Raw genomic sequence first — 144179 nt, 5'->3', positions numbered from 1 at the left:
TTTGTTCCTTTCCATCTTGGTCGTGAGCTACTGTTTATAATTTATAAGGAACCGATAACATGATCTTCTGTGTGTGACACCACACACCATGTTATCTACAATATAAATTAATTGAGCAACTACATTTATCATAAATGTAGACATTTGACCAATGTGATTCTTATTTCTAGATAAATATTTATACCAAAAGCTAGGCTTTTAGTATACACTCTAACAATCTCCCACTTATACTAAAAGACTAAGCTGCCATACATCTGATTCCCATGCTTTCAAAAAGCTCTTGCCTTAAGGACTTTAGGTTATCATCTGATGCAATCTAGGCAGCAACAACTTCTCCTCGTTTATACGATTTCTCGTATTGGGTGGTACTTGCGCTCTATTGTGTTTACTTGCCTTATAGACTTATGGTTTCTTCGAGTTTGCTACTGCACCAACATTATTATAATAAATTGTAATAATCTTTGGACAAACCAGAAATCATATCTAAGTCTATCTTGAGGTTATTGAGTCATTCAGCTTTTATGGCTACCTGAGAGGCTTGCCATATACTAGCTTCTATGGTGGAGTCCAGAAAAACATCTATGCTTATCACTTTTCCATAGTTATGACTTTACCTCCTAAAGTAAACACAAAACCCCGAGGTTGACTTATTAGTGTCCCTATCCGATTGGAAGTCAAAATCCATGTAACCCATAGGGACCAAATTAACTGCCTTGTAAGCTAGCATATAATCTCTAGCACCTCTAAGGTACTTTAATATATGCTTTACTGCAGTCCAATGTCCTTGTCTAGGGTTACTTTGATATCTGCTAACTATGCCCTTGGCAAAACAGATTTCTGATCTCGTGCATAGCATACATTAGGTTGTCTAACTGCCGAAGCATAAAGAACTGCCTACATGTCCTCAATCTCCTTTGATGTCATCGGAGACATCTCTTTAGATAAAGACACTCCATGCTTAAAAGGTAAGAAACCTTTCGAGGAGTTTTGCATGCTTAAAACGAGCAAGGATTTTCCGATGTATCAAGCTTGGGATAAGTAAAATATATTTTTCCGTTCGATCCCTTATTATTTTGATCTCAAAAATATATACATTCTGCCAAGTCCTTTATATCAAATTATTTGGACAACCATACCCTTACTTCTGACAACATTTTGATATTGTTTCCAACTACCAAAAATGTTATCTACGTATAGTACAAGAAATACCACCACGTTTCCATCACACCTTTTGTATACACAAGACTTATCCGTTTACTCAATAAATCCATAGGTCTGGATTACTTTGATAAACTGGATGTTCCAAGACCTTGAAGCTTTGCCTCTGTCCATAGACTGATTGAGCTTGCACACAAGATGCTCTTAGCCCTTTGCAATGAACCCTTCTGGTTGCTTTATATGGATGCTTTCATCAAGACTTCCATTAAGGAATGCTGTCTTGACATCCACTTGCCAAATAGATAAAAGAATCCGGATAGACTTAAGCATGATTACCAGTGAAAAAGTTTCTTTTTTCATCAAGCCTTGCTTTGAAAGTTACTACCTTCCTTTCTATCCCTCTTTTCCTATTATAGACCTTTTTACACCCAAAGGCTTTTACACCATTTGGTGGTTCTACAAGCTTCCAGATTTTATTAGAATACATATATTCTAATTCTGTTATTCATTACTCTTTGCCAAGATGTTGCATCCTTATCTTGGAGTGTTTCGTCATATGTCCGGAGATCAGGTTCATGTCCTCTAGGGATCGAGTCCAAAAACTCTCCCAAAACATGAATCTTTTTAGGTTGCCTAACAACCCTCCCACTATGACAAGACACTTTCTGCAATTGTGTATCATTTGTGATACGTGTTGCAGTTTCCTTGTGGTATCTCATCTTGTACAGTTGGTACTAGATTAGACATGTCTTTTATTATTTCCTTAAGAACAAATTTTCTTATGGGCACATGGTTTATTACATAGTCATTTTCTAAAAATCGGTCATTGATGCTAACAATGACCTTCTGATTTTTAAGACTATAAACTTACTTTCATTTCACTAGGATAACCCACAAACAAGTGAATTCCTGTCCAACTTATCATTGTCTCTCTTCTGCATATGTGCTGGACTACCCGAATCCGAATATGCTTCGAAATAGGCTTACGCCTATTCAGCAATTCTATATGAGTAGAGAGTTCTGACTTTAGAAGGTACTATATTCACTCCCGTTTCCAGAGTATATCCTTAAAATGATTTTGATAATATTCTTAATAACTCATCAATCTACTTATTTTCATAAGAGTCCTATACCTTCCTTTTCCTACACCATTATGTTGGGGTGTACCAGGTGCAGTTAGTTGGGATTCAATCCTTACTTCTGATAAATGACTCCTAAATTCTCCCAAGAGGTACTTGCCACTACGATCTTACCGTAGTGTCTTGATACTTTTACTTTGTCGTTTCTCCACATCAGCCTCGTACTCTTTGAACTAATCAAACCACTTAGACTTGCGGCACATCAAGTAAATATATCCGTATCTCAAATAGTTGTCTATAAAATAGATGAAATATTTGAAACAACCCCTTGCCTGGATGCTCATAGGATCACACAAATCAGAATGAACCAATTCCAATATATCTTTGACTCCATACCCCTTAGACTTAAAAGCTTCTTGGTTATTTTTCCTTCCAAGTAAGACTCGTAGGTTGGAAAGATTTCCACTACTAATGAACCCAAAAGTTCATCAGCTACCAATGAATCCTACTCAAGTTAATATAACCTAGCCTTAGAAGCCAAAGATATAATTGGTTCATTTTCGAAGGTTACTTTATCTTAAAGTTAGAAAATGTGTTACTAATTTCCATTTGTTGCATCTTGAGAGTTATTAGATTTATAAATTGCCAACCAACGTACCAGAACAGATAACTTCCCTCTTTTTCTTAATAACAACTTTGTTATTAAAAGAGGCAGAATATCAAGTTCTTTGAATAGTTTAGAAACTGAAAACTAGTTCTTTCTAAACTTGGTGCGTAAAGACAATTACTCAAAAATCCATGTTTTGTTCTTATCAAAAGATAAACATCTCCCACTGCAACAGCTACCATTTTTACAGTAGTACCCATGTAGACGGTGTTTTAATTTTCATTTAGTTGCCGGGTTTCCTGGAACCCTGCAATGAATTGCGGACATGATTAATGACATCTGTATCTACACTCTAGGTTCTGGTAGATAACACCATTAACATGTTTCAACTAATGAATTAAATACACCTATATTGTTCTTAGTTCTAAGAAGACAGTCTACCTTAATGTCCAAATCCTATTTCCAATCATTACAATTGGGATTACTAAGTCTTTCTTATAGTATGACTACTAGGGGATTGACAAACATTTTAAATCATAAGAATCATAAAAATACTTGGTCAAGATCAACTCCTTAAAAATCCCCATGAATTTTGTATGCCACGATAATGTGGACGTATACAAAATCGAAGAGGAGATTTTATTCATTAATTTTATTATCTCGTCAACTTTACTTTATGACGAATAAAATTAATAGTTGATCTGTCTTTGATCAAATATTTGGTCAAATACTTTTGAATTTAAAAAAAAATTGATTCCTCAAAAAATATTATTTAAATTCACCAACACCTCAAACACCGTGAATTTTGCATGCCACGTTAGTGTGGACGTATACAAATTCAACATTTGTAAAAGGAGGGTTTTAACCCATTAATTTTATTATCTTGTCAACCTAACTTTTTGACAAATAAAATTAATAGTTGGTATCATTTGGTCACACAAATAATAGCAGTGTCTCCGATGGGGAGGATACTATTAGATGTGTCTAAGTGTATACCATTACTTGACACTAAGTCCATTAATAAGATTATGCCCCTTCCGTTGGGGAAGATCACACGCTCTTAATTAACTTCCTATAGTCATCCAAAAATGGAAGTCTGTTCTAGTGATCCACAAACAAGCTCATCCGTTATGGAGGAAGGCACTCAGAGCCAACGCGCAAACTTGTTTGCATCACTTACAAACCAGTAATGGAGACCATGGGATTTACTTAAAAATCCCTCTCCCACTTAGTTATTTATCAATGAGGAATTTTAACTATGCTAGCCTACTAAATATGTAAACTAACATGCACACACAACACAATATAAAAGCAATAAATAGAAAATCTAATTTTCAACTATTATGGCTTTTATCTCTTGTTGTCCTCCGTGTGTTGTCATCCCAAGCTGCTGCCATATTTGGCCACTGCCACCGTCTTGCTCCTAGTTCCGCTGCGCCTCTGGTCCTTAGAATGTTCCATGCTTTGCAAGATTCGATCCGCGACATAAATAGAATTTTACATTTTGATCCTATATTCCTCGAAGGAATGTACATGTAAACTAGATCAAACATAAAATAAAATTTACATCCATCGATCCTATATTCCATAAAAGGAATGTACATGTAACTAGATCAAAAATAAAATCCTAATAAAACTAAATACAGCTCCTGCTGTATTTTATAATACAATCATGCACACACATTAAAATGCCCTTGACATGTCCAAGGGTCCAATCACACACATAATAACTATAAGCCATAATAGTTGGATCCTGCATCCACAAAGTTAGCACATCCTACTATTAACCTGCCTAAATTATGTATGACATGTGCATAATTAAACTAATACCAAATACACAGAGGCAAAACCCTAGCTCTGATACCAATTGTTGGTTGCTACTAGGAAAACCTAGAGGTTCCACTGTACAAAAATTTTGTACAAAGGTCTGAACCTTTTCCTAGCTACCATATGTTCTTTTAAATTAAATTTTGGATCGCCTGCGGAACTTAACACGTTTGATCCAAAACTTAATCTATTCGTTCTTTTAGGTTTTGACTTGGGTCTGCTGCGGAACTTAACACATTTGACCCAAATCACCTTAAGTTATTAATTTCCATAATTGGTTCCCAGTACTGACGTGGCGAGGCACATGACCTTCTTGGATATGGGAGCAACCACCACCGACTAGACAAAACCTTTTATGGAAAGCTAATATTTAATTTCTTAAAATAACTTTAGGTTAACCGAAAAGAACAATCAAATCACAAGGGAAAAAAAACAAAACAAAAGAACACAACATCGAAAAACATATTCGAAATACTAGAATCGCATGCCTCTTGTATTTGGTATTATTTCCAAAAATAACTAGTATGATGCGGAAAGAAAAATTACTAGTTATACCTTTTAGAAAGACCTCTTGATCTTCTACCGTATTCCTCTTCTAACCTCGGACGTTGTGTGGGCAACGATCTTCCGAGATGAGAAACCACCAAAGCACCTTCTCCTTTCTTCATATTTCGGCCAAGCACAAAGCTTCCAAAAGATGAAGATCTTTTCCACCAACCAAGTTCCAAGGGATATAAGCTTTCTCTCCTTCTTCCTCAAGCTAGATCCGACCACCAATTAAAACTCCATGAGCATGAAGAGGTTCGGCCACAAAGAGAAGAAGAAGAGAAGAAGGAAGGGCCGGCCACACCACCAAGGAAAAGAGGGAGAAAAATAGAATAGAGTCGTTAGCCTTGAAGCCTCCTCTACCCCCTCTTTTATAATCCTTGATCTTGGCAAATAAGGAAATTTTAATAAAAACTTCCTTAATTCTTTTGCCATTGAAAAGGAAAATTTATTTAATTAAAAATAAAATTCTTTCTCAATTTTATTTGGCAGGCCATATGAAAGCTACAAACAAGGAGAGTTTTAATTAATTAGAACTTCCTAATTTGTCTCCAGAAATTTAAAAAAAAATAAATTTGTCCAATAATTTTTATCCCTTCATGATTGGTTTATAAAAAGGAAATTTAATAAATTAAAATCTTTCTTTTAAACATGTGGATAAAAAGAAAGTTATCTCTAAAAATTAAAATATCTTTTAATCTACAAATTAGGAAAGATATCAAATCTTTTCTTAATCTTTTGTAGAAACTTATAAAAGAGAATATTTAATTTTAAACTCTCTTTTAAATCATGAACATGGTTAAAAAGGAAAGTTTTCTTAAAATTTAAAATTCTCCTTTAATCAACAAATAAGGAAAGATTTCAAATTTTAAACTCTCTTTTAAACATGTAGATGATTTACAAATAAGGAAAGTTTTTACCAAAAACTTAAAACCATCCTTTTAAACTACAAATAAGGAAAGAGATTAATCTCTTCTCTTAGTCTTTTGTAGAAAGTTATAAAAGGAAATTTTTAATTTTTAAACTCTCTTTTAAAATCATGATATCCACATAAGAAATAATTTTAATAAAAATCCTTTTTAATATTCTAGTGGTCGGCCACCTACATAACTCATCCACTTGATCTTGGTCGGCCCTAGCTTTGGTTCCAAGCTTGCTTGGCCGGCCCCATTGGATGGGTAAGAAGGTGGGTATGCAGTGGGTATAAATCTCTATATACTAGAGGCTACGATAGGGACCGAGAGGAGGAATTGGTTTTGGTCTCCCGATGAAATTAAGCATCCCGTGTTCGCCCCGAACACACAACTTAATTTCATCAATAATAATTCATTTCACTAAAGAACTATTATTGAACTACCGCACCAATCCCAAATTACATTTTGGGCTCCTTCTTATTATGAGTGTGTTAGTCTCCCTGTGTTTAAGATAACAAATGTCCACTAATTAAGTAAGTTACTGACAACTCACTTAATTAATATCTAGCTCCAAGAGTAGTACCACTCAACTTCATCGTCATGTCGGACTAAGTCCACCTGCAGGGTTTAACATGACAATCCTTATGAGCTCCTCTTGGGGACATTCTCAACCTAGATCACTAGGACACAGTTTCCTTCTATAATCAACAACACACACTATAAGTGATATCATTTCCCAACTTATCGGGCTTATTGATTTATCGAACTAAATCTCACCCATTGATAAATTAAAGAAATAAATATCAAATATATGTGCTTGTTATTATATTAGGATTAAGAGCACACACTTCCATAATAACTGAGGTCTTTGTTCCTTCATAAAGTCAGTATAAAAGAAACGACCTCAAATGGTCCTACTCAATACACTCTAAGTGTACTAGTGTAATTATATAGTTAAGATAAACTAATACCTAATTACACTACGACCTTCCAATGGTTTGTTCCTTTCCATCTTGGTCGTGAGCTACTGTTTATAATTTATAAGGAACCGATAACATGATCTTCTGTGTGTGACACCACACACCTTGTTATCTACAATATAAATTAATTGAGCAACTACATTTATCATAAATGTAGACATTTGACCAATGTGATTCTTATTTTTAGATAAATGTTTATACCAAAAGCTAGGCTTTTAGTATACACTCTAACAGCCCGGACATATTTTCGATCCATTGACTCGTAATATCTCTCGGTTTCCCGATAATTTCGAACACTGGTTCGCTTTCAGCATCAGATATAACTTTATTATATTGACTACAAGTAGGTAACTGACATGTGACGACAGTCGAGGCGCCCGCTATATCTTCTTTAGTAAGCGAGAAAACCCTGGCGTTTGTTGTAGTTGGCGGGGCTTCCAATCTCCCTTGGCTAATCGGTGTTCCTTCAATAGTAGCTTGCATCTGATGTAGTTGTGAGGGGGTACTCTTGTTCTGGCTGTTCTGCTGGGGTGGTACCTGAAATCTGTTAGTGCAGTCTTTGGCCAGATGTCCTTCCCCTCCGCAATTATAACACCTTCTTGTACCCTTGTGACATACTCCGGGATGCAGCTTTCCGCAAATAGTGCACTGGGGGGGGGGGGTACTTCGGTTGCTTATTCACTGAGCTACCTTTTGCATTGTCCAATTGTTTCCTTTTTCTAGTAGAGGTCCCTTTCCAGCTTGTTTTGCTACCTGAGGGTCTCTGCCCTTCTGTTCGGGCCTGACTCTTATTCTCGTTCATCGCTTTCTGATAATGTTCTGTGATGAGGGCACTGCTGACCAATTCCTCTGTAGTCTGCGGTCTATTAATTCCGCCGGCCACGTTCAGTGCTATTTCGGGTCAAAGCATCTTCAGCATCAGTCTGACCCTTTCTCTTTCTGTGTGAACCAACTCTGGACATAGGCGTGCCAAACGGTTGAAGCGTTTTACTGCTTCGTTCACTGATAGGTCACCTTGCCGAAACTCGGTGAATTCGTCGTAGTGCCGGTTCGTCACTTGCATATGGAAGAACTCCTCGAAGAACTCTGTCTCGAAGTCCGTCCAGTTCATCAGATTAATTTGTCTCTTTGCCTTTACTCTTTCCCACCATATCCTTGCGTCTCCGGAAAAACAGAATGATATACATTTGATCTTTTCCGCTACGGGCCAGTCCAGTAATTCCACTATGTTTTCCACTGTCTTGAACTAGGTCTGAGCGTCCCATGGCTCGCAGGTACCTAAGAAATTTTCCAGCTTCAGCCTTAGCCACTGTATCAAGTAGGTCTCCTGTCTGACCACTGGGGCAGGGGCTATCGGTGGTGCTGGTGCAACTACTGGGATGATGGGCACTGCATTCTGATTTACTGGTGGGGTGACAGGATTTTCTTGCTGACCCATCAAAGTCGTGATCAGCTGTTGTTGCTCCATGATCTGACGCTGGAGGTCGGTAACTACCTGAGTCAGATCTGATGGAGTTACTGTCTCGTCTGCTCGGGTAGTACGTCTCCTAGCCATGCTTATCTTCATTAAATAACAATAAATTATCGTTATTTCTATCCAGGCTAAAATAAGATCGTTATTATTCCTATCCTACCATCATGCATACCTAAACTAGAATTGTGACTTAACATCATAAAAACAAAATAAGAAATCATGCATAATATTAAAGCATCATAGAAGAATTAATTTAAGCATATAGATTCTTACTTGGAGCGGCAGGATGGAGGCTTGACATGTGTGTATTGAAAAGGCTAAACCTGGCTCTGATACCAAACTGTAACGCCCCGCCCCTTCCTTCCTAAGCTGACGGGGGTTACTTATCTTTTCTTCTTAAAACAGCGGAAGTCTTATCTATAGTATATATTTTTTTTTCTTTAAACTTTTCTTTTACTTTTCAAATCATCATCACTATCTACCTATCATATAAGTCACATAACATGCTTAACATAAATTTAAACCATAATACTAAAGAGCATGATGAAGTGTCATAGAGTCATAAAAGAACAACATGAACATAATTCTTATTAACTAGAAGCAGGTCTTTCTCTTTAGCCAAGTCACTACTACACGCGTCCTTCTTGCCCCCTCCTGCTGCTCCTTTAGTACATCCATTCTTTGCCCTTATCTGTGGTACAAGGAAAGTAAGCTGTGAGCACTCAAGGCTCAATAAGATCCTTTCCTACTCACAAAAACCGTATAGCATAAATAAAAACTTCAAGGCATAAAGCATAAAGACAACTCATCATATCATGTATAGAAGCATCATATCAAAACATAATCGTAAGGTATATGGCATATCCTAATAAAGTCATAAAGTGCATTCTAGCATAACATAATCATGATCATAACATAATCATAAAGTTCATCCTAACATAACATAACATAATCATAAGCATCATGCTATATCGTAACATAATCATAAGGTGTTATGCGAGATTTCTTTAAAAAACATGATTCATGCAATAATATATGCAACATGTCCTTTGAAAACTTATTACTTACATACATAAACATAATCATAATCATAACATGGTTAGGGCCCCGTCTTGTACCACATACATAAATGCGCGCATCCTATGTAGGTCCAAGGTAGCAAGTCTTGAACCCTACAAGGCATATATACTAGGCCCGTTTCTTAGTCCATCGACCTAGGGGCACTTAGAAAGAGCCCATCCCTAACGAGCCCCGTTTCTTAGTTCATCGACCCCGGGGCGCTTATGGAGCCCACCCTTGGTACAAGCCATATAAAGTAAAGTAGCATGTCATACATATCATGGTTCTTATCATTTCATGCACGTCGTATTTCTTATCATATCATATCATATAGAATTTGGGCACACAGCTCATCATAATGGTATGTAAAATTTGGGCACAAAGCACATCATAAATATATGCAAAGTTTGGGCACACAACTCATCATAAATAGCATGCAAACTTGGGCACACAGCTCATCATAAATATCATGCATAAATTGGGCACACAGCTTATCATAAACAACACACAGCATAGCATAAGGGTTACCATCATGTATAGATCATAAGTGTGCATAATTAAACATAGAAGCATAGCAAGCTCATAAAACATGGCATATAAGATACATGGGAAACATATTTAGATTTCTAACCCTAATGTCTTATAGTGGCCGAAACATATAGTTGGGTTTTAGGTAAAAACCCCATACCAACATGCGAACCCTAAACAAGTATCATTTCATATACCATAAGAAAACACCATGAGCAAGTTTAGGTAGAGTTCTAGGTTTCTTAAGATTACAACTTATCATGACCGAACCTTATCAAGCATACATTGGGTTAAAAATTATCATTCAAGCTTGTGAACCCTAAACAAATTCCGTAGCAAATATTACAAGGAACATCATGAGCATAATTAGGTTAGGTTCCAAGTTTTCTAGACCTTTAGACTTGCTGTGGCCGAAACCTATAGGGTTTGGAACTAGGTTTCAAGTGTCATAAAAACATGAGAACCTTAAACAACTTTCCTAGCAATTATTTCAAAGAACAACATGAGCATAGTTGAGTTAGGTTCTAAGTTTCCTAGGCCCTTAAACATAATGTGGCCGAAACTTGTAGGGCTTAAAGCTAGGGTTCAAGTGTCATAAAAGCATGAGAACCTTAAACAACTTTCATAGCAATTATTTCAAGGAACAACATGAGTATAGTTGGGTTAGGTTCTAAGTTTCCTAGGCCCTTAAACATAATGTGGCCAAAACTTGTAGGGCTTAAAGCTAGGGTTCAAGTGTCATAAAAGCATGAGAACCTTAAACAACTTTCATAGCAATTATTTCAAGGAACAACATGAGCATAGTTGAGTTAGGTTCTAAGTTTCCTAGGCCCTTAAACATAATGTGGCCGAATACATATGAGCATGGAATGAAGTTCAATCATCATATGAGCATAACAAGTTAACAACTTCCTCATCATAAGGCACCAATCATAAATCAACAATAAAAGACATGCTTGGTTTGAGTCTTAGCTTTCCTATCTTTTTTTTTTATTCATGTTTATCCGAGAGTCTAGGGGTGTGATTCTAAGTTCTAATCAACATTCTAACATATGAACATGAGATAAATCCCTACCATAAAATACATGTCACAAGGAACATATTGAGCATGTCAAAATTTAGATCTTTACATTTCCTAGGTTCTTTTTTTTTTGGTCTTATCTTGGCCGAAATTCTTCATGAGGTTTTTCTTAGATTTTTATGTAACCAAATCTCATAGAACACACAAAGCTATTGTACCACAGGTGAGGGAAACTTACATCCTTTCGCTTGTGGTTTTTCTTAAGAAGAAAAGTATCCTAAGTGCCAAGGAAGGAGAAAGCTTCTTCTTCTTGTACCTCCTTTTGCTTCTTTTTGCTTGGAAGGGATAGAACTTGAAGGCTTCTTCTCGGAAATTAGTTTTCTTGGAGAAGAACTTAACTTAGCTATTGGAATGAGGAGAGGGAAGGGGTTCTTGGTTCGGTGAAGAATCAAGAAGGACGAAGGACGAAGAAAGAAAAGGACTTAATCTCTTGTTTTTCTTCTCCCAATCTATTTATTCCTTTTGCTAATGAAACATGTCTTCATTCATTCCCTCAACTCCTCTTTTCCCTCATTCCTTTAATTCCCATGAAAATAGAGAGAGGGAGGGAAGTAGGCAATTCATCTTTTGCTTGCTCCTTTTCTTAACCAAGAGGAAAAGAAGGTAAGCCACTTGGTTTTCTCTTGCTCTTTTGTTTAGTTTTCTTTTATTTTCTTCTCACCTTTAACTAAAATTCCATTCTTTTCTATCCATATATTATTCATTATCCTAGTGGTTGTCATACAATTAATTTATCTCCATTATTTGTGGGAGGTTCAAGGTTCAAGGTTCAATCCTTGACCTCACCTCTTCTTATTTTATTTTTTATTTCTATTTTCCCTTTTCTCTTATTCTTTTTATTTCTATGCTCTAAAGAAAATAATACTCATATACTTATCTTAAAATTTTGTGGGTGTTACACACTTCTCTGCCGGGAGACTTGCATGTAAAATGTAAGCTCTGAATCATGGTTTGTAAAATCACAATAGGGGTCATAGGATCGTATGATCCTATGATCTGAAAAGACAAAATCGATCCAAGGTCATTTGAGATCATTTATTATGGCAGAATCACGGTGAAATCGTTAGAACCACATAGGATCGGTAGAATCACACTGATCCTATGATTCCATGATTCTAACTTTTTTAAAAAAATTGGGCCATTTTTTGTAACTTTTAATAAAGGTTGTTACCCCTTTTGGCCCATAAACCCAACCCAATATAAAATATTATTAAGTGATTTTTTTTGCTTAATATATATTTGCTTTTTAGTAGTTAAATCCCTAAACTTTTGCTTCCCATCCGCTACCCACGAGGCCATGAGCGACGAGCGACGACCACACAACCTCCACGCCTGGTTCGCCTCTACCCTTGATGCTACGTTCCTGTAGTCCTGCTGGTCCCGTAATCCCACATCATTGTGTTGGCCATGGTCGCCCGCTACAAGCTCCAATTGAATTGTCACAATCCTAACTCCCAAGCTCCCAACAATCATTCATCTTCTTTGCTCTAAACTCTTTGATATCTGAAGGCTTTATGCTGGCTAAAGTGACCAAATGATGATTTGTAAGTACCCCATTGTAGTTTTGATATGATTAACCAAGTCAAGTTTGATCTTGTTATGTTTTGATGTCCTGTGTCAAAGTTTGTAGGAACTTAGGAGCTCATGAAGTCGAGTGAAAGATGCAACTAACGAGAAGGACGACATGGGAGAGAGTCGACGAGCTTGGTGCATTCAAGGGACGAGGTGCTACCAAAGAGTATGCTAGCAGACGAGAAGTAGGCATGCGACATTTCTGAGGTATGAGAAGTAGCAGCAGAGGTTGCTTTAGAAGGCCAATAAATGGGTTTAGGTGAGCCCTATTCCAGATAGCCGACCTAAGCGAGCGGAGTATGTTGGCGGATGAGAAGGAAGCGCACGACAGTTCCGAGGGACGAGAACCTAGAGCGGAAGGTTACTCGAGAAGGTCGAAAAATGGGTTGGGGTGAGCTCTATTCCGAATGGCCGAAATCACACAAGCGAGCGAAGCCGAAGTGAAAAACCCAAGCAAGCAAAACCAGAGCAAAAGACCCAGACTAAATAGGAGGTTGACTTTTAGGTCCGGGCTCTTAGATCACCTAGGCGCCCTGTGGGCACCTCACCCAATGGGGGTTGTGTCGACCCAGTCCAGGCTCCCGGAACCCTTCTGGGAGCTCGGACCAAAAACTTTATCAAAAGCCAACGTGGTGCATTCCGTTGTGATGAGGATAAAATTCTATCCACGTCCAGGCTCCTGGAAACCTTCTAAGCGCCCCAATCAAGGCTATAAATATATCCCTGATCCTGTAGTTGAAAGACAATACTTGTAAACAATTTCTTTATTTGTTATACTACTGTTTGAACTATTAATGTTGTAAGAGGCTTCTCCACCTGAAGGAGACTTTAATAGTGAGCTCTAATTGCCTCGGATTAGCAATCCTCTGTTTGCAAACCAAGTAATTCTTTTTGTGCCTCTATCTTTAGTTTACTTACTATTTCTTTTTATGCAAGTGTCAATTTTAATAAAGTTGTAAAATTCAAGGAAGGTTCATTTTTATTTGTAGGGCTATTCACCTCCTCTAGTCAGCTGCCAAGAGTCTAATAGATTCATCAATCATCATCATCAACTGTATTGACTGCTTTCTTACGGGTTAGATTTCTTATAAATATTTTTTTTCGTTGCAAAAAACTTCTTCTTGCATGGTTACTAAAAGTATTTGTTGCAAAAAAATTCCTACTATTTTTTTTTTGGTTTAGTACTTCATTGCTAGTTTGAAGTTTTGAACTTTTCCCCTTTTTTTTTGATTTTTTTACTACATAGATGTTTGTTTATTTGTATTCTAACTCAGTTTTCTTTATCTTTGTTGTACTTGTATAGTGTTTTGATTTCAAAATTCTTAATTTTCAGCTTACCTAATGTCTTTGTCTGCTCCTTCCGTGAAGAAAACCAGAAAAAATGCTCCTGGTACCAGCTCGTTTGGATCCAGCATGGAAACATGGAAAGGAAATTAATGTCGCAACAAACAAGGTTTAATGTAAGTATTGTAATGTCATTCATGCTGGAGGGATTTATCGGTTAAAGAACCACTTGGCTTGCACATGTAAAGATGTGGAACCATTTCCTCAAGTCTCAGATGTGGTTAGGAAAGAAATGCTTGAGTTAATAAGATGTAAGAGTAGAGATTCTTCAAAAAGAACTAAAAGAAAGTTTAGTTCTTCATTGGAATCAATAGATGGAGATGAAGTTGAACAATTTGGTTCCATGGATAATTTGTTACTAAAATAATAGGAGGATTGAATGGAAAACAAGCAACTCTAAATGGGAAGTGGAAAAAACATGAGAGGGATGAAGTTTGTCAAACTATAGCTCTATCCCATTTAATGTAGTGAATAATCCTTTCTTTTGTAAAATGGTTGCACATATAGGAATTGAAATTACCTTCGTATTATGAGGTAAGAGACACCTTTTTAAAGAGAGAAGTGGTTGAAACCTTGAATGTGATTCAAAAATATAAGAGAGAATGGACAAAAACTGGTTGTACTATCATGTCAGATGGCTAGACTGATCAAAGAAAGAGAACAATGTGTAATTTTCTTGTCGATAGTCCATCTGGAACTATGTTCTTAAGTTTAGTATAAACAATTGATATTTCAAAAACTGTTGATAAGATATTTGAAATGTTGGATGATGTTGTTGAAAAGGTATGGGAGGAAATGTTAGCAATTTCGAGCCGTAAAAACCGCTTTTTGTGTTGCATAACCCTCGAAGCTAGCCACGGATCCATGCGAAGATACATAAATAAAAGTTCATGTACATGTTTGTCTACACTAGATCTACATGAAAAGGAAGTATTACCCTTGTAGAGATGCCCTTCACTTATCCAGCTCGTCCAAATGGTTGCCGGATCTCGTAGTGTGTCAAGCGTAAACTCCTCTACACGTATCCACACGGACAAAAGGTGGAGAGAACCACTTAGAGTGTGCTAGCACTCTTGAGAGGTCTCGGCAATGGAGGAGAAGGAGAGAAAAGAAGAGAGGAAGAAGAAGAGACCTTGAATAAGCACACCTTTCTTCTTCATTCATGTGGTCGACCACTTTATTAGAGTGTTTTATACCTCCATGTAATACCAAGAGTCATGGCTCTTGGACTTCCTCATGAGGTGGCACACTATGATGTAGCCTTGATGATGTGGAACATCATCATTGGCCAGCCCATGCCAAGTCAAAATGAAGTGGCATTTGGTCAAGTCAAACTTGACCCTTCATCTTCCCTCTCAAGTCAAGTTAAACTTGACCTCTTATCTCCCATGGTTGATCAAATCTACCCTTTGACTCAAATCAATTTAATTTAATGAATCTCTACTCATTGGTTTAAATTGACTCAATGAATCATAGTCTAAAATAGACTCATTCGACAAATGAATCAAATTGAGTCCAACTCAATTAGTCTAATTTGGATTACTCTTAATCCAATTTGGTTCATCACATGAACCTAATCCTCTTGGTCCATCATATGAACCTAATCTCCATCTAACTGCCCTTTGTGGGTGACCCTATAGGTTCTTGTAACATTGGCAATGCTCCTAAACCCATTTAGAAACATAAGCAATGAGCAGTATCTAGCAACACATCATTACTACCCAAGTTACAAGAATGTTGAGATCCAACATCACCATTGTTACTACTAATTGTGAATCTCAAAATATGTGACAATGTCCATCTATCCTCGACATCTATATTGATCAATTGAGGCATAGATCATGTCATCCTCTAATCAATTTATGTCTTCAACTCCAAGTAGACTCACTCTAATCAAATAAGTTCAATATCTCATATTGACTTATTTGGATATGGTCATGCACTTAGTGGTCTCACTCTATCAAGAATCATGATATCACTCCCGTCATAAAGGAGGGATAGATCCCTTCTATATCACTCACATCCCTCCGCATAATTTGTTACATACCCAGTAATCACCTTTATAATCCACCCATTTACGGGTGACGTTTGACGAAGCCAAAGTATGCAACTCCTTATGTAGGGAACCATGGTGACTTCAGGTCCAAGGACTGATAGTCATACTAATAGTCACATGAGAAAGTATATGACACTCATATAATGATCCATGATACTTTCTCATGGCGGGTCATTCAGTATACATTCTCCAATGCATACCCATGTGTCAACTTGATATCTAATATCCATGACTTGTGAGATCAAGTCATTGAGTTGGCCTACATGCTAGTCTCATCGCATTAACATTGTCCCTGAATGTTAATTCTTGACTAGGAATGATTAAAGTAGTGTTCTCTATATCATCTCATTATCAATTCAATCAATCAATTGATATAGATAAGAACCTTCTACTTAAGGACGCTATTATACTCAGTTATTTGGCACCAATACAAGTAAGTATAATAACCATAAAGAAATGTCTTTATAAATATATATATATATAGGAATATGATACATCGAGTCCATACAACAATCATCACATGATCGGCTCTAGGGCTCTCACTAACAATCTCCCACTAGCACTAGTGCCAATTAGTGTAGACTCTAACACCCAATGACCTAGTGTGACCATCAAGCTTTCTCTGTGCCAAAGCTTTGGTCAAGGGATCAGCGATGTTAGCCTCTGTGGGTAGTCTGTAAATTTTCACATCTCCTCTATCGATGATCTCTCGAATGAGATGGAAGCGCCGTAGTATGTGTTTGGTCCGCTGGTGTGAGCGAGGTTCCTTAGCCTACGCAATTGCTCCATTGTTGTCACAATAGAGTTCTATAGGATCGGCTATGCTAGGAACCACCCCAAGCTCAATAATGAACTTGCGGATCCAAACTGCCTCCTTTGCTGCTTCTGATACAGCAATATACTCGGCCTTTGTTGTAGAATTAGCAACTGTGTCCTGCTTCGAACTCTTCCACCTCACAACACCACCATTCAAGAAAAACATGAACCCAGACTGCGATCTATAATCATCCTGGTCAGTTTGGATTCTGGCATCACTATAACCCTTTACAGCTAGCTCGCCATCGCCTTCAAATATCAATAAATATTCTTTAGTCCTTCTCATGTACTTAATAATATTCTTGACAGCTATCCAATGACGCTCACCTGGATCTGACTGATAGATGCTAGTCATGCTCAAAGCATACGAAACATCAAGACGAGTACATACATGTCGTACATCATAGATCCTATGGTTGAAGCATAAGGGATCTTATCCATGCGGTCTCTCTCCTCTCTAGAAGAGGGACTTTGAGCCTTCGAAAGACTCACACCATGTGACATCGGCAGAAATCATTTCTTGGAACATTGCATGGCAAACCGTAGTAATACTGTGTCAATATATGTACTTTGACTTAGGCCAAGGAATCTTTTAGATCTATCTCTATAGATCCTTATGCCTAGAATACAGGAGGCTTCACCTAAGTCCTTCATTGAGAAACAATTCCCAAGCCAAGTCTTTACAGACTGCAGCAAAGGGATGTCATTTCCAATGAGTAGTATGTCATCCACATACAATACAAGGAAGACATGTTGGGTTTTTCGGGCCGCGAAAACCACTTTTTCGCGTCGCGGAAACCCCGAAACCCCCTAGCTAACGGATCCGTGTGAAGAAAAACTTTCAAAAAATACGAGTACGAGTTTCAAAAACTTCGATCTACACTTAGATCTACATGTTTAGAAGTGTTACCCTTGATGCGCGCCCTTCGCGTACCCCGCTCGTCCAAGGTATGCCGGATCTCGAGATTGTCAACGTAGACAATCCTCTAGAAGTATCCACACGAACAAGATGTGTTCTCTAACACTCAAGGATGGAGAAGAAAGCACCACAAGTGTGCAAGCACTTTCTAGGGCTCTCGGGTAGGATTTAAAAAGGGAGAAAGGAGATAAAGTAAAAGGAATCTCATACACTCCTCTAGGTACCCTCCTTTGTGACCTTCACTCCACCCTATTCTCTTGGAACTCAACTCACTCACCTTCACCTTGCTTGAAAACTCACGGCAACAGCAGCAAAGGAGGAGAAAGAGAGCTAAGGAGGAAGAAGCATTCAACACACATCAATGCCACAAAAAAAATGAAACCCTTTTTTCATTATGTGGTCGGCCACACATGGGTAACTCCCCATTTAATGTGGCCGGCCACATTAAATGGAGAATTGTAACCTCTTGATCTCCCTTGATGATGTGAGAGATGATGTGGCAAGGTTAGTCATGCCATGTAGGATGAGTCAACCTTCATGATGTGGCAATACATCAAGTCAAACTTGATGTTTCAACTTCCATTTGGTCAAGTCAAAATTGACCAATTCTCTTCCTTGTTGAGTTAAATCCAACCTTTGATTCAAGTCAATTTTAATCTAATGAATCTCAATTCATTAATATAAATTGACTCAATGAATCAAATTTAAATTAGACTTATTCAACAATTAAATCTAATTGAGTCTAACTCAATAAGTCGAATTTGAATTAATCCAAATCCAATCTTTGGTGCATCATATGAACCTAATCCAATTGGTTCATCATATGAACCTAATCTCCATCCACTTGTTCTTTGTGTGTGACCCAATAGGTTCTTGTAACATTGGCAATGTTTCTAAACTGCTTTAGAAAACATAAGCAATGAGAGACATCTACAATACATCATTGCTACCCAAGTTACAAGAATATTGAGATCCAACATCACCTTGTGACTACTAATTGTGACTCCTCACAATATATGACAAGTTTCCTTCTATCCTAGACATCTAGATTGATCAATGTGAGGCATAGATCGTGTCATTCTCTGATCAATCTAAATCTTGAACTCCAAGTAGACTCACTAAATCAAATGAGCTCAATATCTTATATTAACTCATTTGGGCATGGCCATGCACTTCGTGGTCTCACTCTATCAAGAATACTGATGTCTCTCCCGTCATATAGGAGGGATAGATCTCATCTACATCACTCACATCCCTCTGCATAATTTGTTACATACCCAGTAATCGCCTTTATAGTCCACCCAGTTACGGGTGACGCTTGACGAAACCAAAGTACATAACTCCTTATGTAGGGAACCATGGTGACTTAGTCATACTAATAGCCACATGAGAAAGTATATGACACTCATATAACGATCCATGATACTTTCTCATGGCGGGTCATTCAGTATACATTCTCCAATGCATACCCATGTGTCAACTTGATATCTCCATATCCATGACTTGTGAGATCAAGTCATCGAGTTGATCTACATGCTAGTCTTATTGCATTAATATTGTCCCTGAATGTTAATACTCGACTATGAATGATTAAGAGTAGTGTTCCCTATATCATCTCACTATTGATTCAACCAATCGATTGATATAGGTCCTTCTACTCAAGAACGTTATTATACTTAGTTTATTTGGCACCAATACAAGTAAGTATAATAACCAAAAATCAAATGCCTTTATTTATATAGAATATGATACAACAAGTCCAAAATACAATCATCAAATGATTGGCTCTAGGGCTCTAGCTAACAATCTCCCACTAGCACTAGTGCCAATCAGTGTAGGCTCTAAGCCCCAATGACCTAGTGTGACCATCAAGCTTCCTCTGTGCCAAAGTCTTGGTCAAGGGATCTGCGATGTTAGCCTCTGTAGGTACTCTGTAAATCTTCACATCTCCTCTCTTGATGATCTCTCGAATGAGATGGAAGTGTCGTAGTATGTGTTTGGTCCGCTAGTGTGAGCGAGGTTCCTTCGCCTGTGCTATAGCTCCATTGTTGTCACAATAGAGCTCAATAGGGTCAGCAATGTTAGGAACCACCCCAAGTTCAGTGATGAACTTGCGAATCCAAACTGCCTCCTTTGCTGCCTCTGATGCAGCAATATACTCGGCCTCTGTCGTAGAATCAGCTACTGTGTCCTGCTTCGAACTCTTCCAGCTCACAGCACCACCATTAATGCAAAACACGAACCCCAACTGCGATCTATAGTCATCCTGGTCGGTCTGGAAGCTAGCATCACTGTAACCCTTTACAGCTAGCTCATCATTGCCTCCATATATTAAAAAATATTCTTTAGTCCTTCTTAAGTACTTAAGAATATTCTTGACCGCTATCTAGTGACTTTCACCTGGATCTGACTGGTATCTGCTTGTCATGCTCAAAGCATACGAGCATCAGGTCGAGTACATAGCATTGCGTACATGATAAATCCTATGGCTGAGGCATAAGGGATTTGATCCATGCGGTCTCTCTCCTCTCTAGAAGAGGGACCTTGAGTCTTCGAAAGACTCACGCCATGTGACATCGGCAGAAATCCCTTCTTGGAGTTCTGCATGGCAAACCGAAGGAATACCTTGTCAATATATGTACTCTGACTTAGGCCAAGCAATCTCTTAGATCTATCTCTATAGATCTGTATCCCTAGAATGCGGGATGCTTCACCTAAGTCCTTCATTGAGAAACATGTCCCTAGCCAAGTCTTGACAGACTGTAGCAAAGGGATGTCTTTCCCAATGAGCAGTATGTCATCCACATACAATATGAGGAAGACAACTATGTCCCCTACAACCTTCTTGTAGACACAAGATTCATCTTCATTCTTGATGAAACCAAACTGTTTGATTGCATCATCGAATCGAAGATTCCAGCTCCGAGAAGCTTGCTTTAGTCCATAAATGGACCTATGCCGCTTGCATACTCTGCTAGTATGTTGTGGATCTACAAAACCCTCAGGTTGTGTCATGTACACATCCTCGAGTAGGTTTCCATTCAGAAACGCGGTTTTGACATCCATCTGCCAGATCTCGTAATCGTGGTAAGCTGCAATAGCAAGCATGATCCGAATGGACCTAAACATCGCTACTGGAGAAAAGGTTTCATCATAGTCAATACCATGAATCTGCTTGAAACCTTTAGCTACCAAGCGACCCTTATAGATAAGTCCATCCATGTCAGTCTTTCTCTTAAACACCCACTTGCACCCAATGGGTTTTACCCCTTCAGGTGGATCAACCAAAGTCCATACTTGGTTGGTGTACATGGATTCCATCTCGGATCTCATGGCTTCTAGCCATTTCTTGGAATCTGGTCTCATCACAGTTTCCTGATAGGTGGTAGGCTCATCCTCTATGAGCTCAACGTCATCATGGTCAGACAAGAGAAATGAGTATCTCTCAGGCTGACGACGTACTCTATCAGACCTGCGAAGAGGTATGTCTACTTGAACTGGTTGTTGTTCCTCAACTCCTTATGGAACAACATCATCCACAACACTTTGTGGTTCCAGTTTAATTTTCATCGAGGCATCAATGCTATTGTTCGCATCTTGAACTTCTTCAAGATCGAACGCGCTCCCACTAGTCTTTCTAGAAACAAAGTCCCTTTTCTAGAAAGACAACAGTCTTTGCCACAACTACCTTGTGCTGACTGGGAATGTAGAAGTAATATCCCTTAGTTTCCTTGGGATATCCAATGAAATAGCACTTGTCGGATTTGGGTCCTAATTTGTCTGAGACTTGACGTCTAACGTAAGCCTCACAATCCCAAATCCTCATGAAAGACACCTGGGCATCTCTCCCAGTCCATATCCTATATGGTGTCTTTATCACGACCTTCGATGGAACTCGGTTGAGTATAAAAGCTGTCGTGTCTAGAGCATAACCCCAAAGGTATGTCGGAAGATCTGTGTGACTCATCATAGATCGTACCATATCTAATAGGGTACGATTCCTCCTTTCGGATACATCATTCCATTGTGGTGTTCCAAGAGGAGTGAGTTGGGATAGAATCCCACACTCAGCTAGATAGTCACGGAACTCATGGCTAAGGTATTCTCCACCTCGATCGGATCGAAGTATCTTAATACTCTTGCCAAGTTGATTCTTTACTTCATTCTTGAATTCTTTGAACTTTTCAAAGGATTCTGACTTATATGTTATCAAGTACACATAACCATATCTACTGAAGTCATCAGTAAATGTGATGAAGTACCTATAATCGCCTCTAGCAGCGACATTGAAAGGGCCACATACATCACTATGTATGAGTCCTAACAAATCAGTCGCTCTTTCACTGTGCCCACTAAAGGGAGTCCTGTTCATCTTACCTCGTAGGCATGACTCGCATATCTCATAAGATTCAAAATCAAATGAGTCCAGCAAACCATCCTTATGGAGCTGGGATAAGCGCTTGTCATTTATATGACCTAAGCGACAGTGCCAGAAATAGGTTTGGTTCATGTCACTTGACTTGAACCTCTTGGTACTAATGTTATAGATAGGACTCTCAAGGTCTAGAATATAGAGTCCGTTTATCATAGGTGCACTACAATAGAACATTTCATTTAAATAGACGGAACAACATTTATTCTTTATTATAAATGAAAAACCTTTCTTGTCCAAACAAGAAACAGATATAATGTTCTTAGTTAAAGCAAGCACATAACAACAATCATCTAATTCTAGTACAAGCCCAGAGGGCAGAGATAGATGGTAAGTTCCTACAGCAATAGCAGCAACCCGTGCTCCATTGCCTACTCGTAGGTTTATCTCACCCTTCGTCAATGCCCTGCTATTTCTCAGCGCTTGTACATTAGTACAAATGTGCGAAGCACATCCGGTATCTAATACCCACGATGAAGAAATAGAGAGGTTGACTTCTATAACATATATACCTGAAGTAGAAATCTTATTTCTCTTCTTCTTAAGATCTTCCAGGTATTCTTTGGAGTTCCTCTTCTAGTGCCTTGCTTGTCCTTGATATAGGTGACAAAGATGTTCAACCATATCGTAAGCGCCCATCAACTCATGTTGCTTCTGAAGCTCAGAGTTCATGGTCGCGAGCATAAGACAGGACACATCTAATGCGTCATCTTGATGCTTCTTGTAAGCATCTCGGTCTGTTCGCGTGGCAGTGGCAGGAGGAGCCTCCGGAATGGGCTGCTTCAAAACGTACAGTTTACGTTCTTGGGTGAGAACTATTCTCAGGTTCCTGTACCAGTCCAGGAAATTTGCTCCGTTGAGCTTGTCCTTCTTAAGGACAGAACGCAGAGAGAAGTTGTTCGTGTTTGACGTCATGGAAATTTACAACAGAAATAAATGCAAAAATAAGTATCATATTCTTAATCATTTAATTATGCATTTAACTAAATGATGCTTCCACTGAATTCTATAATTCATGTGGGACAAGATCCACATCATACTAACCCTTGAGTTAGCTTTGGCTAATACGCTCAAGACTTAGTATGATCGGTAGGTAACGATTACCAATTACATCTCTATGCAACTCTTGTTTATAGGATCAAAATCCGCATTTATATTAAAACTCGAGTTAGCTTTGGCTAATACGCCCAAGAGTTAATATAAACGTGATTTTGACCTATCTACCAACCATTGGATAATGCCTATAGTTAAACTCGATCAAATTAAGTTCACTTGTTACTCAATCTAATTGAGTTGTACTCACCCATGCGTTGATAGGCGGGACCAAAATTGTCCCTCCGTACCCTACGAAGATAGTATGTGTTGCTCTGCTTTGGCAGATTCAACAACAACATGCGATCGAGGTAGTGGTAGGTATCACGGCATGATAGGCATTACGAGTTGACGCGATTTAGATCTAATCTAAACGATGATGCGTATCATATACTCGATAGATCTAATCTAATCAAAGGGTGCATCATGTGCACGACTTAGATCTAATCTAATCGTTAGGCACTAATTAATTACTTAATTAACTAGCATGCATCACATACACACAAAAGCAATTAATTAAATAATTTTGTGATTATGTCATGGCCCTACTACGATCTTCTCAAGCCAATGAGAAGATCGGATGGTCAACCTAAGGTCAACAGCTTCTCAAGCTCCTTCCTTTGACCACCTCGTGTTGCGCGCACCCTCCTCGTAACTCCGTCTCGAGTGGACCTTCCACCGCTTCAAAATTTAAATTACATTTTTCAAACTCGAGCTACATTCAAGTCTAAATCTAATTTACAACAAGAATAAAAGAGAAAGGCATGACACGCAGGTCGCGAAAAAAAAATAAAATACAACACGCACATCACATCACGGCACGCAGGCCGTATTATGAATTACAACACGAATTATCCAATCGAATTGGGTCTTTGGGCCATGATTATCACAAAAATAATATATAATTCAAAATTATATATTCTATAATTTTCTGTAATTTTTCTATAATTTTTACAAATTTTACGAGTACAATTTCCCCGTGGTTCCATTTAGCGATTTTCGGGCGCAATCGCGGAACGAATCCCCTTGCGGGGCCAGGGGCAGCGCCCCTACCCACGATCTAACCATCGCGAGGGTTCCATTGCGATCTAACAGCGCCTTAGCCCGCTTTCCCAAAAAGTTTTGGGACGAAACTTGGCCGTTTTGGAAAAATCTTCCCGGTAGCGGAAGCCTACAAGCGCCGAAACACTTGTACTTCGCTTCTACGAGAAAATTACCCATAAAAAATATAAAAAACCTAAATTTACAGAATATTACTGAACTGAAAAGTTTTCATAAAACACAAAATAAACTCGTATTCGTCTTCGCACGTGGCTCTGATACCACTGTTGGGTTTTTCGGGCCGCGAAAACCGCTTTTTCGCGTCGCGGAAACCCCGAAACCCCCTAGCCAATGGATCCGTGCGAAGAAAAACTTTTGAAAAATATGAGTACGAGTTTCAAAAACTTCAATCTACACTTAGATCTACATGTTTAGAAGTGTTACCCTTGATGCGCGCCCTTCGCGTATCCCGCTCGTCCAAGGTATGCCGGATCTCGAGATTGTCAACTTAGACAATCCTCTAGAAGTATCCACACGAACAAGATGTGTTCTCTAACACTCAAGGATGGAGAAGAGAGCACCACAAGTGTGCTAGCACTTTCTAAGGCTCCCGGGTAGGATTTAAAAAGGGAGAAAGGAGAGAAAGTAAAAGGAATCTCATACACTCCTCTAGGTACCCTCCTTTGTGACCTTCACTCCACCCTATTCTCTTGGAACTCAACTCACTCACCTTCACTTTGCTTGAAAACTCACGGCAACAGCAGCAAAGGAGGAGGAAGAGAGCTAAGGAGGAAGAAGCATTCAACACACATCAATGCCACAAAAAAAATGAAACCCTTTTTTCATTATGTGGTCGGCCACACATGGGTAACTCCCCATTTAATGTGGCCGGCCACATTAAATGGAGAATTGTAATCTCTTGATCTCCCTTGATGATGTGAGAGATGATGTGGCAAGGTTAGTCATGCCATGTAGGATGAGTCAACCTTCATGATGTGGCAATACATCAAGTCAAACTTGATGTTTCAACTTCCATTTGGTCAAGTCAAAATTGACCAATTCTCTTCCTTGTTGAGTTAAATCCAACCTTTGATTCAAGTCAATTTTAATCTAATGAATCTCAATTCATTAATATAAATTGTCTCAATGAATCAAATTTAAATTAGACTTATTCAACAATTGAATCTAATTGAGTCTAACTCAATAAGTCTAATTTGAATTAATCTAAATCCAATCTTTGGTGCATCATATGAACCTAATCCAATTGGTTCATCATATGAACCTAATCTCCATCCACTTGTTCTTTGTGTGTGACCCAATAGGTTCTTGTAACGTTGGCAATGTTTCTAAACTCCTTTAGAAAATATAAGCAATGAGCGGCATCTAGCAATACATCATTGCTACCCAAGTTACAAGAATATTGAGATCCAACATCACCTTGTGACTACTAATTGTGACTCCTCACAAGATATGACAAGTGTCCCACTTTATTTAAATGATGCTCCCACTTTATTCTATAATTCATGTGGGACAAGATCCACATCATACTATGCCCTGAGTTAGCTTTGGCTAAAACACCCAAGACCTAGTATGATCGGTAGGTAACTAATTACCAATTACATATCTATGCAACTCTTGTTTATAGGATCAAGATCCGCATTTATATTAAAAATCGAGTTAGCTTTGGCTAATACGCCCAAGAGTTAATATAAACGTGATTTTTGTCCTATCTACCAACAATTGGAAAAATGCCTATAGTTAAACTTGATTTAACTAGTTATACTCAATTTAATTGAGTTTTACTCACCCATGCGTTGATAGGCGGGACCAAGATTGTCCCTCCGTACCCTACCAAGATAATATGTGTTGCTCTACTTTGGCAGATTCAACAACTACATGTAATCGAGGTAGTGATAGGTATCACGGCATGGCAGGCATTACGAGTTGTCGCGATTAAGATCTAATCTAATCGACGAGGTGTATCATATACTTGATTTAGATCTAATCTAATCGTTAGGGCGCATCATGTACACGATTTAGATCTAATCTAATCGTCGAGGTGTATCATATACGCGATTAATCGAATCGAAACGTTAAGGTGCTAATTAATTACTTATTCTAGCATGCATCACATATACACTCACAAGCAATTAATTAAATATTTTGTGATTAGTCATGGCCCTACTACGATCTTCTCAAGCCAATGAGAAGATCGGATGGTCAACCTAAGGTCAACAACTTCTCAAGCTCCTCCCTTTGACCACATTGTGTTGCTCGCGCCCTCCTCGTAACTCCGTCTCGAGTGGACCTTCCACCGCTCCATTTTGTACATTACAAAAGTGAAACTTGAGTTACATTCGAGTCTAAACTAATTTACATTAGGAAATATAAAATAGAGGAAGGCACGATGCGCAGGTCGCGAATCAAGTACAACACGCACAAACACAAAATGGCTCGCAGGCCATATTATGAATTACAACACAATTTTTCAATCTGATTGGGTCTTTTGGGCCATGACCATCACAAAATAATACATAAATCTAAATTATGTAATTTCTATAAATTTTTATAATTTTTATTACAATTTTTACAATTTTTATGAGTAAAAATTTCTCGCGGCCTCATTTAGCGATTTTCGGGCGCAATCGCGGAACGAAGCCCCTTGCGGGGTGAGGGGCAGCGCCCCTACTCGCGATATAACCATCGCGGGTGTTCCTAAGCGATCCTACAGCGCCTTAGTCCGCTGTCCCAAAATGATTTGGGGTGAAACCTTGCCATTTTGGAAAAATCTTCTCGGTAGTCGAAGCCTATAAATGTCTAAACACTTGTGTTTCGCTTCTACGAGAAAAATATCCATAAAAACTATAAAAATCATAAATTCACAGAAAGTTACAGATCTATAATTTTCATAAAATTACAAATTAAAATTCATACTCGCTTCGCACATGGCTCTGATACCACTGTTAGATTTTTCGGGCCGCAAAAACCTCTTTTTGTAATGCGGAAACACCGAAACCCCCGCCAAAGGATCCGTGCGAAGAATAAAATTTTGTAAAACATTGAGTATGAGTTTTCTAACCTAGATCTACACTAGATCTACAAAGGAGAAGAGTTTACCCTTGATACGAAGCCCTTCGCGTAATCCCGCTCATCCAAGGTTCGCCGGATCTCGAAAGTATCAAAGTAGATACTTCTCTATATGTATCCACACGAACAAATGATGGAGAAACCTAACAAAAGGTGTGCTAGCACCCTTTGAAAGATTCGTCCAAAGAGGAGGAGAGGGAGAGAAGAAAGAGCCTGAGGAAGAAGATGGAGTTACTTACCAAGCACACAAATGCACTAACTCCCTCATCTAAAGTGGCCGGCCACTTTAAGAGAGATTGTAACCTCCATGGGATGCCAAGAGTCACAACTCTTGGTAACTCCCATGAGGTGGCATCTCACTTAAGCAACCATGATGATATGGAGCATCATCATTGGTCCACTTCTTGCCAACTCACCAATGAGGTGGCAAATGGTCAAGTCAAACTTGACCACTTCTCTCCCATGGTTGATCAAATCTAACCATTGGTTCAAGTCAATTTTAATTTAATGAATCCCTATTCATTGAATTAAATTGATTCAATGAGTCTAAGTCCAAATTAGACTCATCTAATACATGAACCAAATTGAGTCCAACTCAATTAGACTAATTTGGATTACTCTTAATCCAATTTGGTTCATCAAATGAACCTAATCTTCATCTAATTGGTCTTTGTGTGTGACCCTATAGGTTCTTATAACGTTGGCAATGCTCCTAAACACATTTAGAAGCATAAGTAATGAGCGGTATCTAGCAACACATCATTACTACCCAAGTTATAAGAATGTTGAGATCCAACATCACCTTGTGACTGCTAGTTGTGACTCTTCACAATATATGACAAGTGTCCTTCTCTCCTTGACATCTAGATTGATCAATGTGAGGCATAGACTGTGTCATCCTCTAATCAATCTAAATCTTGAATCCCAAGTAGACTCACTTAATCAAATGAGCTCAACATCTCATATTGACTCATTTGGGCATGGCCATGCACTTAGTGGTCTCACTCTATCAAGAATATCGATATCACTCCCGTCATATAGGAGGGATAGATCCCATCTACATCACTCACATCCCTCCACATAATTTGTTCCATACCCAGTAATCGCCTTTATAGTCCACCAAGTTACGGGTGACGTTTGACAAATCCAAAGTACGTAACTCCTTATGTAGAGAACCATGGTGACTTCAGGTCCAAGGACTAGTACTCATACTAAAAGCCACATGAGAAAGTATAAGACACTCATATAACGATCCATGATACTTTCTCATGGCGGGTCATTCAGTATACATTCTCCAATGCATACCCATGTGTCAACTTGATATCTCTATATCCATGACTTGTGAGATCAAGTCATCGAGTTGACCTACATGCTAGTCTCGTCGTATTAACATTGTCCCTGAATGTTAATACTCGACTAAGAATGATTAAGAGTAATGTTCCCTATATCATCTCACAATCGATTCAACCAATCGATTGATATAGGTAAGAACCTTCTACTCAAGGACGCTATTATACTTAGTTATTTGACACCAATACAAGTAAGTATAATAACCAAAAACAAATGCCTTTATATATACATAAGAATATGATACAATGAGTCCATACAACAATCATCAAATGATTGGCTCTAGGGCTCTAACTAACACCAAGTGCAAATGAATGGGTCACTGCAAAAGACAATGCCCAGAAAGAAGACCCCAAGAATTCAGGGGGAGAAATCTAGTAAATTTACATTATATGAAAATCTAATTTTTACAATGTTTATCGCTACCCTAACTAATTCTGATTGCACTAGTTTTGATTTCTCTCAAAAATTAGATAGGCATGCTAATAATGTAATGAATAAAGTTAATTCAAATCTAAATAAGAATAACTCAAAAATATTTAATAAAAATAAGAAATTAACTCTTAGGAAATTAGAAATACAAAATAATATTTTAAAAGATAAATTTGATAAATTAGAAAAGATTTTTAATAATTTAACCAAATCACAAAATCTAGACTTGGATTACAAGTCTAAGGTAAAACTTAAACTCTATAAACCAAGCTATAATCAAGTGCCTTTTAATTATGAAACCAATCAATAAAAACTAAATTAATCGGTAAACTTAAAAGTTAACTTAAAATTGTAACTTGTTAACCTAAACTAATAAATGCTTGATTTGTTTGATCCATGCATAATGTCTTGATAAATGTCATTCATGATTACTAATTCCTTAATCTAGATTAGGATAGATAAGGACTTAGGCTTGATTCACACTTGACTAGTTAGACCAAGGAGTTTCAGAAAGGAAATTAAATATCTAATTTCTTTGAAAGGCTTTGTCTAGATGTGGTGGATGATCTCATACCCAAGAAAGCCTAGTGCCTCGTCATAGCTTGGAAACCAATCATTGAACTAAATATTTAATTGATTAACTTAAAACCTTAGTCTAACTCAATTGTAAATTAATCCTTAGATTGTAATATAAATTGAAGATGAAATTAACCATGTCACAAAATCCTATAAGGTTCCTTGGTTAATAATCTACAAAAACGGTGAGATGGATATAAGTTTAAAATATAAAGTAGTTAACCAAACCCAAATTAATTAAAATTATTTCAATTAATTTAACTTAATTAATTTTGAAATCTTAATTTCAAAATATTATTTATAAACTCTAATTAATTTCAGAATCATAATTAATCTCAAAATTAATCATAATTAATTTTAATAAAATTCAAAATTTTAATAATTTGATTATTAATTTTCAAATCATAATTAAATTTTAAATTATTAATTCTTAGATTTTCAAAATCTTAATAATTTTTAAAAAAATAATTAATTCTCATATCACAATTAATATATAAATTTATAATTTTAAACTTAATTAATCTTCAATATCTTCAAAATTTTAGTTATTATAAAATGTTTAAATATAATTAAACTTATATTTTAAAATTTGAAATGCAAACTCATTGAAAATTTAATCTTATATTTTAAATCTCAATTTCAATATTTTTAAATATTGATAAAATTACAAAAAACTTAACTCCATCTCACACAAACTCATAAGTTGAACATGCTTGATAACATACAATGAGTGAGATGAAAAATCAAAAAAATAAATAATAATCTTTACCAAAATTATTTAATTAATTTTTTTTTTTGGCATTAATTAAGGGGAGTGAAAGAGAAAATTTAATTTTAAAACTATTTTTGAAAAGACAAAAACTAAGTATTTGGTAAAGTATTTTTCAAAGAAAACTTTTACTTAGCTAAGTTTTTTTTAAATATTTTTAAATGCTAAGTGTTTATCAAAATATTAGTACTTAACTAAGCTTTTATCAATTTTTTTTACTTAACTAAGCTTTTATCATTTTTTTTTTTAAAAAGGGTAAGTACTTGACTAAGTTTTGATCAATTTTTTTTTTAAAACTAAGCTTTATCAATCTTTTTCAAGAAATTCTGTTTAAAATTAAATGGTTTATCAAAATCCTTATAAAGGTAAAGTTTTTTTTAAGTTAAGTTTTTATCAAAATATTTTTAAAGCTTAAGTTTTTATCACAATATTCTTAAAGCTAAAAGTATTTTTGGTATCAAAAGTTTTTTGAAAAAGCTAAGTACTTAACTTAGTTTTCATCAAATTTTTTAAACTAAGATTTAATCAAAATCCTTTTTAAGCTGAGTACTTTTAACTAAGTCTTTTTCAAAAAGTTAAGTATTAAAGCTAAGTATTTGACAAAATAATTTGTTTAGCTAAGTCATTCTTTTGGAAAAAGCTAAGTATTTTCAAAGCATTTCTAAATTAGATAAATCAATTTCAAAGCACTTATTTTCAAAAGCTAAGTTTAGCTAAGTTTTTTTTAAAAAAAAAACTGACTCACTTTCAAATGCTTAAAAAATTAGCTAAGTTTTTAAGTGCTACCCTTCAGAGGGAGCTTAAAGTTAAACGAATAAATATTTTTTTCTATGTAAAACAAACTTCTCTCTACTTAGTATTATTTTTGATTTATGTCAAAGGGGGAGAGAAAAGTCAAAGTTAAGAATTTAAACATAATTTTTATAAAAGGGGGAGCATACGAAAGTTTTTTTTTCAAATCATTGTATTTATGCTCATACTTAAATTCATTTATTATTTTGTTATGTTTTACTTAACTTTGAACCATGTTACCATAATAAAAAAGGGGAAGATTGTTGGTATGGGAAGCATCCGACGATTGAACCTGTGTTTTGATTATGTCAAACGGTCTAAAGTTAAGTTGTCTTGTTATCTAACAAGGTTCATTGAGCTTGCAGGAAAATCCTAAGTTGTCTTAGGCAGGGGGAAAACCCTAGGGGGTGGTAAGCCTAGGTCCTAGGGGCGATAACCCTAGGTGAAGGAAAGTTCTAACTGCGGTTAGGTAAGTCGAAAATCCTAGGGGATGTTAACCCTAGGTCCTAGGGGATGGTAACCCTAGGATGAGGAAAATCCTAGGGGGTGGTAACCCTAGACTGAGGTAATCCTAGGTCCTAGGGGGTGGTAACCCTAGGCGGAAAGTCCAGTCAGTCTAGAGGACTGATCTGGCAACAGGTAATCTCTTTTGAGAGAATTAGGTGAGGACATGTTTCCCGGTGAGGGAACAGTAGATGTCAATTCGCCTAGGGTTTCTGGAGGAAATCCGAAGTCAGAACCGAACAGTTCGAAGGCTGTCAAAACTTTTATATACATATTATCTGCTATGTGCTAACTCTATTTTGTAGGAGACTAACACTTTGTGCAGGGTTAGAATTGATCGGGATCGATTGACCGAACGTCTGGATCGGTTGATCGAACCTCCAAGCAGCAAGATCAGTGTTCTAGCGAGTGGATTGGGTTGATCAGGGGGATTGGTCGACCGAACCTTTGGATCGGTCGACCGACCCGAGGATAAGCTGAGACTTGGTCGAGCCAGGTGGATCAGATCAGATAGACCAGCGAGGTCAATGGGATCGGTCGATCGAATGGTATAATCAGTCAACTGAACGAAGACTTATCCAGGTGGCACAAGCATATGGACGAAAAGCTAGGCAGCTTCAAAGGGTTCAGTTGACCAAACACTGGATCGATCGATCAATCATAGTCGAGTCAAAGACTGATCCCAAGATCAGTGGATCTAGACCAGGTCTACCTCGACTATAAAAGGAGGGTCGACAAGCAACTTTGAAGAATAACAATTGTTGAGATCAAGAACGCTCAACTTCTGCTCCTACAATTGATGACTTACTCATCCATATATTGTCAGTATACTATGTTTAGTCTTGTACTTCTAATTGCATACTTGTAAAGAATTTCCAAACTTATAATGATTGTCTAACGTAAGCGATCATCGATTACGGGCCTTGGAGTAAGAGTCATCACAGGCTCCGAACCAAGTAAATCTCTGTGTTTGCTTTGTCTTGTTACTTTCCACTGTGTTACTTTGAGTTTTCCAAAATGATCAAAATAGCCTGAGCACTATTCACCCCCCCCCCCCTCTCTAGCTCTTTCGATCCTACATTATATATATACATGATATTACCATACCATAGTCTAGTTGTAGGCTTATGTTTGTGCACTTATATTATGGTATGGTTGTATACTTAGGCTCGTGCCTACGGGTATTAATATTATATGTGGTATAGTTGTATACTTGTGAGGGCCTATATATTAGTGAGATGTTGTTGACCTATACTTGATGAAAATCACTCCCTAGCATAGGGGTAACGTATTCCATTAGGCTTTTCCCTTCAGATCAACCCCTGAGATAACTTGATCTTGACCCCGTTGTTTATTATATAAGTGATGATACCATGGAATTAGATGAGACATTAATACTAGATGAGTATTATTCTCTTGATGAGATTGGTTGACCCTTGTTATATAGGGTCATGCCTATACAGTAGTAAAATTATACCATAGGGTAGTATTTCAAGTATTCTACTAGATCCTTGGTTGCTATATTCTGTCGACCATTGCCTCCCATTCAATGTTGAGAGAGTTGTCAGTGATCGTTAGTATATCCAGTTGACTATTGCCCCCCATTCGTTGTTGAGAGAGTCGTCGGTGACTCTTAATATATCCTGTCGACCATTATCTTTCATTTTTGGTTGAGAGAGTCATCAATGACCGTTAGTATATCCTATTGACCATTGTCTCCCATTCATGGTTGAGAGAGTCATCAGCGATCATGATGTATATATCTGGATTGCCCACAGGATCCATCTGTGGAAGAGTATTTTTACTTGTCTGCCCATGAGACAATTCATGGTAGAGTATTTCTCTCACAGACAGGGACCCTGACATTTTGGACTTCCCATGAGACCATTCGTGGTAGAGCGTTTCTCCCTTAATTACTAGCTAGATGTCTTGTTCATTTGTATTTCTTATGATAGAGCGGTTACTCCTATGTATGATGACTGATTTCCGTTACTTGCATGCATACATGATTATATTGTGCAGGATCTACATGTACCCTCGATTTAATGGTCTTACCTGGAGGCACAGGTTAGTAGATGAGTACGTAGTTAGTTATGTAAAATATGGCAATAAAAATTAATTAAATAATAAAGTTAAATAGAGGAATAACCTTAACGAAATTTTCTGAAATTTTTAAAAATTTTCTGAGAATTTTTTGGTGGTCATATGGTGTAGGTTACGGGGATAAATATTGGACCATGGGAAAGCTTGTTTAGGCTACTCCATTGAATGAGGAAAAGATTTATTTTTCTTTTCCTTTTTCTTTTCTTTTTCTTCTCTCGTTGCCAAACCCATGCCAAACACCTCTTCGTTCTCCCGATCTCCTCTTCTTCCCCTCCTCTTCCTCTTCGTGGTAAAAACTGATCGCCTTCCTCGCCTCTGTCGAATCCTCTCCACCTTCTCCCGATCCCTTTCCTCTACCCAATCTCCTCCTCCCTGAGCTCATGACATCAACGACCCTTTTCCCCTTTCTTCACGCCGTTGTGCCCTAGTTCTCCTCGCGCCGACACCCTCTCTGCCGAACGCCGAAGGCCATAGCCAATGCCCTAGGTGTCGTCCTCTTCCTCTGCAGCGCGTCGCCACTACACGGAACAGTGTCGGCCGCCTCCACGATGTGCCCTAGTTCCCGACACTGATTTCTTCTTCTCAGCCAAGGTTGTGTCACTGCGGACACACCCACCCCGACACCGCTCGCAACCGCTCTCTTTCCCTTTGCCCTAGAGCCAGCAGCCAACCTCACCTGTGCCCTAGATCCGTCTTCCGCTGCCGCTGTGAGGCCTGTGCCAACCATCACCGGAGTGATCGAGTCTTCCATTCTCTCTGCCCGACGCACTCCGATCTATCCACTCCCTTCACTAGATTTGAAGCGCAACCACCAGGTTTTTCTTCGCTCATAGGAGGTTACGATCCAATCTACAGAACTAGAATCCAGTTGAATTTTGTCCAGCAAGTATTGATTTGTGTTATTTGGTATAAGGGCAGAAGTAGCACCTAACTTCACTTCGGTTGTAACCTCCAGCAGCACCTTCTTCGAGTTAGCAAGGGTGTCTCTTATTTGGGGTAAGTCATTAGCATAAAGGTTATGGATTAAAGGTTAGGGTTTAAATTCTCAGAAGTATATATATTGATTTCGACTTGTAGGTTAGTGGCTTCATCCAGTTTTCGGTCACACTAACCTCAAGTCAACAGTGGAGAATCCAAAATTTTGGTGAGTTTTTTGGATTGAGGTAAATGCATTGATGTTAGTATGAAAAGGATTACATGTTAGATGTTATTCATCTTGTTCGTTAGGTTTAATCCGAATGATGGAATAATTAGGGTTAAGGAAATTGACCCTAGTTGACCGTTGAGTTATAGTTAATTTAGGTTAAAATGCTTGGATCTAATCTAAGTTCGGGTTAGATCTGATTTATGATGTTAACAAGAGGGATTAGCTAAAATTATATGTTTGATATTACAGGACTTAGATTTGAGACAGCGTCTCGACATGGGATCTATTTCGGAGATGATCTCCACTTTTTGAGGTGGGTACCTTGACTTATCTCTTTTGATACGTCATGTTGATATGTGTAGTAGGTTATAGCCTTTAGTAATAATTATGTTTATCTTTGCTTTGGTATGTCACTACATGATACCTGTTGCATGCTTTTATCTGTTCTGCATTTATGTTTTATACCATCTTGTTTATTGCCATGACTATTTATGCTCATAGAGGTAGTGACATATCATGCCTTACGATACACCGGACTAGTCATTTACCATATATGGCATATGTACCTAGATGTGATTATTTTATGCTTATTGTCATGCACCATCTCGCATGATTGCATGCTGAGTGATTGGTTGTTCCATTATTGTTGAGCACATCACCAGTTACATGGATCTGTACACACAACCACTTCTGAGTTAGTGGTATATCAATTAGGGTGTGTGGCAGTTTTGCTCTGTTTGGCTCCGCTGGTCTGCTCATGGGTAGTTGATGTGAGCCAAGAAGAGGCAGTGAAGGGAATTGGGGGACCCATGACAAGGTCCAAGACTAAGAGAATGAAGCAAGCTTTTGGAAGGCTTAATAATGAGGCTCAAGGAAAAGGAGGATCAATGCACAATGGAGGCAACAACTAAGTGGATCACATTCCTTCAATTTGAAAGTGAAATTGGACCAACATGAGGACCATTTTCGTGTGCATGCATAGGGGGGGGGGGGGGTTTCTAAAGTGACTTTTGATGCCCTTTGTGGGTTTTTAATGTATTTTTGAGAGTTTCTAAGCTAGTATAACAAATATCATGCATGCATGGTTGCATTAAGCTAGTATTAGGGATTAGTGGTTGCATTAGTGGATAATAAAACCCATGCATGCAAGCATGATATTTATTGCATAATTAGTGCATAGTGGATCTTAAGGGATGTTAAATAGGAGAACTCTTGTATGACAAATCATGTAAGCTTGAATGAAAATTTGAGTTTCTCTTTTGTGAGAGCTTCCTTCTTGTTCTTAGGCAAAGAACTAATTTCGATCTTATCAAGGCAACTTGTGGCGATCAAAACTCCATGACTTATCACTCACCTTCTCATCTTGCTTGAGTGTGGCGTCAATAGCCTTCCCCGAGCTGAATTTCAGGGCGATCCATTTATAAGGTTTCTTTATCATTTGGTATCAGAGCCTTGGCTCCTTGATTTTTAGGTTTGTGTTTTGTTTTCATTTTTGTTCTTGTCCATCTTTGTTGATCTCTCCATCCCTATCTGTCGCAAATTTCTATTCACTATTTGGGTCCTCAACTTAAAAAAAAAAAGGAAAATTCGAAAAAAAAAAGAAAAAAAAGGAATCATTAGTCATTGGTTTCTGATTGAAAAAAAATAAAAAAAATAATATATATATATAAAAGGAGGATTTATGAATTGAAAGGACTCAATATTCTTTCTTTGTGAAATCTGAATTCAAAAGATATTCCTTTCATTACTCTAGATTATTGCTGAATTTCTGATGTGAGCCAAGAAGAGGCATTGAAGGGAATTGGGGGACCCATGACAAGGTCCAAGACTAAGAGAATGAAGCAAGCTTTGGAAGGCTTAATAATGAGGCTTAAGGAAAAGGAGGATCAATGCACAATGGAGGCAACAACTAAGTGGATCACATTCCTTCAATTTGAAAGTGAAATTGGACCAACATGAGGACCATTTTCGTGTGCATGCATGGGGGGTTTTTCTAAAGTGACTTTTGATGTCCTTTGTGAGTTTTTAATGCATTTTTGAGAGTTCCTAAAGCTAGTATAACAAATATCATGCATGCATGGTTGCATTAAGCTAGTATTAGGGATTAGTGGTTGCATTAGTGGATAATAAAACCCATGCATGCAAGCATGATATTTATTGCATAATTAGTGCATAGTGGATCTTAAGGGATGTTAAATAGGAGAACTCTTGTATGACAAATCATGAAGTTTGAATGAAAATTTGAGTTTCTCTTTTGTGAGAGCTTCCTTCTTGTTCTTAGGTAATGAACTAATTTCGATCTTATCAAGGCAACTCGTGGCGATCAAAACTCCATGACTTATTACTCACCTTCTCATCTTGCTTGAGTGTGGCGTCAATACCCTTCCCCAAGCTGAATTTCAAGGTGATCCATTTACAAGGTTTCTTTATCATTTGGTATCAGAGCCTTGGCTCCTTGATTTTCAGGTTTGTGTTTTATTTTCATCTTTGTTCTTGTCCATCTTTGTTGATCTCTCCATCCCTATCTGTCGCAAATTTCTATTCACTATTTGGGTCTTCAACTTAAAAAAAAAAAAGGAAAATTTGAAAAAAAAAAAAAAAAGAAAGAAAGAAAGGGAATCATTAGTCATTGGGTTCTGATTGAAAAAAAAATAAAAATAATATATAAAAAAAAAAGAGGAGGATTTGTGAATTGAAAGGACTCAATATTCTTTCTTTGTGAAATCTGAATTCAAAAGATATTCCTTTCATTGCTCTTAATCGTTGCTGAATTTCTCATTTTATCCGTTTATTTCTCTTGTTCTACTCATATTTCTCTTGTTGGTTTCTTGTTCACTTGATTGTCTACTTGCTGTCTTGAGAAAGACATTGATAAGTTCTTTCCTTAAGAGCTTATAAAGGAAGCTGAGTGGATAAATCTGAGTGCAACCACGTGAGTAGAGTGGTGAGGTATGTTTAACATTTCTTTTGTAATTTTCCTTGTCATCTTCTTTTGTTGCAAGCATGAGTGGGGGGAAAATCACCTAATTCCCCTAGGCGAGATCTTAATAGGCTTCAAATGGAGGAACTTACTCAACAATTTGAGAGAATACTTCAAAGACAACTTGAAGAAATACACGAAAGGATGGACCGACTTGAAGGAGAAAAGTTTCGAACCGTGGGGGCAATTCTAATCATGAAGAATTTCATCAAAGTGAACCATTCTATGATTCACCAAGAGAAAGAAGGAGGCATGAAGGGGGAAGAAGACGTGAAAGAGGAGGTAGAGACCATAGACGAGAAGATGATCTAGGAGGTGTGAAAGTCCAAATACCTTCCTTCCAAGGGAGGAATGATCTTGAAACATATCTTGCATGGGAGATGAAAATAGAACAAATTTTCTCATGACACAATTACAATGATGCAAAGAAAGTAAAGGTGGCTACCCTTGAGTTCACCGATTATGCCTTAATTTGGTGGGATCAATTGCAAAAGGAGAGAAGAATGTATGGAGAGCATCCTATCAACACTTGGGACGAAATGAAGACTTTGATGAGAAGGAGATTTGTGCCTTCCCGCTACCATAGGGAATTGCACAACAAATTGCAAAGACTCACCCAAGGGAGTAGGAGTGTGGATGATTACTACAAGGAGATGGAGGTGGCTTTGATTAGGGCCAATATTGTGGAGGATAGGGAAGCTACCATGGCTCGGTTTCTCCATGGCCTAAACCGAGACATTGGAGACATTGTGGAGTTACAACATTATGTGGAGCTTGATGACTTAGTGCATCAAGCAATGAAAATAGAGCAACAATTAAAGAGAAAGGGTGTTATGAAGAAATCATCTTCTCCAAACTACTCTTCAAGTTGGAAGGACAAGCCAAAGAAGGAGGGTTCTTCTTCAAATTCTAAGGAGGAAGCAAGCATTAAGAAGCCTATTCCTACTACCTCTTCTTCCACTTCTAAGAGTAGGGATATCAAGTGTTTTAGGTGTTTGGGAAAAGGTCATATTGCATCCGAATGCCCGAATAAGAAGACTATGGTGGTGAGGGATAATGGGAGTATCTCTAGTGAAGAAATTTCTTCTCATTCCTCTTCCTCAAGCGATGAAGAAAATGATGGAGCAGCCTATGCGCAAGATGGAGATCTCTTGGTGGTTAGGAGATTATTGGGAAGCCAAGCCAAGGAGCATGAGGAGGACCAAAGAGAAAATATTTTTCATACCCGCTGCCTTATTCAAGGAAAGACATGCTCTATGATCATTGATGGTGGAAGTTGCACCAATGTGGCAAGCACTAGGTTGGTCACCAAACTCAACCTCAAGACTACACCACATGCAAGACCATATAAACTCCAATGGCTAAGTAATAGTGGTGAATTGGTAGTGAACCAGCAAGTGTTGATTAATTTCTCCATTGGCAAATATGAAGATCAAGTTCTATGTGATATTGTGCCTATGGAGGCAAGCCACATTCTTCTTGGAAGACCTTGGCAGTTTGATAGGCGAGCTCACCATGATGGATTCTCCAACAAGTTCTCTTTTGTCCACAATTCTCGCAAAGTTACACTTGTACTATTATCACCTAGGGAGGTTTGTGAGGATCAAATAAAAATGAGAGAGAAAGCAGAAAAAGAAGAGCGAGAGCATAAGAAAAAGAAAGAGTGTGTGCAAAAGAAAATACTTGATTTTGAGGACAAAATTCAAAAGAAAAGAAAGAATGAGGAAAAGAAAGAGAGAAAAATAGAAAATTTGTTTACAAGAGTAAGTGAGGTGAAGAAAGCTTATTTGACAAGGCAACCAATATTTCTTCTTTTGTGCAAGGAAACTTGCTTGGAATCTAATACTAACTCTTTGCCTAGTGAAGTTGTTGTTATTTTGCAGGATTTTGAAAATGTGTTTCCCAAGGAAGTACCTCACGGATTGCCACCAATGAGGGGAATTGAACACCAAATAGACCTTATTCCTGGCGCTTCTCTGCCCAATAGGTCAGCTTATAGGAGCAACCCTCAAGAAACAATGGAGATACAAAATCAAGTGGAGGAGTTATTGCAAAAAGGATGGGTTAGAGAAAGTTTAAGTCCTTGTGTTGTACCCGTAATTTTTGGTGCCTAAAAAGTATGAAACATGGAGGATGTGCACTGAATGTAGAGCCATCAACAACATCACAATTCGGTATAGACATCCAATCCCTAGACTTGATGATTTGCTTGATGAATTGCATGGTGCTTGCTTCTTTTCTAAAATTGATTTAAAAAGTGGGTACCATCAAATTAGGATAAGGGAAGGGGATGAATGGAAAACAGCTTTCAAAACCAAATATGGATTGTATGAATGGTTGGTAATGCCTTTTGGGTTAACTAATGCACCAAGCACTTTTATGAGGCTTATGAACCATGTCTTACGAGAATTTCTTGGAAAATTTATGGTAGTATACTTCGATGATATTTTGGTATATTCCAAGAGTTTTGTTGAGCATATTGCACATCTCCAATCTGTCTTGCATGTCCTTAGAAAGGAAAAACTATATGCTAACTTGGAAAAGTGTTCTTTTTGCACTAATCATGTGGTTTTTCTTGGTTTTGTCATAAGTTCTAAAGGAGTGCAGGTTGATGAAGGGAAAGTTAAGGCCATTAGAGATTGGCCAACCCCTAAAACTGTGAGTGAGGTTAGGAGCTTCCATAGGTTGGCAAGTTTCTATAGGAGGTTTGTGAAGGATTTCAGCACAGTGGCAGCACCCCTAAATGAAATTGTTAAGAAAAATATGGGTTTTAGATGGGGAGAGAATCAAGAAAATGCATTTCAAACACTTAAGGATAAACACACACATGCACCCATTCTTGCTTTACCTGATTTTTCCAAATCATTTGAAATTGAATGCGATGCATCTCATGTGGGTATTGGGGCTGTTTTACTTCAAGATGGTCATCCCATTGCATATTTTAGTGAGAAATTAAGTGGTGCCACCCTCAACTATTCCACTTATGACATAGAATTGTATTCCCTTGTTAGAGCATTGCAAACATGGCAGCATTATCTTTTGCCTAAAGAATTTATCATTCATAGTGATCATGAATCTTTGAAGTATTTGAAAGGGCAAGGGAAGCTCAACAAAAGGCATGCCAAATGGGTCGAATTTATTAAACAATTTCCTTATGTGATTAAGCATAAGCAAGGAAAGGTAAATGTGTTGGTGCAGTAAACACCAGATGATCGAACCTGAGTTTTGATTATGGCAAAGGGCTCAAAGTTAAGTTGTGGTGTTATCTAACAAGGTTCATGGAGCTTGTAGGAAAGTCCTAAGTGATACTTAGGCAAAAGTCCTAGCTGCGGCTAGGCAGGTAAAAACCCTAGGGGGTGGTAACCCTAGGTCCTAGGGGGTGGTAACCCTAGGTGGAGGAAAACCCTAAGGAGCGGTAGGGGGTGGTAACCCTAGGTGGAGAAAAACCCTAAGGGGCGGTAACCTTAGGTCCCAGGAGGTGGTAACCCTAGGTGGAGGAAAACCCTAAGGAGCGGTAACCTTAGGTCCTAGGGGGTGGTAACCTTAGGTGGAGAAAAATCCTAGGGAGCGGTAACCCTAGGTCCTAGGGGGTGGTAACCCTAGGCGAAAAGTCCAGTCGGTCTGGAGGACCGGACTGGCATCAGGTAATCTCTCCTGAGGGGAGTAGGTGAGGACGCGTTCCCCGTAGAGGGAACAGTAGGCGTCGGGTCGACCTAGGGTTTCCGGTTGGGAATCCGAAGTCAGACTCGGACAGTCCGAAGACTGGCAGTTATTCCTTACTGTGTTTTATCAGAATCTAACACTGTCTTGCAGGGTACTTTGCTCGGACTAACCTTGTTTTGCAGGTGAAGAACCTTCTGGAAAAAGGGGTCCGGGAGCCCGGGATGGATCCGGGCGCCCGGAACAGGTCCGGGCGCCCGGGACCAAATGTTATCCCTGCCGCGACTTCGCCACGTGGAGCATCCTGGTTGGTTGGCCACGTCACACTCCAGGCGCCCAGAAGGGGTCCAGGAGCCCGGAAGGTCATATAAAAAGAGGGTCGAGGGTGCAGCCAAAGAACAACGAATTCCAAGCTTTCTTTTGTGAAGTTGCTGCCAACGAGACGACCTTGAAGTGCTACTACTCGACGTCGACAACCCGAAGCTCAAACTCTTCAATCTTTTGTTGTCGGTATTAGTTTACTTATTGCATTAATTGTAATTCTAATTGTAATCTTTCCGATATATAGTTGTTGCCCACCGAAAGTGGTCAAGGACCGCGGGCCTTCGAGTAGGAGTCGCCATAGGCTCCGAATGAAGTAAAACACCTGCGTCTCTGTGTGTTTGATTTTACTTTCCGCTGCGTTTCTATTCTGTGTTTAAAATCGTTAAAATAGCCACGAGCGCTATTCACCCCCCTCTAGCGCTTTCGATCCATCAATTGGTATCAGAGCGGGGTCGCTTTGAATTGGTGCAACCACCATTCAAGCCTTTCGTTTTTTCCCTCCAAAACTGTTTTTGAAAAATTAATTTTTTTTTTTCACCATTGGTTGGAATTAACAAAATATTGCATTTTCAAAAAATTTGTAGTAATATTTTTTTAATAATATTTTATTATTTTTTCTCAAAATTCCTGAATTACTATTTTTATTTCTCTCCCGCATTACGAATCCAAGACTAAGTCTTTGAACAAGTTTTATTGTGTTTATTTTGCGAGATTGTCCTTCTAAGATGACCCATCAAGAAGGCTACAACACTGCTCGCCCACCGCTTTTCTTCGGAGATGATTTTGGAGATTGGAAGGGTCGGATGGAGGCGTATCTCCAGACTCACTTTGAAGTCTGGATGATCGTCAAAACCGGGCTTCAACTGCCAACTAACGGCGCCGGCAAGTCACTACCGTACGAGAACTGGGACGCGAACCTTATCAAAAAGGTAGAAGCAAATGCAAAAGCAACGTATACACTTCAGTGTGGCTTAACGAATAAGGAGCTGAATCGCGCCGGCCCATTCTCAAGTGCCAAGGAGCTGTGGGAAAATCTAATTGAGTTACACGAAGGTATTCCTAATACAAAAACAGGTAACCATGTTTTCATAAATGATTTATTTGAATTAGATGAGCAGAATAATACTACTTCGGCCGAGGAAGGTATTACGATGGTTGCAGGTACAAGTGAGACAGAGGAAAAGATATGGTCCGAGTCTTCAGATGAATCCGGGTCCGACGAAGAAGAACCGACGAGCTTCCTCGCTCTACCAGTACAAGCAACCGTGGCGGAAACTGAGTCCGAGTATGAGTCAGAAACCGAGAGCGAATCCGAGACTGAGTCTGATCGAAGCCACAAATCCGCATTCGTTTCCGAAGGACCAAAACCCATTGTAAGTTCACTACTCGCAGAATTTCAATTAGATAACTTGCATGAATTATTACCTTACTTAGTAAAAAAGTTGGCTAAATCCAACGTCCGAGTTAAGTCGCTCCAAAAGGAGGTAACAGCCCTTAAGGAAGCGACTGACTCGAGCTCTTTAACTGAGTCAGTTCAAATTAGAAGTTCAACTCAAGTCCAACAACTTGAGGAAGAAAATTCCAATTTGAAAGCTCAAATTAAAGAACTCAAAGACACGTTGGAACGGTTCACCTTGGGCTCCAAGAATCTGGATCTGATTCTTGGAAAACAGCGAGCCGTTTACAACAAAACTGGACTTGGATTTAAAACTAAAATAAAATACAAATCATATTTATCGCTAGTTAATAGAAATAATAGAAAAATTGTCCAAGCATGGGTGCCAAAATCCAACTTGGTTAATCAAGTTAGAAATGGTCACTATTGGGTCCCCAAGGATCAAGTCTATTACCTTGATAGACCATATCGAGGCTATGATCCAGGGGGAGCTAACAGAAAAACAATATTAAGAACATAAGTTAAAATTAAATTCAAAATTCAAAATTCAATTAAAAAGTAAAAATTAAATTCAAAATTCAAAATTCAAAATTCAATTAAAAATTTAAAATTAAATTAAATTCGAAATTCAATTCGAAATTAATTCAAATTAAAAGTAAATTTCAACTTAAATTAAATAAAAATAGATGGAGGATCCAGACTCGCTGGCACCCCCAACTGAACTACCCGACAGGGTAACTGAATCTAATCTACCCTCAATGGGTAAAACAAGAGTAGATTACCCGGCAGGGTAATTAAGGTTAGATCAAAATGGGCTAGGTTTAACTTGACCCACAGTACTGGTGAAGTTTTTGGATGATAGTACATTGGGGAAGCTTGGGCATCGCATGTCTAGGAAGATATGGCTTCGACCTGGTGCATTTGGCCAAGTGGAACTGACCGAAGCTACCCTTAAATGGATTCTAACTAGTTAGACCAAGGTTTAGTATTAAGCTCAATGGGTAGGACTATTTGGAAACCTCGAAGGCATGGTTACTTTAATGAGTTCCTTGTGACTCACCATAGCCCAGAAGTTTATCCAAAGAATGCTTACTTGTTGAACCCAAAGCTAAACCTGAATATAACTCAAAAGTTAAACCAAACCCTAAAATTCAACCATAGCTCATCTCACAACAATTATAGGGTCCCCTGATTGAAAATTTAGATCAAGTGAGATGACTAGGAAATTAAAATTAAAATTGACTTAAATCAAGTTAACAATTTCAAAATTATTTCAAAAATCTTTTAAACTCAATTTCAAAATCATTTCAAAAATCTTTTAAACTCAATTTCAAAATTATTTCAAAAATCTTCTAAACTCAATTTCAAAATCATTTCAAAAATCTTTTAAACTCAATTTCAAAATTATTTCAAAAATCTTTTAAACTCAATTTCAAAATTATTTCAAAATTATTTCAAAAATCTTTTAAACTCAATTTCAAAATTATTTCAAAATTATTTCAAAAATCTTTTAAACTCAATTTCAAAATCTTTTAAAACTTCATTTCAAAATTATTTGAAAAATTCCTTTAAAAATCATTTCAAAATTATTTGAAAAATTCTATAAAAATCATTTCAAAAATTATTTGAAAAATTCTTTAAAAATCATTTCAAAATTATTTGAAAAATTCCTTTAAAAATCATTTCAAAATTATATGAAAAATTCTTTAAACAAGTTTTTGTTAAATTAAACTTATGTTCTAAACTTAGCTATCCTGCAAAGTGCTTTCTCAACGCAATCATTTTTAAGCTGAAAACATAGCTAAGTGTTTTTTTTCAAAACATGTCTTTTTGAAAAGCTAAGTATTTTTAAGACTAAATACGTGACAAAACTAATATTTTCAAAAGCCTTATAAATCAAGCTAAGTACTTAACCAAATCTTTCTTTATCAAAGTCTAAGTACTTAAGTATGCTACCCTTTAGGGGGAGCTTAAAATTAAATAGACTATTTCTCTGTTTTGTTAATTCTTTTTGATTTATGTCAAAGGGGGAGACAAAAGCCAAAGTTAAGAAATCAAGAAATTAAACATAATGAAAGGGGGAGCATAAACTTTAAATTGCATTGATGCTCATGGTTAACTTCCATTATTTATTCAATTATTTAATGTTATGTTTTACTTAACTTTAAACCAAGGTTGTCATAATAAAAAAGGGGGAGATTGTTGGTGCAGTAAATACCAGATGATCGAACCTAAGTTTTGATTATGGCAAAGGGCTCAAAGTTAAGCTGTGGTGTTATCAAACAAGGTTCATGGAGCTTGCAGGAAAGTCCTAAGTGATACTTAGGCAAAAGTCCTAGCTGCGGCTAGGCAGGTAAAAACCCTAGGGGGTGGTAACCCTAGGTGGAGGAAAACCCTAAGGGGCGGTAACCTTAGGTCCTAGGGGGTGGTAACCCTAGGTGGAGAAAAACCCTAAGGGGCGGTAACCTTAGGTCCTAGGGGGTGGTAACCCTAGGTGGAGGAAAACCCTAAGGGGGGTAACCTTAGGCCCTAGGGGGTAGTAACCCTAGGTGGAGAAAAACCCTAGGGGGTGGTAACCCTAGGTCCTAGGGGGTGGTAACCCTAGGCGAAAAGTCCAGTCGGACTGGAGGACCGGACTGGCATCAGGTAATCTCTCCTGAGGGGAGTAGGTGAGGACGCGTTCCCCGTAGAGGGAACAGTAGGCGTCGGGTCGACCTAGGGTTTCCGGTTGGGAATCCGAAGTCAGACTCGGACAGTCCGAAGACTGTCAGTTATTCCTTACTGTGTTTTATCATAATCTAACACTGTCTTGCAGGGTACTTTGCTCGGACTAACCTTGTTTTGCAGGTGAAGAACCTGCTGGAAAAAGGGGTCCGGGTGCCCGGGATGGATCCAGGCGCCCTGAGGTCCGGGCGCCCGGAACAGGTCCGGGCGCCCAGGACCAAATGTTATCCCTGTCGTGACTTCGCCACGTGGAGCATCCTGGTTGGTTGGCCACGTCACACTCCAGGCGCCCGGAAGGTCATATAAAAAGAGGGTCGAGGGTGCAGCCAAAGAACAACGAATTCCAAGCTTTCTTTTGTGAAGTGCTGCCAACGAGACGACCTTGAAGTGCTACTACTCGATGTCGACAACCTGAAGCTCAGACTCTTCAATCTTTTGTTGTCGGTATTAGTTTACTTATTGCATTAATTGTAATTCTAATTGTAATCTTTCCGATATATAGTTGTTGCCCACCGAAAGCGGTCAAGGACCGCGGGCCTTCGAGTAGGAGTCGCCATGGGCTCCGAACGAAATAAAACACCTGCGTCTCTGTGTGTTTGATTTTACTTTCCGCTGCGTTTCTATTCTGTGTTTAAAATCGTTAAAATAGCCACGAGCGCTATTCCCCCCCCCCCCCCCCCCCCTCTAGCGCTTTCGATCCATCAAAATGTTGTAGCAGATGCACTTTCAAGAAGGTATAATTTGTTAGCTAAACTTGAAACTAAATTGCTTGGCTTTGAACATATTAAGGAATTGTATGTACATGATAATGAGTTTTCCCAATTATATGTTGCGTGTGAAAAGAAATCACAAAATGAGTTTGTTAGGCATGACAACTACTTGTTTAAGAATAACGGACTTTGTGTGCCTAGTGGATCGATGCGTAAATTGCTAGTTAGGGAAGCACATGAGGGGGTTTAATGGGACACTTTGGGGTTCAAAAGACCTTAGAAATGTTGCTTGAACATTTTCATTGGCCACACATGAAACACGATGTGCAGAAATTTTGTGCACGGTGCATTGTGTGTAGAAAAGTAAAATCTAAGACATTACCTCATGGACTTTACACGCCTTTGCCTATTCCTAATTTTCCTTGGACTGACTTGTCTATGGATTTTGTTTTAGGGCTACCACATACTTGAAAAGGTAAGGACTCCATTTTTGTGGTAGTTGATAGATTCTCCAAGATGACACACTTCATACCTTGCCACAAGGTGGATGATGCAACTCATGTGGCAGATTTGTTTTTCAAAGATGTGGTAAGACTTCATGGCATGCCTAGGAGCATTGTTTCAGATCGTGACACCAAATTTTTAAGCCATTTTTGGAGGACCTTATGGAACAAGCTGGGAACAAAGCTTCTTTTCTCCACCACATGCCACCCACAAACTGACGGCCAGACTGAGGTGGTAAATAAGACACTTTCTACTCTTCTTAGAGCAATTATTAAGAAGAACATTAAGTCTTGGGAAGAATGTTTACCTCATGTTGAATTTTCTTATAATAGGGCGGTCCATTCTACTACTCAATTTTCTCCTTTTGAGATTGTTTATGGGTTCAATCCACTAACACCTCTTGATTTGCTTCCTTTACCTAACACTTCTTCTTTAGTTCACAAGGATGGCAAAACTAAGGCAGAATATGTGAAGAAGCTTCATGATCAAGTTAAAGCTCAAATTGAGAAGAAAATGGAGCAATATGCAAATCGAGCCAATAAAGGGAGAAAAAGAGTGGTCCTTGAACCCGGTGATTGGGTGTGGGTTCATATGAGGAAGGAACGGTTTCCTACCCAAAGGAAATCAAAGCTTCAACCAAGAGGAGATGGATCATTCCAAGTGTTGGAAAGAATTAATGAAAATGCTTATAAAATTGATTTGCCCGGTGAGTATGGTGTTAGTGCAACATTTAATGTGGCTGATTTGAGTCCTTTTGATGTAGGAGATGAAGACCTAAATTCGAGGACGAATTCACCTAAAGAAGGAGGGAATGATGTGAGCCAAGAAGAGGCATTGAAGGGAATTGGGGGACCCATGACAAGGTCCAAGACTAAGAGAATGAAGCAAGCTTTGGAAGGCTTAATAATGAGGCTCAAGGAAAAGGAGGATCAATGCACAATGGAGGCAACAACTAAGTGGATCACATTCCTTCAATTTGAAAGTGAAATTGAACCAACATGAGGACCATTTTCATGTGCATGCATGGGGGGTTTTTCTAAAGTGACTTTTGATGTCCTTTGTGGGTTTTTAATGCATTTTTGAGAGTTCCTAAGCTAGTATAACAAATACCATGCATGCATGGTTGCATTAAGCTAGTATTAGGGATTAGTGGTTGCATTAGTGGATAATAAAACCCATGCATGCAAGGATGATATTTATTGCATAATTAGTGCATAGTGGATCCCTTAAGGGATGTTAAATAGGAGAACTCTTGTATGACAAATCATGTAAGTTTGAATGAAAATTTGAGTTTCTCTTTTGTGAGAGCTTCCTTCTTGTTCTTAGGCAAAGAACTAATTTCGATCTTAACAAGGCAACTTGTGGCGATCAAAACTCCATGACTTATCACTCACCTTCTCATCTTGCTTGAGTGTGGCGTCAATACCCTTCCCCAAGCTGAATTTCAAGGCGATCCATTTATAGGTTTCTTTATCAGTAGTGGTGGCGTAGTGTGGTAGCCGGCAGGGATCCCTTTTCTGGATTATCTCAGGGAGATGAGAACATTGAGCTCCCCCACTTATGATTTGGGGTAGGAGGATAGGTGTACTCAAATAGTATCCTATCCACTCGGTCAATCATCAGGAGCAGTGACGGTAAAGTGCACAGTTGTCAGAGCCTTGCCCACCCGGTCTCACCATCATGTGTGATATGCTGGCTTCAGGGGTGATCATGTCATTTGCATCATATGCATGATTTCATTTATTTCTTGGGGTTGCTGCACTTTATTGATACATATTGGATGGATACTATAGTTGACATGCATACAGGGACATGTTATTTTCAGTCTGACGACCTATCTTGATAGGAGGTCCTGGTGAGTACAGCTGCTCCCTTTACTTTCAGTCTTGCATTGTTCATTATTTCAAGAGATTGTACACATATTTATTACTATTAGTTATTACTTATTATGCATGTCAACTTGGTATCCGCTGAGGATTTGACTCACCCCGTTGAATTACCATTTTAGGTTGATGCTGTCAGGAGGTTCCAGTCGCTAGTCCCCACTTCACGTCACGTCGGTTTTCTACTCTTTTGGTTCCTTGTTACATTTCATATATGTGTGTGTGATTTGTATGTTTGTACTCGAGGAGTTTTATCGAGTTTTCAATCTACTACACTTCTTTTTCCATTGTGTTAGTTTCTCTATCATGGTTTTAAGGTTTCTGTCATTGTAGTGGAGTAGGTGGTTTTCAAATATAAACTACGTGGTTGTGACAAGCTAGAGGCTGAAGTATATATAAACTATGAGGTTGTTTAGTTATGTTTATTGTTATTGTTCCGGCTGTGTTGGCTGAGGTATATGTGGCCCTGAGGGCTTTGTAGAATAGTTTCATATTGTCACCCGTACAGGGGAGATGCTGCCGAAATTTCTTCTGATAGGGACTACCTAGGGCATGATAATATTTTTGGTATCAAAGCAGGTCTACAATGCCTGTTTGATGTGTTATGGATTTTCGAGTAATCTGATACCAATATTTTTGGTATCAGAGCTAGGTTGGCGGGTTCTATTTTTCGTGTTTTAGATTTTGAGATAATCTTATACCAATATTTTTGGTATCAGAGCAAGTTTTCGATACCGATTTTTCGTGTTTTGGATTTTTGACTTAATCTGATACTAATTTATTATTTAGTATCAGAGCCCAGTTTTATGAGTTAATCTAGGTATTTTCGGATTTATATAGATTTTCGTCGATTTTTACATTTCAGAATTCTGAGGTCATAAATGGGGACTGGATAGCGACGGAACATCTCCAGACAACAAATAGGTATGATGATTACTTTTGGTACTTGTAGTAATATTTAGGTAAATTTAACAAATATGACGAGATCTACGCGTGTTCCCATGTCGAGATGTGGCGCAGGATGACCACATAAGTGTACCACCCACGAATTTTTATACGTACATGAGTATTATTTTCATTAGAGCATGGAAATAAATAGAAAGAATAAGAGAAAAAGAGGACTAAGAAACAAAATAAAAATAAATGGTAAGAGGTGGAGGCCAAGGATTGAACCTTGAACCTCCCACAAATAATGGAGGAAGACTAATGATATAATCACCACTAGGATAATGAGTAACATATGGATAGGAAGGAATAAAAATGGTAGTTAAAGGAGAGAAGAAAAATAAAGCAAAGAGCAAGAGAAAACCAAATTTCCTACCTCTTCTTTCTCTTGGTTAAGAGAAGGAACAAGAAGAAGGCAAGTTGCCTTCCTCACCTTTCCCTCTTCTCATTTTCGTGAGAATCAAGAGAAGAGACATGGGAGAGTTAAGAGAGGGAATTAATGAAGGCATAAATTCCCCTCATGGTGAATAAATGGAAAATGAGAAAGGCAATCTCTCATTTTCTCCTTCTTCCTCCTTCTTCCTCCTTTTCCTTTCTCCACCGAGACCAAGGACACCCCCATCTCCTTGATCCGAACACTAAGCTCAGTTCCTCTTTAAGGAAAGTAAATCTAGAGAGGACACCTACAAGACCTATCCTTTTCAAGCAAGAAAAACAAGAAGAGGTACAAGAAGAAGAAGCTATCTCCTTCCTTGGCTCCTAGGATATTTTTCTCCTTAAGAAAAACCACAAGCGAAAGGATGTAAGTTCCCCTCACCTGTGGTACAATAGCTAAATGATTGTCATGTAAATATATTGCTTAAAAACCTATGTTTGTTTCAAGAGGGTTTCGGCCAAACCAAAAAAGAAAGGTTTAAAGAACTTTGAAAAAAAAACAACTAGGTATGTTCATGATGGTTGTTATGATATGTATCTTATGGTAAGGGGACTAAACTAATATTTTCATGCTAGAATGTTTGGTCAAGCAAGAACAAAAGAACTAGGAGAGCTTTAAACCTAAATCAAGCATGCTCTCTTGTCCTTATGATATGTACCTTAGGGTAAAAGGTGTTATTAATGCTTTCTTTCCACTTGTATGTTGATTTGAACTTGATTTTCATCTTCATGAACATCTGGCCATGATAGAGTTGAGGGCCTAGAAGGGCTTAAAACCCAAACCTAAGCATGCTATGATTCTCATAAGACAAGATATGAAGCTAATATGTTATGTCATGATCTTATGTTAAGTTGAACTATATTTTTATGCATATGATGATTCGGCCATGTTGAGGCTTGAGCCCTAGGAAAGTTTAAATCAAGTCTAAGATACTCATGACCTTCTTGATGAAAAGATATGAAATAAATTGATGTTCTTATGTTGCTTGTTGCATAGAAACTTGAATTCTTGCTCTATAACTCTCGGCCACACTTGCTTTTAAGACCTAGGATGCTTAAATTCTAAACTAAGTGGTCCATGTTATTCCTTGTAATGAATACTAAGAAAGTTCTTATGGTCTTCATGCTCTTATGCCACTAGAAACCTAATCCCCATGCTTAACAAGGTTCGGCCACATTAGGTTAAAGGGCTTGAGAAGCTTGAAACTTGGACTAAGAGTACTTATGGTGCTTCTCATGATATGTACTGAGATATTGGTATGAAGTTCAACCTTTTCATGTTACTTGTAACCTAGAAACAGGTTGCTAGGGTTTCGGCCATGTTAGGGTTAAAGGCTTAGAGAACTTGGAACCAAAATCAAACATGCTCAAGTTGTTCTTATGAAATATGATGTGGCCATTGTTAGGGTTTTTCATGCTTGTATGTTGCTTATAACCCAAAAATGAGGCTTAATGGGTTTCGGCCATGATATGAAAAAGAACCTAGAAAGCTTGGAACCTATACCAAACATGCTTAAGATGTTCCTTATGTTCTAAGAAAGGTTAAATGTTTAGGGTTCACATGCTCTTTTGTTGCTTGCTAACCTAAGCCATCTCTACATGTTTCGGCCACCACTTGTTACTAAGGTTAGAGACCTAATTATGTTCTTTCCATGAACTTCACATGCAATGCTTTATGATATGATAAGAGTATGACATGCTGTGATGTTTATTTGTTATGTTAGGTCCTATTCATGATATGCTATGAGCTTAGTTTCATGATATGCTGTGTGCTCAATTTCATGATATGCTATGTGCTTAACTTCATGATATGCTGTGTGCTCAAATTCATGATATGCAATGTGCTTAAACTCATCATATGCTATGTGCTCAAATTCATGATATGCTATGTGCCTAAACTCATGATATGCTATGTGCTCAAATTCATGATATGCTGTGTGCTCAAATTCATGATAGGTTGTGTGCTTAATTATGCATGTGATCATGATATGCTGTGTGTTCAAATATACATGCTTTAAGCTATGCCTAAAGAGTTGCTTCCCTATAAGTGGGATCAAGGGCACTCTTCATGACATGAATATGACATGAGTGATATGGACTATGTAGATATGACATGCTATTTTACTTTTAAGGCGTGTACCAAGGGTGGGCTCCATAAGCGCCCCGGGGTCGATGGACTAAGAAACGGGCCTCATTAGGGATGAGCTCCTAAGTGCCCCTAGGTCGATGGACTAAGAAACGGGCCTAGTATATATGCCTTGTAGGGTTCAAGACTTGCTACCTTGGACCTACTAGGGCGCGCGCATTTATGTACGTGGTACAAGCCGGGATCCCCTCTTATGTTGAGATTATGTTTAAGTATGTATGTTAATAGTTTTCAAAAGACATGTTGCATATGTTTTCATGATGCATGTTTAAGAATACACCTTGCATATACCTTATGATTATGCCATGATATTTATGATAACGTTATGATATGTCAAGGTGCATTTGATGATCATGTTATGCTATGCCATGATACCTTATGTTTATACCATGATGGTTATGATGATGCTTATGACATGTATGATGATTATGTTGTGATTATGCCATGATATGCTACATGATATGAAGAAATTATCTACATGTGATATGACTTGTGTTTTAATATGCTATACGGTTTTTGTGAGTAGGAAAAGAACTTACTGAGTCATGAGTGCTCACAGCTTACTTTCTTGTACTACAGATAAGGGCAAGGGATGGATGAACTAGGGGAGCAGCAGGAGGGGCTAGAAGGACATGTGTGGCAGTGATCTGGCTAAGGATAAAGAAAATACCTGCTTCCACTAAATAAGAATTATGCCTAGTTTTATGTCATTTACTTTATAACTTCATGACATTTTACTTTGTGTTGAGTATCATGACTCGAAAACAATATTAAGTATGCTATGTGGTTTATGTGATTAGATGATTAGTCATGGTGAAGTTTAAAGTCATGAAAAGGTTATAAAATGTTACAAATAAGACTTCCGCTATAATAAGTAAGTAAGTATGGTAAAGTAACCCCCGTGGCCTTAGCAGGAGGGGCGGCGCGTTACAATAAGAGGACGATGGAATCCCTGGCGACGGAGTCGCCAGAGATGTCTACTGGGGTCGAGCTTATCAGTCAAGGACAGACCCCATATGGTACTACGGGGCGCGTCGGGCTCTCAGACTCTGACGATTTCAGAGGAACCGACCTCGACCGTACCCACCGTACCCACTCCTATAGTATTCACAGTGCCACCAGTGGTACCACCTGTGCCTACTGCATACTCAGCACCACAGCCACCTGTGCCTACTACTGCATACCAGGCACTCATACATTAGATGCTACGGCCTTACCAATCATCTACCATACCTCCTACCCCACAGTATGATATAAATCTAGAATAATGGACCATGCATTCATTTAAGTCTGTTTGGTACGGGCTTGTACCTATACTATTCCACAAGGATAACAGGTTAGACTTCCTAAAATATCCTATTCTTCTTGTATTTGATTCCTCCATTCATTCCTTTGCTTTCCCTACCCTTTCTTACCTCCTCTATAACACACTTACATGAGTTATGTGATTCCTCTTCCTTTGCCTAGTCCTCCTCCTCCTACATCTAAGGTTGGTGATTAGTACAACCACTAAAATTCAGTGACTTCCTCCACTTAGAGTTGTGCTAGGGACCAATACTAGCACCTCGGACACTTCAAATGTCTCATTCTGACAATGGATTGAAAACCTATCTTGGTTAAGAGTGAATGAAATGCATTGTAGTAAACCCTTACCAAGTTAAGTTTCGGTACTGATATTTAATTCACTGTGCATGGTAGGACAGAGATTGGACGAATTCACGCGGTTACCAGAGAGGATGCACAGCGGGCTGACGGATCCATTTTCCACGGTATGGTGTCACTTTATGCATTATCTACTGATATGCTGATAGATACTGGTAGCTCACATTCCTTTATTTCCCGTGCCTTCATGAGGGGCATAGGTAGACTACCTACTCTTATACCACAATGACTGACTGTCTCCCTACCATCCGGTGATACATTGGACGTCACTCAGGAGGTCAAAGGTTGCTCGTTAGACTTTGACAACATTATACTCACGGTTGATTTATTAGTCCCGAAAATGGTCAAGTTCGGCATTATCCTGGGCATGGATTGGCTGTCAGCATATCATGCCATGGTTGATTGCCAGATGAGGGTGGTCACATTCCGACCCCCGAACCAACCCTCGTGGGATTTCACTAGCATCAGGGGCGACGACATATCGATCATTTTTGCAATGCAGGCTCAGAAGCTACTGTCACATGACTGCTAGGGATTTCTTTTGTCTTTGATTAATACTGACGACAGTAGTAGTACTTAGCTCTCAGACGTTCCAGTGGTTCGAGAGTATTTGGATGTATTTCTAGATGAGTTACCAGGCTTGCCTCCATGAAGGCAAGTGGAGTTTACGATTGAACTGATTCCGGGTACCGCGCCAGCATCGAAAGCTCCTTACCGTACGACACCAAAAGAGTTGGACGAGCTAAAGGTCCAACTCCATGAGTTATTGGACAGAAGATTTATTCACCCTAGTGTTTCTCCGTGGGGTTTTTCAGTATTATTTGTCAAGAAAAAGGATGGTGCTCTGAGGTTGTGCATCAATTACAGATAGTTGAATGCAGTGACCGTTAGGAATAAGTACCCCTTACCATGGATTAAGAATTTATTTGATCAGCTCAGAGGTACATCAATATATTCTAAGATTGATCTGCGGTCTGGATATCATCAGCTGAGAGTTAAATAAATTGATATTCAGAAGATAGCATTCCGCACTAGATACGGACATTATGACTTTTTGGTAATGTCATTTGGGCTTACCAATGCTCCAGCGGTGTTTATGGATTTGATAAACCACATCTTTCTGGAGTATTTAGATCAGTTCGTTATCATCTTCATTAACGACATATTGATCTACTCGCGTTCCAAGGAGGAACATGCACAGCATCTTCACATAGTTTTGGAGACTCTACGACGGCATCGTTTATACACGAAGTTCAGCAAGTGTGCTTTTTGGCTAACCTCAGTTGATTTTCTGGGACACGTGGTGTAACACCCACAAAATTATAAGATAAATATATGGGTGTTATTCGCTTTAGAGCATAAGAGTAAGAAGAATCAAAAGAAAAAGAAATAAGAGAAATAAAAAGAAGAGGTGAAGGTTTGAACCTTGAACCTCTCACAAAGGATAGAAATAAAATTATGTATGATAACCACTAGGATAATGAATAACATATGAATGGAAAATGATGGGAATTGTAGTTAAAAGTGGGGATATAATTAAGTGAGGAAACAAGAGAAAAATCAAGTAGCTTTCTTCCTCTTGTTTACCTCTTGGTTAAGAAAAAGGAGTAAGCAAAAGACAAGTTGTCTTTTCTTTTTCTTTCTCTATTTTCATGGGGATTAAGAGAGTAAGGATGAGAAGAATTAAGGGAGATGAATGAGGACATATTCTCATTAGAAAAAGTATATACATGAATTAAGGAGAAAGGGAAGCAAAGTTCATCTTTGTTTCTTCCACCCACTTAGCATAAAAAGGAAAGAAAGAAAAGAATTTCATTTTCTTCCTTCTTCCTCACCATTGCCGAAACTATAGCTCTCCTCCCTCATCTCCACAAGCGAAGTTTAGGTTTTCTCCCTAAGAGAAAACTAAATTAACAAGAAGGAGCCTTCAAGGTGTACCCTTCCAAGCAAGAGAAATCAAAAGGAGTGCTAATAGAAGAAGCTCTCTTCTACCTCTTCACCAAGGGTACCATTTTCTTAAGGATTAACAAGTAAACACTAGGTAAGCTTCCCCTCACCTGTGGTACAATAGCTCATATGGTTTTCCATGAAGATAGATTGCTAAAAAACCTAGGGTTGCTTTATGGAAATTTCAGCCAAGACAAAAGGAAGAGTCTAAGAAATTTTAAACTAAATATGTTTATTATTTTTCTTGTGACATGTATCTTATGTAGGAGGTTAATCTAATGTTTCCATGCTAGAATTATTAATTAGAACCTAGATCCATGAACCTTAGACTCTCGGCCAAGCATGAACAAGAGGACTAGGTAAGCTAAAGACTCAAACTAAACATGCTCCCTTGTTCTTGTGTTATGAACCCTATGATAATGGTGTTGTTAACTTTTTCTCTTACTTGTATGTTGATTGAAACTCCATTTTCATGCTCAAGAATATTCGGCCATGGAAGAACTAAAGGCCTAGGAGATCTTTAAACACAAAACTAAGCATGCTATGATTTTTCCTAAGACAAGATATGAAGCCAAAATGTTATGCCATGATTGTATGTTGGTTTTGAATTCTATTTCATGCTTATGAAGATTCAGCCATGTTGAGATTTGAGGCCTAGGAAAGTTTAAACCAAGTCTAAGATGCTCATGACCTTCTTGATGAAATGATATGAAACTAGTTTGATGTTCTTATGGTTGCTTGTTACATAGAATTTGGTTACATGTAACTTTCGGCCACACTAAGTTTTAAGGCTAGGATGCTTAGATTTTTTAAACTAAGTTTACTCATGTTGTTCTTGTAATGATGCCATAAAAATTGTGTAGGGTTTCCATGCTTTTAGGCCACATGAAAAACAAATCTATGCTTAACATGTTTCGGCCACTATTGGTCTAAAGGCCTAGGGAAACTTAGAACCCAACTTTGATATGCTCATGATGTTTCTTGTGATAAATGCTATGAAATGTGGTTGTGGTTTATATGCTCTTATGCCACTAGAAACCTAGTTTCCATGCTTAACATGTTTCGACCACCTTAGTTTAATGGGCTTAGGAAGTTTGGAACTTGAACCAAATGTGCTTATGATGTTCCTCATGAAATGTGTAGGATCAACACTTTCATGCTACATGTAACCTAGAATAAGGCTTGCTAGGGTTCGTCCATGATAAGGTTCGAAGCTTAGGGAACTTAGAACCTAAACTAAACATGCTCAAGTTGTTCCTCATGAAATATGATATGATATGAGTTTAGGGTTTACATGTTTGCATGTTGCTTAGAACTTGATTGCTCTTCATGAAGGTTTCGGCCATGAAAGAATTAGAAACCTAGGAGGGCTTAAAAATTTAGGTTAATATGCTTATGATCTTTCTTATGATATGAGGTGAAGTTATCATAAGATTCTTATGTTTGTATGTTGTCAAGAGATCATGTCCCTACTCTTGACTTTTGGCCTTAATAGGTTTAGTGACCTAGATGTGCCTCACATGCTATGTTATGAATTAAGAGATGTTATTTAATGATTCCATGAATGATTATGTCTTTCTATGATAGGTGATATGCTCATTTATGTATACTTATGATCCATGCATGATAATGTCCTTTGTGATGTGCTATGTGCCCAATTATGCATGCTTTATGATATGATAAATGATATGTTCATTATGTATGCTTATGATCCATGCATGTGCTGTGTGCCCAAATATGCATGCCTTATGATGTGATAAAGGACATGTTCATTATGTATGCTTATGATTCATGCATGTGCTGTGTGCCCAAATATGCATGTTTTATGATATGTTAAGAAACATGATATGCATGAAAGGATAAGAACTATGATATGTATGACATGCTACTTTACTTTATGTATGGCTTGTACCAAGGGTGGGCTCCATAAGCGCCCCGGGGTCGATAGACTAAGAAACGAGCCTCGTTAGGGATGGGCTCCTAAGTGCCCCTAGGTCGATGGACTAAGAAACGGGCCTAGTATGTATGCCTTGTAGATTTCAAGACTTGCTACCTTGTACCTACATAGGACACGCGCATTTATGTATGTGGTACAAGCCGGGGCGCTAATCATGTTGAGAATATGTTTAAGTATGTATATTATAAGTTTTCAAAAGACATGTTGCATATGTTTCATGATACATGTTTAGGAATTCACCTTGCATATACTTTATAATTATGCCATGATATTTATGATGATGTTATGCTATGTCAGGATACATTTGATGTTCATGTTAGAATATGCCATGATACCTTATGATGATTATATTACGATATGTCATGATATGCTGCTTGATATGATAAATTTGGTTCCATGCAATTTGACTTGTGATTTTGATATGCTAGACGGTTTTTGTGAGTAGGAAAGGAACTTACTGAGCCATGAGTGCTCACAGCTTACTTTCTTGTACCACAGATAAAGGCAAGGAAAGGATGTACTAGGGGAGCAGCAGGAGGGGCTAGAAGGATGTGTGTGGTAGTGGCTTGGCTAAAGGGAAAGACCTGCTTTTGTTTAATAAGGAATATGCTATGTTTATGTTATTATGACTCCATAACATTAAGTATGTGTTGGGTATTATGACTCAAAAATCATGTTAGGTATGCTATGTTGTTCTTTTATGTCCATGGTGATTTTAAAGTAAGAAAAGTTGTTTTTAAATTCTCTATGTAAGACTTCCGCTGCAGTAAGTAAGTATGTGTATGTCCAAGTAACCCCCGTCGCCTTAGCAGGAGGGGCGGGGCGTTACACGTGGTGTCCAGCCGAGGTATTTCATTGGACCCTCAGAAGATCGAGGCTGTCACCAATTGGCAGCAGTCGAAATCAATTCAGAAGATCCGCAGTTTCTTGGGACTGGCCGGATATTACAGACGGTTCATCGAGGGGTTATCACGTATCTCTATGCCGTTGACATGCTCGACCAGGAAAGGAATGAAATTCACTTGGTCAGAAGCTTGTGAGACCAGTTTTCAAGAGCTGAAGTGGAGATTAGTGTCGGCACTAGTTTTGATTTAACCTTCTGGAGAGGACGGATTCTTACTCTACACCGACGCTTCTCTTCAGGGTTTGGGCTTTATCTTGACACAGCACGTGTTAGTTAGAGCCCTAGAACCAATCATATGATGATTGTTGTATTGACTCGATGTATCATATTCTTATATACTTATAAAGGCATTTCTTTATGGTTATTATACTTACTTGTATTGGTGCCAAATAACTAAGTATAATAGCATCCTTGAGTAGAATGTTCTTATCTATATCAATCGATTGGTTGAATTGATAGTGAGATGATATAGAGGACTCTTTAGAAAGAATTAAGGGCTGGACTATTCCCATCAGAAGAATTTAGTCGTAATAATCAATCTGTGTCTGGCTAGTCTATCTTTATTCCAAGTAGGTTTTGAAAAGCCAGCGCCCAAAGGTGCGTGACAACTAAAACTAGAACTTTAACTTAAATTGTCTGGGACGAGCGATTATGATCATTCTGTAAGCTTTCCGAAAGTCAAGTATGGGATGACTACTCTTAATCATTGCTAGTCAAGTATTAATATTCAGGCGCAATGTTAATGCGATGAGACTAGCATGTAGGTCAACTCGATGACTTAATCTCACAAGTCATGGATATAGAGATATCAAGTTGACACATGGGTATGCATTGGAGAATGTATACTGAATGACCCGCCATGAGAAAGTATCATGGATCGTTATATGAGTGTCATATACTTTCTCATGTGACTATTAGTATGACTATCAGTCCTAGGACCTGAAGTCACCATGGTTCCCTACAAAAGGAGTTGCATACTTTGGCTTCGTCAAACGTCACTCGTAACTGGGTGGACTATAAAGGTGATTACTGGGTATGTAACAAATTATGCGGAGGGTTGTGAGTGATGTAGATGGGATCTATCCCTCTTATATGACGGGAGAGACATCATGATTCTTGATAGAGTGAGACCACTAAGTGCATGGCCATGCCCAAATGAGTCAATATGAGATATTGAGCTCATTTGATTAGAGTGAGTCTACTTGCAGTTCAAGATATAAATTGATTAGAGGATGACACGGTCTATGCCTCATTTGATCAATTTAGGTGTCAAGGATAGAAGGACATTGTCACATATTGTGAGAGTCACAATTAGTAGTCACAAAGGTGATGTTGGATCTCAACATTCTTGTAACTTGGGTAGTAATTATGTGTTGCTAGATACCACTCATTACTTATGCTCCTAATAGGTTTAGGAGCATTGCCAACGTTACAAGAACCTATAGGGTCACACACAAAGGCCAATTAGATGGAGAATAGGTTCATATGATGAACCAAGAGGATTAGGTTCATGTGATGAATCAAATTGGATTAAGAGTAATCCAAATTAGACTAATTGAGTTGGACTCAATTTGATTCATGTGTTGAATGAGTCTAATTTTGATTATGACTCATTGAATCAATTTAATTCAATGAATAGAGATTCATTAAATTAAATTGATTTGAATCAAATGTTTAGATTTGATTAACCATGGGAGATAAGAGGTCAAGTTTGACTTGACTTGAGAGGGAAGATGAAGGGTCAAGTTTGACTTGACCAAATGGCACTTCATTGTGACATGACATGGGGGTCGGCCAATGATGATGGTCCACATCATCAAGGTTACAACAAGTGTATGCCACCTCATAAGGTAGACCAAGAGTCATGACTCTTGGTATTACATGGAGGTTTAAAAGCCTCTAAAAGTGGTCGGCCACTTAAGTGAAGTGAGTTATATTTTGTGTACTCATTCAAGAGGTTATCTTCTTCCTCCTCTCTTCTCTACTCTCCCTCTCATCCTCCATTGCCGTGACCACCCAAGAGTGCTAGCACACTCTAAGTGGTTTTTCTCCTCCTTTTCTCCGTGTGGATACATATAGAGGGGTGTACACTTGACACCCTACGAGATCCGGCAACTCTTGGACGAGCGGGATAAGCGAAGGGCTTTGCTTCAAAGGTATACTCTCTTTTCATGTAGATCTAAGGTAGATCTAGTGTAGAAACATGTACATGATTTAAATATATCTTCGCACGGATCCGTGGCTAGAATTCGGGGTTTCCGCAACGCAAAAAGCGATTTTTACGGCTCGAATTGCTGACAACACGGCAGGGTAGTCTCCTATGTTTTTCGTCAGTTGAAGGAGCTTGAGAAGAACTACTCAGTACATGATTTGGAGCTAGCCGCCAATATATTTACTTTGAAGATTTGGCGGCATCACCTTTATAACATTTTAGATTCTCACTGATCATAAGAGTCTCATATACCTTTTCACTCAGAAGGAACTCAATCTCCGACAGAGGAGATGGATGGAGTTCCTGAAAGATTACGACTATACTATTAGCTACCATATGGGGAAAGCTAATGTCATTGCCGATGCACTTAGCAGGAAGTCCAAAGGGACTTTAGCTTGCCATCGAGTTGTGGTCACATACTTGATTCAAGGTTTCTCCGAGTTGGACTTTGAGGAGCAGGGGCAGACAGAGTAGGGTATTCTGGTTACCATGGTTGCTCAGTCATCGATCAGGATGAGGATCTGAGAGGCCCAGGCCGATGATCAACACTTACAATCTATTGGCAGCTAGATAGCTTCCGGGCAGCAGACAGAGTTCACCTGAGATGATACGGGTATTATATATTTTTGAGGTCGATTATGCGTACCTCCATCTCACCTGGTCAGGGAGGAGTTACTTCAGGAGGCTCATCACTCTCGATTTGCTATCCACCCAGGCGGGACCTGCATGTATCGAGACTTGAGGTGTTCCTATTGGTGGAACGGTATGAAGAAAGACATCGCGGAATTTGCAGCTAGATGTCTTGTCTGTTAGCAGATGAAGGCTGAGCACCAGAGACCTGCCGGATTACTTCAGAGGATTCCTATCTCAGAGTGAAAATGGGAGCATATCACCATGGATTGTGTGCTGGGATTGCCTAGGACGCTATGAGGTCACGACGCGATTTGGGTAGTCGTTGACCGACTTGTTGGGATGTATACTATAAGCCTAGCTTTTGTATGAACATCTATTTTGAAATATTTTGAAATGAGAATCACTTTAATCAAATGTTTGCATTTTATATTTATATATATGTCAATGTAGTTGTCCATTTAATTTATATTGTAGATAACATGGTGTGTGGTGTCACACAGAAGATCATGTTATCGGTTCCTTATAAATTATAAATAGTAGCTCACAACTAAGATGGATTGAGACAAACCATTGGAATGGTTGTAGTGTAATTTAGTATTAGTCTATCTTGGCTATAAAATTACACTAGTACACTATGTGTATATTGAGCAAGACTATTTGAAGTTGTTCGAATTATATTGACTACATAAAAGAATAGAACCTCTGTTATTATGGATGTATGTCCTCTTAATCCCTATATAATAACAAGTACGTATACTTAGTATTTATTTCTTTAATTTATCAATAGGTGAGATTTATTCATTAAATCAATAGGCCCGATGAGTTGGGAGATAGTATTAATTATATGGTGTGTTGTTGATTATAGAAGGAATCTGTGTCCTAATTATTTAGGCTGATGATGTCCCCTTGAGGAGCTCATAAGGATTATCATGTAAACCCTGCAGGTGGATTTAGTCCAGCATGATAATACAGTTGAGTGGTACTGCTCTTGGAATCATATGTTAATTAATTGAGTTGTCAGTAACTCATTTAATTAATGGGCATATGATATCTTAAACACGGGGAGATTAACGCACTCATGATAAGAAGGAGCCCATATTGTAATATGGGATTGGTGTGGTAGTTCAATAATAACCCTTTAGTGGTATGAGTTATTGTTGATGGACTTGCGTTTGGTGTTCGGGCGAACAAAGGAAGCCCAAACCCATCAGGAGGCCTAAATCAATTCCTCCTCTAGGTCTCTATTGTAGCCTCTATATAAATCCTCGCATCCACCCATCCATAACTTGGTTTGGTTTAACTTGGTTTGGTTTAACTTGGCTTGGTTTAACTTGGATTGGTTTAACTTGATTTGGTTTAACTTGGATTGCTTTAACTTGGTTTGGTTTAATTTGGCTTAGTTTAACTTAGTTATAGAAAGGGAGATTTTTTCTAAACAGAATTTGTTATTTTCCTTTATTTGTAACCGACGACAAGCTTATAAAAAGGAGTAGGTGGTGGCTTCTAAAACCTAATTTTCCTAATTTTCTCTCTTCTCCCCTTTGTGGCCGGCGCCCCTCATCTCCTCCCTCATTGTGGCCAGCACCCCTCCCCCCTTCCTTCTTGCTTAGTGGCAGTGCCCCTTCACCTATTGCTAAGGGTCGACGCCCCTTCACCTATTGCTAAAGGCCGACGCCCCTTCTCCCTTGTTGGGCGGCGGCTTGAAGAAGAGGAAGAAGAGGAAGAAGATTGTAAGGTGCCCCATCCTAGAGCCTCCTTTTGTAGCCGGCGGTTTGGAAATCGAGAAGAGAAGGAGGGTGGTGTTGTCTTGGTAGATCGTTGCCCACACAATATCCAAGAAGAGGAGAGGAATACCGCAGAAGATCAAGAGGTCTTTAGCTACAAAGAAAAGGTACAACTATTTCTTTAATTCTGCTGCGTAATTAGTTGATTTTTCTTTGTATCATTTTTGGAATACCAACACAAGAGCCCAGGGATCTTGTACTTCAATCGAGGTGTTCTTTGATCCATCAAGAACTTGCTTGATTGATCAAACACATGTTTGATCTAACATGCGGGTTGCTAGGAAAAATTCTGTTCTTGTATAATTTTTGTACAGGGAAATTTAAACAAAACGGAATTCCAGTGCCCTTCAAGTGGTATCAGAGCAAGTTTTCTGGTTCTATGTGATTGGTTTTTGATTAAATTATGTACTGTTCGTAAATAAATTTAGGCCGGATAATAGTAGGATGTGCAAGATAGATTAACTCTGTGGTTGCAGGAATCCTAGATCCAACTATTATGGCTTTGTGTGTTTGTGTATAATTTGAACCCTAGGGCATGTTAAAGTTGTTTGTGTGTGCATGATTATAATAATTAAATACGGCTGGTTGCCATAATATTTTTTACATTTTGTTCAATCTAGATTACATGTAAATTCCTTTGTGGAATATAGGATCAATAAATGTAAATTTTATTGCTTTATGTTGTGGCTTTTATCCTTGCTATGTGTGGTGCTATTTTGAGGACCGGAGGCACAGCGGAGAAGGAAGCGAGATAGACGTGACGACTTGATCCATTGGCGACACATTGACGGCATATTGGAGGACAACGATGGATGAGGCGCATATTGGAGGACAGTGTTGGATGAGGCTATAATAGTTGGAAATTTTATTTTCATATTTATTGACTTTATATGCTGTTTTATGTGTTGTGATGCTATGTGTTGTGATGTGTGTGCATGTTAAAATTCCTCAATTTAAATAACTAAGTGGAAGAGAGATTATTTAAATAAATTCCACGGTCTCCATTATTGGTTCGTAATTGATGCATTCAAACTTGCGCGTTGGCTTTGAGTGTCTTCCTCCATATCAGATGAATTTGTTTGCGGATCACTAGATCAAACTTCCTCTATAGATGATTATAGGAAATTATTTAGGTATGTGTGATCTTCTCCATCTGAAGGGGCACAATCTTAATTAATGGACTAAGTATCAAGTAATGGTATACACTTAGGCGCATTTAATAGTATCCTCCCCATCGGAGTCACTGTTATTATTTTGTGTAACCGAAGATGAACCAACTATAAATTTTATTTGTCATAAAGTTAGGTTGACAAGATAATAAAATTAATGGGTAAAACCTCCTCTTACAAATGTTTTGAATTAGTATACGTCCACACTATCGTGGCATACGAAATTCACGGTGTTTTGAGGTGTTGGTGAATTTAAATTATATTGTTTGAGGAATCAACATTATTTTAAATTCTAAAGTTTTGACCAAATATTTTATTTTGTGATTCTCAGGATTTCAAAATGACTTCCAATCCTCTTGCTGTTATTTTACAAAAAACAAACTTACTGGTCCAAATTATATCGATTGAAACGAAACTTGGGAATTGTCTTAACTGCTGAAGAATACAAATTCGTACTTCTTGAGGTCTGTCCTAGAGTGCCTAATAATGATTCTAGTGAAGAGAAGATAGAGAGACATAGGAAATGGGTCAAGGCAGTTGAGATGGTAGTGTTACATTTTGGCTTCTATGTCAAATGTGCTGCAACAACAGCATCAGGCCTCCTATCCACTGCCTATGACATGAAGCTCAATCTCAAGGAAATCTTCGGATACCATAATTGAGCTGCCAGGCAGGAGGCCATGAGAAACTTAATGACGACCACCATGACTGAGGGGACACCCGTAAGGGATCATATCCTCAAGATGGTGGCTCATTTGAATGAGATGGAAGTCCTTGAAGCTGAAATTGATGGGGAACCCCAGGTTGATATCATTCTCCAAACACTGTCCAAAAGTTTTGAGCAGTTCTTGTTGAATTACAACATGAACAAAAGGATTTATTCATTAACGGAACTTCTGAAGTGATAAAAGGGTTATTTCGTTAAAGTTCTCTCAAGTTCACATTATTGAAAACGTTTCTGCCTCTAAGCCAAAAGGCGGAAAGAAGAAGAAGAAACAAGTTAGTTTGGCAATGAAAGTGATTCGACCACAAGGGACTGGGCAGCAGGCAGGTGTGAAGAAGCCGAAGGGCAAGTGCTTCACATGCAAGCAGTCTGGACATTGGAAGGTGGATTATCCTCACAGAAAGGAGAACAATAAAGGTATATCTTATTCATTAGTTGTTGAAACATGTTTAGCGGTATTATCTACCGGTACCTGGTGTGTATATACGGAAGCCACTAATCATGTCTGAAATTCATTGCAGGGGTTCCAGGAAACCCGACGACTACATAAAGGGGAGATCACCGTCTACATGGGCAATGCTATGAGAGTGGTGGCTATTGTAGTGGGAGATGTTTATTTATCTTTTGATAGGAATAAAACTTTGATTTTGAAAAATTGCCTTTACGTGCCATGTTTTAGAAAGAACTTGATTTTAGTTTTTAAATTATTCATGGATGCTTATTCTGTTTCTTTTGATGACAAAGTGGTTGTCAAGAAAAATAGGGTGGTTATCTGTTCTGGTGCGTTGGTTGACAATTTGTATACTCTTAATCCAATAACTCCCACGATGTAACAAATGGAAATTAATAACACATCTTCTAATTCTAATAAGAGAAAGCAACCTTTGGAAATGAACCAAGCATATCTTTGGCATCTAAGGTTGGGTCATATTAACTTGAGTAGGATTCAAAGGGTAATAGTCGATGGACCTTTGGGTTCATTGGTAGTGGAAAACTTTCCAACCTGCGAGTCTTGCTTGGAAGGAAAATGACCAAGAGGCCTTTTAAGGTAAAGGGGGTATAGAGCCAAAGAAGTGTTGGAATTGGTTCATTCTGATTTGTGTAGGCCTATGACTATCTAGGCATGAGGTGGTTTCGAATATTTTGTCTCCTTTATAGATGACTATTCGAGATATGGGTACATTTACTTGATGCGCTGCAAGTCTGAGTGCTTTGATAAGTTCAAAGAGTACAAGGATAATGTGGAGAAACGTCATGGTAAAAGTATCAAGACACTACGGTCTGATCGTGGTGGAGAATACCTCTTAGGAGAGTTTAGGAGTTACTTATCAGAGGTAGAGATTTAATCCCAATTGTCTGCAACGGGTACACCCCAACAGAATGGTGTGGCGGAACAAAGGAATATGACTCTTATGGAAATGGTTAGATCAATGATGAGTTATTCAGAATTACCAAATTCGTTTTGGGGATATACTCTAGAAACATCGGCGTCCATTCTGAACTTGGTACCTTCTAAGTCAGTACCTACTACTCCCACAGAATTGTGGAATGGGCGTAAGCCTAGTTTGAAACACATTCGGATTTGGAGTAGTCCAGCACATGTGCTGAAGGGAGACGCTGATAAGTTGAAATCACGTACAGAAGTTCGCTTGTTTGTGGGATATCCTAGAGGAACGAAAGGTGGTTTGTTTTATAGTCCTAAAGATCAGAAGGTCATTGTTAGTACCAATGCCCGATTTTTAGAAGAGAACTATGTCATGAACTACAAGTCCATGAGTAAAATTATTCTTAAAGAAATAAGAGAGGACACTTCTATCTTAGTACCAACGATACAAGATGAGATACCACCCACAAGTAACTGCAACACGTGTCACAAATGATGCACAATTACAGGTAGTGCCTCGTCGTAGTGGGAGGGGAGGGTTGTTAGGCAACCTGAAGGATTCATATTTTTGGGAGAGTCTTTGGACTTGATCCCTAGTGAACATGAAGTTGATCCCTAGACATATGATGAAGCACTCTAAGATAAAGATGTAGCATCTTGGCACAGAGCATCTTGTATGTAAGCTCAATCAGTCCATTTATAGACTGAAGCAAGCTTCGAGATCTTGGAACATCCGGTTTGATGAAGTGATCTAGTCTCATGGATTCATTCAGTGTCCAGATGACTCTTGTGTATACAACAAAAGTGACGAAAACGTGGTGGTATTTCTTGTACTATACGTAGATGATATTTTGCTGATTGACAACAATGTCAAAGTGTTGTCAGGCGTAAGGGTATAGTTGTCCAAGCAGTTTGATATGAAGGACTTGGGAGAATGTGGACATATTCTTGGGATCAAAGTAATAAGAGATCGCAAGAAAAGGATGTTGTGCTTATTCCAAGCATCACACATCGATATTATCCTAGCTCGTTTTAGCATGCAAAACTCCAAGAAAGGTTTTCTACCTTTTCAGCATGGAGTACCTTTATCTAAAGAGATGTGTTCTAAGACATCAAAGGAGATAGAGGATATAAAGGCAGTTCCTTGTGCTTCGGATGTAGGAAGCCTAATGTATGTGATGCTATGTACGAGACCGGATATCTATTTTATTGTGGGCATGGTTAGCAAATATCAAAGTAACCCAGGGCCAAGACATTGGACTGCCATAAAGCATATATTAAAGTACCTGAAAAGGACTAGAGATTATATGCTGATTTACCAGGCAAATGATTTGCTTCCTGTGGGTTACACGGATTCAGACTTCCAATCAGATAAGGGTAGCAGTAAATCAAGCTCGGGGTATGTGTTAACTTTGGGAAGTGGACCCATAGCATGGAGGAGTGTAAAGAAGAAATGTGTTTCAGACTCCACTATGGAAGCTGAGTATGTGGCAGCCTCTGAGGCAGCCAAAGAAGCTATATGGCTCAAAAACTTCTTGATGGGATTAGATGTGATTCATAGTTTGCCCAAAGTTATCACAATTTATTGTGACAACAATGGTGCAGTAGTAAACTTGAAGGAACCACAACCCCATAAGCCAAGTAAACACATTGAGTGCAAGTACCACCTGATACGAGATATCATAAAACGAGGAGAGATTGTTATCGCCAAGATTACATCAGCAAATAACCTGGCAGATCCTTTCACTAAGGCCCTTCCGACAAGAGCTTTTGATAGGCATGTTGAGGGGATGGGAATCAGATGTATGGAAGAATTTATGGTAGCATAGTCTTTTAGTATAAGTGGGAGATTGTTGAGATGTATACTATAAGCCTAGCTTTTGTATGAACATCTATTTTGAAATATTTTGAAATGAGAATCACTTTGGTCAAATGTTTGCATTTTATATTTATATATATGTCAATACAGTTGTCCATTTAATTTATATTGTAGATAACATGGTGTGTGGTGCCACACAGAATATCATGTTATTGGTTCCTTATAAATTATAAATAATAGCTCACAACCAAGATGGATTGGGACAACCCATTGGAATAGTTGTAGTGTAATTTAGTATTAGTTTGTCTTGGCTATAAAATTACACTAGTACACTATGTGTATTGAGCAGGACCATTTGAAGTTGTTCGATTTATACTGACTACATAAAAGAACAAAACCTCTGTTATTATGGATGTGTGTCCTCTTAATCCCTATATAATAACAAGTACGTATACTTAGTATTTATTTATTTAACTTATCAATGGGTGAAATTTATTTATTAAATCTATAAGACCGTTGAGTTGGGAGATAATATTATTTATATGGTGTGTTGTTGATTATAGAAGAAATCTGTGTCCTAATTATTTATGCTGATGATGTCCCCTTGAGGAGCTCATAAGGATTATCATGTAAACCTTGCAGGTGGACTTAGTATAGCATGATAATAATGTTGAGTGGTTCTACTCTTGGAATTATATGCTAATTAATTAAGTTGTCAGTAACTCATTTAATTAACAGACATACGATATCTTAAACACGGGGAGATTAACGCACTCATGATAAGAAGACGCTCATATTGTAATATGAGATTGGTGCGGTAGTTCAATAATAACCCTTTAGTGGTATGAGTTATTATTGATGGACTTGGGTTGGGTGTTCGGGCCGAACACAGGAAGCCCAAGCCCATCAGGAGGTCTAAACTAATTCGTCCTCTTGGTCCCTATTGTAGCCTCTATATAAAGTCTTGCATCCACCCATCCATAACATAGTTTGCTTTAACTTGGTTTGGTTTAACTTGGTTTGGTTTAACTTGGCTTGGTTTAACTTGGATTAGTTTAACTTCATTTGGTTTAACTTGGATTGGTTTAACTTGGCTTCATTTAACTTGGTTATAGAAAGGGAGATTTTTTCTAAATAGAATTTTGTTATTTTTTCTTTCTTTATAACCGACAGCAAGCCTATAAAAAGGAGTAGGTGGTGGCTCCTAAAACCTAATTTTCCTAGTTTTCTCTCTTCTCCCCTTTGTGGTCAGCGCCCCTCATCTCCTCCCTCCTTGTGGCCAGCACCCCTCCCCCCTTCCTTCTTGCTTAGGGTCAGCGCCCCTTCACCTATTGCTAAGGGTCAGTGCCCCTTCACCTACTGCTAAAGGCCAGCGCCCCTTCTCCCTTGGTGGGCGGCGGCTTGAAGAAGAGGAAGAAACGAAGAGAAGGAAGAAGATTATAAGGTGCCCCATCCTAGAGCCTCTTTTTGTAGCCGGCGGTTTGGAAATCGAGAAGAGAAGGAGGGTGGTGTTGTCTTGGTAGATCGTCGCCCACACGACGTCCAAGAAGAGGAGAGGAATACGACAGAAGATCAAGAGGTCTTTAGCTACAAAGAAAAGGTACAATTAGTTCTTTAATTCCGCTACGTAATTAGTCGGTTTTTCTTTGTATCGTTTTTGGAATACCAAGACAAGAGGCCAGCGATCTTGTACTTCAATCAAGTTATGCTTTGATCCTTCAAGAACTTGCTTGATTGATCAAACACATATTTGATCGAACATGCGGAATGCTAGGAAAAGTTCTGTTCTTGTATAATTTTTTGTACAGGAAATTTAAACATAATGGAATTCCAGTGCCCTTCATGACTAACCAAATCTGCACACTTCTTAGCGATCCAGTAGATCGATTCTCTTGATCAATTGGCAGAGCTGTATTGTCGGGAGATCATCAGATTGCATGGTGTTCCATTGAGTATTATATCAAATAGAGAGCCATGGTTCACGTCCTAGTTCTAGCAGAGTCTGCAGTAGGCCTTGGCCACTCAGCTCCGTTTCAGTACAACTTTCCATCCGCAGACAGATGGACAGTCATAGCAGACCATTCAAACTCTAGAGGACTTGTTGAGGTCTTGTGTTATAGATTTTAGAGGCAGTTGGGAGGACCACTTGTCATTGGGAGAGTTCGCCTACAACAACAGCTATCATTCAGCTATCCAGATGGTACCGTTTGAAGCGTTGTATAGTAGACCTTGTTGAACACCCACCCACTGCGAGGAGGTTGGGGAGGCCCAGCTGTTAGGACTTCATAGAACTCAGTAGGAGGCAGAGTTGGTCCGTACTATCAGACGGAGGATGTCAGAGGCGCAGGACCGCCAGAAGAGTTATGCTGATCGGAGACGTAGACCCTTGGAGTTCTCTACTGACGATCATGTGTTCTTGAGAGTCTCACCCACGAAAGGGGTGAAGAGATTTGTCCTCCGAGGAAAGCTAGCTCCACGATATATTGGGCCTTTCTAGATCTTGGAGAGGATTGGAGCAGTAGCTTATCGTCTAGCGCTACCACCGACTCTAGAAGGCGTACATGATGTATTCCACATGTCTATGCTGAGGAGATACGTCACCGACCCAACACATGTTCTGTCAGATATACCAGTTCTCATTCAGCCTGGCATTACCTACGAGGAGGCTTCGGTAAGGATTTTGGACAAGAAAGAGTGTCAGCTGCGGATCAAAACTATCCGGCTGGTTAAAGTCGGATGGCAGCATCATTCTGACGAGGAGGCTACCTGGGAGCTCGATGACACGATCCGAGCGCAATACCCCCATCTCTTCACTTGAGGTATGTGGGTTAATTTCCGTCCAGCATTTATACTATCTAATTATTGCTAGTACTTACTGATAGTAAATAACAAAATTTGGGGACCAAATTTTTATTAGTGGGGGAGAATGTAAAATACGACAACAAAAATTAATTAAATAATAAGGTTAAATAGAGGAATAACCTTAACAGAATTTTTCGAAATTTTTAGAAATTTTCTGAGAATTTTTCGGAGACCGTATGGTGTAGGTTACAGGGATAAATATTAGGCCACAGGAAAGCCTGTTTAGTTTACCCCATTGAACAAGGAAAACTTTTATTTTTCTTTTCATTTTCTACTCCTGCGCCAAACCCATGTTAGTTAGAGCCCTAGAGCCAATCATTTGATGATTGTATTATGGACTTGTTGTATCATATTCTTATATAAATAAAGACATTTATTTTGGTTATTATACTTACTTGTATTGGTGACAAATAAACTAAGTATAATAGCGTCCTTGAGTAGAAGGTTCTCACCTATATCAATCGGTTAGTTGAACTGATAGTGAGATGATATAGGGAACACTACTCTTAATCATTCCTAGTCGAGTATTAACATTCAGGGACAATGTTAATGCAATAAGACTAGCATGTAGGTCAACTCGATGACTTGATCTCACAAGTCATGGATATAGAGATATCAAGTTGACACATGAGTATGCATTGGAGAATATATACTGAATGACCCGTCATGAGAAAGTATCGTGGATCGTTATATGAGTGTCATATACTTTCTCATGTGGCTATTAGTATGACTACTAGTCCTTGGACCTGAAGTCACCATGGATCTCTACATAAGGAGTTATGTACTTTGGTTTTATCAAACGTCACCCGTAACTGGGTGGACTATAAAGGCGATTACTGGGTATGTAACGAATTATGCAGAGGGATGTGAGTGATGTAGATGGGATCTATCTGTTGGGTTCTTCGGGCCGCGAAAACCGCTTTTTCGCGTCGCGGAAACCCCGAGTCACCTAAAGCCGTAGATCCGTGCAAAGATTCGTAAACAAAAACTTTTCGAAAAACCTTTTTTTGTACGAGTTTGTAAAACCTTTAGATCTACACTAGATAAGGGTTATACCTTCGAAGCGTGCCATTCGCGTTCCCACTCGTCCAAGGTGCCGGATCTCTAGACCGTCAAGTGTACGGTCCTCTAGAAGTATCCACACGAACAATCCTTGATGGAGAAGACCAAACAAAGGTGTGCTAGCACCTTGTCTTGTTCGGCCAAGAGAGGAGGAGAGGGAGAAGAGAGAGCTCTAGAGGAAGAAGATGACTTAATCACACTTGAATGAAAAATGAATATTTTCATTCCCCACTAGAGTGGCCGGCCACATCTTGGAGGTGTAACTCCCCACATTAATTCCAATTAATGTGGAGACCATTAAGAGTTGTAACCCCCATGAGGTGGCACTCTCGGATGATGTGGATCAACACTATTGGTCCACATCTTGCCACCTCACTCAATGACATGGCAACAAGTGTAACCTCCTAATTTAATGTGGGCCGGCCACATTAAATGCTATGGAGGATTGTAACCTCCAAGAGGTGGCACACATTGATGATGTGGAGCAATCCTATTGGTCCACATCTTGCCAACTCACTAGTGATGTGGCAAAAAGTCAAGTCAAACATGACTTTTTCTCTTCCTCTCAAATCAAGTCAAACTTGATCAAATCTTCTCATGGTTGATCTAATCCAACCATATAATTCAAGCAAACTTAATATAATGAATCTAATTCATTAAATTAAGTTGTTTAATGAGTCATAATCTAAATTAGAATCAACTTGAGTCCAACTCAATTAGCCCAATTTGGATTACTCTTAATCCAATATGATTCATCAAATGAATCTAATCCTCTTGGTTCATCATATGAACCAAATCTCCATCTAATTGTCCTTAGTGTGTGACCCTATAGGTTCTTGTAACGTTGGCAATGCCCTAAACCCATTTAGGAGCATAAGTAATGAGCGGTATCTAGCAACACATCATTACTACCCAAGTTACAAGAATGTCGAGATCTGACATCACCTTGTGACTACCAATTGTGACTCCTCACAAAATATATGACATTGTCATTCTATCCTAAACATCTAGATTAATCAATGTGAGGCATAGACCATGTCATCCTCTAATCAATCTAAATCTTGAACTCCAAGTAGACTCACTCGATCAAATGAGCTCAACATCTAATGTTGACTCATTTGGGCATGGCCATGCACTTAGTGGTCTCACTCTATCAAGAATACCGATGTCGCTCCCGTCATATGAGAGGGATAGATTCCATCTACGTCACTCACATCCCTCCGCATAATTTGTTATATACCCAGTAATCGCCTTTATAGTCCACCCAGTTACGGGTGACGTTTGACGAAACTAAAGTACATAACTCCTTATGTAGGGATCCATGGTGACTTCAGGTCTAAGGACTAACAGTTATACTAATAGCCACATGAGAAAGTATATGACACTCATATAACGATCCATGATACTTTCTCATGGCGGGTCATTCAGTATGCATTCTCTAATGCATACCCATGTGTCAGCTTGTTATCTCTATATCCATGACTTGTGAGATCAAGTCATCGAGCTGACCTACATGCTAGTCTTATTGTATTAACATTGTCCCTGAATGTTAAAACTCGACTAGGAATGATTTAGAGTAGTGTTCCCTATATCATCTCACTATCGATTCAACTAATCGATTGATATAGGTATGAACCTTCTACTCAAGGACGCTATTATACTTAGTATATTTGGCACTAATACAAGTAAGTATAATAACCAAAACAAATGCCTTTATATATATAAGAAATATGATACAATGAGTCCATACAATAATCATCAAATGATTGGCTCTAGGGCTTTAACTAACAATCTCCCACTAGCACTAGTGTCAATCAGTATAGGCTCTAAGGCTTAAAGACCTAGTGTGACCATCATGCTTCCTCTGTGCCAAAGCCTTGGTCAAGGGATCTGCGATGTTAGCCTCTGTAGGTACTCTGCAAATCTTCACATCTCCTCTATCGATAATCTCTCGAATGAGATGGAAGCGGCGTAATATGTGCTTGGTCCGCTGGTGTGAGCGAGGTTCCTTCGCCTATGCTATAGCTCCATTGTTGTCACAATAGAGCTCAACTGGGTCAGCGATGCTAGGAACCACCCCAAGTTCAGTAATGAACTTGCGGATCCAAACCGCCTCCTTTGCTGCCTCTGAAGCAGCAATATACTCGGCTTCTGTTGTAGAATCAGTTACTGCACCACCATTAATGCAAAATACGAACCCTGACTGCGATCGGTAATCATCCTGATCGGTCTGAAAGCTGGCATCACTGTAACCCTTTACAGTTAGCTCATCATTGCCTCCATATATCAAGAAATATTCTTTAGTCCTTCTTAAGTACTTAAGAATATTCTTGACCGCTATCCAGTGACTTTCACCTGGATCTGACTGGTATCTGCTCGTCATGCTCAAAGCATACGAGACATCAGGTCGAGTACATAGCATGACGTACATGATAGATCCTATGGCTGAGGCATAAGGGATCTGATCCATGCGGTCTCTCTCCTCTCTAGAAGAGGGACCTTGAGTCTTCGAAAGACTCACGCCATGTGACATCGGCAGAAATCCCTTCTTGGAGTTCTGCATGACAAACCGAAGGAGTACCTTGTCAATATATGTACTCTGACTTAGGCCAAGCAATCTCTTAGATCTATCTCTATAGATCTGTATCCCAAGAATGCGGGATGCCTCACCTAAGTCCTTCATTGAGAAGCAACTCCCTAGCCAGGTCTTGACAGACTGAAGCATAGGGATGTCCTTCCCAATAAGTAGTATGTCATCCACATACAATATGAGGAAGACAACTATATCCCCTACAACTTTCTTGTAGACACAAGGCTCATCTTCGTTCTTGATGAAACCAAACTATTTGATTGCATCATCAAAACGAAGATTCCAGCTCCGAGAAGCTTGCTTTAATCCATAAATGGACTTATGCAGCTTGCATACTCTGCTAGTAAGTTCTGGATCTACAAAACCCTCAGGTTGTGTCATGTACACATCCTCGAGTAGGTTTCCATTCAGAAACGCGGTTTTGACATCCATCTGCCATATCTCATAGTCATGGTAGGCTGCAATAGCAAGCATGATCCGAATGGACTTAAACATCGCTACTGGAGAAAAAGTTTCTTCATAGTCAATACCATGAATCTGCTTGAAACCTTTAGCTACCAAGCGACCCTTATAAATAAGTCCATCCATGTCAGTCTTTCTCTTAAATACCCACTTACACCCAATGGGTTTTACCCCTTCAGGTGGATCAACCAAAGTCCATACTTGGTTGGTGTACATGGATTCCATTTCGGATCTCATGGCTTCTAGCCATTTCTCTGAATCTGGTCTCATCACAGCTTCCTGATAGGTGGTAGGCTCATCCTCTATGAGCACAATGTCATCATGGTCAGACAAGAGAAATGAGTATCTCTCAAGCTGATGACGTACCCTATCAGACCTGCGAAGAGGTATGTCTACTTGAACTGGTTGTTGTTCCTCAACTCCTTGTAGAACAACATCATCCACAACACTTTGTGGTTCCAGTTCAATTTCCATCGAGGCATCAGTGCTATTGTTCGCATCTTAAACTTCTTCAAGATCGAACATGCTCCCACTAGTCTTTCTAGAAACAAAGTCCCTTTCTAGAAAGACCCCAGTCTTTGCCACAACTATCTTGTGCTGACTGGGAATGTAGAAGTAATATCCCTTAGTTTCCTTGGGATATCCAATGAAATAGCACTTGTCGGATTTGGGTCCTAATTTGTCTGAGACTTGACGTCGTACGTAAGCCTCACAACCCCAAATCCTCATGAAAGACACCTGGGCATCTCTCCCAGTCCATATCCTATATGGTGTCTTTATCACGGCCTTTGATGGAACTCGGTTGAGTATGAAAGCTGCCGTGTCTAGAGCATATCCCCATAGATATGTCGGAAGATCTGTGTGACTCATCATAGATCGTACCATATCTAATAAGGTACGATTCCTCCTTTCGGATACACCATTCCACTGTGGTGTTCCAGGAGGAGTGAGTTGAGATAAAATCCCACACTCAGCTAAGTAGTCACGAAACTCATGGCTAAGGTATTCTCCACCTCGATCAGATCGAAGTATCTTAATACTCTTGCCAAGCTGGTTCTGTACTTCATTCTTGAATTCTTTGAACTTTTCAAAGGATTGACTTATGTGTCATCAAGTACACATAACCATATCTACTGAAGTCAATGTGATGAAGTATCTATAACCGCCTCTAGCAGCGACATTGAAAGGGCCACATACATCACTATGTATGAGTCCTAACAAATCAGTTGTCTCTCGCTATGCCCACTAAAGGGGTCTTGGTCATCTTGCCTCGTAGGCATGACTCGCATATCTCATATGATTCTAAATCAAATGAGTCCAGCAAACCATCCTTATGGAGTGGGATAAGCGCTTGTCATCGATAGTGCCAGAGGTATGTTTGGTTCATGTCATTTGACTTGAACCTCTTGGTACTAATGTTATAGATAGGGCTCTCAAGGTCTAGAATATAGAGTCCGTTTATTAGTGGTGCACTATAATAGAACATATCTTTCAAATAAACAGAACATCATTTGTCTTTTATTATAAAAGAGTATCCTTTCTTGTCTAAACAAGAAACTGAAACTATGTTCTTAGTAAGAGCAGGCACATAACAACAATCATCTAAATCTAGTACAAGCCCAGAGGGCAGAGATAGATGATAACAGCAGCAACCCCTGCTCCATTGCCTACTCGTAGGTCCACCTCGCCCTTTGCCAATGCTCTATTTCCTGCACATCAAGACAAATGTGAGAAGCACATCCAGTATCTAATACCCATGATGTAGAAATAGATAGATTGACTTCTATAAAATATATACCTGAAGTGGAAGTCTCACTTCGCTTCTTAAGATCCTCCAAGTATACCTTGCGTTCCTCTTCCAGTGCCCGGTCCTTTAGGATTCAGAGCCTTGCCTTTGCCCTTGGTTTGGGACTTTCCCTTACCTTTGGGCTTGCCCTTGCCCTTGTGCTTCGGACCATCGAATGGGCTTAACCTTCTTAAGGTTAATCTCAGCACTCGTAACATACTAAGTAGCTCGGGCAGTGGCTTGTCAATCTCGTTCATGTTATAGTTGAGAATGAATTGACAAGGACTGCAAGATCAAGTCAGTGGCCAGCTCTTGGCCAAGTGGAACCCCAATCTTTGTAGGTTCTCTACGCACCCAATCATCTTGAGTACATAAGGACCTACAGGAGCCCCGACATCTTGAAACAGTGCCTTCGAGATCTCAAATCTCTCATGCCTCGCTTCTCCCTGATATAGTTGGCGAAGATGTTCAACCATATCGAAAGCGCCCATCAACTCATGTTGCTTCTGAAGCTCTGAGTTCATGGTCGCGAGCATTAGACAGGACACATCTAATGCGTCGTCTTGATGCTTCTTATAAGCATCTTTGTCTGCTCGCGGGGCATTGGCAGGAGGAGCCTCCGGAATGGGCTGCTCCAGAACGTACAGTTTACGTTGAGAACTATTCTCAAATTCCTGTACCAGTCCAGGAAATTCGCTCCGTTGAGCTTGTCCTTCTCAAGGACAGATCGCAGGGAGAAGGAATTCGTGTTTGACGTCATGGTTATCTACAACAGAAAATTTGCAGAAATAAATATCATATTCCTTTTAAAAATCATTTAATTAGGCCTTTAGTTAAAAGATGCTCCCACTGAATACTATAATTCATGTGGGACAAGATCCACATAATACTACCCCTTGAGTTAGCTTTGGCTAATACGCTCAAGGCTTAGTATGATCGGTAGGTAACGATTACCAATTATATCTCTATGCAACTCTTGTTTATAGAATCAATATCCGCATTTATATTAAAACTCGAGTTAGCTTTGGCTAATACGCCCGAGTGTTAATATAGATGTGATTTTGACCTATCTTTTCCAACCTTTGGAATAATGCCTATAGTTGACTCGATCCAACCGAGTAACTAGGAATACTCAATCTAATTGAGTTTGTATTCACCCATGCGTTGATAGGCGGGACCAAGATTGTCCCTCCGTACCCTACCAAGATAATATGTATTGCTCTGCTTTGGCAGATTCAACAATACATGTGATCGAGGTAGTGATAGGTATCACGGCACGATTAGGCATTTAGAGTTGGTTCGATCTAGATCTAATCTAATCGAGAAGGATGCATCTTGTGCACGACTTAGATCTAATCTAATCGCAAGGGTGCATCATGTTCACGACTTAGATCTAATCTAATCGTTAAGGCACTAATTAATTAATTAATTATTAAAATGCATCAGATACATAACAATTAATTAATTAATCTATTTGTGATTTAGTCATGGTCCTACTACGATCTTCTCAAGCCAATGAGAAGATCGAATGGTCAACCTAGGGTCAACAGCTTCTCCAAGCTCCTCCCTTTGACCACCTTGTGTTGCTCGTGCCCGTCTCGGAACTCCGTCTCGTGTGGACCCTCCTCCGCTCCAATTTGTACATTACAATTTGAAACTCGAGTTACATTCGAGTCTAAATCTAATTTACAACAAGAATATAAGAGAAGGCACGACGCGCAGGTCGAGAATAAATAAAAACATACAACACGCGCAAACACATAACGGCACGCAGGCCGTATTATAAATTACAACACAACCAATCATATTGGGTTTTTGGGCCATGACTATCACAAATTAATATATAATTCAAAATTATATATTTTTCATAATTTTCTATAATTTTAAAATTAATTTTTACAATTTTTATGAGTAAAATTTCCCGGTCCCGTTTAGCGGTTTCGGCAATCACGGAACGGATCCTTGGGGCCTAGGGGCAGACACCCGCGATCTAACCATCGCGAGGGTTCCTTTGCGATCCAACAGCTAAACCCGCTGTCCCAAAATGATTTGGGTCGAGACATTGCCGTTTCGGAAAAATCTTCCCGGGGGTTCGTTTTTAGATTTCGGTGCAATCGTGAGCAAATTCCCTCGGGGTTAGGGCAATGCCCCCACCCACGATCTAACCATCGTGAGTTCCTTTGCGATCTAATGGCACCCGACCCCGCTGTCCCAAACGGATTTTGGGCAAAACGAAGCCGTTTAAAAGAAAACTTTTCGGTAGTCGAAGCCTACAAGTGCCGAGACACTTGTGCTTCGCTTCTACGGAAAAATTACTCATAAAAACTCTAAAAACTCAATTTTTACAGAAAATAACAGAAGGTATATTTTTCATAAAATACAAACGAACTCGTACAAGTCTTTGCACGTGGCTCGATACCACTGTTGGGGTCTTCGGTCCGCGAAAACCCCGAGTCACCCAAAGCCGTAGATCCGTGCAAAGATTCGTAAACAAAAACTTTTCGAAAAACCTATTTCTTGTACGAGTTTGTAAAACCTTTAGATCTACACTAGATAAGGGTTATACCTTCGAAGCGTGCCTTTCGCTTATCCCGCTCGTCCAAGGTGCCGGATCTCTAGACCGTCAAGTGTACGGTCCTCTAGAAGTATCCACACGAACAATCCTTGATGGAGAAGACCAAACAAAGGTGTGCTAGCACCTTGTCTTGTTCGGCCAAGAGAGGAGGAGAGGGAGAAGAGAGAGCTCTAGAGGAAGAAGATGACTTAATCACACTTGAATGAAAAATGAATATTTTCATTCCCCACTAGAGTGGCCGGCCACATCTTGGAGGTGTAACTCCCCACATTAATTCCAATTAATGTGGAGACCATTAAGAGTTGTAACCCCCATGAGGTGGCACTCTAGGATGATGTGGATCAACACTATTGGTCCACATCTTGCCACCTCACTCAATGACATGGCAACAAGTGTAACCTCCTCATTTAATGTGGGCCGGCCACATTAAATGCTATGGAGGCTTGTAACCTCCATGAGGTGGCACACATTGATGATGTGGAGCAATCTTATTGGTCCACATCTTGCCAACTCACTAGTGATGTGGCAAAAAGTCAAGTCAAACATGACTTTTTCTCTTCCTCTCAAATCAAGTCAAACTTGATCAAATCTTCTCATGGTTGATCTAATCCAACCATATAATTCAAGCCAACTTAATATAATGAATCTAATTCATTAAATTAAGTTGATTTAATGAGTCATAATCTAAATTAGACTCATTAAATACATGAATCAACTTGAGTCCAACTCAATTAGCCCAATTTGGATTACTCTTAATCTAATATGATTCATCAAATGAATCTAATCCTCTTGGTTCATCATATGAACCAAATCTCCATCTAATTGTCCTTAGTGTGTGACCCTATAGGTTCTTGTAACGTTGGCAATGCCCTAAACCCATTTAGGAGCATAAGTAATGAGCGGTATCTAACAACACATCATTACTACCCAAGTTACAAGAATGTCGAGATCCGACATCACCTTGTGACTACCAATTGTGACTCCTCACAAAATATATGACATTGTCCTTCTATCCTAAACATCTAGATTGATCAATGTGAGGCATAGACCGTGTCATCCTCTAATCAATCTAAATCTTGAACTCCAAGTAGACTCACTCGATCAAATGAGCTTAACATCTAATGTTGACTCATTTGGGCATGGCCATGCACTTAGTGGTCTCACTCTATCAAGAATACCGATGTCGCTCCTGTCATATGGGAGGGATAGATTCCATCTACGTCACTCACATCCCTCCGCATAATTTGTTATATACCCAGTAATCGCCTTTATAGTCCACCCAGTTACGGGTGACGTTTGACGAAACTAAAGTACATAACTCCTTATGTAGGGATCCATGGTGACTTCAGGTCTAAGGACTAATAGTCATACTAATAGCCACATGAGAAAGTATATGACACTCATATAACGATGCATGATACTTTCTCATGGCGGGTCATTCAGTATGCATTCTCTAATGCATACCCATGTGTCAGCTTGATATCTCTATATCCATGACTTGTGAGATCAAGTCATCGAGCTGACCTACATGCTAGTCTTATTGTATTAACATTGTCCCTGAATGTTAATACTCGACTAGGAATGATTTAGAGTAGTGTTCCCTATATCATCTCACTATCGATTCAACTAATCGATTGATATAGGTATGAACCTTCTACTCAAGGACGCTATTATACTTAGTATATTTGGCACTAATACAAATAAGTATAATAACCAAACAAATGCCTTTATTAATATACAAGAATATGATATACATGAGTCCATACAATCATCAGATGATTGGCTCTAGGCTCTAACTAACACTATCCCTCCTATATGACGGGAGCGACATCGATATTCTTGATAGAGTGAGACCACGAAGTGCATGGCCATGCCCAAATGAGTCAATATGAGATATTGAGCTCATTTGATTTAGTGAGTCTACTTGGAGTTCAAGTTTTAGATTGGTCAGAGGATGACACAGTCTATGCCTGACATTGATCAATATAGATGTCTAGGATAGAAGGACACTTGTCATATATTGTGAGGAGTCACAATTAGTAGTCACAAGGTGATGTTGGATCTCAACATTCTTGTAACTTGGGTAGTAATGATGTGTTGCTAGATACCGCTCATTACTTATGCTCCTAAATGGGTTTAGGGGCATTGTCAACGTTACAAGAACCTATAGGTCACACACTAAGGACAATTAGATGGGGATTAGATTCATATGATGAACCAAGAGGATTAGATTCATTTAATGAATCAAATTGGATTAAGAGTAATCCTAATTGGGCTAATTGAGTTGGACTCAAGTTGATTCATGTGTTAAATGAGTCTAATTTAGATTATGACTCATTGAATCAATTTAATTAAATGAATTAGATTCATTATATTAAATTGGCTTGAATTAAATGGTTGGATTAGATCAACCATGAGAGAGATTAAGTCAAGTTTGACTTGACTTGAGAGGAAGATGAAGAGTTAAGTTTGACTTGACTTTATGCCACCTCATTGATGAGTTGGCATTGAGTGGGCCAATGATGATGCTCCACATCATCATAGTTGCTTAAGTGGGATGCCACCTCATGGGAGTTACCAAGAGTTGTGACTCTTGGCATTCCATGGAGGTTACAACACCTCTTAATGTGGTCGGCCACATGAATTGCATGAATGAGTTTCATTTTGCAAGTGTAACTCTCTTCTTCTTCCTTCTAGTGCTCTCTCTTCTTGCTCTTCCTCTCCTCATCTTGACGAATCCTACTAAGGTGCTAGCACAATTTAGTTTGGTGATCTCCTTCTTGTGTTCATGTCGATACTTCTAGAGGGTTGTCTACTTTGACAATCTTGAGATCCGGCACCATTGGACGAGTGTGATTCGCAAAAGGCACGCATCAAGGGTAAAACTCATACTCTAATGTAGATCTAGAGTTTGTAAACCCGTACTCGTAATGTTTTCAAAGTTTTATTCTTCGCACGGATCTGGTGGCGGGGCTTTCGGGGTTTTCGCGACACGAAAAAGCGGTTTTCGCGGCCCGAAAAACCAACAGTGGTATCAGAGCCACGTGCTAAGACTTGTACGAGTTTATTTTGATTTTTATGAAAAATATAGCTTCTATGATTTTCTGTAAATTTAAGTTTTTATGGATTTTTCTGAGTAATTTTCTCGTAGGAGCAAAACACAAGTGTTTATACACTTGTAGGCTTCGACTACCGAGAAGATTTTTCCGAAACGACAAGGTTTCACCCCAAAAATTTTTGGGATAGCGGACTAAGGCGCTGTAGGATCGCTTAGGGACACTCGCGATGGTTAGATAACGGGTAGGGGCGCTGCCCCTGGCCCCGCAAGGGGATTCGTTCCGCGATTGCGCCCGAAAATCGCTAAACGGGACCGCCGGGAAATTTTACTCGTAAAAATTGTAAAAATTGGTATTAGAATTGCAGAAAATTATAGAAATTACATAATTTAGGATTATGTATGATTTGTGATGGTCATGGCCCAAAAGACCCAATTGGATTAGAAATTGTGTTGTAATTCATATTACGCCCTGCGAGCCGTCATTTGTGTTGTGCGTGTTGTACATTTGATTCGCGACCTACGCGTCGTGCCTTTCTATATTATATATTCTTGTTGTAAATTAGTTTAGACTCGAATGTAACTCGAGTTTCAAAATTGTAATGTATAAAATTGGAGTCGTGGAAGGTCCACACGAGACGGAGTTACGAGGAGGGCGCGAGCAACACAAGGTGGTCAAAGGGAGGAGCTTGAGAAGCTGTTGACCCTAGGTTGACCATCCGATCTTCTCATTGGCTTGAGAAGATCGTAGTAGGGCCATGACAAATATATTTAATTAATTGCTTGTGTGTATGTGATGCATGATTAGTAGTTAATTAGTGTCTAACGATTAGATTAGATCTAAATCGTGTACAAGATGCACCCTTTCGATTAGATTAGATCTATCGCGTATTTGATACACATCGACGATTAGATTAGATCTAAATCGTGTCAACTCTAATGCCTACCGTGCCGTGATACCTATCACTACCTCGATCACATGTGTTGTTGAATCTGCCAAAGCAGAGCAACACATATTATCCTGGTAGGGTACGGAGGGACAATCTTGGTCCCGCTTATCAACGCATGGGCGAATACAAACTCAATTAGATTGAGTATTCCTAGTTAACTCGGTTGGATCGAGTACAACTATAGGCATTCTTCCAATGGTTGGAAAGATAGGACATAAATCACATTTATTTTAATTCTTGGGCGTATTAGCCAAAGCTAACTCAAGTTTTAATATAACTGCAGATAATAATCCTATAAACAAGAGTTGCATAGAGATGTAATTGGTAAATCGTTACCTACCGATCACACTAAATCTTGGGCGTATTAGCCAAAGCTAACTCAAGGCGTAGTATAATGTGGATCTTGTCCCACATGAATTATAGAATTCAGTGGGAGCATCATTTAGTTAAAGGCCTAATTAAATGATTTAAAAGAATATGATATTTATTTTCTACATTTTTCTATTGTAGATAACCATGACATCGAATACGAACACTTTCTCCCTGCGATATGTTCTTGAGAAGGACAAGCTCAACAGAGCAAATTTCCTGGACTGGTACAGGAATTTGAGAATAGTTCTCACCCAGGAACGTAAACTGTACGTTCTGGAGCAGCCCATTCCGGAGGCTCCTCCTGCCAATGCCACGCGAGCAGATAAAGATGCTTACAAGAAGCATCAAGATGACACATTAGATGTGTCATCTCTAATGCTCGCGACCATGAACTCTGAGCTTCAGAAGCAACACGAGTTAATGGGCGCTTACGATATGGTTGAACATCTTCGTCAACTGTATCAAGGAAAAGCGAGGCATGAGAGATTTGAGATCTCAAGGGCACTGTTTCAGTGTAAGATGTCAGATGGGGCTCCCGTAGGCCCATATGTACTCAAAATGATTGGGTACAAAGAAAACCTACAGAGACTGGGGTTCCCGCTTGGCCAAGAGCTGGCTACTGACCTAATCTTGCAATCCTTGCCAGATAGATATAGTCAGTTCGTTCTAAACTACAATATGAACGAAATTGACAAGCCACTGCCCGAGCTGCTTAGCATGTTAAGAACTGCTGAGCTGAACCTTAAGAAAGCTAAGCCCCACTCTGTTCCGATGGTTCAAAAACACAAGGGCAAGGGCTAGCCCAAAGGCAAAGGAAAGTCCCAAGCCAAGGGCAAAGGCAAGGCACTGAAGCCTAAAGGAGGGGTCGCCAAGGATGCTACCTGCTTCCACTGCACTGGAAGAGGAACTGCAAGGTGTACCTGGAAGATCTTAAGAAGAAGTGAAGTGAGACTTCCACTTCAGGTATATATGTTATAGAAGTCAATCTATCTATTTCTTCATCATGGGTATTAGATACCGGATGTGCATCTCACATTTGTACTAATGTGCAGGCGCTGAGAAATAGCAGGGCATTGGCGAAGGGCGAGGTGGACCTACGCGTAGGCAATGGAGCACGAGTTGCTGCTGTTGTTGTAGGGACTTATTTTCTATCTCTGCTCTCTGGGCTTGTATTAGAGTTGGATGATTGTTGTTATCTGCCTTCATTAACTAAGAACATAATTTCTGTTTCTTGTTTGGACAAGAAAGGTTTCTCTTTTATAATTAAGGACAAATGTTGTTCTGTTTATTTAAAAGATATGTCCTATTGTAGTGCACCTCTGATGAACGGACTCTACATTCTAGACCTTGAAAGCCCTATCTATAACATAAATACCAAGAGGTTTAAGTCAAATGACCTGAACCAAATCTATCTCTGGCACTATTGCTTAGGTCATATAAATGACAAGTGCTTATCCCAACTCCATAAGGAGACATGCGAGTCATGCCTACTAGGCAAGATGACCAAGACTCCCTTTAGTGGGCACAGTGAGAGAGCGACTGACTTGTTAGGTCTTATACATAGTGATGTATGTGGCCCTTTCAATGTCGCTGCTAGAGGCGGTTATAGGTACTTCATCACATTTACTGATGACTTCAGTAGATATGGTTATGTGTACTTGATGACACATAAGTCAGAATCCTTTGAAAAGTTCAAAGAATTCAAGAATGAAGTACAGAACCAGCTTGGCAATAGTATTAAGATACTTCGATCAGATCGAGGTGGAGAATACCTTAGCCATGAGTTTCGTGACTACCTAGCTGAGTGTGGGATTCTATCCCAACTCACTCCTTCTAGAACACCACAGTGGAATGGTGTATCCGAAAGGAGGAATCGTACCCTATTAGATATGGTACGATCTATGATGAGTCACACAGATCTTCCGACATACCTTTGGGGCTATGCTCTAGACACGACAGCTTTTATACTCAACCGAGTTCCATCCAAGGCCGTGATAAAGACACCATATAGGATATGGACTGGGAGAGATGCCCAGGTATCTTTCATGAGGATTTGGGGTTGTGAGGCTTACGTTCGACGTCAAGTCTCAGACAAGTTAAGACCCAAATCCGACAAGTGCTACTTTATTGGATATCCCAAAGAAACTAAGGGATATTACTTCTACATTCTCATTCAGCACAAGGTAGTTGTGGCAAAGACTGGGGTCTTTCTAGAAAGGGACTTTGTTTCTAGAAAGACTAGTGAGAGTACGTTCGATCTTGAAGAAGTACAAGATGCGGACCATAGCACTGAAGCCTCGATGGAAGTTGAACTGGAACCACAAAGTGTTGTGGATGATGTTGTTCCACAAAGAGTTGAGGAACAACAACCAGTTCAAGTAGACATACCTCTTCGCAGGTCTGATAGGGTACGTCGTCAGCCTGAGAGATACTCATTTCTCTTGTCTAACCATGATGATGTTGTGCTCATAGATGATGAGCCTACCACCTATCAAGAAGCTGTGATGAGACCAGATTCCGAGAAATGGCTAGAGGCCATGAGATCCGAAATGGAATCCATGTACACCAACCAAGTATGGACTTTGGTTGATCCACCTGAAGGGGTAAAACCCATAGGGTGTAAGTGGGTCTTTAAGAGAAAGACTGACATGGATGGACTTATCTATAAAGGTCGCTTGGTAGATTCATGGTATTGACTATGATGAAACCTTTTCTCCAGTAGCGATGTTTATTCGGATCATGTTTGCTATTGCAGCTTACCATGACTATGAGATATGGCAGATGGATGTCAAAACCGCGTTTCTGAATGGAAACCTACTCGAAGATGTGTACATGACACAACCTGAGGGTTTTGTAGATCCACAGCATACTTGCAGAGTATGCAAGCTGCATAGGTCCATTTATGGACTAAAGCAAGCTTCTTAGAACTAGAATCTTCGATTCGGTGTTGCAATCAAACAGTTTGGTTTCATCAAGAACGAAGATGAGCCTTGTGAATACTAGAAGGCTGTAGGGGATATAGTTGTCTTCCTCATATTGTATGTGAATGACATACTACTCATTGGGAAGGACATCCCTATGCTTCAGTCTGTCAAGACCTGGCTAGGGAGTTGCTTCTCAATGAAGGACTTAGGTGAGGCATCCCGCATTCTAGGGATACAGATCTATAGAGATAGATCTAAGAGATTGCTTGGCCTATGTCAGAGTACATACATTAACAAGGTACTCCTTCGGTTTTCCATGCAGAACTCCAAGAAGGGATTTCTGCCGATGTCACATGGCATGAGTCTTTCGAAGACTCAAGATCCTTCTTCTAGAGAGGAGAGAAACTGCATGGATCAGATCCCTTATGCCTCAGCCATAGGATCTATCATATATGACATGCTATGTACTCGACCTGATGTCTCGTATGCTTTGAGCATGACGAGCAGATACCAGTCAGATCCAGGTGAAAGTCACTAGATAGCGGTCAAAAATATTCTTAAGTACTTAAGAAGGACTAAAGAATATTTCTTGATATATGGAGGCGATGACGAGCTAGCTGTAAAGGGTTACAGTGATGCTAGCTTCCAGACCGATCAGGATCACTATAGATCGCAGTCGGGGTTCGTATTTTGCATTAATGGTGGCGCTGTCAGCTGGAAGAGTTCGAAGCATGATATAGTAGCTAATTCTACAACAGAAGCCGAGTACATTGCTGCATCAGAAGCAGCAAAGGAGGCAGTTTGGATCCGCAAGTTCATCACTGAACTTGGGGTGGTTCTTAGCATCGTTGACTCTGTTGAGCTCTATTGTGACAACAATGGAGCTATAGCACAGGTGAAGGAACCTCGCTCACACCAGCGGACCAAACACATACTACGGCGCTTCCATCACAATCGAGAGATTATCGAGAGAGGAGATGTGAAGATATGTAGAATACCTACAAAGGCTAATATCGCAGATCCCTTAACCAAGGCTTTGGCACAGAGAAAGAATGATGGTCACACTAGGTCATTGGGGCTTAGAGCCTACACTGATTGGCACTAGTGCTAGTGGGAGATTGTTAGTTAGAGCCCTAGAGCCAATCATTTGATGATTGTATTATGGACTTGTTGTATCATATTCTTATATAAATAAAGGTATTTGTTTTGGTTATTATACTTACTTGTATTGGTGCCAAATAAACTAAGTATAATAGCGTCCTTGAGTAGAAGGTTCTCACCTATATCAATCAGTTAGTTGAACCGATAGTGAGATGATATAGGGAACACTACTCTTAATCATTCCTAGTCGAGTATTAACATTCAGGGACAATGTTATTGCAATAAGACTAGCATGTAGGTCAACTTGATGACTTGATCTCACAAGTCATGGATATAGAGATATCAAGTTGACACATGGGTATGCATTGGAGAATGTATACTGAATGACCCGCCATGAGAAAGTATCATGGATCGTTATATGAGTGTCATATACTTTCTCATGTGGCTATTAGTATGACTACTAGTCCTTAGACCTGAAGTCACCATGGATCCCTACATAAGGAGTTATGTACTTTGGTTTCGTCAAACGTCACCCGTAATTGGGTGGACTATAAAGGCGATTACTGGGTATGTAACGAATTATGCAGAGGGATGTGAGTGATGTAGATGGGATCTATCCCTCCTATATGACGGGAGCGACATCGATATTCTTGATAGAGTGAGACCATGAAGTGCATGGTCATGCCCAAACGAGTCAATATGAGATATTGAGCTCATTTGATTTATTGAGTCTACTTGGAGTTCAAGTTTTAGATTGGTCAGAGGATGACACGGTCTATGCCTCACATTGATCAATTTAGATGTCTAGGATAGAAGGACACTTGTCATATATTGTGAGGAGTCACAATTAGTAGTCACAAGGTGATGTTGGATCTCAACATTCTTGTAACTTGGGTAGTAATGATGTGTTGCTAGATACCGCTCATTACTTATGCTCCTAAATGGGTTTAGGGGCATTGCCAACATTACAACAACCTATAGGGTCACACACTAAGGTCAATTAGATGGAGATTAGGTTCATATGATGAACCAAGAGGATTAGATTCATTTGATGAATCAAATTGGATTAAGAGTAATCCTAATTGGGCTAATTGAGTTGGACTCAAGTTGATTCATATGTTCAATGAGTCTAATTTAGATTATGACTCATTGAATCAATTTAATTAAATGAATTAGATTCATTATATTATATTGGCTTGAATTAAATGGTTGGATTAGATCAACCATGAGAGAGATTAATTCAAGTTTGACTTGACTTGAGAGGAAGATGAAGAGTCAAGTTTGACTTGACTTTATGCCACCTCATTGGTGAGTTGGCATTGAGTGGGCCAATGATGATGCTCCACATCATCATGGTTGCTTAAGTGGGATGTCACCTCATGGGAGTTACCAAGAGTTGTGACTCTTGGCATTCCATGGAGGTTACAACACCTCTTAATGTGGCCGGCCACATGAATTGCATGAATGAGTTTCATTTTGCAAGTGTAACTCTCATCTTCTTCCTTGTAGTGCTCTCTCTTCTTGCTCTTCCTCTCCTCATCTTTCTGAACCCTACTAAGGTGCTAGCACACTTTAGTTTGGTGATCTCCTTCTTGTGTTTGTGTCGATACTTCTAGAGGGTTGTCTACTTTGACAATCTTGAGATCCGGCACTATTGGACGAGTGGGATTCGCGAAAGGCACGCATCAAGGGTAAAACTCATACTCTAATGTAGATCTAGAGTTTGTAAACTCGTACTCGTAATGTTTTCGAAGTTTTATTTTTCGCACGGATCCGGTGCGGGGCTTTCGGGGTTTCCGCGACGCGAAAAAGTGATTTTCGCGGCCCGAAAAACCAACAACCTATGCCCAACACCTCTTCGTTCTCTCGATCTCCTCTTCTTCCCCTCCTCTTCCTCTTCGTGGTCGAAACCTATCGCCTTCCTCGCCTCTGCTGAATCCTCTTCACCTTCTCCCGATCCCTTTCCTCTACCTGATCTCCTCCTCGCTGAGCTCGCGACACTACCGACCCTTTTCCCCTTTCTTCACGTCGCTGTGCCCTAGTTCTCCTCGCACCGACGCCTTCTCTACCGAATGCCACAGCCAATGCCCTAGGTGTCGCCCTCTTCCTCTGCAGCGCGCCGCCGCAACACGGAACAACGTCTATCGTCTCCACGCTATGCCCTACTTCCCGGCGCTGATTTCTTCTTCTCAGTCGAGGTTGTGTCACTGTTGTCCACTACGCACACACCCACCCGACACCGCCCGCAGTCGCTCTCTTTCCCTCTACCCTAGCTTCGGCAGCCGACCTCACCTATGCCCTAGATCCATCTTCCGCCGCAGCTGTGAGGCCTACGCCGACCATCACCAGAGCGACCGAGTCTTCCATTCTCTCCGCTTGATGCACTCCGATCTGTCCACTCCCTTCCCTAGATTTGAAGCGCAACCACTAGGTTTTTCTCCACCCATAGGAGGTTACGATCCAATCTACAAAACTAGAATCCTGTTGAATTTTGTCCAACAAGTATTGATTTGTGGTATTTAGTATAAGGGCAAAAGCAGCACCTAACTTCACTTCGGTTGTAACCTCCAACAACACCTTCTTCGAGTTAGCAAGGGTGTCTCTTATTTGGGGTAAGTTGTTAGAATAAAGGTTATGGATTAAAGGTTAGGGTTTAAATTCTCAAAAGTATATATATTGATTTCGACTTGTAGGTCAGTGGCTTCATCTAGTTTTTGATCACACTAACCTCAAGTCAACAGTGGAGAATCCAGAATTTGGGTGAGTTTTTTGGATTTAGGTAAATGCATTGATGTTAGTATGAAAAGGATTACATGGTTAGATGTTATTCATCTTGTTCGTTAGGTTTAATCCAAATGATGGAATAATTAGGGTTAAGGAAACTAACCCTAGTTGACCGTTGAGTTATAGTTAATTTAGGTTAAAATGTTTGGATCTAATCTAAGTTCGGGTTAGATTTGATTTATTATGTTAACAAGAGGGATTAGATAAAATTATATGTTTGATATTACATGACTTTGATTTGAGACAGCGTCTCGACGTGGGTTCTATTTCGGAGACGATCTCCACTTTTTAAGGCAGGTACTGTTAGAGTGTATACTAAAAGCCTAGCTTTTTGTAAACATTTATATTTGAAATAAAAAAAATCACATTGGTCAATATCTACATTTATATGCTAAGTGTAGTTGTTCAATTGATTTATATTATAGATAACATGGTGTGTGGTGTCACACACAGAAGATCATGTTATCAATTCCTTATAAATTATAAATAGTAGCTCACGACTGAGATGGAAATAAACAAACCATTGGAATAGTCGTAGTGTAATTAAGTATTAGTTTATCTTGACTGATAAATTACACTAGTACACTATGAGTGTATTGAGCAGAACCATTTGAGGTAGTTTCTTTTTATACTGACTAATGAAAAGAACAATACCTCTGTTATTATGGAAATGTGTGCTCTTAATCCTAATATAATAACAACCCCATATACTTAATATTTATTTCTTTGATTTATCAAAGGGTGTGATTTAGTTCGATAAATCAATAAGCCCGATAAGTTGGGAAATGATATTATTTATAGTGTGTGTTGTTGATTATAGAAGGAAACTGTGTCCTAGTAATCTAGGTTGAGAATGTCCCCAAGAGGAGCTTATAAGGATTGTCATGTTAAATCCTGCAGGTGGACTTAGTCCGACATGATAATAAGGTTGAGTGGTACTACTCTTGGATTAAGAAATTAATTAAGGCGAGTTGTCCGTAACTCATTTAATTAGTGGACATTCGATATCTTAAACACAGGGAGACTAACACACTCACAATAAGAAGGAGCCCATAATATAATTTGGAATTGATGCGGTAGTGCAATAACAACTCTCTAGTAGAATGAGTTATTATTGATGAACTTGAGTTGTATGTTTGGGGCGAACATGAGATACTCAAGCTCGTCGGGAGGCCAAAACTAATTTCTCCTCTAGGTCCCTGTCATAGCCTCAATGAAACCTCAAATCCACTCATGAAAAGATCATCTTGGTGTCCAAGAGGGGGCCGGCCCATGGCTTGGTGACCAAGCCATAGGAGTCGGCCACTTCCTTCCCAAAGGGGCAGGCCGGGGTCGGCCACATAATTCAAAGTTTAGGGGGCGTTTTAAATTTTTAAAATCTTCTCTTTGTAGATATCTACAAGTTTTAAAGGAGATATTTTAAAATATAAAACTTTCCTTATTTGAATTAGGCCACATGGTTTAAAAGAAAGTTTAAAAGTTTTAAAACTTTCCTTTTTTAACCATCCTCATGGTTTTAGAAAAGAGGAAGGGAGTTTTAAATTTGAAACTTTCTATTTTTGTAACCATGTTAAAAAAGAAAATTTTAGAAGAGAAGTTTTAAATTTTAAAACTTGGTTTTAATTTTAAAACTTTCCGTTTTTAACACCCACATTAGGAAATTAAAAGAGAGCTTGTAAAATTTTATAAGAGCTTTCCTTCTTTGCTTATAAAATTTTTACAAAACTATTTTTTCTTCTTTTAAGGGCGGCCACCCTTGCTTGGTGCCCAAGCAAGGGGTCGGCCAAATCATTCAATCAATGATTGAATCTATCAAGAGGAAAAAAAAAGGAAAAATAAAAGGGGAAAAGGAAAAACAAGAGGAAGATTTTAATTTTTTGTAAAAGTCTTTCCTTATTTGCCTTGGGCAAGTAATATAAAAGAAGGGAGGAGGCCTCATGAGATATCAATTCTTTTCTCTCTTCTCTCTAGTCTTCTCGTAAGGGTCGGCCCTTGCTTCTCTTCATGCTAGGGCTGGCCACCTCTTGTGGTTGTTTTGTATGGCCGGATACAAAGAGAAGGAGAAGAAGAGGAGAAGTAGGGATTGCATCTATTCTTATTCTATTGCTTGTGCTCCTCTTGTGGCCGGTTCTCTTCCCTTTCCTTTCCCTTGCTCTCTTTGTTCCTTGGTGGTGGTGGTGGCGAAACTTAGAGAAGGAGGAGGAGCTTTTGCGTGGTATTCATCTTGGAGGATCGTCGCCCACACGACGTCCAAGAGGAGGCAAGGAATATGGCGGAAGATGTCGAGGTTATTAGCATACAAAGAAGAGGTATAACTAGTAATTATTTTCCGCATCATGCTAGTTCTTCTTTGTATGAATTCCAAACACAAGAGGCATATGATTCCAGAGTTTTGGATTTGTTTCGAAGTTGTGTTTCTTTTGTTTTGTTTTTCGGATTTGTGATTCGATTGTTCTTTTCGGTTAAACCTAATGTTATTTTAGGAAATTAAATATTGAATTTCTATTAAAGGCTTTATCGAGGCAATGGTGGATGATCCCATACCCAAGAAGGCCTAGTGCCTCGCCATGTTTGACCTGGGAGCCGATTTTAGAAATAAATATTTAATCAACTTTATAACATAGATGGATTTGGATCAATAGTGTTAAGTTCCTCTTGCGATCCAAATCTAAACCATTAAGAACATATAAGTTAAATTTGGAATCAATAATATTAAGTTCTGTTTGCGATTCCTAATTTAATTTCTAAAGAACACAATAGGTTGTTTAGGAAAGGTTCGACACTTGTACAAAATTTTTGTACAGTGGAACCGGTACGATCTTCCTAGGACCAACCAATAATTGGCATCAGAGCTAGGGTTTGCCTCTGTGTGTTTTGGTTTTCAGTTAGATTATGCACATGTTATACATAATTTAGGCAGGATAATAGTAGGATGTGCTAACTTTGTAGTTGCAGGCTCCAACTATTATGGCTTATAGATATTGTGTGTGATTGGACTCTTGGACATGTCAAGGGTATTTTATTATCTGTGAATGATTGTAATATTAAATACAGCAGGAGTTGTATTAGTTATTAGGATTTTACATTTTTTTGATCTAGATTACATGTACATTCCTTTATGGAACATAGGATCGATATATGTAAAATTCTATTTTTGTCGCAGATCGTATCCTTGCGAGGCGTGGTGCTATTGGAGGACTAGAGGCGCGGTAGAAAAGGAAGCTCGATGGACCTGACGGCATGATCCCTAGGGATGGCAGCACGCGAAGGACAGTGATGGAAAAGGCAAAAATAGTTAGAAAATTAATTTCCATATTTATTGCCTTTATTTACTATGATGTGTGTGTGCATGTGATGTATGCTTGCATAGTTAAAATTCCTCACCTTAAATAATTAAGTGGGAGAGGGATTTTTAGATAAATTCCACGGTCTCCATTACTAATTTGTAAGTGATGCAATAAACTTGCGTGTTGGCTCTGAGTGCCTTACTCCCCATCGGATGAGTTTGTTTATGGATCACTAGATCAAACTTCCATTTTGGATGGTTATAGGAAATTAATTAAGAGCGTGTGATCTTCCCCATCGGAAAGGGCATAATCTTATTTAATGGACTAAGTATCAAGTAATGGTATACACTTAGGCACATTTAATAGTATCCTCCCCATCGGAGTCACTGCTATTATTTGTGTGACCGAAGGAAAACCAACTATTAATTTGTCATAAAGATAGGTTGACAAGATAATAAAATTAAAGCCCCCTCTTACAAATGTTGAGATTTTGTATACGGCTACACTATCGTGGCATACAAAATTCAGGGTGTTTGAGGTAATTTTATTTGTCAGGTTGACAAGATAATAAAAGTAATGGGTAAAACCCCTCTTACAAATGTTTGAATTTGTATACGTCCACACTATCATGGCATACAATATTCACGGTGTTTGAGGTATAGTTGAACCGATAGTGAGATGATATAGGGAACACTACTCTTAATCATTCCTAGTCGAGTATTAACATTCAGGGACAATGTTATTGCAATAAGACTAGCATGTAGGTCAACTTGATGACTTGATCTCACAAGTCATGGATATAGAGATATCAAGTTGACACATGGGTATGCATTGGAGAATGTATACTGAATGACCCGCCATGAGAAAGTATCATGGATCGTTATATGAGTGTCATATACTTTCTCATGTGGCTATTAGTATGACTACTAGTCCTTAGACCTGAAGTCACCATGGATCCCTACATAAGGAGTTATGTACTTTGGTTTCGTCAAACGTCACCCGTAACTGGGTGGACTATAAAGGCGATTACTGGGTATGTAACGAATTATGCAGAGGGATGTGAGTGATGTAGATGGGATCTATCCCTCCTATATGACGGGAGCGACATCGATATTCTTGATAGAGTGAGACCATGAAGTGCATGGTCATGCCCAAACGAGTCAATATGAGATATTGAGCTCATTTGATTTATTGAGTCTACTTGGAGTTCAAGTTTTAGATTGGTCAGAGGATGACACGGTCTATGCCTCACATTGATCAATTTAGATGTCTAGGATAGAAGGACACTTGTCATATATTGTGAGGAGTCACAATTAGTAGTCACAAGGTGATGTTGGATCTCAACATTCTTGTAACTTGGGTAGTAATGATGTGTTGCTAGATACCGCTCATTACTTATGCTCCTAAATGGGTTTAGGGGCATTGCCAACATTACAACAACCTATAGGGTCACACACTAAGGTCAATTAGATGGAGATTAGGTTCATATGATGAACCAAGAGGATTAGATTCATTTGATGAATCAAATTGGATTAAGAGTAATCCTAATTGGGCTAATTGAGTTGGACTCAAGTTGATTCATATGTTCAATGAGTCTAATTTAGATTATGACTCATTGAATCAATTTAATTAAATGAATTAGATTCATTATATTATATTGGCTTGAATTAAATGGTTGGATTAGATCAACCATGAGAGAGATTAATTCAAGTTTGACTTGACTTGAGAGGAAGATGAAGAGTCAAGTTTGACTTGACTTTATGCCACCTCATTGGTGAGTTGGCATTGAGTGGGCCAATGATGATGCTCCACATCATCATGGTTGCTTAAGTGGGATGTCACCTCATGGGAGTTACCAAGAGTTGTGACTCTTGGCATTCCATGGAGGTTACAACACCTCTTAATGTGGCCGGCCACATGAATTGCATGAATGAGTTTCATTTTGCAAGTGTAACTCTCATCTTCTTCCTTGTAGTGCTCTCTCTTCTTGCTCTTCCTCTCCTCATCTTTCTGAACCCTACTAAGGTGCTAGCACACTTTAGTTTGGTGATCTCCTTCTTGTGTTTGTGTCGATACTTCTAGAGGGTTGTCTACTTTGACAATCTTGAGATCCGGCACTATTGGACGAGTGGGATTCGCGAAAGGCACGCATCAAGGGTAAAACTCATACTCTAATGTAGATCTAGAGTTTGTAAACTCGTACTCGTAATGTTTTCGAAGTTTTATTTTTCGCACGGATCCGGTGCGGGGCTTTCGGGGTTTCCGCGACGCGAAAAAGTGATTTTCGCGGCCCGAAAAACCAACAACCTATGCCCAACACCTCTTCGTTCTCTCGATCTCCTCTTCTTCCCCTCCTCTTCCTCTTCGTGGTCGAAACCTATCGCCTTCCTCGCCTCTGCTGAATCCTCTTCACCTTCTCCCGATCCCTTTCCTCTACCTGATCTCCTCCTCGCTGAGCTCGCGACACTACCGACCCTTTTCCCCTTTCTTCACGTCGCTGTGCCCTAGTTCTCCTCGCACCGACGCCTTCTCTACCGAATGCCACAGCCAATGCCCTAGGTGTCGCCCTCTTCCTCTGCAGCGCGCCGCCGCAACACGGAACAACGTCTATCGTCTCCACGCTATGCCCTACTTCCCGGCGCTGATTTCTTCTTCTCAGTCGAGGTTGTGTCACTGTTGTCCACTACGCACACACCCACCCGACACCGCCCGCAGTCGCTCTCTTTCCCTCTACCCTAGCTTCGGCAGCCGACCTCACCTATGCCCTAGATCCATCTTCCGCCGCAGCTGTGAGGCCTACGCCGACCATCACCAGAGCGACCGAGTCTTCCATTCTCTCCGCTTGATGCACTCCGATCTGTCCACTCCCTTCCCTAGATTTGAAGCGCAACCACTAGGTTTTTCTCCACCCATAGGAGGTTACGATCCAATCTACAAAACTAGAATCCTGTTGAATTTTGTCCAACAAGTATTGATTTGTGGTATTTAGTATAAGGGCAAAAGCAGCACCTAACTTCACTTCGGTTGTAACCTCCAACAACACCTTCTTCGAGTTAGCAAGGGTGTCTCTTATTTGGGGTAAGTTGTTAGAATAAAGGTTATGGATTAAAGGTTAGGGTTTAAATTCTCAAAAGTATATATATTGATTTCGACTTGTAGGTCAGTGGCTTCATCTAGTTTTTGATCACACTAACCTCAAGTCAACAGTGGAGAATCCAGAATTTGGGTGAGTTTTTTGGATTTAGGTAAATGCATTGATGTTAGTATGAAAAGGATTACATGGTTAGATGTTATTCATCTTGTTCGTTAGGTTTAATCCAAATGATGGAATAATTAGGGTTAAGGAAACTAACCCTAGTTGACCGTTGAGTTATAGTTAATTTAGGTTAAAATGTTTGGATCTAATCTAAGTTCGGGTTAGATTTGATTTATTATGTTAACAAGAGGGATTAGATAAAATTATATGTTTGATATTACATGACTTTGATTTGAGACAGCGTCTCGACGTGGGTTCTATTTCGGAGACGATCTCCACTTTTTAAGGTAGGTACTGTTAGAGTGTATACTAAAAGCCTAGCTTTTTGTAAACATTTATATTTGAAATAAAAAAAATCACATTGGTCAATATCTACATTTATATGCTAAGTGTAGTTGTTCAATTGATTTATATTATAGATAACATGGTGTGTGGTGTCACACACAGAAGATCATGTTATCAATTCCTTATAAATTATAAATAGTAGCTCACGACTGAGATGGAAATAAACAAACCATTGGAATAGTCGTAGTGTAATTAAGTATTAGTTTATCTTGACTGATAAATTACACTAGTACACTATGAGTGTATTGAGCAGAACCATTTGAGGTAGTTTCTTTTTATACTGACTAATGAAAAGAACAATACCTCTGTTATTATGGAAATGTGTGCTCTTAATCCTAATATAATAACAACCCCATATACTTAATATTTATTTCTTTGATTTATCAAAGGGTGTGATTTAGTTCGATAAATCAATAAGCCCGATAAGTTGGGAAATGATATTATTTATAGTGTGTGTTGTTGATTATAGAAGGAAACTGTGTCCTAGTAATCTAGGTTGAGAATGTCCCCAAGAGGAGCTTATAAGGATTGTCATGTTAAATCCTGCAGGTGGACTTAGTCCGACATGATAATAAGGTTGAGTGGTACTACTCTTGGATTAAGAAATTAATTAAGGCGAGTTGTCCGTAACTCATTTAATTAGTGGACATTCGATATCTTAAACACAGGGAGACTAACACACTCACAATAAGAAGGAGCCCATAATATAATTTGGAATTGATGCGGTAGTGCAATAACAACTCTCTAGTAGAATGAGTTATTATTGATGAACTTGAGTTGTATGTTTGGGGCGAACATGAGATACTCAAGCTCGTCGGGAGGCCAAAACTAATTTCTCCTCTAGGTCCCTGTCATAGCCTCAATGAAACCTCAAATCCACTCATGAAAAGATCATCTTGGTGTCCAAGAGGGGGCCGGCCCATGGCTTGGTGACCAAGCCATAGGAGTCGGCCACTTCCTTCCCAAAGGGGCAGGCCGGGGTCGGCCACATAATTCAAAGTTTAGGGGGCGTTTTAAATTTTTAAAATCTTCTCTTTGTAGATATCTACAAGTTTTAAAGGAGATATTTTAAAATATAAAACTTTCCTTATTTGAATTAGGCCACATGGTTTAAAAGAAAGTTTAAAAGTTTTAAAACTTTCCTTTTTTAACCATCCTCATGGTTTTAGAAAAGAGGAAGGAGTTTTAAATTTGAAACTTTCTATTTTTGTAACCATGTTAAAAAGAAAATTTTAGAAGAGAAGTTTTAAATTTTAAAACTTGGTTTTAATTTTAAAACTTTCCTTTTTTAACACCCACATTAGGAAATTAAAGAGAGCTTGTAAAATTTTATAAGAGCTTTCCTTCTTTGCTTATAAAATTTTTACAAAGACTATTTTCCTTCTTTTAAGGGCCGGCCACCCTTGCTTGGTGCCCAAGCAAGGGGTCGGCCAATCAATCAATCTATCAAGAGGAAAAAAAAGGAAAAAAAAAGGGAAAAGGAAAACAAGAGGAAGATTTTAATTTTTGTAAAAATCTTTCCTTATTTGCCTTGGGCAAGTAATATAAAAGAAGGGAGGAGAGGCCTCATGAGATATCAATTCTTTTCTCTCTTCTCTCTAGTCTTCTCGTAAGGGTCGGCCCTTGCTTCTCTTCATGCTAGGGTGGCCACCTCTTGTGGTTGTTTTGTATGGCCGGATACAAAGAGAAGGAGAAGAAGAGGAGAAGTAGGGATTGCATCTATTCTTATTCTATTGCTTGTGCTCCCTCTTGTGGCCGGTCCTCTTCCCTTTTCCTTTCCCCTTGCTCTCTTTGTTCCTTCTGGTGGTGGTGGCGAAACTTAGAGAAGGAGGAGGAGCTTTTGCGTGGTATTCATCTTGGAGGATCGTCGCCCACACGACGTCCAAGAGGAGGCAAGGAATACGGTAGAAGATCAAGAGGTCGTTGTTTACAAAGAAAGGTATAATTAGTAATTATATTCCGCATCATACTAGTTTCTTTTCTTTGTATGAATTCCAAACACAAGAGGCATATGATTCTAGAGTTTTGGATTTATTTCGAAGTTGTGTTTCTTTTGTTTTGTTTTTCGAATTTGTGATTTGATTGTACTTTTCGGTTAAACCTAATGTTATTTTAGAAAATTAAATATTGAATTTCTATTAAAGGCTTCGTCGAGGCAGTGGTGGATGATCCCATACCCAAGAAGGCCTAGTGACTCGCCATGTTTGACCTGAGAGCCAATTTTAGAAATAAATATTTAATCAACTTTATAACATAGGTGGATTTGGATCAATAGTGTTAAGTTCCGCTTGCGATCCAAATCTAAACCATTAAGAATAGATAAGTTAAATTTGGAATCAATAATGTTAAGTTCCATTTGCGATTCCTAATTTAATTTCTAAATAACACAATAGGTTGTTTAGGAAAGGTTCGACACTTGTATAAAATTTTTGTACAGTGGAACCAGTACGATCTTCCTAGGACCAACCAATAATTGGCATCGGAGCTAGGGTTTGCCTCTGTGTGTTTTGGTTTTCAGTTAGATTATGCACATGTTATACATAATTTAGGCAGGATAATAGTAGGATGTGCTAACTTTGTAGTTGCAGGCTCCAACTATTATGGCTTATAGATATTGTGTGTGATTGGACTCTTGGACATGTCAAGGGTATTTTATTATCTGTGAATGATTGTAATATTAAATACAGCAGGAGTTGTATTAGTTATTAGGATTTTACATTTTTTTGATCTAGATTACATGTACATTCCTTTATGGAACATAGGATCGATATATGTAAAATTCTATTTTTGTCGCAGATCGTATCCTTGCGAGGCGTGGTGCTATTGGAGGACTAGAGGCGCGGTAGAAAAGGAAGCTCGATGGACCTGACGGCATGATCCCTAGGGATGGCAGCACGCGAAGGACAGTGATGGAAAAGGCAAAAATAGTTAGAAAATTAATTTCCATATTTATTGCCTTTATTTACTATGATGTGTGTGTGCATGTGATGTATGCTTGCATAGTTAAAATTCCTCACCTTAAATAATTAAGTGGGAGAGGGATTTTTAGATAAATTCCACGGTCTCCATTACTAATTTGTAAGTGATGCAATAAACTTGCGTGTTGGCTCGAGTGCCTTACTCCCCATCGGATGAGTTTGTTTATGGATCACTAGATCAAACTTCCATTTTGGATGGTTATAGGAAATTAATTAAGAGCGTGTGATCTTCCCCATCGGAAAGGGCATAATCTTATTTAATGGACTAAGTATCAAGTAATGGTATACACTTAGGCACATTTAATAGTATCCTCCCCATCGGAGTCACTGCTATTATTTGTGTGACCAAAGGAAAACCAACTATTAATTTGTCATAAAGATAGGTTGACAAGATAATAAAATTAAAGCCCCCTCTTACAAATGTTGAGATTTTGTATACGGCTACACTATCGTGGCATACAAAATTCACGGTGTTTGAGGTAATTTTATTTGTCGGGTTGACAAGATAATAAAAGTAATGGGTAAAACCCCTCTTACAAATGTTTGAATTTGTATACGTCCACACTATCATGGCATACAATATTCACGGTGTTTGAGGTATAGTTGAACCGATAGTGAGATGATATAGGGAACACTACTCTTAATCATTCCTAGTCGAGTATTAACATTCAGGGACAATGTTATTGCAATAAGACTAGCATGTAGGTCAACTTGATGACTTGATCTCACAAGTCATGGATATAGAGATATCAAGTTGACACATGGGTATGCATTGGAGAATGTATACTGAATGACCCGCCATGAGAAAGTATCATGGATCGTTATATGAGTGTCATATACTTTCTCATGTGGCTATTAGTATGACTACTAGTCCTTAGACCTGAAGTCACCATGGATCCCTACATAAGGAGTTATGTACTTTGGTTTCGTCAAACGTCACCCGTAACTGGATGGACTATAAAGGCGATTACTGGGTATGTAACGAATTATGCAGAGGGATGTGAGTGATGTAGATGGGATCTATCCCTCCTATATGACGGGAGCGACATCGATATTCTTGATAGAGTGAGACCATGAAGTGCATGGTCATGCCCAAACGAGTCAATATGAGATATTGAGCTCATTTGATTTATTGAGTCTACTTGGAGTTCAAGTTTTAGATTGGTCAGAGGATGACACGGTCTATGCCTCACATTGATCAATTTAGATGTCTAGGATAGAAGGACACTTGTCATATATTGTGAGGAGTCACAATTAGTAGTCACAAGGTGATGTTGGATCTCAACATTCTTGTAACTTGGGTAGTAATGATGTGTTGCTAGATACCGCTCATTACTTATGCTCCTAAATGGGTTTAGGGGCATTGCCAACATTACAAGAACCTATAGGGTCCCAAACTAAGGTCCATTAGATGGAGATTAGGTTCATATGATGAACCAAGAGGATTAGATTCATTTGATGAATCAAATTGGATTAAGAGTAATCCTAATTGGGCTAATTGAGTTGGACTCAAGTTGATTCATATGTTCAATGAGTCTAATTTAGATTATGACTCATTGAATCAATTTAATTAAATGAATTAGATTCATTATATTATATTGGCTTGAATTAAATGGTTGGATTAGATCAACCATGAGAGAGATTAATTCAAGTTTGACTTGACTTGAGAGGAAGATGAAGAGTCAAGTTTGACTTGACTTTATGCCACCTCATTGGTGAGTTGGCATTGAGTGGGCCAATGATGATGCTCCACATCATCATGGTTGCTTAAGTGGGATGTCACCTCATGGGAGTTACCAAGAGTTGTGACTCTTGGCATTCCATGGAGGTTACAACACCTCTTAATGTGGCCGGCCACATGAATTGCATGAATGAGTTTCATTTTGCAAGTGTAACTCTCATCTTCTTCCTTGTAGTGCTCTCTCTTCTTGCTCTTCCTCTCCTCATCTTTCTGAACCCTACTAAGGTGCTAGCACACTTTAGTTTGGTGATCTCCTTCTTGTGTTTGTGTCGATACTTCTAGAGGGTTGTCTACTTTGACAATCTTGAGATCCGGCACTATTGGACGAGTGGGATTCGCGAAAGGCACGCATCAAGGGTAAAACTCATACTCTAATGTAGATCTAGAGTTTGTAAACTCGTACTCGTAATGTTTTCGAAGTTTTATTTTTCGCACGGATCCGGTGCGGGGCTTTCGGGGTTTCCGCGACGCGAAAAAGTGATTTTCGCGGCCCGAAAAACCAACAACCTATGCCCAACACCTCTTCGTTCTCTCGATCTCCTCTTCTTCCCCTCCTCTTCCTCTTCGTGGTCGAAACCTATCGCCTTCCTCGCCTCTGCTGAATCCTCTTCACCTTCTCCCGATCCCTTTCCTCTACCTGATCTCCTCCTCGCTGAGCTCGCGACACTACCGACCCTTTTCCCCTTTCTTCACGTCGCTGTGCCCTAGTTCTCCTCGCACCGACGCCTTCTCTACCGAATGCCACAGCCAATGCCCTAGGTGTCGCCCTCTTCCTCTGCAGCGCGCCGCCGCAACACGGAACAACGTCTATCGTCTCCACGCTATGCCCTACTTCCCGGCGCTGATTTCTTCTTCTCAGTCGAGGTTGTGTCACTGTTGTCCACTACGCACACACCCACCCGACACCGCCCGCAGTCGCTCTCTTTCCCTCTACCCTAGCTTCGGCAGCCGACCTCACCTATGCCCTAGATCCATCTTCCGCCGCAGCTGTGAGGCCTACGCCGACCATCACCAGAGCGACCGAGTCTTCCATTCTCTCCGCTTGATGCACTCCGATCTGTCCACTCCCTTCCCTAGATTTGAAGCGCAACCACTAGGTTTTTCTCCACCCATAGGAGGTTACGATCCAATCTACAAAACTAGAATCCTGTTGAATTTTGTCCAACAAGTATTGATTTGTGGTATTTAGTATAAGGGCAAAAGCAGCACCTAACTTCACTTCGGTTGTAACCTCCAACAACACCTTCTTCGAGTTAGCAAGGGTGTCTCTTATTTGGGGTAAGTTGTTAGAATAAAGGTTATGGATTAAAGGTTAGGGTTTAAATTCTCAAAAGTATATATATTGATTTCGACTTGTAGGTCAGTGGCTTCATCTAGTTTTTGATCACACTAACCTCAAGTCAACAGTGGAGAATCCAGAATTTGGGTGAGTTTTTTGGATTTAGGTAAATGCATTGATGTTAGTATGAAAAGGATTACATGGTTAGATGTTATTCATCTTGTTCGTTAGGTTTAATCCAAATGATGGAATAATTAGGGTTAAGGAAACTAACCCTAGTTGACCGTTGAGTTATAGTTAATTTAGGTTAAAATGTTTGGATCTAATCTAAGTTCGGGTTAGATTTGATTTATTATGTTAACAAGAGGGATTAGATAAAATTATATGTTTGATATTACATGACTTTGATTTGAGACAGCGTCTCGACGTGGGTTCTATTTCGGAGACGATCTCCACTTTTTAAGGCAGGTACTGTTAGAGTGTATACTAAAAGCCTAGCTTTTTGTAAACATTTATATTTGAAATAAAAAAATCACATTGGTCAATATCTACATTTATATGCTAAGTGTAGTTGTTCAATTAATTTATATTGTAGATAACATGGTGTGTGGTGTCACACACAGAAGATCATGTTATCAATTCTTTATAAATTATAAACAGCAGCTTACGACTGAGATGGAAAGGAACAAACCATTGGAATAGTCGTAGTGTAATTAAGTATTAGTTTATCTTGACTGATAAATTACACTAATACACTATGAGTGTATTGACCAATACCATTTGAGGTAGTTTTTTTACACTGACTAAATAAAAGAACAATACCTCTGTTATTATGGAAGTGTGTGCTCTTAATCCTAATATAATAACAAGCACATATACTTAATATTTATTTCTTTGATTTATCAAAAGGTGCGATTTAGTTCGATAAATCAATATGCCCGATAAGTTGGGAAATGATATTACTTATAGTGTGTGTTATTGATTATAGAAGAAAACTGTGTCCTAGTAATCTAGGTTGATAATGTCCCCAAGAGGAGCTCATAAGGATTGTCATGTTAAATCTTGCAGGTGGACTTAGTCCAACATGATGATAAGGTTGAGTGGTACTACTCTTGGACTAAGAAATTAATTAAAGTGAGTTGTCAGTAACTCATTTAATTAGTGGACATTCAACATCTTAAACACAGAGAGATTAACACACTCATAATAAGAAGGAGCCCAAAACATAATTTGGGATTGATGCGGTAGTTCAATAAGAATTCTTTAGTGGTATGAATTATTATTGATGAACTTGAGTTGTATGTTTGGGGCGAACATGAGATACTCAAGCTCGTCGGGAGGCCAAAACTAATTTCTCCTCTAGGTCCCTGTCATAGCCTCAATGAAACCTCAAATCCACTCATGAAAAGATCATCTTGGTGTCCAAGAGGGGGCCGGCCCATGGCTTGGTGACCAAGCCATAGGAGTCGGCCACTTCCTTCCCAAAGGGGCAGGCCGGGGTCGGCCACATAATTCAAAGTTTAGGGGGCGTTTTAAATTTTTAAAATCTTCTCTTTGTAGATATCTACAAGTTTTAAAGGAGATATTTTAAAATATAAAACTTTCCTTATTTGAATTAGGCCACATGGTTTAAAAGAAAGTTTAAAAGTTTTAAAACTTTCCTTTTTTAACCATCCTCATGGTTTTAGAAAAGAGGAAGGGAGTTTTAAATTTGAAACTTTCTATTTTTGTAACCATGTTAAAAAAGAAAATTTTAGAAGAGAAGTTTTAAATTTTAAAACTTGGTTTTAATTTTAAAACTTTCCGTTTTTAACACCCACATTAGGAAATTAAAAGAGAGCTTGTAAAATTTTATAAGAGCTTTCCTTCTTTGCTTATAAAATTTTTACAAAACTATTTTTTCTTCTTTTAAGGGCGGCCACCCTTGCTTGGTGCCCAAGCAAGGGGTCGGCCAAATCATTCAATCAATGATTGAATCTATCAAGAGGAAAAAAAAAGGAAAAATAAAAGGGGAAAAGGAAAACAAGAGGAAGATTTTAATTTTTTGTAAAAATCTTTCCTTATTTGCCTTGGGCAAGTAATATAAAAGAAGGGGAGGGGAGGCCTCATGAGATATCAATTCTTTTCTCTCTTCTCTCTAGTCTTCTCGTAAGGGTCGGCCCTTGCTTCTCTTCATGCTAGGGCTGGCCACCTCTTGTGGTTGTTTTGTATGGCCAGATACAAAGAGAAGGAGAAGAAGAGGAGAAGTAGGGATTGCATCTATTCTTATTCTATTGCTTGTGCTCCCTCTTGTGGCCGGTCCTCTTCCCTTTTCCTTTCCCCTTGCTCTCTTTGTTCCTTGCTGGTGGTGGTGGCCGAAACTTAGAGAAGGAGGAGGAGCTTTTGCGTGGTATTCATCTTGGAGGATCGTCGCCCACACGACGTCCAAGAGGAGGCAAGGAATATGGCGGAAGATGTCGAGGTTATTAGCATACAAAGAAGAGGTATAACTAGTAATTATTTTCCGCATCATGCTAGTTCTTCTTTGTATGAATTCCAAACACAAGAGGCATATGATTCCAGAGTTTTGGATTTGTTTCGAAGTTGTGTTTCTTTTGTTTTGTTTTTCGGATTTGTGATTCGATTGTTCTTTTCGGTTAAACCTAATGTTATTTTAGGAAATTAAATATTGAATTTCTATTAAAGGCTTTATCGAGGCAATGGTGGATGATCCCATACCCAAGAAGGCCTAGTGCCTCGCCATGTTTGACCTGGAAGCCGATTTTAGAAATAAATATTTAATCAACTTTATAACATAGATGAATTTGGATCAATAGTGTTAAGTTCCGCTTGCAATCCAAATCTAAACCATTAAGAATAGATAAGTTAAATTTGGAATCAATAATGTTAAGTTCCATTTGCGATTCCTAATTTAATTTCTAAAGAACACAATAGGTTGTTTAGGAAAGGTTCGACACTTGTACAAAATTTTTGTACAGTGGAACCGGTACGATCTTCCTAGGACCAACCAATAATTGGCATCAGAGCTAGGGTTTGCCTCTGTGTGTTTTGGTTTTCAGTTAGATTATGCACATGTTATACATAATTTAGGCAGGATAATAGTAGGATGTGCTAACTTTGTAGTTGCAGGCTCCAACTATTATGGCTTATAGATATTGTGTGTGATTGGACTCTTGGACATGTCAAGGGTATTTTATTATCTGTGAATGATTGTAATATTAAATACAGCAGGAGTTGTATTAGTTATTAGGATTTTACATTTTTTTGATCTAGATTACATGTACATTCCTTTATGGAACATAGGATCGATATATGTAAAATTCTATTTTTGTCGCAGATCGTATCCTTGCGAGGCGTGGTGCTATTGGAGGACTAGAGGCGCGGTAGAAAAGGAAGCTCGATGGACCTGACGGCATGATCCCTAGGGATGGCAGCACGCGAAGGACAGTGATGGAAAAGGCAAAAATAGTTAGAAAATTAATTTCCATATTTATTGCCTTTATTTACTATGATGTGTGTGTGCATGTGATGTATGCTTGCATAGTTAAAATTCCTCACCTTAAATAATTAAGTGGGAGAGGGATTTTTAGATAAATTCCACGGTCTCCATTACTAATTTGTAAGTGATGCAATAAACTTGCGTGTTGGCTCTGAGTGCCTTACTCCCCATCGGATGAGTTTGTTTATGGATCACTAGATCAAACTTCCATTTTGGATGGTTATAGGAAATTAATTAAGAGCGTGTGATCTTCCCCATCGGAAAGGGCATAATCTTATTTAATGGACTAAGTATCAAGTAATGGTATACACTTAGGCACATTTAATAGTATCCTCCCCATCGGAGTCACTGCTATTATTTGTGTGACCGAAGGAAAACCAACTATTAATTTGTCATAAAGATAGGTTGACAAGATAATAAAATTAAAGCCCCCTCTTACAAATGTTGAGATTTTGTATACGGCTACACTATCGTGGCATACAAAATTCAGGGTGTTTGAGGTAATTTTATTTGTCAGGTTGACAAGATAATAAAAGTAATGGGTAAAACCCCTCTTACAAATGTTTGAATTTGTATACGTCCACACTATCATGGCATACAATATTCACGGTGTTTGAGGTATAGTTGAACCGATAGTGAGATGATATAGGGAACACTACTCTTAATCATTCCTAGTCGAGTATTAACATTCAGGGACAATGTTATTGCAATAAGACTAGCATGTAGGTCAACTTGATGACTTGATCTCACAAGTCATGGATATAGAGATATCAAGTTGACACATGGGTATGCATTGAGAATATATCGAATGACCCGCCATGAGAAAGTATCATGGATCGTTATATGAGTGTCATATACTTTCTCATGTGGCTATTAGTATGACTACTAGTCCTTAGACCTGAAGTCACCATGGATCCCTACATAAGGAGTTATGTACTTTGGTTTCGTCAAACGTCACCCGTAACTGGATGGACTATAAAGGCGATTACTGGGTATGTAACGAATTATGCAGAGGGATGTGAGTGATGTAGATGGGATCTATCCCTCCTATATGACGGGAGCGACATCGATATTCTTGATAGAGTGAGACCATGAAGTGCATGGTCATGCCCAAACGAGTCAATATGAGATATTGAGCTCATTTGATTTATTGAGTCTACTTGGAGTTCAAGTTTTAGATTGGTCAGAGGATGACACGGTCTATGCCTCACATTGATCAATTTAGATGTCTAGGATAGAAGGACACTTGTCATATATTGTGAGGAGTCACAATTAGTAGTCACAAGGTGATGTTGGATCTCAACATTCTTGTAACTTGGGTAGTAATGATGTGTTGCTAGATACCGCTCATTACTTATGCTCCTAAATGGGTTTAGGGGCATTGCCAACATTACAACAACCTATAGGGTCACACACTAAGGTCAATTAGATGGAGATTAGGTTCATATGATGAACCAAGAGGATTAGATTCATTTGATGAATCAAATTGGATTAAGAGTAATCCTAATTGGGCTAATTGAGTTGGACTCAAGTTGATTCATATGTTCAATGAGTCTAATTTAGATTATGACTCATTGAATCAATTTAATTAAATGAATTAGATTCATTATATTAAATTGGCTTGAATTAAATGGTTGGATTAGATCAACCATGAGAGAGATTAAGTCAAGTTTGACTTGACTTGAGAGGAAGATGAAGAGTCAAGTTTGACTTGACTTTATGCCACCTCATTGGTGAGTTGGCATTGAGTGGGCCAATGATGATGCTCCACATCATCATGGTTGCTTAAGTGGGATGTCACCTCATGGGAGTTACCAAGAGTTGTGACTCTTGGCATTCCATGGAGGTTACAACACCTCTTAATGTGGCCGGCCACATGAATTGCATGAATGAGTTTCATTTTGCAAGTGTAACTCTCATCTTCTTCCTTGTAGTGCTCTCTCTTCTTGCTCTTCCTCTCCTCATCTTTCTGAACCCTACTAAGGTGCTAGCACACTTTAGTTTGGTGATCTCCTTCTTGTGTTTGTGTCGATACTTCTAGAGGGTTGTCTACTTTGACAATCTTGAGATCCGGCACTATTGGACGAGTGGGATTCGCGAAAGGCACGCATCAAGGGTAAAACTCATACTCTAATGTAGATCTAGAGTTTGTAAACTCGTACTCGTAATGTTTTCGAAGTTTTATTTTTCGCACGGATCCGGTGCGGGGCTTTCGGGGTTTCCGCGACGCGAAAAAGTGATTTTCGCGGCCCGAAAAACCAACAACCTATGCCCAACACCTCTTCGTTCTCTCGATCTCCTCTTCTTCCCCTCCTCTTCCTCTTCGTGGTCGAAACCTATCGCCTTCCTCGCCTCTGCTGAATCCTCTTCACCTTCTCCCGATCCCTTTCCTCTACCTGATCTCCTCCTCGCTGAGCTCGCGACACTACCGACCCTTTTCCCCTTTCTTCACGTCGCTGTGCCCTAGTTCTCCTCGCACCGACGCCTTCTCTACCGAATGCCACAGCCAATGCCCTAGGTGTCGCCCTCTTCCTCTGCAGCGCGCCGCCGCAACACGGAACAACGTCTATCGTCTCCACGCTATGCCCTACTTCCCGGCGCTGATTTCTTCTTCTCAGTCGAGGTTGTGTCACTGTTGTCCACTACGCACACACCCACCCGACACCGCCCGCAGTCGCTCTCTTTCCCTCTACCCTAGCTTCGGCAGCCGACCTCACCTATGCCCTAGATCCATCTTCCGCCGCAGCTGTGAGGCCTACGCCGACCATCACCAGAGCGACCGAGTCTTCCATTCTCTCCGCTTGATGCACTCCGATCTGTCCACTCCCTTCCCTAGATTTGAAGCGCAACCACTAGGTTTTTCTCCACCCATAGGAGGTTACGATCCAATCTACAAAACTAGAATCCTGTTGAATTTTGTCCAACAAGTATTGATTTGTGGTATTTAGTATAAGGGCAAAAGCAGCACCTAACTTCACTTCGGTTGTAACCTCCAACAACACCTTCTTCGAGTTAGCAAGGGTGTCTCTTATTTGGGGTAAGTTGTTAGAATAAAGGTTATGGATTAAAGGTTAGGGTTTAAATTCTCAAAAGTATATATATTGATTTCGACTTGTAGGTCAGTGGCTTCATCTAGTTTTTGATCACACTAACCTCAAGTCAACAGTGGAGAATCCAGAATTTGGGTGAGTTTTTTGGATTTAGGTAAATGCATTGATGTTAGTATGAAAAGGATTACATGGTTAGATGTTATTCATCTTGTTCGTTAGGTTTAATCCAAATGATGGAATAATTAGGGTTAAGGAAACTAACCCTAGTTGACCGTTGAGTTATAGTTAATTTAGGTTAAAATGTTTGGATCTAATCTAAGTTCGGGTTAGATTTGATTTATTATGTTAACAAGAGGGATTAGATAAAATTATATGTTTGATATTACATGACTTTGATTTGAGACAGCGTCTCGACGTGGGTTCTATTTCGGAGACGATCTCCACTTTTTAAGGTAGGTACTGTTAGAGTGTATACTAAAAGCCTAGCTTTTTGTAAACATTTATATTTGAAATAAAAAAAATCACATTGGTCAATATCTACATTTATATGCTAAGTGTAGTTGTTCAATTGATTTATATTATAGATAACATGGTGTGTGGTGTCACACACAGAAGATCATGTTATCAATTCCTTATAAATTATAAATAGTAGCTCACGACTGAGATGGAAATAAACAAACCATTGGAATAGTCGTAGTGTAATTAAGTATTAGTTTATCTTGACTGATAAATTACACTAGTACACTATGAGTGTATTGAGCAGAACCATTTGAGGTAGTTTCTTTTTATACCGACTAAATAAAAGAACAATACCTCTGTTATTATGGAAATGTGTGCTCTTAATCCTAATATAATAACAACCCCATATACTTAATATTTATTTCTTTGATTTATCAAAGGGTGTGATTTAGTTCGATAAATCAATAAGCCCGATAAGTTGGGAAATGATATTATTTATAGTGTGTGTTGTTGATTATAGAAGGAAACTGTGTCCTAGTAATCTAGGTTGAGAATGTCCCCAAGAGGAGCTTATAAGGATTGTCATGTTAAATCCTGCAGGTGGACTTAGTCCGACATGATAATAAGGTTGAGTGGTACTACTCTTGGATTAAGAAATTAATTAAGGCGAGTTGTCCGTAACTCATTTAATTAGTGGACATTCGATATCTTAAACACAGGGAGACTAACACACTCACAATAAGAAGGAGCCCATAATATAATTTGGAATTGATGCGGTAGTGCAATAACAACTCTCTAGTAGAATGAGTTATTATTGATGAACTTGAGTTGTATGTTTGGGGCGAACATGAGATACTCAAGCTCGTCGGGAGGCCAAAACTAATTTCTCCTCTAGGTCCCTGTCATAGCCTCAATGAAACCTCAAATCCACTCATGAAAAGATCATCTTGGTGTCCAAGAGGGGGCCGGCCCATGGCTTGGTGACCAAGCCATAGGAGTCGGCCACTTCCTTCCCAAAGGGGCAGGCCGGGGTCGGCCACATAATTCAAAGTTTAGGGGGCGTTTTAAATTTTTAAAATCTTCTCTTTGTAGATATCTACAAGTTTTAAAGGAGATATTTTAAAATATAAAACTTTCCTTATTTGAATTAGGCCACATGGTTTAAAAGAAAGTTTAAAAGTTTTAAAACTTTCCTTTTTTAACCATCCTCATGGTTTTAGGAAAAAGGGAGTTTTAAATTTGAAACTTTCTATTTTTGTAACCATGTTAAAAAAGTAAATTTTAGAAGAGAAGTTTTAAATTTTAAAACTTGGTTTTAATTTTAAAACTTTCTTTTTTTAACACCCACATTAGGAAATTAAAAGAGAGCTTGTAAAATTTTATAAGAGCTTTCCTTCTTTGCTTATAAATTTTTTACAAAACTATTTTTCCTTCTTTTAAGGGTCGGCCACCCTTTCTTGGTGCCCAAGCAAGGGGTTGGACAAATCATTCAATCAATGATTGAATCTATCAAGAGGAAAAAAAAAGGAAAAATAAAAGGGGAAAAGGAAAACAAGAGGAAGATTTTAATTTTTTGTAAAAATCTTTCCTTATTTGCCTTGGGCAAGTAATATAAAAGAAGGGGAGGGGAGGCCTCATGAGATATCAATTCTTTTCTCTCTTCTCTCTAGTCTTCTCGTAAGGGTCGGCCCTTGCTTCTCTTCATGCTAGGGCTGGCCACCTCTTGTGGTTGTTTTGTATGGCGGATACAAAGAGAAGGAGAAGAAGAGGAGAAGTAGGGATTGCATCTATTCTTATTCTATTGCTTGTGCTCCCTCTTGTGGCCGGTCCTCTTCCCTTTTCCTTTCCCCTTGCTCTCTTTGTTCCTTGCTGGTGGTGGTGGCCGAAACTTAGAGAAGGAGGAGGAGCTTTTCCGTGGTATTCAACTTGGACAATCGTCGCCCACACGACGTCCAAGAGGAGGCAAGGAATATGGCGGAAGATGTCGAGGTTATTAGCATACAAAGAAGAGGTATAACTAGTAATTATTTTCCGCATCATGCTAGTTCTTCTTTGTATGAATTCCAAACACAAGAGGCATATGATTCCGAGTTTTGGATTTGTTTCAAGTTGTGTTTCTTTTGTTTTGTTTTTCGGATTTGTGATTCGATTGTTCTTTTCGGTTAAACCTAATGTTATTTTAGGAAATTAAATATTGAATTTCTATTAAAGGCTTTATCGAGGCAATGGTGGATGATCCCATACCCAAGAAGGCCTAGTGCCTCGCCATGTTTGACCGGAAGCCGATTTTAGAAATAAATATTTAATCAACTTTATAACATAGATGAATTTGGATCAATAGTGTTAAGTTCCGCTTGCAATCCAAATCTAAACCATTAAGAATAGATAAGTTAAATTTGGAATCAATAATGTTAAGTTCCATTTGCAATTCCTAATTTAATTTCTAAAGAACACAATAGGTTGTTTAGGAAAGGTTCGACACTTGTACAAAATTTTTGTACAATGGAACCGAGACGATCTTCCTAGGACCAACCAATAATTGGCATCAGAGCTAGGGTTTGCCTCTGTGTGTTTTGGTTTTCAGTTAGATTATGCACATGTTATACATAATTTAGGCAGGATAATAGTAGGATGTGCTAACTTTGTAGTTGCAGGCTCCAACTATTATGGCTTATAGATATTGTGTGTGATTGGACTCTTGGACATGTCAAGGGTATTTTATTATCTGTGAATGATTGTAATATTAAATACAGCAGGAGTTGTATTAGTTATTAGGATTTTACATTTTTTTGATCTAGATTACATGTACATTCCTTTATGGAACATAGGATCGATATATGTAAAATTCTATTTTTGTCGCAGATCGTATCCTTGCGAGGCGTGGTGCTATTGGAGGACTAGAGGCGCGGTAGAAAAGGAAGCTCGATGGACCTGACGGCATGATCCCTAGGGATGGCAGCACGCGAAGGACAGTGATGGAAAAGGCAAAAATAGTTAGAAAATTAATTTCCATATTTATTGCCTTTATTTACTATGATGTGTGTGTGCATGTGATGTATGCTTGCATAGTTAAAATTCCTCACCTTAAATAATTAAGTGGGAGAGGGATTTTTAGATAAATTCCACGGTCTCCATTACTAATTTGTAAGTGATGCAATAAACTTGCGTGTTGGCTCTGAGTGCCTTACTCCCCATCGGATGAGTTTGTTTATGGATCACTAGATCAAACTTCCATTTTGGATGGTTATAGGAAATTAATTAAGAGCGTGTGATCTTCCCCATCGGAAAGGGCATAATCTTATTTAATGGACTAAGTATCAAGTAATGGTATACACTTAGGCACATTTAATAGTATCCTCCCCATCGGAGTCACTGCTATTATTTGTGTGACCGAAGGAAAACCAACTATTAATTTGTCATAAAGATAGGTTGACAAGATAATAAAATTAAAGCCCCCTCTTACAAATGTTGAGATTTTGTATACGGCTACACTATCGTGGCATACAAAATTCAGGGTGTTTGAGGTAATTTTATTTGTCAGGTTGACAAGATAATAAAAGTAATGGGTAAAACCCCTCTTACAAATGTTTGAATTTGTATACGTCCACACTATCATGGCATACAATATTCACGGTGTTTGAGGTAATTTTATTTATCATAAAGATAGGTTGACAAGGTTATTAATGGGTATAACCGTCCTCTTACAAATGTTCAATTTTGTATACGTCCACACTATATTGGCATGCAAAATTCATGGTGTTTGAGGTGTTGGTGAATTTAAATAATATTGTTTTGAGGAATAAATATTATTTTAAATTCAAAGTTTTAACCAAATATTTGATCAAAGATAGACCAACTATTAATTTTATTTGTCATAAAGTTAATGGATAAAATCTTTGAATTTGTATACGTCCACACTATCATGGCATACAAAATTCATAGGGATTTTAAGGTGTTGGTCTTGACCAAATATTTTTGTGATTCTTAGGATTTCAAATGTTTGTCAATCTCCTAGTTGTTATACTATAGAATAGACTTAGTAGTCCCAATTAGGATTGGAAACAAAACTTGGACTCTAAGTGGACTATCCTCTTAGAAATGAGAACAATAAAAATATATTTTATTCATTAGTTGTTGAAATATGTTTAGTGGTGTTATCTACTGGTACCTGGTGTGTAGATACAGGAGCCACTGATCATGTCTGCAATTCATTGTAGGAGTTCTAGGAAACCTCACAACTATATGAAAGAGAAAATACCGTCTACATGGGCACCGCTGCAAAAGTAGCAGCTGTTGCAGTGGGAGATGTTTATCCTTTGAAAGGAATAAAACATTGATTATCTTGACATACTAAGTTTTAGAAAGAACTTGATTTGAGTTTCTAAAACTATTTAAGGATTATACTATCTCTTTTGATAACAAAGTTGTTATCAAGAAAAAGAGGGAAGTTATCTGTTCTGGTACGTTGGTTGGCAATTTATAACTTCCACGATGCAACAAATTAGAAATTAATAACACATCTTCTAACTCTAATAAGAGAAAGCAACCTTCAGAAATGAATCAATCATATCTTTGGCATCTAAGGCTAGGTTATATTAACTTAAGTAGGATTCAAAGGATAATAGCCGATGAACTTTTGGGTTTATTGGTAGTGGAAACCTTTCCAACCTGCGAGTCTTACTTGGAAGGAAGAATAACCAAGAAGCTTTTTAAGTCTAAGGGGTATAGAGCCAAAGATGTGTTGGAATTGGTTCATTCTGATTTGTGTGGATCTATGACTATCCAGGAAAGAGGTGGTTTCAAATATTTTGTCTATTTTATAGACAACTATTCAAAATACGGGTATATTTACTTGATGCGCCGCAAGTCTAAATGCTTTGATAACTTCAAAGAGTATTAGGCTGATGTGGAGTAACGTCAAGGTAAAAGTATCAAGACACTATGCTGAGATCGTAGTGGCGAGTACCTCTTGGGAGAGTTTAGGAGTCACTTATCAGAAGTCGGGATTCAATCCCAACTAACTGCACCTAGTACACCCCAATAGAATGGTGTAGTAAGAAGGTATAGGACTCTTATGGAAATGATTAGATCGATGAGAGTTATTCAGAAAATTACTAAATTCATTTTAAGGATATATTCTGGAAACGGAAGTGAACCTTGTACCTCCTAAGTCAGAACACTCTACTCTCATAGAATTGCAGAATATGCGTAAGCCTAATTTGAAGCATATTCAGATTCGGGGTAGTCCATCACATGTGCTGAAGGGAGACACTGATAAGTTGGACAGGAGTTCACTTGTTTGTGGATTATCCTAGAGAAACAAAAGGAGGTTTATAGTCCTAAAAAAATTAGAAGGTCATATGAAATGAACTATACCCGATTTTTAGAAGAGAACTATGAAATGAACCACAAGCCCATAAGTAAATTTGGAAATAATAAAGGACATGTCTAATCTAGTTCTAACTGTACAAGATGAGATATCACAAGAAACTGCAACACGTGTCACAAATGATGCATAATTTTAGAAAGTGCCTCGTCGTAGTGGGAGGGTTGTTAGGCAACCTAAAAGATTCATGTTTTGGGAGAGTCTTTGGACTTGATCCCTGGTGAACATGAACCTGATCCCCGGACATATGATGAAGCACTCCAAGATAAAGATGCAGCATCTTGACAAAAGTACAATGAACTCTGAAATAGAATCTATGAATTCTAATAAAGCCTGGGAGCTTGTAGAACCACCAGATGGTGTAAAAGTCATTGGTTGTAAATAGGTCTACAATAGGAAAAGAGGGATGGATAGACGGGAAGGCGGAAACTTTCAAAGCAAGGCTTTGTGAAAAAGGAAACTTTTTCACCGGTAGTTATGCACAAGTCTATCTAGATTCTTTTATCTTTTGCTGCTCATATGGATTATGAGATTTGGCAAGTGGATTTCAAGACAGCTTTCCTTAATGGAAGTCTTGAAGAAAGCATCCATATAAAGCAACCAAAGGGGTTCATTGACAAGGGCAAAGAGCATCTAGTATGTAAGCTCAATCGGTCTTCTTATGGATTAAAGCAAAGCTTCAAGGTCTTGGACATCTGGTCTAATGAAGTAATCCGGACCTATGGATTTATTCAGTGACCCGATGAGTCTTGTGTATATAAGAAGTGTGATGGAAACGTGATGGTATTTATTGTACTATACGTAGATGACATTTTTGGTAGTTTGAAATAATATCAAAGTGTTGTCGGAAGTAAGGGTGTGGTTGTCCAAGCAATTCGATATGAAAGACTTGGGAGAATGTGCACATATTCTCGGGATCAAAGTGATCACAAGAAAAGAATATTGTGCTTATCCCGAGCTTCATACTATTCTAGCTCATTTTAGCATGCAAAACTCCAAGAAAGGTTTCTTACCTTTTCGGCATGGAGTAGTTTTATCTAAAGAGATATCTCCAAAAGACATCAAAGGAGATAAAAGGACATGAAGGTAGTGTTAGTTAGAGCCCTAGAGCCAATCATTTGATGATTGTATGGACTCATGTATATCATATTCTTAATAAAGGCATTGGTTTTTGGTTATTATGCTTATTTGTATTAGTGTCAGATAAAATAAGTATAGTAACGTCCTTGAGTAGAACGTTCATACCTATATCAATCGATTAGTTGAATCGATAGTGAGATGATATAGGGAACACTACTCTAAATCATTCCTAGTCGAGTATTAACATTCAGGGACAATGTTAATGCAATAAGACTAGCATGTAGGTCAGCTCGATGACTTGATCTCACAAGTCATGGATATAGAGATATCAAGCTGACACATGGGTATGCATTAGAGAATGTATACTGAATGACCCGCCATGAGAAAGTATCATGGATCGTTATATGAGTGTCATATACTTTCTCATGTGGCTATTAGTATGACTATTAGTCCTTAGACCTGAAGTCACCATGGATCCCTACATAAGGAGTTATGTACTTTAGTTTCGTCAAACGTCACCCGTAACTGGGTGGACTATAAAGGCGATTACTGGGTATGTAACGAATTATGCAGAGGGATGTGAGTGATGTAAAAGGGATCTATCCCTCCCATATGACGGGAGTGACATCGCTATTCTTGATAGAGTGAGACCACTAAGCGCATGGCCATGCCCAAATGAGTCAACATTAGATGTTGAGCTCATTTGATCGAGTGAGTCTACTTGGAGTTCAAGATTTAGATTGATTGGAGGATGACACGGTCTATGCCTCACATTTATCAATCTAGATGTCTAGGATAGAAGGACAATGTCACATATTGTGAGGAGTCACAATTAGTAGTCACAAGGTGATGTCGGATCTCGACATTCTTGTAACTTGGGTAGTAATGATGTGTTGCTAGATACCGCTCATTACTTATGCTCCTAAATGGGTTTAGGGGCATTGCCAACGTTACAAGAACCTATAGGGTCACACACTAAGGGCAAATAGATAGGAGACTAGGTTCATTTGATGAACCTAAATGATTAGGTTCATATGATGAACCAAATTGGATTAAGAGTAATCCAAAGTAGGATAATTGAGTTGGAATCAAGTTGGTTCATGTGTTAAGTGAGTCTAATTTGGACTTAGACTCATTTAATTAATTTAATTCAATGAATAGAGATTCATTAAATTAAAATTGGCTTGAACCAATGGTTAAATTAGATCAACCAAGGGATAGAAGTGGTCAAGTTTGACTTGACTTAAGTAGGAAGATGAAGAGTCATGTTTTTGACTTGACTTTGACTTGACCAATGCCACATCATCAAGGCCTCTTCATTTGGTCAAGTTTGACTTGACCAAATGCCACCTCATGGGAGTTACCAAGAGTTGTGACTCTTGATATTCCATGGGGGTTACAAGGTTTAATGTGGCCGGCCATTTTGAGTGTAAAATGAATGTTTTATTTTTCATTCAAGGCTAATTGATTTCATCTTCTTCCTCTTGCTCACAATTCTTCTCTCCCTCTTCTCCTTCTTGCCGAGACCTTGCTTGAGTGCTAGCACACTCTAAGGTTTCTTCTCCATCTCTTGCTTGTGTGGATACAAATAGAGAAGTGTCTACTTTGACACTTTTGAGATCCGGCGAACCAAGGACAAGCGGGATTGCGAAGGGCTTCGCTACAAAGGTATAAATGGTTTATCCTTATGTAGATCTACTGTAGATTAAAGTTTTTCAAACTCGTACTCGTATTTTCGTTCGGTTTTACCTTGCACGAGATTCGTGGCTTGGGCGATTCGGGGTTTCCGCGACGCGAAAAGCGGTTTTCGCGGCCCGAAAAACCCAACAGGTAGTTCCTTATGATTCGGCTTTCGGAAGCCTAATGTATATTATGTTGTGCACGAGATCGGATATTTGTTTTACCCAGGGCATAGGTAGCAGATATCGAAGTAACCCAGGACCGGGCCACTAGACTTCCATAAAGCATATATTAAAGTACCTAAGAGGGACTAGAGATTATATGCTAGTTTACTAGGCAGATGATTTGATCCCTGTGGGTTACACGGATTTTGACTTCCAATTAGATAGGGACAATAGTAAGACGACCTCGGGGTTTTGTGCTTACTTTAGGAGGTGAAGCCATATCTATGGAGGAGTGTTAAGCATAAGTGCTTTTCAAGACTCCACCATAGAAGCTGAGTATGTGGCAGCCTCTGAGGCAGCCACAAAAGTTATATGGCTCAGAAACTTCATGATGGACTTAGACATGATTTCTGGTTTGTCCAAAATTATTATAATTTTTGTAATAATAGTGGTGCAGTAACAAACTCGAAGGAACCATAAGTCCATAAGGCAAGTAAACACAATAGAGCGCAAGTGCCACCCAATACGAGATATCGTATAATGAGGAGAAGTTGTTGCCGCCTAGATTGCATCAGATGATAGCCTGAGAGATCCTTTCACTAAGGCCCTTAAGGCAAGAGCTTTTGATGGGCATATTGAAGGGTTGGGAATCAGATGTATGGCAGCAGATATAGCAGCTTAGTCTTTTAGTATAAGTGGGAGATTGTTAGAGTGTATACTAAAAGCCTAGCTTTTTATAAACATTTATATTTGAAATAAAAGAATCACATTGGTCAATATCTACATTTATATGCTAAGTGTAGTTGTTCAATTGATTTATATTGTAGATAACATGGTGTGTGGTGTCACACACAGAAGATCATGTTATCAAATCCTTATAAATTATAAATAGTAGCTCACGACTGAGATGGAAAGGAACAAACCATTGGAATAGTCGTAGTGTAATTAAGTATTAGTTTATCTTGATTGATAACTTACACTACTACACTATGAGTGTATTGAGCAGGACAATTTGAGGTAGTTTCTTTTTATACTGACTAAATAATAGAACAATACCTCTGTTATTATGGAAGTGTGTACTCTTAATCCTAATATAATAACAAACTCATATACTTAATATTTATTTCTTTAATTTATCAAAGGCTGCAATTTAGTTCGATAAATCAATAAGCCCGATAAGTTGGGAAATGATATTATTTATAGCATGTGTTGTTGATTATAGAAGCAAACTGTGTCCTAGTAATCGAGGTTGAGAATGTCTCCAAGAGGAGCTCATAAGGATTGTCATGTTAAACCCTGCAGGTGGACTTAGTCCGACATGACAATAAGGTTGAGTGGTACTACTCTTGGATTAAGAAATTAATTAAGGTGAGTTGTCAGTAACTCATTTAATTAGAGGGCATTCGATATCTTAAACATAGGGAGACTAACACACTCATAATAAGAAGGAGCCCATAATATAATTTGGGATTGGTGCGGTAGTGCAATAATAACTCTCTAGTGGAATGAGTTATTATTGATGAACTTGAGTTGTGTGTTCGGAGCGAACACGGAATACTCAAACTCGTCGGAAGGCCAAAACCAATTTCTCCTCTAGGTCCTTTTCGTAGCCTCAATGAAGCCTCAAATCCACTCATGAAAAGCCCATCTTGGTGTCCAAGAGGAGGCCGGCCCATGGCTTGGTGACCAAGTCATAGGGGCCCGACCACTTCCTTCTCAAAGGGGTCGGCCCCTTGCTTGGTGACCAAGCAAGAAGGGGGCTAGCCACATAATTCAAAGTTTAGGGGGCATTTTGAATTTTTAAAATCTTCTCTTTATAGATATCTACAAGTTTTAAAAGAGATATTTTAAAATATAAAACTTTCCTTATTTGAATTAGGTCATATGGTTTAAAAGAAAGTTTAAAAGTTTTAAAACTTTCCTTTTTTAACCATCCTCATGGTTTTAGAAAAAAAAAAGGAGTTTTAAATTTAAAACTTTCTATTTTTGTAACCATGTTAAAAAAAGAAAATTTTAGAAGAGAAGTTTTAAATTTTAAAACTTGGTTTTAATTTTAAAACTTGGTTTTAATTTTAAAACTTTCCTTTTTTAACACCCACATTAGGAAATTAAAAGAGAACTTGTAAAATTTTATAAAAGCTTTCCTTCTTAGCTTATAAAATTTTTACAAAACTATTTTTCCTTCTTTTAAGGGTCAGCCACCATTGCTTGGTGCCCAAGCAAGGGGCCGGCCAAATCATTCAATCAATGATTGAATCTATCAAGAGGAAAAAAAAGAAAAAATAAAAGGGGAAAGGAAACACAAGAGGAAGATTTTAATTTTATGTAAAAATCTTTCCTTATTTGTCTTAGGCAAGTAATATAAAAGAAGGGGAGGGGAGACCTCATGAGATATCAGTTCTTTTCTCTCTTCTCTCTAGTCTTTTCCTAAGGGTCGGTCCTTGCTTCTCTTCATGCTAGGGTCGGCCACCTCTTGTGGTTGTTTTGTATGGCCGGATATAAAGAGAAGGAGAAGAAGAGGAGAAGTAGGGATTGCATCTATTCTTATTCTATTGCTTGTGCTCCTTCTTGTGGTCAGTCCTCTTCCCTTTTCCTTTCCCCTTGCTCTCTTTGTTCCTTGCTGGTGGTGGTGGCCGAAACTTAGAGAAGGAGGAGGAGCTTTTGCTTGGTATTCATCTTGGAGGATCGTCGCCCACACGACGTCCAAGAGGAGGCAAGGAATATGGCAGAAGATCTTGAGATTATTAGCATACAAAGAAGAGGTATAACTAGTAATTATTTTCCGCATCATGCTAGTTCTTCTTTGTATGAATTCCAAACACAAGAGGCATATGATTCTAGAGTTTCGAATTTGTTTCGAAGTTGTGTTTCTTTTGTTTTGTTTTTCGGATTTGTGATTTAATTGTTCTTTTCGGTTACCTAATGTTATTTTAGGAAATTAAATATTGAATTTCTATTAAAGGCTTTGTCGAGGCAGTGGTGGATGATCCCATATCCAACAAGGCCTAGTGCCTCGCCATGTTTGACCTAGGAGCCGATTTTATAAATAAATATTTAATCAACTTTATAACATAGGTGGATTTGGATCAATAGTGTTAAGTTTCGCTTGCGATCTAAATCTAAACCATTAAGAACAGATAAGTTAAATTTGGAATCAATAATGTTAAGTTCCGTTTGTGATTCCTAATTTAATTTCTAAAGAACACAATAGGTTGTTTAGGAAAGGTTCGACACTTGTACAAAATTTTTGTACAGTGGAACCAGTACGATCTTCCTAGGACCAACCAACAGGTACCTTGACTTATCTCTTTTGATACGTCATGTTGATATGCGTAGTAGGTTATGTTGGTTACTGTACAAAAATTTTGTACGTGATCTGAACCTTTCCTAGCAACTATATGTTCTTTTAAGTTAAACTTGTATCTCCTACGGAACTTAACACGTTTGATTTCAAGTTTAACTTATATGTTCTTTTAGGTTTAGATTTGGATCTCCTGCGAAACTTAACACATTCGATCCAAATCACCTAGGTTATAAATTTAATTAAATATTAGTTTCCAAAATTGGCTTCTAGTGCTGCAGGGCGAGGCACTTGACCTTCTTGGATATGGGAGCAACCACCACCGACTAGACAAAGCCTTTTAAGGAAAGTTAATATTTAATTTCCTTATATAACTCTAGGTTAACCAAAAGGAACAATCAAATCACAAGGAAAAAAAAAGAAAAAGAACACAACATCGAAATTAAATTCAAAAAATAAGAATCGAATACCTCTTGTATTTGGTATTTATACAAAGAAAAATTAACTAGTATGATGCGGAAATTAAATACTAGTTATACCTCTTCCTTGTATGCTAAAAATCTCGAGATCTTCTGTCGTATCCCTCATCTCCTCTTAGACGTCGTGTAGGCGACGATCCTCCAAGACAAACACCACCCGGAAAGCTTCTCCTCCTTCTCTAGAATTCGGTCACCACCACCACAAAGGAGCAAAAGAGAGCAAAGGGAAGAGAGGGAGAGGGGCTGGCCACTTGATGATCTCCAACAACACAATATCAATTGTTATGTTTTTCAAGGCCTCCCCTTCCCCCCTTTTTATATTAGTTTCCCAACAGAAAATTATGGAAAGAGTTTTATAAAAAATTAGACTCATTCCTATTTCCTTTTAATTTTTTCTTTTTCTTTCCTTTTAATTAATCAATACTAGATTGATTTATTAATTAAACAACTATTTGTTGATGTTTAATTATTTGACCGGCCCCTTGCTTGGGCACCAAGCAAGGTGGTCGGCCACTTATTAAAAGGGAAAGAAAGAAAATATTTTTATAAAATTTAAAAGAAGGAAACTTCTAATAAAATTTTACAAACTCTCTTTTTTTTCTAATGTAGATATTAAAAGGAAAGTTTTAAAATTTTAAACCAAGTTTTAAATTTTAAAATATCTCTAATAATATTTCTTTTTAAAAGAAAGTTTTATAAATTTTACAACTCTCTTTTAAAACCTTGTGGCCTAATTTAAATTAGGAAAATTTTATAAATTTTTAAAATCTCTCTTTTTACAAATTATAAATATTTGAGGAAATTTAAAAATTCAAAAATAACCTTCCTAATTTAAATATTACGGCCGGCCCCCTTGCCCAAGGCAAGGGCCGGCCACTTCTAGAGAATATGTGGCCGGCCATTGCTTGGTCACCAAGCAATGAACCGGCCCCTTCTTGGACACCAAGATAGGCTTTTCTTTGGATGGACTTGAGGCTTTATTGAGGCTACAACAGGGACCTAGAGGAGAAATTAGTTTTGGCCTTCTGATGAGCTTGAGTATCCCGTGGTCGCCCCGAACACACAACTCAAGATCATCGATAATAACTCATTCCACTATAAAGTTATTACCGCACTACCGCACCAATCCCAAATTACATTATGGGCTCCTTATCATGAGTGTGTTAGTCTCCCTGTGTTTAAGATTACGAATGTCCACTAATTAAGTGAGTTACTGACAACTCATTTAATTAATATCTAGCTCCAAGAGTAGTACCACTCAACTTTATTGTCATGTTGGACTAGGTCCACCTGCAGGGTTTAACATGACAATCCTTATGAGCTTCTCTTGGGGACATTCTCAACCTAGATAACTAGGACATAGATTCCTTCTATAATCAACAACACATACTATAAGTAATATCATTTCCCAACTTATCGGGCATATTGATTTATCGAGCTAAACCTCACCCTTTGATAAGTCAAAGAAATAAATATTAAATATACATGCTTGTTATTATAATAGGATTAAGAGCACACACTTTCATAATAACTAAGGTCTAGTTCTTTTACTAAGTCAATACAAAAAGAACTTACCTAAATGATCCTACTCAATACACTTAAAGTGTATCAGTGTAATTTATTAGTCAAGATAAACTAATACTTAATTACACTACATCTATTCTGATGGTTTGTTCTTTTCCATCTTAGTCGTGAGCAACTGTTTATAATTTATAGAGAACCGACAACATGATCTTCTAAGTGTGACTCCACACTCCATGTTATCTACTATATAAATTAATTGAACAATTACATTTAACAAATAAATGTAAACATTTGACCAATGTGATTCTTTATTTCAAAATAAATGTGTACAAAAGCTAAACTTTTAAGTATACACTCCAACAATCTCCCACTTATACTAAAAGTCTAAACTGCCATATCTGTTGCCATACATCTGATTCCCATCCCCTCCACATGCCGATCAAAAGCTTTCGCTGGAAGGGCCTTAGTGAAAGGATCTGCCAGGTTATCTGTTGATGCTATCTTGGCGACGATAACTTCTGCTCACTTGACAATGTCTCGTATCAGGTGGTACTTGCGCTCTATATGTTTACTTGCCTTATGGGCTCGTGGTTCCTTCGAGTTTGCAACTGCTCCACTATTATCACAATAAATTGTGACGATCTTGGGCAAACCAGGAATCACATCTAAGTCCATTAGAAAGTTCCTGAGCCATACAGCTTATTAGCTGCCTCAGAGGCTGCCACAGACTCAGCTTCCATTGTTGAGTCTGAGACGCATTTCTGCTTAACACTCCTCCATGCAATGGCTCCACCTCCTAAAGTAAACACATAGCCTGATGTAGACTTACTGTTGTCCCTATCTGATTGGAAGTCCGAATCCGTGTAACCCACAGGGAGTAAATCGTCTGCTTGGTAAACTAGCATATAATCTCTAGTCCTTCTCAGGTACTTTAATATATGCTTTACTACAGTCCAATGTCCTTGTCCAGATATCTGCTAACCATGCCCATGCCAAAACAGATATCAGGTCTCGTACACAAAATTACATACATGAGGCTTCCTACAGCCGAAGCATAAGGAACTGCCTTCATGTCCTCAATCTCCTTTGATGTTTTTGGATACATCTCTTTAGATAAGGTTACTCCATGCCTAAAAGGTAAGAAACCTTTCTTGGAGTTTTGCATGCTAAAATGAGCAAGGATTGTATCTATATATAAATCTTGGGATAGGCACAACATTCTTTTCTTACGATCCCTTATAACTTTGATCCCAAGGATGTGTGCACATTCTCCTAAGTCCTTCATATCAAATTGTTTGGACAACCATACCCTTACGTCTGATAATACCTTGACATTGTTGCCAATTAACAAAATATCATTTACGTATAGTACAAGAAATACCACCATGTTTCCGTTACACTTCTGACTCATCCGGACACTGAATAAATCCATATGACTGGATTACTTCACTAAACCGGATGTTCCAAGATCTTGAAGCTTGCTTCAGTCCATAAATGGACTGATTAAGCTTGCACACTAGATGCTCTTTGCCCTTTTCAATGAACCCTTCTGGTGTCTTCATATGGATGTTTTCTTCAAGACTTCCATTAAGGAAAGCTGCCTTGACATCCATTTGCCAAATCTCATAATCCATATGAGCGGCAATGGATAAGAGTATCCGTACTAACATTCACACACAGCACAATACAAAAGCAATAAATAGAAAAACTAATTTTCAACTATTATGACTTTTATCTATTGTTGTCCTCCGTGTGTCGTCATCTCTAGCTGCTGCCATCTTTGGCCACCGCCACCGGGTCTAGTTGTCGCATCTATCTTGCTCCTTGTTCCGCTGCGCCACTCTGATCCTCAAAAGGTTCCACGCCTTGCAAGATTCGATCCGCGACATAAATAGAATTTTACATTTTTCGATCCTATATTCCTCGAAGGAATGTACATGTAAACTAGATCAAACATAAAATAAAATTTACATCCATCGATCCTATATTCCATAAAAGGAATGTACATGTATCTAGATCAATAATTAAAATTCTAATAAAACTAAATAAAGCACCTACTGTATTTTATAATACAATCATGCACACATAATAAATGTCCTTGACATGTCTAAGGGTCCAATCACACACATAATAACTATAAGTCATAATAGTTGGATCCTGCATCCACAAAGTTAGAATATCCTACTATTAACCTGCCTAAATTATGTATGACATGTGCATAATTAAACTAATACCAAATACACAGAGGCAAAACCCTAGCTCTGATACCAATTGTTGGTTGCTACTCGAAAAATCCAATGGCTCCACTGTACAAAAATTTTGTACGTGATCTGAACCTTTCCTAGCTACCATGTGTTCTTTTAAGTTAAACTTGTATCTCCTATGGAACTTAACACATTTGATTCCAAGTTTAACTTATATGTTCTTTTAGGTTTAGATTTGGATCTCCTGCGGAACTTAACACGTTTGATCCAAATCACCTAGGTTATAAATTCAATTAAATATTAGTTTCCAAAATTGGCTTCCAGTGCTGCATGGCGAGGCACTTGGCATTCTTGGATATGAGAGCAACCACCACTGACTAGACAAAGCCTTTTAAGGAAAGTTAATATTTAATTTCCTTATATAACTCTAGGTTAACCAAAAGGAACAATCAAATCACAAGGAAAAAAAAAGAAAAAGAACACAACATCAAAATTAAATTCGAAAAACAAGAATCGAATGCCTCTTGTATTTGGTATTTATACAAAGAAAAATTAACTAGTATGATGCGGAAATTAAATACTAGTTATACCTCTTCCTTGTATGCTAAAAACCTCGAGATCTTCTGTCGTATCCCTCGCCTCCTCTTTGACGTCGTGTGGGCGACGATCCTCCAAGACGAACACCACCCAGAAAGCTTCTCCTCCTTCTCTAGAATTCGGCCACCACCACCATAAAGGAGCAAAAGAGAGCAAAGGGAAGAGAGGGAGAGGGGCCGGCCACTTGATGATCTCCAACAACACAATATCAATTGTTATGTTTTTCAAGGCCTCCCCTTCCCCACTTTTTATATTAATTTCCCAACGGAAAATTATGAAAAGAGTTTTATAAAAAATAGACTCATTCCTATTTCCTTTTATTTTTTTATTTTTCTTTCCTTTTAATTAATCAATGCTAGATTGATTTATTAATTAAACAACTATTTGTTGATGTTTAATTATTTGACCGGCCCCTTGCTTGGGCACCAAGCAAGGTGGCCAACCACTTATTAAAAGGGAAAGAAAGAAAAAATTTTTATAAAATTTAAAAGAAGAAAACTTCTAATAAAATTTTACAAACTCTCTTTTTTTTCTAATGTGGATATTAAAAGGAAAGTTTTAAAGTTTAAAACCAAGTTTTAAAATTTAAAACATCTCTAATAATATTTCTTTTTAAAAGAAAGTTTTATAAATTTTACAACTCTCTTTTAAAACCTTGTGGCCTAATTTAAATTAGGAAAATTTTATAAATTTTTAAAATCTCTCTTTTTACAAATTGTAAATATCTGAGGAAATTTAAAAATTCAAAAAAAACCTTCCTAATTTAAATATTGCGGCCGGCCCCCTTGCCCAAGGCAACGACCGACCACTTCTAGAGAATATGTGGCCGACCATTGCTTGGTCACCAAGCAATGAACCGGCCCCTTTTTGGACACCAAGATAGGTTTTTCTTTGGATGGACTTGAGGCTTTATTGAGGCTACAACAGGGACCTAGACGAGAAATTGGTTTTGGCCTTCTAATGAGCTTGAGTATCCCGTGCTCGCCCCGAACACACAACTCAAGTTCATCGATAATAACGCATTCCACTAGAGAGTTATTACCGCACTACCGCACCAATCACAAATTACATTATGAGCTCCTTCTTATCTTGAGTGTGTTAGTCTCCCTGTGTTTAAGATTACGAATGACCACTAATTAAGTGAGTTACTGACAACTCATTTAATTAATATCTAGCTCCAAGAGTAGTACCACTCAACTTTATTGTCATGTTGGATTAGGTCTATCTGCAGGGTTTAACATGACAATCCTTATGAGCTCCTCTTGGGGGCATTCTCAACCTAGATAACTAGGACATAGATTCCTTCTATAATCAACAACACATACTATAAGTAATATCATTTCCCAACTTATCGGGCATATTGATTTATCGAGCTAAACCTCACCCTTTGATAAGTCAAAGAAATAAATATTAAATATACATGCTTGTTATTATATTAGGATTAAGAGCACACACTTCCATAATAACTAAGGTTTAGTTCTTTTACTAAGTTAGTACAAAAAGAACTTACCTAAATGATCCTACTCAATACACTTAAAGTGTATTAGTGTAATTTATTAGTCAAGATAAACTAATACTTAATTACACTACGTCTATTCTGATGGTTTTTTCCTTTCCATCTTAGTCGTGAGCAACTGTTTATAATTTATAGAGAACCGACAACATTATCTTCTAAGTGGACTCCACACTCCATGTTATCTACTATATAAATTAATTGAACAATTACATTTAACAAATAAATGTAAACATTTGACCAATGTGATTCTTTATTTCAAAATAAATGTGTACAAAAGCTAAACTTTTAAGTATACACTCCAACAGGTTATAGCTTTTAGTAATAATTATGTTTATATTTGCTTTGGTATGTCACTACATGATACCTGTTGCATGCTTTTATCTGTTCTACATTTATGTTTTATACCAACTTGTTTATTTACATGACTATGTTGGTTGCTCCTCAGAATACCGTCCTACTTCCTCTGTACAAAAATTTGTTCAAGCATAGAACTATCCTAGCTATCCATATGCTCTACTGAAGTTAAATTTGGATTGCAAACGATGTTTAACATTATTAATCCAAATTGCCCTTCAAAAGTTAAACTTGGATTGGAAACGATACTTAACATTTTTACTCCAAGTTTAACCAATGTGTTCTTTATAAGTTAAACCATATTACAGAAGTTATTAAATATCTATTTCAAAAATCGGCTTCCAGGTTAAACATGGCGAGGCACTAGGCCTTCTTGGGTATGGAATCATCCACCACTTCCTAGACAGCCTCACAAAGAAATCGGATATTTAACTTCTTATAGTAAACTAGATTTAACTATAGAGACCTCAATAGAAACACATTATCGAAACATGAAATCGAAAAATAAAATCGATAACAAAAACGATAACTTAAAACCGATAACCTCTTGTGTTTAGTTTTTCAAAATCTATACAAAAGATGAATTAGTTATGATGTGGAAACTAATAACTAGTTATACCTTTTATAGCTTATAGACCTCTTGATCTTCTATTGTATTCCTCTCCTTCTCATGGACGTCGTGTGGGCGACGATCTTCCAAGATGAAATCCACTCAAGCTTCTTCCAAGGCTTCCCAGATCCGGCCACCAAATAACCTCCAAGGGATGCTAGACAAGAGAGCTTCCTTCTCTTCTTCTTCTCCTTCAAGCAACCGCCCACCAAGAGGAGATCTCCCTCAATTGATGTCGTCGGCCTCCAAGAGAGAAAACAAAAGGAGAGAAGAGAAAGACCAAGGGTCGGCCACCAAGGAAGAATAGAGAGGAATAGAAGATGTGTTCTTAGGTGAGGCACCCCCTCCTTCTCTTTTATATTCCTTGGTCTTGTCAAAAAAGGAAAGTTTTATAACAAAAAATAAAACTTCCTTTTCTCCCATGACATCGCCGGCCACAAGCTTGTGCTCCAAGCAAGGAAAGATTTTAAACAAAATTAAAATCTTTCTTTTAAAATCCCTTTTATGGATAGTTATAAAAGGAATGCTTTATAAATTAAAATCTCTCTTTCTTTTAAATCCTTTTATGGATATCTATAAAAGAAAAGATTTAAAATAAAACATGGTTACAAAGAGGAAAGTTTTATAACAAAAATTAAAATCTTTCTTTCACATTATAGATAACTACAAATAAGGAAAGATTTCAAATCTCTCTTTTATTCCTGTGTTAGAAAGCTATAAAAGGAAAGATTTTAAAATTTAAAACTCCCTTTTAAAACCATCATAAAAGGAAAGTTTTTAACAAAATAAAAACTCCTTTTATTTCCTTTTGTGGCCAATCTAAAAAAGGAAAGTTTTATATTAAAATCATCCTTTTAAATCCTTTTTATGGATCTCTATAAAAGGAAAGATTTTACAAAAAATAAAACTTTCTTTTCTTCTTATGTGTGGTCGGCCCCTTGCTTGGGCACCAAGCAAGGCTTGGCCAGCCCTAGCTTGGGCTCCAAGCTTAGCTTGGTCGGCCCCTTGGTCTCCAAGCAAGGCTTGGCCGACCCTAGCTTGGGCCTTAAGAAGCTAGGCTTTTAGGTGGATATAAGGCTTTATATAAGAGGCAACAATAGGGACCTAGAGGAGGAATTGGTTTTGGTCTCCCGATGAGCTTGAGCTTCCCGTATTCGCCCCGAAAGAGTTATTATTGCACTACCGCACCAATCCCATATTACAATATGGGCTCCTTCTTATCATGAGTGTGTTAGTCTTCCTATGTTTAAGATATTGAATGCCCACTAATTAAATGAGTTACTGACAACTCACTTAATTAATATCTAGCTCCAAGAGTAGTACCACTCAACCTTATCATCATTTCGGACTAAGTCCACCTGCAGGGTTTACATGACAATCCTTATGAGCTCCTCAAGGGGACATCATCAACCTAGATTATTAGGACACAGTTTCATTCTATAATCAACAACACACTATATAAATAATATCATTTCCCAACTTATCGGGCCTATTGATTTAACGAACTAAATCGCACCCTTTAATAAATTAAAGAAATAAATATTAAGTATACGTGCTTGTTATTATATCATGATTAAGAGTACACACCTCTATAATAACAGAGGTTTTATTCTTTTATATAGTCAGTATAAAAAGAAACTACCTCAAATGGTCCTGCTCAATACACTCATAGTGTACTAGTATAATTTTATAGTTAAGATAAACTAATATCAACTTACACTACAATCACTCCAATGGTTTGTCCCATCCCATCTTGGTTGTGAGCTGCTATTTATAATTTATAAGGAACTGATAACATAATCTTCTGTGTGTCTCCTCACACCATGTTATCTTCAATATAAATTAAATAGACAACTACACAGTAAAAATGTAGACATTTGACCAATGTGATTCTTATAAATATTTATACAAAAGCTAGGCTTTTAGTATACATCCTAACAGACTATTTATGCTCATAGAGGAAGTGGCATACCATGCCTTACGATACACCGGACTAGTCATTTACCATATCTGACATATGTACCTAGATCTGATTATTTCATGCTTAGTGTCATGCACCATCTCGCATGATTGCATGTTGAGCGATTGGCTGCTCCATTATTATTGAGCACATCGCCAGTTACATGGATCTACACACACAACCACTCCTGAGTTAGTGGTATATCAGTTAGGGTGTGTGGCAGTTTTGCTCTGTTTGGCTCCGCTGGTCTGCTCATGGGTAGTAGTGATACAGTATGGTAGCCGGCAGGGATCCCTCCTCTAGATTATCTCAGGGAGATGAGAGCATTGAGCTCCCCCACTTATGATTTGGGGTAGGAGGATAGATGTACTCCGACAGCATCTTGTCCACTCGGTCACTCATTAGGAGCAGTGACGACAGAGTGCACAGTTGTCATAGCCCTACCCACTCGATCTCACCATCATGTGTGAGATGGCTGACTGGCGTCAGGGGTGACCATGTCATTTGTATCATATGCATGATTACATTTATTGCTTGTGGTTGCTGCACTTTATTATTGCATATTGGATGGATGCATATGGTTGGCATGCATACAGGGACACGTTATTTTCGGTCTGACGACCTATCTTGATAGGAGGTCCTGGTGAGTACAGCTGCTCCCTTTACTTCCAGTTTTGCATTGTTCATTATTTCAAGAGATTGTACACATATTTATTACTATTAGTTATTACTTGTTATGCATGTCAACTTGGTATCCGTTGAGGATTTGACTCACCCCGTTGATATTACCATTTCAGGTTGATGCTATCAGTAGGTTCCAGTCATTGGTCCCCACTTCGCGTCACGTCGATTTTCTACTCTTTAGTCTTTTGGTTCCTTGTTACATTTCATATATATGTGTGTGATTTGTATGTTTGTACTCGAGGAGTTTTATCGAGTTTTTGGTCTACTACACTTCTTTTTCCGCTGTGTTGGTTTCTCTGTCGTGGTTTTAAGGTTTCCATCATTGTAGTGGAGTAGGTGGTTTTCAAATATAAACTGCATGGTTGTGTCAGCCAGAGGCTAAATATATATAAACTGTGTGGTTGTTTAGTTATGTTTATTGTTATTGTTTCGGCCATGTTTGCCGAGGTATATGTAGTCATGAGGGCATTGTAGAATAGTTTCATATTGTCACCCGTATAGGGGAGATGCTGCTGAAATTTCTTCTGGCAGGGACTACCTGGGGAGTGACAAGTTATGCTTAGTTAGTAGTTTCTTATATTGACTCTCTTACTGTTATAGTAAGTACTTCACATGAGACTGCATCCTTTGATCTCCTGATAGTATTATTCATGCACTATCTTCTTCTACCTACTGAGTTGTTGTACTCACTATCCTTTGCTTTTTCTTTGACTTGCAGGTTATAGATAGAGGAGGTGTTGTGTTGCTCAAATGTCTTGGCTGCCAATCCCGCTTGAGTTGAATTTATATTAAGTTACTTCGTTTTATTGTTTCCGTTGCTTATGATTATAATTTTTCTTTCTCTTCTAGATTTCTTTTAGTGTGTTCACATATACATGCATACATACATGCATTATCATTATTAGCTAGTTATGTTGGCCTTAAATGATTTGATATCGATTATTTCATATATTGTCACTAGGGGTAACGTCCAATTTAGAGGACAAATATACCCTCGGGGTATGACGAGAAGATATAGATTAACTTACAAAAATTTTTCAATATCATTCAATCATTAACATTCCAAGTCGTAATATATACTTGTAAAAATGATACTAATAGATATTTTAGATCAAGGACTTTCCAAATATGTGGTCAATTTAAATTTTTCAGTGATGAGGTGGTGAATCGACTGGTCAAAGTGAAGATAAGGGTTTGATTTTTTTTTTTTTTTTTTTTTTTTTTGAGGGGGGGTTGTAAGCAAGCCGAGCTTTGGGTGTTCAAACTTATATGATAAGGTAATCAAGCCGAGCTAAACTTAAAAACCAAGCCTTTGAAATTATTGTTTAGTTAGGACCAAGGGGAGCTAGAGAGGGGGGAGGGGTGAATAGCTCTCTTCGATTTCTTGATCTTCTTGATTGTGTAGCGGAAACTTGGAAGCAATGCTAACTCCTTATGTTTACTTGGTATCCACCTCCTTGAGATGACTAATCCAAGGATCCTCACAATGCACACACATACACTATCAAAACCCTCATTCTCAGAAATAATCTGGAGACAGAGAAGTCTCATACAAACTCATACACGAAGAAATAAAAACACAAAAAAAAATATATAAGAAGAAGAAGATGAGAAGCTAATATAAAAGAAATCTTACAAGATTACAACAATGAAACCCTAGCTTGCTCTCTTCTTATAATGCTAGATCCAATACGCTTGTATAGAAAAACTAAAATTTTTTTTATCAATCTATTATTAGTGGTTTATTTTTTCATATTTATTGTGTATGTCATGTTTTAAATTTTATATATTTAAGATGGATTAAAAATTTTAGAAAATCATATTAAACCAATTAAAATTGTAATTTCTTATTTATGGTCGCATCCATCTATAATGAAACAATGAGTTAAGTTTTGTAAAACTAATGGAATGAAACTTAAAAAAATTTCACATGATGTACCAACATGTTAGAATTTAACATATCAATTATTACAAGATTCATTTAAATATAAAGAATTATTATATTTATTTTTTACACAAAATACTAATACTAATATATATTTTTATTTTCAAAATAATAAAATATTTGTAGTAATATTTATGAAAATTTAAAAGTATTTAACGATAACAACTTTCTAGTGTTTATTATTCCACTTCATATTTAATTTTAGAAAAAAATTTTAATATAGTATTAGTTTTAAATGAACATATTAATAATGAATATTTATATTCTTACAAATTAGCTATGAAAATTAAATGGAAAAAATATTTTATATTATTTCTGAAATATATTTAATTTTATTTGTTTTAGATAGTAGATTTAAATTAGAAGTTTTATAAAAAAATGTTAACTTTTTATTATGATACTTTAATTCCAATTAAAGTTTTTTTTCTCCTAATCCAGTTAAAATTATATATAATTTTAAATTTTATTTATATGATATTTATAATCAATATTATGTAAAATATGAGCTCCAATATAATATTTCTAAAATACAACAACTATTAGTAGTAATTTAAAACTTACAAAAGCATAACTTTTATTACAAGAACGGACGAAACGTCTACAAGGATTCTCAAGTTTCACACAGGAACTTGAGAATTATTTTATGACTTCTTTCGATTTTAGTGAAGTAGATAGCGAAAATTTTGATATCCTAAAGTGGTGGTCGTAGAAGGCTCAAAGCTTTCCCGTTCTCTCATTGATTGCCAAATAAATTTTAGCTTATTCAATGTCAACTGTTGCTATGGAGCAGATGTTCAGTACCGGCGGCAATATATTAGATGAACGATGATCGATTTTGTCTCTCGACTCATTGAAAGCTCAAGCATTACTCGACGATTGGACCAAAGTCGAGAAAAAGGACAAGGAATACAACTTCTTGATGATGAAGTCGAAGAATTTTATACCGAAGGAACCAATACAACAGGAATAGGAAAAAAAAGTGAATAACAATGTCATTTTTGTTAGTTAGAGCCCTAGAGCCAATCATTTGATGATTGTATAGACTCATTGTATCATATTCTTGTATATTAATAAAGGCATTTGTTTGGTTATTATATTTATTTGTATTAGTGCCAAATAGACTAAGTATAATAGCGTTCTTGAGTAGAGGGTTCATACCTATATCAATCGATTAGTTGAATCGATAGTGAGATGATATAGGGAACACTACTCTAAATCATTCCTAGTCGAGTATTAACATTCAGGGACAATGTTAATGCAATAAGACTAGCATGTAGGTCAGCTCGATGACTTGATCTCACAAGTCATGGATATAGAGATATCAAGCTAACACATGGGTATACATTGGAGAATGTATACTGAATGACCCGCCATGAGAAAGTATCATGGATCGTTATATGAGTGTCATATACTTTCTCATGTGACTATTAGTATGACTATTAGTTCTTAGACCTGAAGTCACCATGGATCCCTACATAAGGAGTTATGTACTTTAGTTTCGTCAAACGTCACCCGTAACTGGGTGGACTATAAAGGCGATTACTGGGTATATAACGAATTATGTAGAGGGATGTGAGTGATGTAGATGGGATCTATCCCTCCCATATGACGGGAGCGACATCGGTATTCTTGATAGAGTGAGACCACTAAGTGCATGGTCATGCCCAAATGAGTCAACATTAGATGTTGAGCTTATTTGATCGAGTGAGTCTACTTGGAGTTCAAGATTTAGATTGATTAGAGGATGACACGGTCTATGCCTCATATTGATCAATCTAGATGTCTAGGATAGAAGGACAATGTCACATATTGTGAGGAGTCACAATTAGTAGTCACAAGGTGATGTCGGATCTCGACATTCTTGTAACTTGGGTAGTAATGATGTGTTGCTAGATACCGCTCATTACTTATGCTCCTAAATGAGTTTAGGGCATTGCCAACGTTACAAGAACCTATAGGGTCACACACTTAGGACAATTAGATGGAGATTAGGTTCATATGATGAACCAAGAGGATTAGATTCATTTGATGAATCAAATTGGATTAAGAGTAATCCTAATTGGGCTAACTTGAATTTGACTCAAGTTGATTCATGTGTTCAATGAGTCTAATTTAGATTTTGACTCATTGAATCAATTTAATTAAATGAATTAGATTCATTATATTAAGTTGCTTGAATCAAATGGTTGGATTCGATCAACCATGGAAGAGATTTGGTCAAGTTTGACTTGATTTGAGAGGAAGATTAAAATTCAAGTTTGACTTGACTTTATGCCACCTCATTGGTGAGTTGGCATTGATGTGGACCAATGATGTTACTCCACATCATCATGGGTGCCACCTCATGGAAGTTACAAAGTCATTCTCTTTAATGGCTTCATATTAATTGCAATTAATGCAATTAATTTAGGAGTTTTCACCATAGAGAGAGTGGCCGGCCACTTTGAGTTTGAATGTGAATTCATTTTCATTCAAGTGGGTGTATCTTCTTCCTTCTTCCTCTTGAAGCTCTTCCTCTCCCTCTCCTCCTTGCTTGGCCGAATCTTACCAAGGTGCTAGCACACATTTGTGTGAGGTTTTCTCCACCTATGTGTCCGTGTGGATACTTCTAGAGGACCGACGCTTGACGGTCTAGAGATCCGGCAACTCCTTGGACGAGCGGGAACGCAAAAGGGCACGCTTCAAGGTATATTTCTTAACACGTAGATCTAGGAGTAGATCTAAAGTTTTTGAAACTCGTACTCGTAATTTTCGTTCGGTTTTCCTTGCACGGATCTACGGCTTTGGGTGATTCGGGGTTTCCGCGACGCGAAAAGTGATTTTCGCGGCCCGAAAAACCCAACAGTGGTATCAGAGCCACGTGCAAGGCTTGTACGAGTTTAATTTTTGGTTTTATGAAAACTAAAGTTTCTGTAATTTTCTGTAAAATTATGATTTTTGAGTTTTTATGAGTATTTTTCTCGAGTAATCGAAGCACAAGTGTTTAGATGCTTGTAGGCTTCGACTACCGGGAAGATTTTTTCAAAAATGGTGATGTTTCGACCCAAATCTGTTTGGGACAGCGAGCGAAGGCACTGTAGGATCGCTTAGGAGCAACTCACGATGGTTAGATCGTGGGCAGGGGCACTCCCCCTAACCCCGCAAGGGGATTTGCTTCGCGATTGCGCCCGAAACTCTTTTCAAAGGTTTCGTCCCAAATTGTTTTGGGACAGCGAGTTTAGGCGCTGTTGGATCGCAAAGGAACCCTCGCGATGGTTAGATCGTGGGTAGGGGCGCTGCCCCTGGCCCCGCAAGGGGATTTGTTCCGAGATTGCGCCCGAAACCGCTAAACGGGACCGGCGGGAAATTTTACTCGTAAAAATTATAAAAATTAATTTTAAAATTATAGAAAATTATGAAAATATATAATTTTGAATTAGATATTAATTTTGTGATAGTCATGGCCCAAAAACCCAATATGATTGGATTGAGTTGTAATTCATAATACGGCCTGCGTGCTGTTGTGTGTTTGCGCGTGTTGTATGTTTTTATTTTTTCCGCGACCTGCACATCGTGCCTTTCTCATATATTCTGGTTGTAAATTAGATTTAGACTCGAATGTAACTCGAGTTTCAAATTGTAATGTACAAATTGGAGCGGTGGAGGGTCCACACGAGACGGAGTTCCGAGGCGGGCACGAGCAACACAAGGTGGTCAAAGGGAGGAGCTTGGAGAAGCTGTTGACCATTCGATCTTCTCATTGGCTTGAGAAGATCGTAGTAGGGCCATGACTAAATCACAAATAGATTAATTAGTTAATTGCTTATGTATATGATGCATGTTTAATAAGTAATTAATTAATTAGTGCCTTACGATTAGATTAGGTCTAAGTCGTGCACATGATGCACCCTTGCGATTAGATTAGATCTAAGTCGTGCACAAGATGCATCCTTTTCGATTAGATTAGATCTCGATCGAACCAACTCTAAATGCCTAACCGTGCCGTGATACCTATCACTACCTCGATCATACGTATTGTTGAATCTGCCAAAGCAGAGCAATACATATTATCTTGGTAGGGTACGGAGGGACAATCTTGGTCCCGCCTATCAACGCATGGGTGAATACAAACTCAATTAGATTGAGTATTCCTAGTTGCTCGGTTAGATCGAGTCAACTATAGGCATTCTTCCAACGGTTGGAAAAGATAGGTCAAAATCACATCTATATTAACTCTCGGGCGTATTAGCCAAAGCTAACTCGAGTTTTAATATAAATGTGGATATTGATTTTATAAACAAGAGTTGCATAAAGATGTAATTGGTAATCGTTACCTACCGATCATACTAAGCCTTGGGCATATTAGTCAAAGCTAACTCAAGGGTTAGTATGATGTGGATCTTGTCCCACAAGAATTATAGAATTCAGTGGGAGCATCATTTAATTAAAGGCCTAATTAAATGATTTTAAAAGAATATGATATTTATTTCTGCAAATTTTCTGTTGTAGATAACCATGACGTCGAACACGAATTCCTTCTCCCTGCGATCTGTCCTTGAGAAGGACAAGCTCAACGGAGCGAATTTCCTGGACTGGTACAGGAACTTGAGAATAGTTCTCACCCAGGAACGTAAACTGTACGTTCTGGAGGCTCCTCCTGTCAATGCCCCGCGAGCTGACAAAGATGCTTACAAGAAGCATCAAGATGACGCATTAGATGTGTCATGTCTAATGCTCGCGACCATGAACTCTGAGCTTCAGAAGCAACATGAGTTGATGGGCGCTTACGATATGGTTGAGCATCTTCACCAACTATATCAGGGACAAGCGAGGCATGAGAGATTTGAGATCTCTAAGGCACTGTTTCAGTGCAAGATGTCAGACGGGGCTCCCGTAGGTCCTTATGTACTCAAGATGATTGGGTACATAGAGAACCTACAAAGACTGGGGTTCCCACTTGGCCAAGAGCTGGCCACTGACTTAATCTTGCAATCCTTGTCAGATAACTATAGTCAATTCGTTCTGAACTATAACATGAACGAGATTGACAAGCCACTGCCCGAGCTCCTTAGTATGTTACGAACTGCTGAGGTTAACCTTAAGAAGGTTAAGCCCATTCTGATGGTCCAGAAGCATAAGGGCAAGGGCAAGCCCAAAGGCAAGGGAAAGTCCCAAGCCAAGGGCAAAGGCAAGGCACTGAAGCCGAAAGGAGGGGTCGCCAAGGATGCTACCTGCTTCCACTGCGGTCAGACCAGGCACTGGAAGAGGAATTGCAAGGTATACTTGGAGGATCTTAAGAAGAAGCGAAGTGAGACTTCCACTTCAGGTATATATGTTATAGAAGTCAATCTATCTATTTCTACATCATGGGTATTAGATACTGGATGTGCTTCTCACATTTGTACTGATGTGCAGGCGCTCAGAAATAGCAGGGCATTGACAAAGGGCGAGGTGGACCTACGAGTAGGCAATGGAGGATGGGTTGCTGCTGTTGCTGTAGGGACTTATTTTCTATCTCTGCCCTCTGGGCTTGTATTAGAATTAGATGAATGTTGTTATGTGCCTGCTTTGACTAAGAACATTGTATCAATTTCTTGTTTAGACAAGAAAGGTTTCTCGTTTACAATAAAGAACAAATGTTGTTCCATCTATTTAAACGATATGTTCTATTGTAGTGCACCTCTGATAAACGGACTCTACATTCTAGATCTTGAGAGCCCTATTTATAACATAAATACCAAGAAGTTCAAGTCAAATGACCTGAACCAAACTTATCTCTGGCACTGTCGCTTAGGTCATATAAATGACAAGCGCTTATCCCAGCTCCATAAGGATGGTTTGCTGGACTCATTTGATTTTTAATCATATGAGATATGCGAGTCATGCCTACGAGGCAAGATGACCAAGACTCCCTTTAGTGGGCACAGCAAGAGAGCGACTGATTTGTTAGGACTCATACATAGTGATGTATGTGGCCCTTTCAATGTCGCTGCTAGAGGAAGTTATAGGTACTTCATCACATTTACTGATGACTTCAGTAGATATGGTTATGTGTATTTGATGACACATAAATCTGAATCCTTTGAAAAGTTCAAAGAATTCAAGAATGAAGTACAGAACCAGCTTGACAAGAGTATTAAGGTACTTCGATCAGATCGAGGTGGTGAATAATTAAGCCATGAGTTTCGTGACTACTTAGCTGAGTGTGGGATTTTATCTCAACTCACTCCTCCTGGAACACCACAGTGGAATGGTGTATCCGAAAGGAGGAATCGTACCTTATTAGATATGGTACGATCTATGATGAGTCGCACAGATCTTCTGACATATCTATGGGGATATGCTCTAGACACGGCAGCTTTCATTCTCAACCGAGTTCCATCCAAGGTCGTGATAAAGACACCATATAAGATATAGACTGGGAGAGATGCCCAGGTGTCTTTCATGAGGATTTGGGGCTGTGAGGCTTACGTACGACGACAAGTCTCAGACAAATTATGACCCAAATCCGATAAGTGCTATTTCATTGGATATCCCAAGGAAACTAAGGGATATTACTTCTACATTCCCAGTCAGCATAAGATAGTTGTGGCAAAGACTGGGGTCTTTCTAGAAAAGGACTTTGTTTCTAGAAAGACTAGTGGGAGCGCGTTCGATCTTGAAGAAGTTCAAGATGCAAACAATAGCATTGATGCCTCGATGGAAATTGAACTGGAACCACAAAGTGTTGTGGATGATGTTGTTCCACAAGGAGTTGAGGACCAACAGCCAGTTCAAGTAGACATACCTCTTCGCAGGTCTGATAGGGTACGTCGTCAGCCTGAGAGATACTCATTTCTCTTGTCTGACCATGATGACATTGTGCTCATAGAGGATGAGCCTACCACCTATCAAGAAGCTGTGATGAGACCAGATTCCGAGAAATGGCTAGAAGCCATGAGATCCGAAATGGAATCCATGTACACCAACCAAGTATGGACTTTGGTTGATCCACCTGAAGGGGTAAAACCCATTGGGTGTAAGTGGGTCTTTAAGAGAAAGACTGACATGGATGGACTTATTTATAAGGGTCGCTTGGTAGCTAAAGGTTTCAAGCAGATTCATGGTATTGACTATGATGAAACCTTTTCTCCAGTAGCGATGTTTAAGTCCATTCGGATCATGCTTGCTATTGCAGCCTACCATGACTATGAGATATGACAGATGGATGTCAAAACCGCGTTTCTGAATGGAAACCTACTCGAGGATGTGTACATGACACAACCTGAGGGTTTTGTAGATCCACAGCATACTAGCAGAGTATGCAAGCTGCATAGGTCCATTTATGGACTAAAGCAAGCTTCTCGGAGCTGGAATCTTCGTTTCGATGATGCAATCAAACAGTTTGGTTTCATCAAGAACGAAGATGAGCCTTGTGTCTACAAGAAGGTTGTAGGGGACATAGTTGTCTTCCTCATATTGTATGTGGATGACATACTACTCATTGGGAAGGACATCCCTATGCTTCAGTATGTCAAGACCTGGCTAGGGAGTTGCTTCTCAATGAAGGACTTAGGTGAGGCATCCCGCATTCTAGGGATACAAATCTATAGAGATAGATCTAAGAGATTGCTTGGCCTAAGTCAGAGTACATACATTGACAAGGTACTCCTTCGGTTTACCATGCAGAACTCCAAGAAGGGATTTCTGCCGATGTCACATGGCGTGAGTCTTTCGAAGACTCAAAGTCCCTCTTCTAGAGAGGAGAGAGACCGCATGGATCATATCCCTTATGTCTCAGCCATAGGATCGATCATGTACGCCATGCTATGTACTCGACCTGATGTCTCGTATGCTTTGAGTATGACGAGCAGATACCAGTCAGATCCAGGTGAAAGTCACTAGATAGCGGTCAAGAATATTCTTAAGTACTTAAGAAAGACTAAAGAATATTTCTTGATATATGGAGGCAATGATGAGCAGCTAGCTATAAAGGGTTACAATGATACTAGCTTCCAGACCGACCAGGATGACTATAGATCGCAGTCGGGGTTCGTATTTTGCATTAATGGTGGCGCTGTCAACTGGAAGAGTTCGAAGCAGGATACAGTAGCTGATTCTACAACAGAAGCCGAGTACATTGCTGCATCAGAAGCAGCAAAGGAGGCAGTTTGGATCCGCAAGTTCATCACTGAACTTGGGGTGGTTCCCAGCATTGCTGACCCCATTGCGCTCTATTGTGACAACAATGGAGCTATAGCACAGGCGAAGGAACCTCGCTCACACCAGCGGACCAAGCATATACTACGGCGCTTCCATCTCATTCGATAGATTATCGATAGAGGAGATGTGAAGATTTGCAGAGTATCTACAGAGGCTAACATCGCAGATCCCTTGACCAAGGCTTTGGCACAGAGGAAGCATGATGGTCACACTAGGTCATTAGGCCTTAGAGCCTATACTGATTGGCACTAGTGCTAGTGGGAGATTGTTAGTTAGAGCCCTAGAGCCAATCATTTGATGATTGTATGGACTCATTGTATCATATTCTTGTATATTAATAAAGGCATTTGTTTGGTTATTATACTTATTTGTATTAGTGTCAAATAGACTAAGTATAATAGCGTCCTTGAGTAGAGGGTTCATACCTATATCAATCGATTAGTTGAATCGATAGTGAGATGATATAGGGAACACTACTCTAAATCATTCCTAGTCGAGTATTAACATTCAGGGACAATGTTAATGCAATAAGACTAGCATGTAGGTCAGCTCGATGACTTGATCTCACAAGTCATGGATATAGAGATATCAAGCTGACACATGGGTATACATTGGAGAATGTATACTGAATGACCCGCCATGAGAAAGTATCATGGATCGTTATATGAGTGTCATATACTTTCTCATGTGGCTATTAGTATGACTATTAGTCCTTAGACCTGAAGTCACCATGGATCCCTACATAAGGAGTTATGTACTTTAGTTTCGTCAAACGTCACCCGTAACTGGGTGGACTATAAAAGCGATTACTGGGTATATAACGAATTATGTAGAGGGATGTGAGTGATGTAGATGGGATCTATCCCTCCCATATGACGGGAGCGACATCGGTATTCTTGATAGAGTGAGACCA

Source organism: Zingiber officinale, chromosome 1A (genome assembly GCF_018446385.1).
Source record: "Zingiber officinale cultivar Zhangliang chromosome 1A, Zo_v1.1, whole genome shotgun sequence".
NCBI classification, from domain to species: domain Eukaryota; kingdom Viridiplantae; phylum Streptophyta; class Magnoliopsida; order Zingiberales; family Zingiberaceae; genus Zingiber; species Zingiber officinale.
The sequence above is the reverse complement of the archived record's forward strand: the minus strand, read 5'-3'. Positions refer to the sequence as shown.